This window comes from Condylura cristata, unplaced genomic scaffold, assembly GCF_000260355.1.
Source record: "Condylura cristata isolate star-nosed mole 26May11 unplaced genomic scaffold, ConCri1.0 scaffold00027, whole genome shotgun sequence".
NCBI classification, from domain to species: Eukaryota; Metazoa; Chordata; class Mammalia; order Eulipotyphla; family Talpidae; genus Condylura; species Condylura cristata.
The window spans coordinates 22741061-22885239 of NW_004567128.1; the positions used below are offsets into that span (position 1 = coordinate 22741061).

The 144179-nt window shown below is 37.8% G+C and overlaps 1 protein-coding gene across 2 annotated transcripts; it reads left to right on the forward strand.

The window, feature by feature from the left end:
• The first annotated feature begins 816 nt into the window (after nucleotides 1-816).
• On the forward strand, nucleotides 817-113617 carry USP9X (ubiquitin specific peptidase 9, X-linked). 2 transcript variants are annotated; one of them, XM_012730322.1, is made up of 45 exons: nucleotides 817-1421; nucleotides 34836-35089; nucleotides 40403-40548; nucleotides 43563-43642; nucleotides 47114-47226; nucleotides 48459-48677; nucleotides 51785-51900; nucleotides 52069-52320; nucleotides 52397-52535; nucleotides 52975-53127; nucleotides 54842-54946; nucleotides 58934-59140; nucleotides 60686-60822; nucleotides 62519-62667; nucleotides 66347-66434; nucleotides 68997-69339; nucleotides 71282-71377; nucleotides 73076-73287; nucleotides 74108-74348; nucleotides 74678-74827; nucleotides 75628-75748; nucleotides 80759-80889; nucleotides 81075-81353; nucleotides 82549-82674; nucleotides 83920-84045; nucleotides 85203-85369; nucleotides 89561-89669; nucleotides 89915-90061; nucleotides 90614-90760; nucleotides 91755-91977; nucleotides 93623-93843; nucleotides 94699-94889; nucleotides 96894-97067; nucleotides 99089-99230; nucleotides 100141-100894; nucleotides 101204-101327; nucleotides 102019-102244; nucleotides 103030-103159; nucleotides 106558-106743; nucleotides 107121-107341; nucleotides 107430-107518; nucleotides 109690-109846; nucleotides 109985-110197; nucleotides 110548-110643; nucleotides 112172-113617. In XM_012730322.1, the coding sequence occupies exons 2-45, from the start codon at nucleotides 34994-34996 to the stop codon at nucleotides 112307-112309; spliced, it is 7680 nt and encodes a 2559-aa protein (XP_012585776.1). In that variant the 5' UTR covers nucleotides 817-1421; nucleotides 34836-34993; the 3' UTR covers nucleotides 112310-113617. The 2 variants fall into 2 exon arrangements, with proteins under 2 accessions (XP_012585776.1, XP_004690011.1); XM_004689954.2 differs by having other exon boundaries at nucleotides 62534-62667.
• Nucleotides 113618-144179: the final 30562 nt, after the last annotated feature.

Sequence of the window (144179 nt, forward strand, 5' to 3'; positions counted from 1 at the left end):
CTAGCGTGGGGTCTCGGTATCTCCGCGTTTCACTACCCTTCCCCCCACAATCCCGGAAAAGGGGGAGGCTGGTGACGTCATCATCCGGGCACTTGCCGGCGGGGCCACGGTTCACAATGGAACAAAAACAAGCAGCCGAACTGAAACTCAGCGACGCGGCTTGAGGCTCGCGCGATTAACCCTGTCGTGACCAGTACCCTGCCAATCTCCACCTCCCAGCTCCTCCAGCGTGGTACGCCGGGTATTTTTGGGACCCCCTACCCCCACTTTGGGCTACCCTCGATCCCCCACTGCTTTGCAATGCTCCCGAGCCTAAGGCTGTGGGACAGTTTCCCCTGTCAGCGCGGCTCCGGAGGGGCTGGCCTGAGTCGAATGTGAACAGTCTTTACCGCATTATCCGCCCCTCCCCCACCCCTGTTCTCGGAGTTCCAAGTGGTTCTGGGCCAACCTAACTTGGCCGGTGGCACACGCGCCACCGTCCGGGGTTCGCCGGCCCAGGTAGAGGGGAATTGGAGGGAGCGGAGGGAGCAGCTGAGCTGGAGGTGGGGGAAGGGGGTGGGGGAGGAGGAGGAGGGTCGAGGGGCGGGCCTTGGGGGGCGGGTCTTGACGGGGGCGGGGTGGCTGAGGGTTTGGGCGGTGCTGGGGCTAGTGGGAGTCTGCGCCGCCGCGCTGCTGCCGCCGCCACCACTGCTGTTGCCGCCGCCGCTATCGCCGCCGCCACTGGCCGAGCGGTTTTTTTTTTTTTTTTGGTTTGCCGAATCCGCCATATTGACGAGGACGGGCATCCGCGGCTGCGGAAGCTAGCCTCCGCCGCCGCCGGAGCCGCAACCTCACTATAACCGGCCAGTCCGGGCCTCTGCCGCGCGGAGCCCCTCCCCGACTTGGTCTGTTCGCAGGCCTCTCGGGAGCCCGCCGCTGCCGCCTCTCCAGGGAGGCGGCCGCCTTAGCGCCCGGTGCTCGGGTCGGCGCCGGGAGCGCAGAGCCAGCCTCAGCAGAGCGACCAGGCCCGGAGCGGGGACAGAGGGGGCGACCAGAGGAAGGTGAAGCCGCCGCCGTGGGAGGAGGAGCAGAAGGAGGTGACGCAGGAGAAACGCACCGCCCTGAGCTTGTCTGAGCTCAGTGAGAGCCCCAGCCCGAGGGGAGAAGGGGGAAGAGGGCCGCCGCCGGCTGAGGAGGAGGCGGCCGCGGCCAGCGCCGCTGCAGGGCGTGCGCGGCGAGGTGCAAATTCCGGTGCTCCAGTGCAGCTCTGTGGCCCGCGAGCCCGCAGCTTTGAGCCCGGCCCCTGCAACCCCTCGGCACACTCGGTCGCCCGTCAGTCCCGTGCCTGGGATGCACCCAGGGCCGGCCTTGTCCCGGGACTGAGCCGAGCAGCCGTTTGCCACCTTCTGCCTGCCCGGGTTTTGAGAAGCCTGTGTCGTGCGGTGAGTAGCCGGCTGCGCCAGGACGCCGCGCTTTTCCGGGGCCAACAGCTGGATCTAGGTGAGGGGAGGAGGGTGAGGGGGGTGTGCGTGTGCACTGGGCCTCCCTTGGCCGCTGGCCGGGCCGGGGGCTTCCCCGCCCCCCCTGTTCCCCCCAGCTCGGCGCTGGGCTAGGGCGCCCGACGCGGGACACGGCTCGGGGCTCATCTCTGGGCCGGGCCGGGCCGGCGTCCCAGGAGCATGTCTGTGTGTTTTGGACTGTAAGGGAAAATGGCTGACGGCTCCGTCCCTCCCCCTCCTCCCCCTTCCCGTCCTGTCTGGGCCGGGGGGGAGGTTGGGGGGGGTGGGAGGATGGAGTCTCCGGGCGCGTCGTGCAGCCCCCGCCTCCGCACCGGGGGCCTGGTCGGCGCCGGGGGCCCGGCGCCCCCAAGCCTCGCCGCCCGGCGCCCTGGCGACCGCTCTCCCTCCCAGTCTCGTTCTACTTGACACCAAACGCCATTACTGAGGTGGAGTGATTTGGAGCCGGAGAGCTAGGCCTCGGCTGCGCCTGGCTATCAGGCCCGACGACTTGTCCGCCTTCCCCCACCCTCCTGCGATAACCCGCAGCTCCTGGGCCCCGTGGTCTTGCGTCTGGGTCGGGTTATCGGCCGCCTGCACCTCCTTAGCCTCCCCTGAATTTACTGCGGGCCAAAGCCACGATAGATGCAGAAATCGCTTCCAACCTAGCTCGGACCCACCACCTTTCTATTTTTAACTGTTTCTGCAAAAAATATTAGCAGGTGAGAGTTTGTTAATGACAAAGCCTGCAGATTTTAGCAATGTAAGGCTTCGGGCTTGATAAATGGTTTGTTTTTCATTCATTGTGAAAAATTAAGTAAAAAGTTACAGAGCAGGTGCATTATCGGCTTTATATATTTGTAGGTGTTCCTGTAGCGACCGAAACTTAGATGGGAATTTTTAAGATTTCCAATAGAATCTGGTTATATTAAGCATGTTTGAAAGTTCTAGTTAAAACGTTAATTGGCTTCCCCCCCCCCCCGTGCATTTATTTTACAGGTGTGTGTAATTTCTTCAGGTTGTCTTTGAATTTAACTGAGTGAGTTGTAACTATAGGTTTTACACTGGTGCTTTATTCTGGCGGAGGTAATTTTTTTTTTTTTACCTTGAAAGCCCTAAGTTCTCTTAATCCGTATATCATTTGCAGATCTTCACTTTTGTGGTGAAATCTGGGGGGTGTTGATAAGAAAACTTTCCAGCAGGTACTTAACCCTCTCTTGGAGCGCATTATCTACTCTTAGTGATTGCTTGTATGGTAAGCACTTGTTATCCACGACTAAGTTGGCTTTCTTCATCCGTACGTACGCTTGAACTTTAAACATAGACTACGAACTCCCTTTTAGATATCACTGGTCTGGGCTGCCATTTTGGTTTCAGCGAATGCCTTCCAAGTTCATAAGTAAATATACAAAGATGTCAACATTTGTTTTCTCAATCTTTAGGACTTAGGCGCTTTATTATAATTGTAACCTTAACCTTTTAAACTTTTATTGTTCCAGTAGAGAGAAAACCTTAAGTATTTGGATTTGGTGGTCCAAGGGTGAACTTAATATAGTTTTTGATATATTAGTATTTTCTGCTTTTTCTAACTTGAAAATGGACTTCAGCTACACGGTTTTTTTTTCTCCCCGTTTCCTTATCCTTTACACGTCCCCCAAACTCCCCCCCCCCTTTTTTTTTTCCTTGCATGGACATTTAACTGTTGAAATTGTTAGTTTACCTTTATGTTCTCATGGCAGTTCTTTTGTTTGCTGACCTTGGTAATTTCAGAAAGAGAAAATTTCTAGGGGGAATAAACAGCAAGAACAGTACATGTGAGGATCTGAGTTCTTTAGAAAGTAACTTGAAGGGCAGATTTTACCTTTCAGCAGGTTATTAGGATCTCTTGTTAAGAATTCCAATTCTCTTTATTAATAGAATGCTCGGGTAGGATTTGCTTTGGATATTTTTTCTTCCAGGATCTTGAAGTAATTTTTCTGACATCTCAAGATTTCGTGGATATCTCCTTGTAGATAACCCTTTGACATGATATTAATGTAGATTGTAGATTTTGAAGATGAGTGTTTTATGAATTTGCTAGTCATCTAGTTCTTAGCAATCATTCAGCTTATTTCAAAAGGTCAACTTTTGAATTAATAAAGTTTTTATACTTCAGTGTTAGAATTTTAATATTGTAATCAATCCTTGTTTAAATCTGGTCAAAGAAAGTTGTTTGAGAGGATTAGTCCTCTTGTCAGTCTTTTGGACTATAACCTGGGGTGGGGGTAGGGGATCATCTTATCTGTGACTATTGACCTAGTTGGGGTTTTTTTGCCCTTTTTTTACATTCTAAAAGTAAAGCTTTTATGACCTGCACCATATTTCCCTTCTTGCTAGTATATTTTCTGAGTTTTGAAGTTTAATTTTTCCAAAATTGAAAAATGGGGTTTTAGTTTTCATTTGGTTCTTTAAGGAGCCGTGTCTTTTTGAAAGCTGTGGTATTTTATTTTGCCTGATTCTTTAATGGAGGGAATCTAACACATAGGAAAGGGTTAATACATTTGCCTTCAACTCTGATTGCACAACAGAATCACTGATGCCTGGGTTCCATTCCCAGAGACTGATTAATTGGTCTGTGATGGGACCTGAGCAAAGATATATTTTAAAAGCACTGTGGGTGAATTGAAAACCACCGAGTTATTGTTCTTACTGAACTTTAAATAGGCAAATAAGATGGAGTTTTTTACTTCAGCTGTTTTCAGTTATCAGCATAATTGTCACTTACGGAGCATTGCTTATGTGCCAGCTCTATGTTAAACATTTCCACTGATTACCTTATGTATAGCTAGTAGTATTCTCAGTATACAGATGAGGAACTGAGGTCTGTAAGGTGCAACAGTGGTGCTTCAACTACTGTGCTGTTAGTGAAATAATATTGATTACTTAATTTTAAAAAACTGTTTAGAACTTTTGGTTTGCTTCCTATACTATAGCAGTTTTCAATAAGAATATTAAAACTATGACACTAGTCTGCAATTTGGGGAATATCTTGGCTTCCCAAGAAAGGTGCTGAATTTTTGCAGCAAATAGGTTCTTCCCATCATGTGCCTCCCAATGCATTCAGGATGATAGTTTAGTCAGTGTTTGTGTTTTAAACCTAAAATAATGTTAGATGACTTAACATTCTTGAAAGATGCAAAATCTAGCCATTTCTATTTAAATCACCATAAATGAACACTTAGTATGTGAACGTCTATTACCTAAATTTGAGAATTCTAGGTTTTATTTAGCTTAAAGTCAGTTTAATTTCACACTAAAAATAAAAACCCTTCAAAATTGTTTCATTTGGCATTGTATTGGTTCATTTTATGGAATGAGGGAATGGTAATACCTTTATTTGGTGTTTATTTCTCTAATTTCTCTTGGTCTGTTAAAGCTAACTAAATTGTTGAGGGTTGGGTGGAGGACTGCCAATGTAGAATCTGAGAATTTTTAATTTGGCACGAGGTTTTTTATAAAAGATACTTGTGTTACATTGTATCAGAAAATAGGACTATAAATGTCCTTGAGGTGTGTAAAAGACTTAAAACTTGATACTGTATACATTGGAGTTTGAATTTATTGTTCAGTTATTACTGTTGTATATAATAATAACCAATTCAGTGCACTTCTAAGGAGCAAAGTGTAAAAACGTATACAGTTAATTTCCTAAGTGTATTCTAGTACCTGTATCTGTCTGTAATGTATTGGCAACAAATGTTTCTCTTTCAATTATTGTCCAACAGTGATTTTCTGCCTCAACTGTTTGTCAGGATTACTTGTGGACCTTTTAGAAAATGTATTTGCCTTAGGTCCTTGTTCTCTGGAGATTATAAATGAGTAGGTTTGGAGCGGGAACTGGGCATTTAAATTCAAAATGATTCTGTGCAGTCATTATAGGGAAAGAGGAGATTGAGACTTCTTGTTTTGTGCCTTACTTTTGGGCATTAATCTTGAAATTAGTTTTGTCCATCATTGCCATATAAGATACTACTTTAGTAGTTGTGAGAGACTCAGATTTCTTGTAAAATTTTATGTATACACAATACATCCATTATTACTTAAAACATTTTTAGAGTTAAGGTTATAGCTCTAATAACATTAACAGTATCCATTAAGATTTTTTTTTATCCATTCAACAGTTATTTATTGGCCATCTATTGTGTGCCGTTCGCTGTTCAGAGATTACTTCTGACTAGAAGTTTATGTTGTAAGAAGTGTGAGGCACGGTGGATTGATTGCTGTGCCCTTCCTAGCTCTAACTTGGTATTTATTGTGCCTTACAGGACAGTGAATTGAGTTGTTAAAGGAAATATACCTTCCTATGGTATTGTAACCTACTGGAGTTTCTCTTTTACCTTTTTTAAAAAGATTTATTTGTATACAAGAACTGGAGTACAGGCCAGAGGTTTATGTGTGAGAGGATTCACCAGAGATAGCTGGGAACAGAACAGGCAGAGTGACTGAAATACACTGCTGAAGGGAGCAGTGGCCAAGACAGAAGAGGTCTGCTGTACTGTACGTGTCACCTCCCTGGCCTTAGCTCCCTGGCCTGTGATTGTGATAGAACTGAGTGCTAGTTCTGCAGTGGCTGTGGATAGTTTCATAGCACTGCACTTTAATCCCTGGCGCTACTAGGGAGGTCTCCCTTTTACCTTTCAGTTTCTTTAAGTAGAATTTCATTTTGAACTCCAGCCTTCTAAAGTGAACCCAAATGGCAATACAGTAGAAATAACTCTATTGTAATTCTTGCATATTGGCTTTAGGAATTCTTACAAGTCATACTTTTCATTTGGGGCCAGAAATTACATATTCTACCTTTCCTCTTATCATTCTTTTTCTGTATTGATGCTTTGTCAGTTATAGCTCTACATTGTCTGCATATTTTCCTTTTTGTTTTACTTAATTTTGTTTAGGTGCTTTGACTAATTTTGTCCTTCAAATTCTATCTTTTTGGTTAATGGCATTCATCTGGTCAGACTCAAATTCTAAGTTACTGGTATATCCCTAAATATATAGAAAGTGACTGGTACACAGAGACATTCAGATAACTTTTTTTGATGATTAGTTTGGTATGACTTCAATGTTTGCTAATTCTCTTGATTACTTGGAGTTACTTGATTTTTGCCTAATTATTCCTTTTACCATGAGTACTTCCAGAAGGGGGTCTCAGATGTAGTCAGATTCATCCTTCAGATGAGCTACATGGCTCAGAAAGTAAAGTAACTTGAACAAGGTAGCCTATCTAGACTACCTTCTGCATGAAGCTATTTTCATATCTAATGTCATGTTAATTAAATTTTGGAATTCAGTATCTTTATAGTTTTTTTATACAATTCATGCTTAAATCTACCTGGCAGTGGATGATAAGGTCAGAGATTTGGGGTTTTGCTTCCACATTACAGAGTAATGCTTATTGATTGCCTGAATGCAAAATCTGGGGGAATATTTGACTCTAGTTCCTAGAACTGCTTGTTCAGGACCTACAAACTGCTTGTACAAAATTGATGTATCATTTTTATGACTTCTTTCATTTTATCATTTCTTCAATTATGTACACTTTGAATAAGTTTGGAACCATATTGTCTAATCATTATCAAAGGAAATGATTTGGAGTGTTTTGAGCTGGTTGTCTTGGATACAACCTCCTCCAGAATTTGTGAAATGGGAAGCAAAGGGGGAAAAGAGTAGAAGCAACTTCCTTTCCTGTCCCATTTATATGCCCTTTTCCTATGGTGGTTATTGAGAATTACAAATTTAGGTTGTTAATTACATTTGCCTTTCTTCTTAGCTAGTTACTTGTGGACACCAGAGAGCATGGAAATTGTTATATGGCATCAAACCCATAGTCTTCCTGATAGCATTTTTGTCTCTGATCTAAAGTACATTTAGAAAGATTTGATTGCTCTTTGGTAACACCTAAGTTTAGAGAGGGCTCAGCAAATTTTCTGTAATGGGCTGGATAATAATTTTTTTAGCCTTTGTATTCTGAAGCAAAATATGTGATACTAGCTAAATTTTCTACTGATGAAATATGATAGTTGAGTACATAATTTCTAATAAAGGTGTAAAGAGTAGAGTAGAATGGGGGAGCGAATACAGCATTTTGCCTAATTAGGGTTAAAAGTTAGTGTCCTTATCATCATACTGAATGTAACTATTTGAAATACATTCTTGTTGGCTGTACAAAAACTGGAGATTGGATTTGGTGAGTGATCATAGTTTGTCACTCCTAATTTAGAGCAGTGGTTAACATCACTGCTGCTCCGTGTTTGCTTATCAGACATGGAGGAATTGTTAAAATAGATTAATGGGCCCTAACACAAACTTTGATTCAGTATGTCTGAAATGGGGCCCAAAAATATGCATTTCTAACAAATTCCCAAGTATAGAAACAACCACCCTTATTGAATTACTGGTTTTAGAAATAAATTGCAGCTCAATCTACATTTTCTTTGGGTTTAACACTGTCTAATGTTTTTGACTCTCTTATTTTGTACTTTTATTTTAAACTCAATTACATGTTTAAATGCCTCTTATATCCTGGATGTTGAACCAGGTAATGGTGCTACCAGATGAGCAAAACAGAATCGTTGCTGTCATGTGCTGGATAAGGTGAGTTTAAAAATCATTTTCCACAAGTGCTTTAGAACTAGAACCTGTGAGCAAAGAGCAGCTTTTTGAGAGCAAGGCAGTGGTGTTTGTCATGTTAGTAGAAATTGGAAAGACACTAAATTGGAAAGCATTATTAAAATATTTAATTTCGTGTCTTAGGGAATAATGTTCTGTGTAAATAAATTTTTCAGAATATTCAAGCTTTTAAATATTAAAATCAGTTTATTTGATAAAAAGCTTTCTAAAGATGTTTTATACTTTACATCTCATTATGAAATTATATTTGGATAGCATAAGGATAGCATAAGGAAATAAAAGCAACACAAACCCCACCTCTGATAATTCTGACATGTAGAAACAACCGTATTATTGGATGTGTGTTCAAAGATTCTCAGCAGTTACATAATCAGTTCACTAAATCATGTTTCCTCTTGTCCTCTGCCTCTACTTATTCTTGCCTTAGAACCTGAGTATATTATTTGTTCATCCTGTTTAGAAATCACTGTTTTCATGTCCTCTTGCTGCCACCTTTTTTAGATAATGTTTTGTAAATAATACTTTGTAAATACTCTCTTCAGAGTTGATTTTAATACAGCTAACTTTTTAGTTTTAACTTTATTTTACTCCTATACCCTCCCCCATTTACTTGACTTCCCAAATTCTCCACACACTCCCAATGATTTTCCACATTGTAACTTTTTTTTAGTTTGCTACTAACAGCTATATGAATATAATGTTTCTTTGGCTTGTCATTTTATGCATCTGTTGATTTTCGCCTGCTGTGATCTTTGAGGTTTTCAGGATGGTCTGTATGTACACTAAAAAGCTTCAGGGTTTTTTTTTTTTTGAATTGTGTATTTTTAATAGTTTATTTTTACATCCTTTTGTGCCCTTTTCCATCTCAGTTACAATCCCCGTGGGCTTCCCACCATCAAATCACAGGTGTGCCATCACCATAGTCCAGTGCTCTTCCCCTCTCTCCCCCGTCCCCCATTTTTGATCCCATTCCCCACTCCACTGTAAAATGTCTCTGGTATATAGCTGTTTATTTTTTTTCTGAAATAATATTTTTAAGCTACCTTACTTACACGATGCTTTCACTTTTGTCATTTGTGGTTCTACTCTTAGTTTTCTGTTTTTTTAATGTGTTGTGGAATGGGAAATGAGACAACTGTGTAAATGTGAATTATGTAGATAAAGAATTACACGAACTCTTTAATAAGCTCTACCTATTTCCCATTTCTACATCTTTTACCACTGGAAAATGTTGGCTAATTTTCAGCTGTGATAGATTTCATTTTTATATAGTCTTTGTTTTAACTTCAGTATATGTCAATATACTATAAGTTCAGGTTCTATAATGTAGCTGGTAAAAGATACTTCTTTTTACTGCAGGATGGACCTACCTATTTGAGAATGTTTCAGTAGCTTTGCTGTATATGTGCATGTCTTACATCTACAAGTTTCAGGGTTTTTTTGTCCTCTTACAGAAATGATTGGAAAACCAAAGTACATCAACTGTGGGGAGGGTCTCAAACAATCTCTAAGATGGAGAACTGAATCTTTAACCTAACTGGGTTAGAGTGGGTTCATTGATTATGTTGGCTGACTTTGCTCAATGCTGAATGAAACACAGTAGGTCTACCAAGTGTCCTTTCCTTCAGCAGTCCTGGTCTACCATGAACAGAACAAAATGCTATGAGGACTTGTTTTCATTATGCATCCTTTTGATTAAAGTTGCATTTTCCAAGAATCTGAGGACATTAAGTGAAAACTTTAATTAGAATGAGTAGGAAGTATGACGTATATGTAATAAAGTGAAAGGTGATGTGTAATTAGGGGTTTTACATTTTCTGCACTTTGACTCTTCAAGTGGAGAGAAGCTGTTATAAAAAAGGGGTGAAAACTGTTTGGCTTTAAAATGCTTGACTTCTGTCACATTTCAGGAATACTGTATATGTGAAAAGAGTACTGCCTGTGTGTACATTTACCTAGTCTCATGGAAATGACTATACAAAATTATGTACTTATTGTTTTTAGAAACAATAAATCCAAAGTTCTAAAGAGTTTGATTCAGAGTTTGCTGAACTATAGTTGATAGAGATGCTGTTCCGTATTCCCTTTATGGCTATCCTACAAAGCCTAGCTCACATGCCATCTCATGAGGTATTTTCTGATTCTCTCCAGTTTAGCCTTGAGAGATGGAGTAAGAATTTAATGCAGACTGCTGGTGTATTTCTTGTTTAATAGTGGATATCATTGTCTGAACTATATAAATGTCAGCTGTCTCATTGCTCAAGGTTTACCTTAGCTATCTTCAGTGCATCATGGAAGGAGGAATTATGTCACTGACAGGAGAATCAGGAAAATATTCTTTAGCTTTTGTTCATCTACATAGCCACAAGTATCAACATTCTTTATCTGCATCTCCTTATTTCTGCTCTCCACAAATACTGCTTAAGCTCTCGTAACACGGCAGCTCTGGCCAAATGAAGCCATTTGACATAATTCCAATCTGCTTTCGAAGGTTTCTTATTATTTCCCCCCAATCAAACTATCTGTAGTTGATAGAAGTGGTGTTCCAAATTCTCTTTATGGCTAGCCTACAAGGCCTAACTTACATGCCATCTTCAATGAGCTATTTTCTGATTCTTTCCAGTTGGAAGTGGTTTTTCCTTTTCTCTGAACTCTGGTAGAATTCTTTCCCCTGTGCTTTTCTTTTGACCTTAGCCCATTCTGCTAATTTGTTTTCTTTGTATTTCTTTGAAACAGCCTCTTTGTTGGTGACTGAGTAGGTTTCTGAGGCTTTCTTGATAGTTTATAGGTCTGTCCTTTATGGGTGGTCAGAAAGTCCCTTAGCCTTGATTGAGCAAATGTAGGTAGTAAAGAGCTCTAATTTGTCAATTGATTCACAATTGTGACTGTTCTACCAACTAGTGAACAAGTTATTTGACCTTGATGAAAATATAAAATGAAGGATTTTGACCAGAGATTGCTATCTTAAAACAATTGAATAAAATTTATTCATTTAATACTATTCAGCACAGGGGATAGAAAGATGATTAATCCTATCTAGGCGCTGATGTCTAGAGGTACACACAGTGTGGTAAGTGCTGTTAAAAGAGCTATGAAAAATGAAGTGGTAAAAGAGATTAAATTCTAGTTAGAGATGAGTGAGGTTTGCTGGTCATCAGATATGTGTTATTTGGGCAGCTCTGAACTAGAGCAAGGACTTCTGGGCAGCAGGAGCAGCTTGTGATCAGGATTTTTAACTTCAACACTTGGACAGTTTGGGCCACATAATCCTTTGTTGTGAAATATTGTATTCCTAGCACTTACCCACAAGATGTCAGTTATTCCCTGTCCCCTCAGTTGTGACAACTAAAATCGTCTCCACATATTGCCACATGGGTGTGTGTGCGCGTGTGCATATGCACAAACACATGTAAAATTGAGAGCCTCTGCTTACAATGGAGGAATGGAAGTATATGTATATGAAAGTATAGTGTTTTCAGAGAAAAACTAGTAGAATGTGGAAGGAACTTTGGAGATGGGGGGGTTGTGGGCAAGAAGATTAGAAAGGAGGGTTGATTGAGGCTATATCACAGGGGATGAACCTGAGTGCTACATAGGACATTTAGATTTTCTTTTTAGGGTAAAGAGATGTTTTTAGGGTAAAAGGAGAGATGATTAGATTTTTTTAAGATTTTTTAAAGGTAATTTTGATGGTGTCATGACAAGACATGTTGGAGAATTGAGTAGCAGGGGAATTGACAGTATTATTAAACATTTCCTTCGAGATAAGAGAATGGCTTTAGGGACTTGAGTAAAGGAATGAGATTTCCAGGATTTCTTTTGTTTGAGAGGTGCTGCTAACTTTGGCTTCTCTGTCCTTGAATGGAGCCAAAAAACAAAACATCCCCTTCAGCTTCTTCTCCTCTTCTCAATTCTCCCTCCCTGCTGAGAGCTTCTGTCTATTGAAATGATTGAACATTCCTCTGAAAAAGGGGAGTCTGTGTTATAAAATAACTATATTTTCTCATTGTTGCTCCCATACAAACTTAAACATTGGATTACCAAAACATATTGCCAGTCTTAACCACCCACCTTACCCAAAATGTAGGGGACTGGAATTTGGCATCCAAAGTGTGTTGTTAACTGTAGTCTTTCTGCGGGTTTTTTTAATATGTTTTAATTTACAGCTTTTGAAATAATCTGATACACAAAAATAGATGAATAATTTTATTGTTTAAATAGTTGCAATAGTTCCATTTGCTCTTAATTTGGAAACTTTTAAAAAAAATTTTTCCTCCTACAATTTGTCAGAGAATATTCATATTTTAAGAGAAGACAGTATAATCAGTGAATTAGCTACTGTATTCCAGTCAAAAGTTATGTTTAGCCCCAGTTTTTTTTTTCTTAAAGATTGATTTATTTATGACTACAAGAACTGGGGGTATAGGCCAGAGGTGCAGGGTGGGGTAGGGGGTTGAGAGGATTCACCAGAGATGGCACACACAGAGTGGGGAGCAGAACAGGCAGGCGTACTGAAATACATGCTGAGGGGAGCAGTGAGCAGGCTAGGAAGGGTCTGCTATGCTATGTGGGTCACCTCCCTGGCCAGCGATGAACTTTTGCTGCTGTGGCTGTGGATAACTTCATAGTGCTGCTCTTAAACCCTTTGCACTACCAGGGAGGGCCCTAGTTCTAGTTTTTTAGTTTCTGCTTTTTCGTGTTAAATCATCTAACTAACCTTTTGTTATATCACCTAACTAGTGAGTTAACTCACTGTTAACTGTAAAACCAAGATGTTGGACAAGAGATTACTTTAAGCTACTTTTATGTGTGTGAGTACAAGAAACATTTCTCTTGAGATGTGGGAAAAATGAGTCTAGAGAAAAATTTCTCTATAAAAGGAAAGTAGGAATGCCAAAAAAGGTTAATATGTTTAGGAGTTGTTGGATTTACAAATGAAGGAGGGATAATATGAGTGTTTTCCTCCCATTTTGTGTGTATGTCTGTCTGGGAACTTTATTTTATTTAGAATCATGTGGGTTAATTGTGCTTGTCCAACAGCTTGTTACATGAATTTAGGAACCACAGACTTGGTAGCCAGTGGTGTAATTTCTTTGCTGGCAAAACAGTCTAAAGTTGGGTTAAATTTTCATCTGAAGTTTAGCTTAAGCTTTAAAACATTACTGCCATTAAAAAATAGTGTAGCCTGGTATGGGAAATAATAATCAGATTTTTTTTTTCTGAATTGAGGATGAAAGTATGCAGATAAATATAGTAGCAGTGATTTTTGTCTAGCACAGATGGTTTCAGAGAAAATGTTGATACCTCATTTCGTCACTGTAACAGAAGTAGCAAAAAAGCGTATTTTCCTTATATATCAGTAGGCCTGTCATTCTCAAATTTATTGATCTCAGGAGTCCTTTGTAATTATTGAGGACTCCAAGATCTTTTGTTTATATGGGGTTATAGCCATTGATGTTTACTATAATAGAGAATTTAAAAGACAGCAAGTTTTGCATTTAAACATAATGAAACTGCACATTAATATTTTTATGAAAAGTAGCTTTCCAAAACATAAAAATTAGTAAGAAGAGTGGCCTTGTTTTGTATTTTTGCAGTTATGTCTGGCTTTATAGGAAAAAGCTGGATTCTATGTTGGCTTCTGCTGTCATTGTATTATGATATATATATATCTATATCTACCTATAGATATCATGCATATCTATATATCACGCACATATGCATCCTCTGGAAGAACTCTTCTGTATATATGAGGTGATAACAATGAAAATGGCAAATGACATCTTAAGGATCAACTGAAAGGATCTCAGTGCACCATATTTTTGAGAATCAGTGGCTTATTTTCCCAAGGGAAATGGGCATATCTTTGGGAGTGGCTAACCCACCTATAAGCTTTTTAATTGAGGTGTAACTTACACACAGTTAAGTGCATAAATCTTAAATGTGCAGTTTTATAATAAGAATCTGTATGTCTGTATGGATCTCATTCAGATCAGAATTTGGAATATTTCCAGTTCCCGAAAAGGCTCCCATATCTCTATCACTACCTCCTCCCCCTATGAAAACCCGGTATTATGATCAATGTCTTTCAATGAATTAGTTATGCCTATTTTTAAACTTAAACTATATAAGAGTAATATAACATACTTTCTGTATGGCTTCTCATTCAACATAGGATTGAATAATTCTTTTTTATCACTGCATAGTATTTCATCATAGGAAATATACCAGGTTTTGTTTGTTTGTTTGTTTGTTTTCCTACTGCTGGATATTTGGATTGTTTGCAGCATTTTTTCTATTTTAAAGGTTTACTTATGTATACAAGGTCTGGGGTGCAGGCTAGAGGTAGAGTGGAGTATAAGAGGATTTACCAGAGACAGAGTAGGGAGCAGAACAGGTGGATCCACTGAAATACACTGCTGAGAGTGGGGATGGAGAGGTCTGCTGGGCCATGTTGGTCAGTTCATGCCTGGGGATCCATCTTATGCTGCAGTGGTTGCAGAGAGCTTCATAGTGCTAAGAACTATAATCCCTTGCGTCATCAGGGACTGAGGCTCATTTACAGTATTTTTACTAATTACAGATAGCATTGCTATAAACATTTCAGTATATGCTTTTTGGTACATACCGAGTGGGATTAATGGATCATGAGTTATTTCTGTGTTTAGCTTTAGTAGGTAATGCCAAGCAGATTTCCAGAGTATAGTCTTGGTCCCTTAATTATGGGGATATGTTCTGAGAAATGCATCACTAGGTGATTTTGTGGTTGTGCGATTATCAGTGCAATTACATAAACCTAGATGGTAGAGTCTAATGTACAACTAGGTTTTATGATGTAGCCTGTAGGGATATATTTGGTCCTTTGACTAAAGCATCACTAAACAGCATGTGTCCAGTTGGTTGTACCAGTTTAGAATCTTACTAGTAATGTGTAATTCATGTTCTCCTTAACAATACTTAGTGTTGTCAGTCCTTTTAATTTTAGCTATTTTGGTGATAGGAATATCAAATTGTGCCTTAATCATTCCTTTGCCTGAGCTAATGATGTTTAGGCTCTTTTTTGTACTTATTGGTCTTTCTGCTGTTCAATACTGCCTTATCAATAAAGTCTGAAGTTTGGCCACTTACAGCTTGAAGTCCTTTGTAGCCCTTAATCACTAATCCAATGAATTCTCAGAAGTAGATACTTTTAAAATGAACTTAATCTATTAGTGACAAGTGGGTCACTAAACTCTTACTCATATTTCACTTTGGAATATGTTTTGAAAGATCTTTGTGCTTGATTAAATACTTAGGATGCAGCCTCCCTGGTTGTACAAGGGGTTAAGTCTCAGCACTATGAAGCTTTCTGTGGCCACTGCAGTATGAGTTCAAATCCTGCCCAGGGAGCTAATCCACATGGTCCAGCAGACCTCTCCTGTCCTGCCCTCTGCTCCCCAGTGTCTTTGGTGAACCTGTTTATCCCTTCCCCCAATACCTCTGGCCTATTCCCAGTTCTTGGATGCATAAATAAAATAAATCTTTAAAAGAAAAAATACTTAAGATGAAAATTTGGCCTTTAGAAAGTTAACTTGTTTGATATTTGTTCCAGGGCTTTTTGATGTGTCCTTATGTCTAATCTTTTTGTGTGAAATTCACATCTGTGAAATGCATTTTAAAGAATTTACTTGATATCCTGCTTCTGGGCAGAGACATTGATTGGTAAATTCTTTAATGTAGAAACTGAATCTTGTTTTTATTCAGGTCTAGTAGGTATTCAAAATGTCACCATGTCAAACTAGTTACCTTCCACCCTTCCAATTCTTTGATCACATTCTTCCAGTATAAATGAAATTTAAGGTATGGGCAAATATAAAGATAACTTTAAATATCTATTTGTTTTAACATGATTGCACGTTTTAATCACCTTTGAACTTAATGTGCCAAATTGTCTTTCTTAAACTTGAACAGCTTATGCTAGAGATGATGAAAAACCAAGGCTATACATGCCCCTCAATGGTACTTGGCATTGATTGGTGCTGTTGTTGTGATACAACTATTTTTAACTATTGTTACATTGACTGCATTAGGCTATTCCATGCTGTTTCACATGCTTTTACTCTCCATCCCTATACACATTTACTTGGCACCTTTTAAGATGAAACTTTAATGTTGTTCTGAGGAATTCTTACTGATATTTCCCACCCTAACAGATGTTTGATAACATCTGCTAAGTGCCCATCAACTAATTTCAATTCATGGCTATGTGCTTCCTTCCATTTGGAGTATTTCAATAATAAATATCTCAGAATATCCCAATCTAGATGTAGATGTTTTCTGTGGTGCTCATATTGCCATTCTGTTTTAAGTTATATATTTTTTGTTTAGTTCTTAAGATAGGGCCTCCCTGGTAGCCTAGGGGTTAAATCTCAACACTCTTTACCTCTTGAAGCCTTAATTCTATCTCCGGCCTCGGAGCTGACCCACCTGTGACAGTGCAGCAGTCCACTCCTGACCTGCTAACTGCTAACCCTCAGCAGTGTATTTCAGTAGATCCCCCTGTTTTGCTCCCCACTCTGTCTGGTGAATCCTCTCATCCCCTGCAATTCTGGCCTGCACCCCATTTGTATGCACAGATAAAATAAATCTCTAAAAAAAAAAATGAGTTCTGTAAGAGAAAAAGTATCTTTTAAAGTGTTAATGTCTTTATACAGTTTATCCTAAAGTTTCAAAATAGCATTCTGCACATACACCATGAAGGCTAGCATTGTCAACAAATAAAAAACAAACGTGGAAGCTACACTGTTATTAAAAATGAATTTCTTGGGCCTCCCTGCTGACTCAGGGGGTTAAGTCTCAGCACTAGGAAGCTACTGACAGCCACTGGGGCCTGAGTTCCATCCTCTGTCAGGGAGCTAGCTACCTATATGGTGCAGCAAACCTCTCCTGTCTTGCCTTCTGCTTCTCTCAGCAGATGATTGCAGTCAGTCTGCCTCTGTTCTTCTCCCCATTCTCTCCTTGGTGAATCTTCTCACCACCATCCCACCCCTGAGGTACACCCCAGCTTTTGTATGCATAAATAAGTTTTTTTTAATTTATTTATGCATACAGAACTGGGGTACAGGCTATAGGAGCCGGTGCAGTGAGAGGAATCACCAGAGACAGAGTGGGGGCAGAACAGGCAGATTGAGTGAAGTACACTGCTGAGGGGAGCAGTGGGCGGGTCAGGAGAGGTCTGCTGCACCATGTGGGTCACTTCCGCTTTAGGGATCGAACTTATGTTGAAATGGCTTTAGCTTCTTAGTGCTGTGCTTTAACCTGCTGCGCCACCAGGGAGCACTCAATAACTTAAGTCTTTTTAAGAAAAAATTTCTTAAATGCAGGAGGCAAAGAAAACAGAATTAAAAAAAAATGATAATGTAGCATAAGCAACAAAGTAACAACATTCTAATTCAGTTATGGTACTCTAGCCACCCTATTTATACTGAGATACTTATTAAAGAGGTCTGAGGCCAGCAAATTTTTTGGCGGATCAAATGAAATTAGAAAAGAGCACTTTTAGGAAAGGGAACTTTGTCTTTAAAATGGGTGAATTTCATGCAATGTCTGGCTGTGTTTTATGAGAGAGTAAATAGTACCTCTGTGCTCTTGGCAAATGCAAGCAAAATTGATTAAAAAAGAAAAAAAGGCCAGTACTCATTCACTCAGACATTACATAGTATACTGGTTAAGAAGATAAACTGCTTTGTTTGAATTCCTCTTTGCCACTTATGCTGCTAAAGCATGCAAGCTGGAGAAGGCTTTTTACAGCTGTGTCTTGGTTTCCTTATATAAAAAGGGAAAAGCAATAGCCAGTTGTTGTTGTTAGGATTGTTTTAATAATATACAGAATTTATGCTCATGGAGTAATTTCTCAGTTCCTTACATGTAGGTGCTGAGTGTTGGCTATTGTGGCAAGAGGTTTACAAAGTAAGAAAGTATCCCCCCCCCCCCCATGGTTCTACTGAGCTACACTGCTGAGGGGAGCAGTGGGCAAGACAGAAGAGGTCTGCTGAGTGGGTTAACTCCCTGGCCAAGGTATAGAATTCTTGCCTTGGTGGCTGACTATAGCTTCATAGCCCTGAAGCTAACTCTAGCACCTGCAGGGAGGCCCTCTTCGGGGCACTTGGTGGAATATTCAGAAACAAAGCAAATGTCCATCAGCTAGTGAGCACAGAAATAAAATTCTATCATACAATGGAATGTTTTTTGACACTAGGAAAGGTAATACTGATAATTGGATAAACATTGAAACCAATTTATGCTGAGAGAAACCAGTCACAAGGTATTATGATGTCATTAATGCGAATTGTCCAAATAGGCGAAAGTGTAAAGACAAAAAGTAGATTCACTTGGAGCTTGAGAGGAGGCGGCGGTGGAGGCAGCAGCAGTGGGTGGTGGTGGAGGAGAGCATAATGGGGAATGACAACAAGTGGCGGTGGGGTTTATTTCTGGGATGAAAAATGCTCTAAAATTGATTATGGTGTGTACAACTGTGAGTAAACTAAAAACCATTGAATTGTACACTGGATTAGTCAATTCATATGGTATGGGAATTATATCAAGACTTAAGTGTTCACTGAAAATATATTGAGGATAATCTCACCAACTTAAAGGAATTTCAAATTTTTTGATCTCCTATTCAATTCTTTACATTTGTGATTTAAATCTAGTTGTTGAAGATTCAGGCTGAAAGTATCTACTGGGTGCCAATGAAAAACTGTCTGCTTTGCTTTATTACAACATGTTCTAAATAAGTGTTGGATCAGCATTTCATGATTATCTTCAAAAAGCGTAAAATAATTTTGATAGATTGGTAAAAGCGATTAATGGTTATGTTAACCTGTTATTAAAACAAATAGACTGTTAAGTCAGCATTCCTTCTGTGACATTTGGTATGTGTCTCTTTAACATCTAAAGTCAAAAGCTACTTGGTCTTTGTTAATGGGTTGATTTGTATAGGGACTGAACTATATTGGAATCTCACACCATTTGTAAGTAATTAGTAAATAAAGGATTATTTAAATAAAGTATACTTTTTTCTTGAAAAGCAGTCTAGAAGTATATCAATATAAATCTGTATTTTCAAGACCTATAATGCAGAAAATGGTTTTAACTTTTAGTGTACAGAACTATAACCAATAGGTGTATCAATGATAGAAATAAACTTAATAGAAAATGACCTTCCTTATTGACAGTAATGGACTTTGCAGTGTTGTAACAAAATCTTCAAAGAGAGATTAGATGTAGTATTTACTACATTAGGAGCAGTTATTTTAAAAATCTTAATAGTCATTGAGTATCTCTTAGCCATTTCCTGCAGGTTCTAGCCTTCCAAGTATGTCTTTCATGCCTCTTTTTTGCTCTAGTTAAAATTAGTGGTGTAATTTAAGTAGGAAAGCTGAGTACCACATGACATATGATGGTGGTAATATAGGCACACAGAACTCAAAAGGAACCCATGTCTTAGCAGTCAGTAATAGGCTACCATCTGTCATACTATATTAATATTAATTGTTTCGCATTTAGTTTATAAATTTGTCTTTTTATAAGCTTTAATCAATTGTAATTTTATTTTTGCATATATTTAAACAGCATTAAAATAGAAAGTAATACAAATTCATTTTTTAAAATTCTGAAAGGTAGAACCAGAATCAGCAAACTTGAGCCAGCTTTTAGTGTTGTTGCTAGAAACCTGGTGCTTAGAGTCAGATGACTTCAAGTCTCTTTATACTAGGTTATTTCCCTAATATATGAAAAGTAAAGCTACATTTCGAAAATGGGTGGTTCATTTTTTAAAAAGATTTATTTATTTATGCATATAGAACTGGGGTACAAGTCAGAGGTGTAGGGGCCATGAGCGGATTCACCAGAGACAGAGTCGGGAGCAGAGCAGGCAGACTGATGAAGTACACTGTTAATGGGAGCAGCAGGCAGGTCAGGAGAGGTCTGCCTCGCCATGTGGGTCACCTCCGGGGTGGGGATCGAACTCATGCGGAAGTGGCTTTAGCTTCTCAATGCTGTGCTTTACCTGCTGCAACACAGAGAGGGCCCGGTGGTTCATTCTTTTAACCTCTTTTCCCCTACCCCCAAACCCAGAATAGTAAATTATGTAGCACTGTATAATTTTGATGTGTTGTTGTTACTGGTTTCTGTAAGTCTCCTATTGCCACTTTGTGTGTGTGCGCCAGCACAAATTGATAGGAATATTGTGCCACGAATTGTCTTTTACAGATGGTAAGATAGCTTGAAATTTACCTTTTAAAAAGTAGGGCAAAGCTTGGAATATGGTAAGGTTCTGTGCTAATACAATTGAATAATAAAAACAGCTGTGGGGCCTCCCTGGTGGTGCAAGGAATTAAGACAGCACTATGAAGCTAGCCACACCCACTGCAGCACCAGTTCAGTACCTAGTCAGGGAGGTAACTTACACACAATGGTGCAGGAGACCTCTCTTGCCTTGCCTGCTGATCACCTCAGCAGTGCATTTCAGTCAATCTGCCTGTTCTGATCCCCACTCTGTCTCTGATGGATCCTCTCACCTGCCTCCCCAGCCCTGACTTACACCTCAGTTCTTATATGCATAAATAAGTAAATCTTAAAAAAAAAAACAAATAAAAACAGCTGTGCTAGTAAAATTGTTGAGGCTGTTCATTTATAAGGTTAAGTGAACAATTGTGATTATGTAGATCAGGAGCAAGACAATTCAGGTAATTCATAGTTGGAATACTTCCCCCTGGACCGATCTAGAAATCATATTCTTAGGGAACTTGGGAAGGTTAAAAGTGAGACTTGTCAGGAGTAGGTATCTCTATACCATTTCAAGGGAAAAATAACCAGTATTTGTTAAAATACCTATATCACTTGTTGAACACCTGTATTCTCTCATTTAAAGCCTTCCAACAATCTGAGGCTTCTCAGAACCTTGAGGGGGGCAAACAATAACAAATGGAGATTAAATATTGTAGGCATATCTGCTGTATTGTAATTGCTGAAAAACCTGATCACTCCGAAACAGTGTAACTTTGTAATTGAGGTTAAAGGGAAATAGTAAACATTTTAATGACATGAACAGACCAGCTTGAAAGATTATCTGTTCTTGACAAACTATAGTAAATATAGGACTTTAAGGGAAAAAAAAATGAACATGGGTCAGGGTTGTAGAGGAAGGGTTGAGGTCACTGAGTTAGGAACACAAATCTTGAATAAAATGCACAAAGATCAGGTAGAACTGATCTTTACAAGTATGTATAAGCATGTGGCCAGAGTGAGCTAAGAAGAATGTGGGGGTGATGACCATCTGGTCCAGACTACGTCTTCCCCTACCCCCACAATGCATTCATCTGCTGTTATTTTGTGCTAAGCAGTGTGTTGGGGGGGGGTATCACTTATGAATTAATGTGACTTACAGGTGTGTTTGTTGGCATTTGTCAGTGAGCCAAATTCCATTACAAAACTACATTGTTGTAGCAGAACAGACTTCAATTTGACTCTCTTTTTTAACTTTAAAAATTTGTACCAGTGTTCCATCCTCAGTAGCATATTACAAATACTTGTCTTTAGTTTTCCTTCCAATGGAATGTTATTTTAGAGAAAAGGGAACTAATATTTTAACTGTATACCATCTGACATTTAAAGATAATCATTACTTCATTAATCATCACAATCCAAGCCCTTGTTATTCTGATGTGAGGAAACTGAATCCTAAAGAGTTTTGGGGGCTTTGCCTGAGATCACACATTAAGTGCAAGAGTACAAATTTAAACTTATAATTTTCTGATTTCTGATTTTGTATACCACACTGTTCCTGGGGCAAATAATTTTATGAGGCCTTTTTTTAACAAGAGCGGTTGATTAATACCCAATAGGATTAGTGAAGTCATTGTATTTCTCACCTCTGTAATTTCTCCTATAGCACTGAGATAGATAGCGCTGTAGCAGAGGAAGATGATGAATAGAAATGTTGACACCATTGTATCTAGGTTTGAAATCTAGTTTTGGTAGTTTTGTCCCAATTAACATATGTCCTAGCCACATAGGTACTTTAGTTGTCCCCCCCCATCTGTAAAATGGTACTAATGAGTACTTTTTAGGATTATTGTATTTAATAAAGCATTTAAAATGCTTCAGTTGGTATATGGCACATGGTAAGTACTTGATAAATGTTTACTGTTGTCACTCCTGCCCTGTTCTCTCACTTCCCTTTTGATTGCTTTTTTTTTTTTTTTGGCTTATTCTTTACATACAGTTCTGCTAATTTCTTCCCTCCTTCCCCCTCTCAATATCATTGATGTGAAATTGATTAAATGGAAATAATACTGATGTTTTTGACACTTCATTGATGTCTTGGATATATATATATATATTTGGATGCCTGTTTGCAGGGCTGGGCAATTTTAAAATAGTGGCTTAGAGTGCTTGTAATGTTTTCTTACGGTAAGTGCTGTGGAGCTGAGTACAAAAGTATAATAATGACTTAGTTTCATCTTTCTGTATGCCTAAATTTTTTGTACTTTACACTTTTTCTTAACAAATAATAGTATAGTATATTTCAAAGACAAAGTCTACCTTTAGTTTTATATTTGGGGAGAGAATTCAATATTTTTATTTGTAGACAGCAGGATTTTCTATCATGAAAATCAACACAGGAATTAATAAGTGGTTTGAATATAAATACTACCTAAATAAATCTTTTTGATTTCTACATATTTCTGAATTTTCCAAATTCCCTTCTATTGAATTTTAATTTTATTCCACTGTTAAGAGAATATACTTAACTTTCAGTTCTTTAAATCTATTGAGACTTGATATAGAACCTAGCATATGGTCTATGCTAGAGAATGTTTATGTGTATTCAAGAATGTGTATTCCTTGTTGGGTAAAGTATTCTATAAGCTTATATGATCTATTTGGCTTAGAGTGTTGCTATTATTAACTTTGTTTCTCTTTTGCTTATTTTTATCCATTTGTGAGAGTGGGGAGTTCAAATCTTATTACCGAATTGCCTATTTTTCATTTTTATCCTTTTTTGAACTTTAGATATCTTGAAACTGTTAGAAAACAGATTTCTTATAATTGTTACATCTTCATGATAAGTGGACCCTTTAATTATTAAAAAATGTTCCCTATCCCCATTTTTTAGCAGCATCATTTACTTTTTTTATACAGAACTGGGGTACAGGCCATAGGTGCAGGGGGTGAGAGGATTCACCAGAGACAGTGGGGAGCAGAACCGACAAATGGATGAAGTGCACTGCTGAGGGGAGCAGTGGGCAGGCCAGGAAAGGTATGCCGGACCATGTAGGTCATCTCTGGGGCCCGGGATCAAACTCACACTGAAGCGACTATGGTTCACTTGCAGTGCTGCATCCTTACCAGTTGAGCTACCAGGGAGGGCCAAAGTAATAGCTTTTTTTATATAAAGTCAACTCAGTCATCATATATGGGTTGATTGATGTAAGGACCAAAGACTGTCCTAGAGAATACCCCTGTAGGGTCAGAGTAAGGGCATTATTTGGTGCTCTTAGTAACTGCTAAACAGGGTAGTAGAGGACTTGGTATCTGGACTTTCCAGACATCACCACAGGCCTTCTTTACACTAAACACAGATTATTGTTTTGCTGACTCCACCTCTGAGGTGACCCTGACATGCAGTCAAGTGCAGGATATATTTCTAGTTGAATGTAAAATCTATAAATATGCAATATGTTTTTGTGATTATATTTACTGGTAAGTACTCATTTCTGCAGATTGGCCTTCTAAGTGCCTCAGGCTGTTATGTTGGAACCCAGTCTCTGGTTTCAATTTTGATTGACAGGTGTTTTTCCTTATAGTACTTTGGGTATGTCATCCCAGTGCCTTTTGGCTACCCCATCTTTCTGATGAGAAACCAGCTGATAGTCTTAATGAGTATCCTTTTGTGTGATGGTTCGATTCTTGTAGTGGCTCCCTTTTCTTCCCTTTATTTGACTTTTGAAATTTTTGACTATGAAATTTCCCAGTCTGGGGCCTCCCTGGTGGTGCAGTAGGTTAAAGTGCAGCACTATGAAACTATCTGCAGCACCAGCCACTGCAGCATGAGTTCCATCCTTGGCCTGCCACATGGTGTGGCAGACCTCTTCTGACCCACCCACTGCTCACCAATTTATTTATTCTCTGGTGAAACTTCTCACCCCCACCCCTGAACCTCTCTGGTCTGTATCCCAGTTCTTGTATGCATAAATAAGTAAATCTTTTTTAAAAAAGAAAAATAGTCTGATCGACCCCCTTGCTGCATTTGCCCTATTTAGTGTTGATTTTCTTGGATGTGTAGCTGTCATTGCTTTTGGGAGTAATTTTGACCATAATTTCAACTATCCTTTATGCTTTTCTCTTTCTGAGACTTCATTATACATGTGTTGGTATGATTGTGTCCTACATTTCTCTGGAACTCCCCCCCCTGCCTTTTTTTTTAGATCGCTTATTCTATTGATTTGCTATTCCTTGTTCTACAGCTCATATTTTTTGAACCATTTCACTGAATTTTTCATTTCAGTTATTTTTTTCTCTCCAGAATTGTCACTTGGCTCTTTCGTGTTTTTTTTTTAAAGCTCATTTCTTTATTGATAGTCTTTTTAAACATTGTCAAATTGTTTTCCTTTTTTATTTTTAAGCATGTTTACCTTTAGTTCTTTGAAATTCATAACTGTTTTTGTAGCCTTTGCTAAGTTTGACAGGTGGAACTTCTCAAAGCCAGTTTTTTTAACCTGCTCTCCCTTCATTCCTCCATGTTGGTCACATTTTTCTTGTTTCTTTGCATGTGTTAGGGGTTTATTTTTTTCTTCTCTTTTTAGGGATAATGGAAACTTTTATACTAGCACCTTTGGATACATATTCCCTGCTACTGCCCACCCGCAGGGCCTCTTTCCTTGCTTATTTGTCTAGTTAACGGCCTGTCATATTTTAAAAGTCAGTTTTTCTCATAACATGGTTTTGTTCTTCAGAGGGCACACATGTTCTAGTTATATACAGAATTCCCTGGAATGACTGACTGAATTTAGCAAGGCATTCATTGACTGATCTTTCTGTTAGCTGTCTCCCTCTGTTGGCAACATGTGCGAATGTTAGTTTCCAGTAACTGTTGGCTGATTGCTCTTGTTCTAGATGATATCCTGGGATTTAAGTGCCTTATAGCCCCACTCAATTCTGTCTTTCAGGCAGAAGTCTGAGGTTTGTTCTGACCCCATGGAGCCTCTTGACTGCCACTTTTTTTCTTTGTAGTATTCTACTAGCTGGTTTAAAATTTAGCACCCTCATGGAGCAGTCAGCTTCTAAATTGCTTATTGCCTCTTTTCATTTGTTTTTTAGTGTACCCTCAGGTGAGCTTCAGTGCTGTTATTGCCTGCCTCTCCTCTGGGCAAAACCTTTACACCATTGCTTCAAAAATGTGGGGTGGTCACCCATTTCTGTGACTGACACCTCTGCTTCATGAGCAGGGTGCTGGGAGCAGCAGACTATGGTTTTCATCTCAATTTCCTTGGTATGGAACTTTGGTATTACTAATGGGATGAAGGGAGGGCTATTTGCCCATGTTATCTTTTTTTTTTTTTTATTTAAAGATTTATTTATTTGTGCATACAGAACTGGGGTACAGACCAGAGGCTCAGGGGCGGTGAGAGGCTTCACCAGAGACAGAGTGGGGAGCAGAACAGGCAGATGGACGAAGTACACTGCTGAGGGGAGCAGCGGGCGGGTCAGGAGAGGTCTGCCACGCCATGTGGTCACCTCCGGGGCAGGCGGGAATCGAACTCATGCGGAAGCGGCTTTAGATCCTCAGTGCAGTGCTTTAACCCGCTGCGCCACCAGGGAGGGCCCTGCCCATGTTATCTTTGGGCTACTGAACCTGGGTTTGAGCATTTGCCTTACAAGTGAGTACTGGGTGGAAGAAAGTAAGTCCAAACCTCTTGGCTGCTCTTGTCTACTATAAAGACAGCCTGACCGCTGGCTCAAAATGCTATGGACTGTTCTGAGATGTAGTACCTTTTCTTGAATGAATGTTTCTTCATTTGCTATGTACCCTTAGGGCAACTTAATACTTTAGTATTTTCTTTTTCATCAGTTATTATTGCTAATTCACTGGAGAGTGCTCACATAGCTTCTGGTGCCACCATTCCAGAAGTCATTTTCATTTAAAATTACTCATTGCCTACAGCCACTTAAAAAATAAATGTTTGAAAATGCCTTGTAAAGAATACTGGAGTTTATTGAAGTTTTTATAGAAACAAAAGCTTCCAGTACCCTAATTATTATGTATAGGTACATACAACTTGACAGATGCTTTGCATGGGTTTTCTTTTTTTTTTTTAAATTGAAGTCAACCTATTATTTTCAAGGGTTTAATATTATTTGAAATCTGTATTCAATGTTAAAAGATCACAATATGTCTGTTTTCCTCCTATTCTTAGATTAGAAGTTTTTTAAATTTTGTGTCTTCTTGGTAGTGGATCTCATTATTTCCACTACATTCCTGTGACTAATAACTTTAAATTTGTACCTCTTGGCCCCCTTCATCCAGTTTCCCTCTTTATTCTGGTAACCACAAACCTGTCATCTGCATTTATGAGTTTTATTTCATGTTTTAGATTTCTCATGTAAGTGAAGTCTTTGTCATTTCTTGTCTTGTTTCACTTAGCATAATGCCCTTCCATCTTGCAAATAGTAAGTGCCTATTTATTTTACAGTTGTGCAGTTGTAGTTTCCCATTATATATGTATACATATATAATCATGTGTGTCTTAGTGATGGGGGTTTATTTTGAGAGTTGTGTTGTTAGGTGATTTTTGTTGTACAAACATCATAAAGTGTTAGATACAAACCTAGATGATATAGACTACTTTACTCCTATGGTACATGGTTTAGATTATTAAGACCACCATTGTATACACAGTTCCTCATTGATTGAAGCGTAGGAAACTCAATGACTTTACCACATTATCAGCCATTTATCCATTGGTACTTAGGTTGTTTCCATATCTTGGCTGTTGTAAATAATGCTGTAGTGAGCACAGGAATGCAGATAATCTTTTATTTGAATTGATGTTTTCATTTTCTTTGGATAAATGCCCAGAAGTAGAATTGCTGGGTCATATTGTAGCTCTAATTTTTTGTGAACTGCCTGTTTTCCTTAATGGCATTATCAGTTTACATTCCCACCATCAGTGCAGAAGGGTTCCCTTTTTTCCACATTCTCACCAACACTTATGATGTCTTATTTATTTATTTATTTTTGATGGTTATGCTGACAGGTATGAGGCGGCAATAACCTGTGTGGTTTTGATTTGCATTTCCTAATCTGATGAATAGTGGTGGCAAGCATCTTTTCAGTTTCTCTTTGACCATCTGTATGTCTTTTTTTGGGAAAAATAAGTCATTCATTTTCCCTGCCTATTATTTAATCAGATTGATTTTTCTGTTGTCTGAGTTATATACATTTGAAGAAGCATTTGGTAAGAGTGGCCAACTACTAATTGAGTAAATTTTTGCTGCCACTATAAATTTAGAATGCAGGGTACAATTCTGTTGTGATAACTTTCTATCTTTAGGAAGTAGCAGTGGATGTACATAATGATTTAATGACCAAAAATTAGGGGTGTGTATGTTTAATATTGGTGGTAATAGAATATGGGCGTTTAGCTCAATTAATATGTTTGCATTTAACAAAGATTAATTAGACATTCTTCATTTGCACTAGCCTGAGTTCTTGATTGAATGTGATGCTGTCTGGATTAACATTATGCACTTGGGTGGGTTGGGGGTTGTGGCTTTACATAGCTGTTTTGATTGGCTTTGTGTATAATACTATGATAAGAAGGAAGAGTCCTATACTGGCAATGCGGTAGAACTCTGAAAAGAAAGGCCTTTATTTACTCTTGAACAAAAGTTACTTCTAAAATTGCTTAGAGATATTTAGGTTTATAGATGTGAACTCAGCTATTGAAAATAACTTGTTGCTTTTGAACTCAACATGAATTCTCATCTCCCCATAGAACAATAGTTTTTATAACATGATGTTTGAATATACCTTATTTCTTAGGACTACAACAGCTATTGTGTTTTAGAAAATTGTGCAATACATAGCCATTGAGAATGTAGAAGAATACTGAACATGGGAAAATAAGTGAAAAATCCAGTTTTATAAAATGAGTTTCTACATCGAAAGCATTTTGATAATTTATCTTGAAGGTGGGTGTGTCATGGGATTAATGATAGTTTTTCCCTTTACTTTCCAGCATTACTAATGTATGGCATGGTAGTTGAAACAGTAGAGCCAGATCTTGTACTGCCTGGGTTAGAATCCTGGTTCTATCACTGACTGTTCACTCTGTCTCAGTTTCTTTACTCCTGAGATGGGGCTAATTGTAGACTTGTTCTGAGGATTAATTTTGTATATACAGCTTAGAATAGTGCCTGAAACAAAGTAAACACAGAAATACTTATTATCATCATCACTATTCTTTATTTTTTATGAATTCTTCCAGAAATTGTAATGCATATTCATAATAAAGACATAACATTTATAGATGGCTCTTTTATTAATCACTACTAATAGGAAATGTTTTAAATATTTGACGTATGTCAACATGGTTGCAATATTGAAATTGGAGAATGAAAGATGATATTGAGAAATTAAGACCAATTGTGAAAGATCTTGAATTTTTATGTAACAGGTATGGATGGGAAAGTCACTAAGGGTTTCAAGGACTTTACATTTTGGAAGATTAATTAACATTAATGTCCCAAACAGATTGGTTGTGTGAAAATCAGCCAGATTGCTGTTAAAATTGGAGTGTAGACAAGAGTGGTATGTACGGGAGTGGGGAAGATAACAGACACAATGTAAAGAGGAATTGATGGAGATGGGTGGGGTGAGGATTTGACATGGTGGTGGTTGATTTTACTACGCTCTCCAACCTCATCCCATTTTAGTTTTAAGTACTTACTGTGTGCCAGTCACATGATGAACAAAGTTCATGTATCTTTTACATTTAATGCAGCTTTTATGTTTTGGTAAGGAGAAAGATCATCACACAGATGCTTTGAAAGTACTTGATGAATTGAGGCAGTGGAATTGAGAGCTCTTGAATCAGTATGGGCAAAACTAAGACTGCTTCTACAAGTAAATGCCCCAGAGGCAGCAGGAAGAAAAACATTTTGAAGGGATCAGACGGCCACTTGAATTAGAGTCAGAACTATTTGTAAGTTTAGGCTGGATATGGGTGTTTGGCCTTATAGACCACACAGAGAAATATTTTTGTCCTTATTCTGCTCTTTTAAGGTTTTGCAGCAGAGCCATGGCATGATGTGTTTTGTTTTTTAGTAAAGCACATATTTATAATGTAAAGCCAAAAAGATAAAATATATAATTTAGATGGTAACTACATGTATGAGAAAGATCAGTTCTTTTTTCTTGCCCTCTCCCTAAATTCTCCCCCTTGTGTAATCAGAGAACATGAATATCTTGGAAACTATAGAGAAACTTCATGGTATTATGGAAGAGCCAATGACTTTGTAGCCTAATAGATGTTTCTGCTATCTTGGACACAACTTAAGTCAGTCTCTTGACGTCTGTTGAATTGGACCAGTGTCCTTTTGGATAGGTATCCTGATGATTAAGTGGGGTTGCACAAATAAAGTGCCTCCTATTTTGCCAGATGTATATATGCTCATAACTTATGCAGTAGTGTACAAATTAATATGGAACTGTAAATATACCAGTGGTAGTGTGATTATAATAAGTATTTGGTCTTCCTCCCAGGTCCTGGCTGGCACAAAGGTCCTTAAGGTATCTTTTGTTGTGTTAAAAGAAATGAATTTTGGAACTCCTTTTATATCACCCGAGGAAGGAGGAATACTGCCTTTGGAATTAACAATGATATGATAAGAGGTTTGGAACCTTTAAAAAGAAAAAAGATACATATATGTGTACAGGAACTGGGGTACAGGCCCCAGAGATGTGGGGAGTGAGAGGATTCACTAGAGACTGAGTGGGGAGCTTTTTATTTTGCTTTTATAAGCTAAAACTTGAAGCTTTATGTAAATTTGTAAAACTTAAAATGTTACATATTGTGATTTGTTGAATTGGACCAGTCCTATAGGTAGGATTGCAGTGTGTCAAATTCTAAGTGATTTGAATAATTATTGAGTTGCTCATTTCTGTGCAGAATACTGTTGCTTTTACTTGTTTAAAAGGCTTGTTTAAGTTCTGCTGAAGGTATGCCTAAATCTTTATAAGCAGGAAAATAAGGTTGGTTAGAGCCTTGAAATTGTTTCTTGAAATCAAGTAAAACAATTCAATTCCCATCTGTTTCCTCTACTTGTATTGAATGGGATTTATTAAGGAAATTGTAGTTTGTCTTTGATAAGTTTATTTCCTTACTCTAGCCTTTCTAAATTATATTGGAAAATGTTATTTTCAGGTTTTTCCTCTAATATTCAAGAGACAGACACAGTACCTTTACACAGTGCCTTTTAGTAAGGAGAGGATAAAATTACATTTTCAAGAAATGTTCTGTGCCCTTGATATTTATGAAACACTATTAAATTAGGAAATTTATGAAACATTAATAAAATAATAGGACTTTTTTGTGGGAAGCATTATCTCACTTTCAAAGACTTGGAATAATAGAGTGGTTATTTTGTGCCCTTTAAGATAAGCAAGTTGTAAGTGGCAGAGATGAGATTTTGAACAAGTTATGTTCAGTTCAGAAATTATTTTTAATTGTTCTACATCTATTTCTTGTTCTTAAGCTCACAAGATAGCATGCTGAGGAAAAGGTATAGTTTTCAGGTAGTGATGGAAAGGTGACTTATGGTAGCAGAATAGAGCAGCAGAGACTCAACAGTATTGGAAATCCTAGAAATGTTGAACTTGACAGAAATAGACACAGAAACCAGTGCAAAGATGAGACTGAAAGATTGGAATGGCAAATAGCTTGAGTAATTGCTGATGGAATATTATATGGAAGAAGATGTAGTTCTGTCATCTGAGAAAAGATATTTGTTTGGGGTAGGGTTACATAGATACTGCCACCTTTTCCATTTACATTAAACTTTTGTTTAAAGAGGGAGTAGTCCCTTAGCTATAGAATACCTTTGTCTAGAATAATTTATCCCCTGAACTTTGCCAGATAGTTCTGATTATTTCTAGATGATGGCTTTTTGGGATACATACAGATGGAAGAGTGTTGACCATAAATAAACATGAATATGTTATTTCAAGATATTTTAGCACAAAGGATCTCCAAGTGAGTGTTAAAGGAGAGTGAATGAGATGTATAATTTTGTTATGGGAAAACACATAAAATTACCAGTTTACCATTGTAAATTTACAGGTAGTGAAATTAAGTACATTCACATTGTGCAACCATTACCCATTTCCAGAATATTTTCATCTTCCCAAATGGAAACTTCATACCCATTAAAAACTTAACTGCGGGGCCCTCCCTGGTGGTGCACAGCACTAAGATAAAGCCACTTCAGCATGAGTTCAATCCCTGCCCTGGAGGTGACCCACAAGGCATGGCAGACCTCTCCTGACCCTGTCCACAGCTCCCTCATCAGTGTATTTCATCAGTCGGCCTGTTCTACTCTCCACTCTGTCTCTGGTGAATCCTCTCACTGCCCCTGCACCTCTGGCTTCTGTATGCATAAATAAATCTTTAAAAAAAAAAAAAAACTGTCCATTACTCCTTCTAACCCTGTAACCACACCATTTTATTTTGAGTGTAAGTGGCTCATATTATGGAATCAGAATATTTGTCTTTTTGCAACTGGTTTATTTTACTTAAGTTGGTAAAAAAAGAATACTTGCAAAAGAATTCTTTTGCAATAAAAAAAAAAGATTTATTTATGCATACGCAAATGGAGTGCAGGCCAGGTTGTAGGAGCGGTGGGAGGATTCACCAGAAACAGAGCGTGGAGCAGAACACGCCGACCGACAAAGTACACTGCTGAGGGGAGCAGCAGGCAGGTCAGGAGAGGTCTGCCGCACCATGTGGGTCACCTCTGGGGTGGGGATCAAACTCATGCTGAAGTGGCTTTAGCTTCTTAGTGCTGTGCTTTAACCCACGCACCACCACGGAGGGCCCCTCTTTTGCAATTTTATCTTCCCTAAATAAATATGAAATAGTTTGTAAATTTCTTGAATATTAGGGTAAGGAATTTGAAAATGTTTTCCGATTTCATCCACACTGTAGCATGTGTCACTTTCCTTTTTAACAGTGTGATCATGCCATATTTTGTTTATCCATTCATTCAGATTTGGCTTATTTCTTGGAAAAATCTTTTTAGATAGTATTGGTTTAGAGAACAAAAATAATAGAATTTTAGATTTGTAAACTTGGTATGCTTTGATGATTTAGATTGAGGATTTAGAGTCTCAATTTTCTAACTGATAAGAAAATACTCTATAAATTCTATTTAAACTGTAAAAATACCACTTTAATTTTGGTGTGCTTCAGGTTTTGTCCCTTACTTGCCCCACACTTGGGACTATATTATGCTGCTTCTCTCCCCCCCCTCCCGCCCCCCAGTTAGTGGCCTCATAAAGATTTGGGAGGTGGTACAAGGTTGTCTTTATTTTGGAGATGGAGAGCTCCCAGGTGATAGTAATAAATTCATCTCCTCCCACCCTTTTGTGATAATTTCCCCCCAAGCATTGCTTCCATTCTGGACTTGTAGAGTCAACTATCTCGGGGGTGCTTTCACCTCTTTTGGTTGCATGTGGTTGTGTGTTATCACTGACATCATTACTATATGCTACTGCACCCCTGCCCTTTGAAAAGAAGTTGGAAGAAAACGAAACCTGAAATTCCAGATTGTATAAACCAAGAAAGTTTAGTGGTTTAAAAGGGGGAGGGTGTAGTGGCAGATATATCTAATTCTGAAAAGAAGGCAAACAGGATGAAGAGAAGTGGTCATTTGATTTGTCAAGTAGTGGTGCATTGATGATCTGTAGATTAGATTCTCCCCCCCCCCAATTTTCATACAAAGCTCTGCATGTAATTTGGGGGGGGGGTTAACTTTCAAACCTATCCATAGGCATTGATTAAGACCTGGATTAAAGCAATTTTGTTAGTTGAGATAACAGCCAGATGATAAAAATTTGAAGGGGAAACAGACTTTGTTTTCAAAATTCTTGGACAAAGGGAAGGGCAGAGATTGGTGATATTTTTCAGTAAGGAAGACCTGCATATATTTGTTGTCTTAAGAGTAAGGCATTAAGGAGAATTTTCTCGGTTGAGGTAATGATGATTTGCTCATCACCTTGTGGGGGGCAGGGTACAATGGATTCATGAGCCTAGGTTGGGAGACAAAGGAAACTGGAACAAATTTGGAAAAGAGTGATTTGTTCAGTTGATCTTTTCAGTAGTAAAAAAAAGAATTATTCAAATGATTTGCTAGAACATCCAAAATGACTAAAAGGATAGGGAAGTTTCTCCAGGTTTTTCAGATTGTCTGCTTCACTTAAGACTTTTTGTAATACATGATATATATAAGTGAAAAAAGTAAGGTTGCTTAATCATGTTATCATTTCACTAAAAGTTTTTTGTTTGTTTTTTTTTCTCATCTGTGTTTGATATTATCAGTCTTAAGCTTTTTGCCGTTGTTGTTAGGCTACTCATCTGGGCTAAGTGGCTAAATTTAAATTAGTAGCAAACCTGGACTGTTGTACACTAAATGTGAAGTGTGTTTGGATCCCGGATTTATGAGCAGACACCTAGAGATAGCTAAAGGGACTCAATCAGGTGGTATTAGAATCCACCACTAGTGGAGAATTTTTGGAAAGTATTGATGCCTAGGCTTCATTCCCAAATACTATAATTTATTCAGTACAGAGAAGGGTTTTGGACTGCAGTGCTTTTAAAAGCAGATACGATGACTTCACTGTGTACCTAAGGGTGAGATCCATTGGTCTAATGAATGTAGAGTTAATTATGTGTTGGCATTCTTTATTTGCTAGCCAGGTGGCAAAGAATTCCATTGTTAAAACATTTGTGGTTTGTAGTCCTGTCATGCATGGCTCTGGGAGTTCTGTGGCCAAAACCTTGCCAAAAGTGGGAAGTCAGGGTCACTTGACAAATTCTGTTCTGTGGGGTAGCAATGTATTGATTGAACCTTCTGTAAAGTAAAATCCTCTAGTTGTAAAAGTTTCTATTAAAACCACTTATAATGCTACAGTACCCATGATAAATGATAAATGGCTAGTTTTACAATCCTTCCTGAAATGTTTTTAAAAATAATATTTTACTGACTGCTTTGTATTGGGCATATACATTTTCATAGTACATTTAAGCTATTAGTGAATTGAATACAATATTTGCATTCCACAATTTAATAAAAAAGACAGCTTAGTAAATGCCTTAATCATGTCTTTGAAATCTGAGGAGAAAACTGAAATAATTAAATAATAAGGTTATCCTGATTTTTCTGATTTATTTTTTGATGGAATATCTGAGAGTTCATTAAGTTGAATATTATGTTATTGTAGTAAGTTGAAAGTTCAGCTTTTCTCTTTTCCCTCTAATTTATATAGCTATGTTGTCCTAACTAGATTCACTGGTCATAGTAAATTTGAACAGTCTCTTAAATTCATGTTTTTCATATCTTAAATGTGCTTTTTTTTTTATCTTTTAGGTTATGCAATGGTCTCTGCAAGATGGCTTATTCTTGAATTGGAACTTTTTAAGACTGACAAATGCTGGTACTTCATCTTCTATAAGTGGACTATAATTTCTTTTCTCAAGACAACTACATAAGCAGACAAAATTGCAAAGATCTGCCCTGTGTCGAGTATGACAGCCACGACTCGTGGCTCTCCAGTAGGAGGGAATGACAACCAGGGCCAGGCTCCTGATGGGCAGTCTCAGCCCCCCCTCCAGCAGAATCAGGTATGACCTTTAATATATTAGTTAAACCACTTCCACAGGGGCTATATGTTGGAATAACTTGTGTGAAGTAGCCATAAAACTGTAATTTCTAAGAAAAGTAAACAGATCTCACAGTAACAAGAAAGCTAAAGCATTGTTGATGTTTGATTACTCAGTCCTGTTTTCTAGTGTTATACTGTCAGTCATAAGTATTTTAGCACTTTCTCAATCCTAGAACAAAACATTAAATCATTCAGTGGTGAGAGCATGGAATCAAATCATATCGCTTGTGTTCAAATTATCGTTTTATATCATACTAGCCTTATAACTAGTAAATTACTTAACCTCTAAGTCTCTTTTCATCTATAAAATGAGGATAACAATAATAGAACCACCTCATGGGATTAAGAGGATCGAGTGAAATAATGTTTATGAAGAGCTTAAAGTAGATTTTGGTATCAAGATTTGCCACCCTCAAAACTCATTCAGTAATTTTCTTTGTTTTTTAGATGAATTAGTATAAGATTTTTGGGAAGAACTTACCGGTAAAACAGTTTAGACTGGTGTTTTATTGTGAAAGGATTTACAGTTCTAACTTTTTTTTTATATATGTATACAAGAACTGGCATACAGCCCAGGGGTGCAGGTGGTGAGCGGGTTCCCAGAGAGAATTGGGAACAGAACTGGCAGATTGACTGAAATACACTGCTGAGGGGAAGCAGTGGTTGAGACAGTAGAGGTCTGCAAAATGCCATGTGGGTCACATACCTGGCTAGGGATCCAACTCATGTTGCAGTTGTTGTGGATAGCTTCATAGTGCTGTGCTTTAACCTGGGCGCTACCAGGAAGGTTCCTTCAACTTTCTTTTAATAAGGGAATTTTCTGGTGTCTGTCTCTTTGTAAGTTGTGTTTTTTTTTTTTTTTTTTTTTTTTTTTTTTTTTTTTTTGAGGAATTAGTCCTTGTCTACTTGGTGGCCAAATTTATTTGCAGTAAAGCTGTCTATAATATTGTTTTTATTTTTTTTAATGTTTTAGGGTTTATGGTAATATCGCTCTTTTAATTTTGATACTGATCACATGTTCTGTCTCCTAAGCACTCTTTCTAGGGATTTAGCAATTACATTAAAACTATCCCCAGCTTAACTTTTAGGATGCATTTCCTCCCCAACCTCTTTCCTCTTTCCTGTTACCCATAGTTCTTTGTTCTTCTACTTTGCATTTATTTAGCTGTTCTTTTGTTTCCTGAAATAGAAATTTAGGTAGTTAATTTTCAGCCACCTTTTCAAAACCACACAGTTTTTTTTTTTTTTTTTAAGATTTATTTATTTATTCATACAGAACTGGGGTACAGGCCAGAGATGCGGAGGGTGAGAGGATTCACCAGAGACAGAACGGGGAGCAGAACAGGCAGATCGACAAAGTACACTGCTGAGGGGAGCAGCGGGCAGGTCAGGAGAGGTCTGCCACGCCATGTGGATCTCCTCCTGGGCTAGCAGGCGGGAATCAAACTCATGTGGAAGTGGCTTAAGCCTCTCAGTGCTGTGCTTTAACCCGCTGTGCCACCAGGGAGGGCCTCAAAACCATACAGTTTTATATTGGGAAATAGTAAACCAAATGAAGCACACATTAAAACTTGTGGTGTGTTTCTGAAATTGTTAAGAGTTGAATTTATAGCTGAGGTACAATAAATGTGAATTGCAAACATGCTGCTTCAGTATATATTTAGAATTCTGTATACTTAAGTTTTTAGACAAAAGTATTATATGTCATTTGTATTCATCTTTGTCTAGTTACTGTAGACCTAGTCTATCACATATATGATAAAAAAAAAGCTGCTTTCTTCTCCTCCCTCTTTTTCCTTCCCTTCCTCCATCTTTTGCTTTTCTGTAATTTTAGAGAAGTGAGCAAGTTGTGTTTTATATTTTTCCAAGTAAATGTTTCTGTGTTATTCTTTTCCTGCCTGGCTCCAACATTTAAACATGAAAGAAACACTTGAAATAAGTTTATTGCCACAGGTCTTGGATTAATTATCTTTCTTGTTTCACAGATTTGTTAGCCAGTATTCAGGTTTTTTTATACATAACTTGGTCAGAGTTTTGTTTTGGATGCTGAAGATTTCTATTTTTAAACTGGGAGATAGTAGTTAAAGAGTTCAGGTATCCTCTGCTCTTTTTTGTTTTAATAAATGCATTGTGCTTGAACCTAACTTTTGTAATGTTGGCAACTTACCTGACATTAGAGAAAAATTAAATGTATACTTCAAACTTACTTTATATGATTCTTAAGGCTTTTGAGCTTGTGATATTCAGCATTATGTTCTGTTCTTACATTTTCAAAGATAACAGGTAATTAAAAATAACAAAGGAACAAAACTACATTCTTAACTATTTGTAGAGTTCCCCATACTTTTTTTCTTCTATTTTTTTTTTAAGATTTATTTATGCATACAGAGCTGGGATACAGTCCAAAGGTGCAGGGGCCCTGAGAGGGTTCACCAGAGACAGAGTGGGGAGTAGAAAAGGCAGACTGACAAAGTACACTGCTGAGGGGACCAGCGGGCAGATCAGCAGCTGTCTGCCGGGGCGGGGATTGAACTCATGCTGAAGTTGTTTTACCTTGTCAGTGCTGTGCTTTAACCCACTGTGCCACCAGGGAGGGCCCACTTTTCTCTACTTTTAAATGTTAAGATTTTCATAATATCACAAGATTTTCACAAGAAGAAGCAATCATATTAATCAGTAACCAACTTAGGGTTCAATTTTGGAATATACTTTTTACATGTTGGCATAAAAGAGATTTCTAAAATCAGATATTTTCTATGACATACTATTTTAAGAAATGTGTTCCTGTAGAGAGAATTTCAGGCTCTAGTACTAAGTAGTAAAACTCATGATAAAAGCAACAACAGCCTGGGCAAAGGCACTGTGGGATGAGCACTCTTAGGTGTTGTTGCTGGGAGGGTGTGAAAGTTTTTGGAATGGAATTTGGCAATATTTATGTCAGTAACCTTAAAAGAGATGGATTGTTTATACTATTACAATAGTTATATTTCCAGAATCCTATGTGAAACTCAACACTAAGATCTACATATAGAAAGATTCATTATAGAGTTCTCTTTAGGTTGGTAATAAAAGTTATAAAATATGAAGTGTCAACCAGGTCAGTAGTTGTCTAGATTTCAGTTTCTTCATTTTCACAATATTGGGTCTAGCTTACATAATAGCTAGAATTGTAACAAAATGGAAGATTTTAAAGATGATGCTTGAGCAGTGAATAGAATTAGAACAGTTGAAGATTTGAGAACAGACTTTAAAATGAGGAAAAGCTAATTGTTGATGAAAGTAAAGAGATAACAGTTCCTTTGTAGAAGGGAGTAGGAAAATAGTGGGAAAAATGGGAAATCTTCAATTACATTAATTTATAGGGCAAAAGGTGCAAACCAAACATATTGTAAGCAAAACCATAAGGCAGAGAGAACAGGATATACTACTTAAGTCAGTTCTACCTTTCCAATATGTTTAATACAATACCTTACCCAAAAAAATGTAAAAAAAAAAATAGCAAACTGTTCATTAATTTTTACTTCATGTGCTATTGTGTGGACAATAACCAGTTTTCAAAAAGAGATTCTGAATGATTTAGGAAAAAATATTCCAATGTTGAATGAGCTGTGACATAGACTATAGCAGTTACAATCCTCATCTTATTGAATAAATAGAGACAAGATCTTTTTGGCTCATAGAATAAAGATTGTAAAAAATAATTAAAAATTATAAAAAGTGTAGTTAATTAAAAATTAACCTTTTTGTTGTGTTGAGTCAAAGGTTGCAATTCCTTTTGTCTTTTTATGTTTTATAGGAGCATGTATATCAAATACATATCTACAAGGGGAAGGAATTTTTTTTTAAATAAGTTAGAAATTTCAAGCACAAAATCTTCTATTGAACATCTGACACAACTCTATTACAAAACTGCTTAATAAGTGCTAAATTGATACAGAGAGGGGAATCTTCTAAAAGGGTCATCAGTCCACAGTGGGTAGAAAATTTTTATAAAATTCAGCTTAAAATTTATGGTTAATTTCAATTTGGAAAATAAAATAACCGTACTTTCTAAATTAAGAACAAGGATTATAAACATTTTTTTTCACTTAATTGTAAAAATGTAATGCATAGCTAAAATGGGGGAGAAAGAAAGTTTATGCCAACTAAAAAAGAATTGTTAGAGGGACAAAAGTCGCTTTATCAGTTGACAGGGCTTATTTAGAAACCACAATTAATGTAATTTTAAATAATTGTTCTTACAATAGTTTGAGACTGGGGAACTTAAAAATGTATTGTTTCCTCTTCAAATTAAAAAGATACCAGAGGGCCCTCTCTGGTGCTGGGGGTTAGAGCACAGCACTAAGGGGTTGAAGCTGTTTCAGCATGAGTTCCATCTCAGCCTGCCCCGGAGGTGACCCACATGGCGTGGCAGCCCTTTCCTGACCCGCCTGCTGCTCCCCTCAGCAGTGTACTTCATTGATTTGCCTGTTCTGCTCCCCACTCTGTCTTGGATGAAGCTTCGCACCACCCCCGCACCTCTGGCCTGTACCCCAGTTCTGTATGCATAAATAAATCAATCTTTTAAGAAAAATACCAGAAATTTTAATTTGTAAAATGTGATATTTTGGTTTTGTGCAGTAATTTCTATCATGCCAGGGCTCATGTAATGGCAAATGTAAGCAGAGCTTGCTTTGTGTACATTAAGAACACAAACTTTAGAATTAGACCAGGATTCAAATCCTGGCCACAGACTTTGAGCTTTTTGACCTTGGGCTAATAACTTTTATCTTGAATTTGGTTTTTCATCTGTTAAATGGTAGCTGAGTACTTTCTTAGGTTGTGGGAAGATTAAATAAATTATTATTATTATTATTTTCTAAGATTTATTTATTTGTGCATACAGAACTGCGGTACAAGCCAGAGATGTGGAGGGTGAGAAGATTCACCAGGGACAGTGGGGAGCAGAACAGGCAGATTGACGAAGTACACTGCTGAGGGGAGCAGCGGGCGGGTCAGGAGAGGTCTGCCGCGCCATGTGGTCACCTCCGGGCAGGCCAGAATCGAACTCATGCGGAAGTGGCTTAAGCTTCTTAGTGCTGTGCTTTAACCCGCTGCACCAAGGGAGGGCCGAAACAAATTATTTTAAAGTACATTAGCACAGAGACCTCCCAAAACTACCATTGTATCTCTTGTAAAATTTGAATTATTTTCCCCTCATCTGTGTTGATATCTGAATGTTAACGTATGTTTTATAGAAACCTAAATCTAGAATATTTATTTTTCATTTAAGACTTCATCGCCTGATTCTTCCAATGAAAACTCCCCGGCAACTCCCCCAGATGAACAAGGTCAAGGTGATGCTCCACCACAGGTTGAAGATGAGGAACCTGCATTTCCACATACTGATCTGGCTAAGTTGGATGACATGATCAATAGGTGGGTTGATTTTGTTTGTTTTTTTACCTTTTTTTGTTATTGTGTGTAATACAGAGAAAAACCAAGTTTCTCAGCAGTGTGATTAATAGTGGATAAGAAAAAAGAAAGAGGAGCAGAAATATCACATGAACCATATTACCTCCTTAATAGCCTTAACATCTTATTATTCATTGCCAAATACTTTGTAAGCCATCATTCTTAATGGACTTAAAAGATGAAATATAGTAACAGTGTAGATGAAGTCCTCAGATTAATGATGATAGCCCTAGCTAATGTGTTTCTGAGATAGAAGTGTATGTTTGATTTTCCTTTTTAGTTTATCAGGATTTTTTTTCTTACTGATTTGTTGATTGCTAGGTTGCTGCATGACTTTAACAATTTTTGGATGTCCCTTAGGGTTTCATGTCGTAAGGAGATTGAGTTCCTCAAAGCCTGCCCCTTGCAAACCCTTAACTAGTCTGGGGTATTTAACAATCTTAGCTGTTTATTTCTCTTGATCTTCATGTTGGCATGGTTCAGAGCATAAGTTTTCATACTTGTGGTACAAATATATTCCCCTTACTACACCACCACCATTCAACCATTCATACACACCAATTACTTGAAGAAGACACCCAGAGAGTGAAAGTAGTTTAATCTTGTGTGCAGAGAAGAAGGAGATTTTTTAAAAGATAATGGAAGAGCATGTCAGGGAACCCCACCTGACTGTGTTCTTTACCATGCTGTGGGCTCAACGAGTAAGGGCTAGGGAGATGTGACGCATCCCTTTCTACCCTCCAAAAATAAAAGTCAGGTAAACATAGGTCCTTATAGGCACTTGCCTCACTAAGTTTTCTTGTATTTTTCTTTCTAAAAGTCCTGTTGGGGGGAAAGGATGTCCTGAACAAACTCCACAAACTGTTTTATGGACCCCACCCAGACCAAAGAGATGCAAGATACTACAAGTACTATAAGGTCCTCACCACCAAAGGGAGGACTGCTGGGAACTGGGGGTGGGGTTAATTAATCAGTCAGATTTGGTATATAAGCAAACGTGGGCCTTGTGGGTGCTTGTATTTTTGCCGCTTTTTCAGCATGCTGTTGGGGTCCCAAACTAAACAAAACTGGTAGGATACATTCACCAATTTCTCTCTCTTTCTCCCTTTTTGTAAATGAACCCTTTGTTAATCCTTTGTGTATGTCTGTAGTTAGGTCTCATTATAACTCCTCTTTGAGGGCACAGATGAGGAACCAACAGTCAGGCCAACCCGTTTCACATTGGGGTTGCCGTAATAGGTTATCACTATTAATGTATATAATAGCAAAGAAAATAGAAAGAAATAGAAATCCTTTGTGTGGGTTTTTTGTTTAATTCTGATTATATATGTAATACAACTATGCATTGTTAAATTATGTTACTGTGTCAAATTGAGGCTACCAGTGTGGAGAAGGGAGACCAGTGGACTGTGGTAGAGATAAAACTGGATGTGGTATGATAACATAAATTGGAGAGGTGTGAACCTATACTCCTAAATCATGTACAGTGTTGTAAACCAATGTTCCTGCAATAAGAAGTAATATGACTCAGTAAAATAATAATAATTTGTCAGTGAAGTTCTCTATAATTTCTTCCGTACATATATGCATTCCCAACCAAAATTACCATCAATTGTGGAGAGTACATTATTCCAGATTATTTTTACATTTGGTATTTTTCTAATACAAGCTCTTACTATACCATTTTTTTAAACCTTCTTTCTTAAATTTGTTTTGAATATTTTTCCTATTAATGAATGTATATTTGATTCATTGCTTTTTTTTTTTTTTTTTAGATTTTTTAATGCACACAAGAACCTGGGGTACAGGCCAGAAGTATGGGGGTGAGAGTATTCACCAGAGTCAGAGTGGAGAATAGAACAGGCAGATGTACTGAAATACACTACTGAGGGGACCTGTGGGCGGGCTAGGAGGGGTCTGCCATGCCATGTGGGTCACATACCTGGCTGGAGATCGAACACTTGCTGCGGTGACTTTGGATAGCTTCCTAGTGTTGCACTTTAACCCATTGTGCCACCATGGAGGACACTTAACTCTTTGTTTTTAATGGTATATTTGAAAGAAGAATGTGAGTTAGTAATAGTAAAGAAGAATTACAGACAAACAAAAATTTATGAATTTGTTTGCAATACTCTCACCAGTTTCTATAGCAGACATCATAGCAAAAGGTTGTATAGTATTTCTGCTTTTGACTTTTATGTAGTGGTTGATGGTTGTTAGTGTAGTATACTTTTATGTAGTGGTTGATGGTTGTTAGTATAGTGTAGGAGGATAAAGTTACATATTAGCAAAAACTGAGGGAAAAAGAAGTAGAAATTTTTGTGTAAATAAAACAGAGCTAGTAGATATTTGTTTCATTTGTTTCTAGTAGATTACCTGGTATTGGAGCACTTTTTACTAAAATAGTTTTTTGAGCAGTAGGTAAGTTGGGTGTGGCAAAGAGGTAAGAGCTGGGAAAACATTAGGTTGCCTTTGGGACTAAAGAAAAATACTAGCTTGGTAGCATGTCCTCTTAGTAAGGGGTAAGGGTTTCTATGAAGGCATGGAGATTTGGAGACCATGGCTCACTAACCTTTAGGAAAAGGTGATGAATTGAGACAGAAAGTAGTTATTTGTCACCTAAATTTTTTCTTAGTTGTGAGAAAATTGACCTGAATCCTGAAAGATAACTTTCCTATGAATTCTAACATTAAGTATTCTTTTAATTGACACTTGATTACTATAGTTGTTTTATACTAAGAATAGTTTTCCCTCTCATGCTGTATCTTTTGGCAGTTCCTTTTTAAAAATTGTGTTTGTAGAGACAACAGATGGTTCTTAGTCTCATAAAGCAGATAGTCTATAAAACTTGTTTTAATATTTCAATGCTATTTTAATATTTTTATATTGAGGTAAGTGACTGATTGTTATTTGTAACTCAATTGTAGTTCTACTTTTAATGTATAACCAGTATGCTTTTATTTTATTAAATTGTTTAGGCCTCGATGGGTGGTTCCAGTTTTGCCTAAAGGGGAATTAGAAGTACTTTTAGAAGCTGCTATTGATCTTAGTAAAAAAGGTAAGTGTGGACTAAACTATTGTTATTTCCATAATCTGTGCCACTATATACATTTCCACTTGTTCCCTGAAGACTTGTTTTACGTCTGTTATAAACACTATATATTTATGGGATGCAACATTTTACTAAATGTTCTTGCTATGGCTTGCACAAAATATGCCTAGAGTTAAGAGTTCTTACATATCCTCGGACAGATTTCATGGGTGTTTATGAACTCTGAATTTATATATGAAATTTATGTGTATTCACATTTCAAATGAACTTTTTAGCTTACTTTTGCTATTAGTATAGAGAAAAGGGTTGAATTTCTCTTTTTTGTTTTTGAAAGATAAAGAGTTGAAAGGTAAGGTCCTTTGTTTTTGTTACTTTTTTTTTTTTTTAAAGATTTATTTATGTATACAGACTGTGGTATAGGACAGAGGTGCAGGAGTCGTGAGAGGATTCACCAGAGACAGTGGGGAGCAGAATTAGCAGATCAACAAAGTACACTGCTGAAGGGGGAACAGTGGGCAGGACAGGAGATGTCTGCTGGTCATGTTGATCACCTCTGGGGCTGGGATCGAGCTCACTCGCACTGAAGCAGCTATGACTAACTTGAAGTGCTACGCTCTAACCCATTGTGCCACCAGGGAGGGCCTGTTGTTACTGTTTTTAACAAATAAACATTAAAAGGAACCCAGTGTTTTTACTCTTTTGTCTAGAAGTAAAAAGCTTAACATGGAATTATTCCTCCTCGTCCCCCAGCAACTTCCATGTGTTTGAGGAAGTTGTCTTTTTTATTTTTCTTAAAGACAATTATATATTCATTTTTAAGTCATTGGAGATAAAAATAAGTGGTAGTATGTTTCCATTTCTTAAATAGGGTTACTATGGATATATCAATTGAAATTATAAAAATTAATATATTTAGTACCTTGCTTAAGTCTCTCTTGCTCCATAATGGGTTAAATATCCCTACCTTTTAAAAGAAAATATGTTCATACCTTACTAATCTTGCAAAAATCCATCTAATAAACTGAAATGCATTATTAGAGTATAATTATTCTAAAAGTTTTTCTGTTCGTTTATACATCAGTTCAACAAGCTCCTTTGAAGACTTCTGTGCTAGGTATATCTTAGGTCTTAACTATGTAGTGCTAGGTTAAAATGAAAATAAAATAATACTTTATACAAATTGAACAAATTTCCATTTTATCATCAGAATTTAAGAGCTTTGTGTTCTATGCACGTGGTTCTGTTTTCTTTCTAAAATCAGATGAAATTACGCAAAGATGTAAAAAAATATGCTAAGGTAGTAATAGGAAGTGAAGACGACTCACCGTACTTGATGAGGCATATTGAATATTGTACATAAGTGCTTTTCCCTGCCACTCCAGCTGAAGCACCCTAGCTCCTAATTCCAAACTCAAGGATCCTGCTAGGTTAATGTTCCTGTTGTCACCCTCTAACTGCCATGGTGATTGTATTGGGGCTTTATCACCCAAGATGAGATGGTCTCCAATATCTACAAGAGCTGGGAGATTTCAGACAGGTTGTACCTGGAGGTAGAGAGAAGATGGTTAATAAAGAGTCAGGGTAACACTGATGATTTGCTCAGTTGTATGGCTCTCCTGAAAGCTTGGAAGGTGAAAGTACCAAAGGCACTGGTGTTGATAGTGTCATGAACTACCACTTGCAGGAAACTAGTTTCACAAAAGTACCCTATTAAGAAATACATCAAAGATTACATGAAAGATTTCCTAAAGGCAAACTTGCACAGAAATCAGAAACTGTGAAACCTTTCGTTGGTGGCTGCACAAGAAACCAACCACATTGTTGGTAATTTCAAAAACTACAGTTCTTTATTGGTGAAAACATTATTCCAAATGGTATGGTTGCTCTGGGTGGACTATCATGAGGATGATGCAACCACATGTGTGTTTTTCTTTAAGGATGATTGAGGAGTGGAAAAACGTTAACAAATCTGGCAGTTAGTGTGGATCTATCACCTGTTGTTATCTGCTGGTATTCAGCCATACAATATAAGGAAAGACAAAAGGGGCTGATATCATTGACTTTGAGCTCTTTCTTTAATTTTTTTTTTTAAAGATTTATTTATTTTTTCATACAGAACTGGGGTACAGGCCAGAGATGCAGAGGGTGAGAGGATTCACCAGAGACAGAGTGGGGAGCAGCACAGGCAGATCGACGAAGTACACTGCTGAGGGGAGCAGCGGGCGGGTCAGGAGAGGTCTGCCACGCCATGTGGTCTCCTCCGGGGCAGACGGGAATCGAACTCATGTAGAAGTGGCTTTAGCTTCTCAGTGCAGTGCTCTAACCCGCTGCGCCACCAGGGAGGGCCTTACTTTAATTTTTAACTTTGATTTATTTAGGCGTTGATTTAAAGATAATGTGTCTTTTAGGTTGTTTAAAAATAAAATACATTCAAACTTAAAAAATAGCATAAGGGTACTGCTGTCAAATGAGTGATTTGCAGTCAAAACTCTGAAACATCATTTTAAGGTTTATTTTTAGAATAAGGTGTTACAGACGATTTGGAGTCCCTATAAACATGTTTTTAAGGTAAAGTATCATAATGTGAAATACTTTCTATTAATTTTATTTTTTTTAAGGTTTTATTTTTGTATAGAACTGTGTTGTAGGCCAGAGGTGTGGGGTAGGTGAGAGGATTCAACCAGCTACAGAGTGGGTAGCAAAACAGGCAGATCAACTGAAGTATACTGCTAAGGACAGCAGCAGCAGCAGCGGGCAAAACAAGAGAGGTCTGTTTAGCCACCTGGATTATTAGCTCCTTGGCTGGGGTCTAATTCAAGTCCTTTGAGGTGGACTGTCAGGTTGTAGCTCTGAGACTTAACCCCTAGGTCACCAGAGAGGTGCCTGAAATATTTTCAGTCTGTCTTAGTATTATTTGACTTTAGTGTATTTTTTATATAATTATATTTTTGAAATGTTTGAAGATAGTTTTATTTCTGTATCAGTTCCCTTTTTAAACATATGAAGTAACAGGGCTCTCTCTGGTGGCGCAACAGGTTAAAGCACCACATTATGAAGCTCTCAGTAGCCACTGTGGCACAAGTTCCACCCCCCTGCCAGGGAGCTGACCCACATGGCGCAGCAGACCTCTAACCCACCCGCTGCTCCCCTCAGCAGTATACTTTGTCAGTCTGCCTGTTCTGCTCCCCACTCTGTCTCTGGGGAATCCTCTCACCCACCACACCTCTGGGATGTACCCCTGTTCTGTAAGCATACTAAATAAATCTTTAAAAAAATAAATAACCTCCATAATACTAGCAGTATCGTTATCTTTCTGACCTTTTATGATAATAGTTTGAATTTTTTTCCAAATTTAGTCTGCATTTGTTTGCTGTCAGCAAATTGTTTATAATTTGCTACTTTTTATCATATAGTTGAACAGTATAAAACAACCAGAGAAATACTTTGTTTCCATTACTTTTTCTCCTCTCTATTTAGGTCTTGATGTTAAAAGTGAAGCATGTCAACGATTTTTTCGAGATGGGTTAACAATATCATTTACTAAAATACTTACAGATGAAGCAGTGAGTGGCTGGAAGTTTGAAATTCATGTAAGTCTTGCATTTGATTTTAAAACATCAAATTTACATAGTGCTGCCTATGAATATTTTCATATCCATATATAAAATGTATGTTTGATAATATTCGATCTATAAAGGGTCTGAAAATGAGAGAATTTAGTCTTTATAATGTATAGTTTCTACTGAAAGTAGAACAACCATTTACAATGAGTATGAGATTTTGACTTAATTTGTCTCCTGGATTCTTTTGATCTTAGGTAACTTTTGCCATTTTTTTTTATTGGAAATACAATGCTCTGATTTGTGAAGATCACCAATATCTTAAATATAGCAAAGAAAAACACCCAATGTTAATACAGATAAATAAAGTTATGACACAGAAAGAGACAGCAAAGAAATTTGCATGTCTTGGCATCTGATAAGAGAGAGAAATTAAATTTACGGAAAATTTAAAATAAAAGCCAGTATGCAGTTTTTTAGTCTGAATTCAAATTATAGTTGTGGATACCCAAAAAATCTCAGATGGAGAAATTTAAAGTGGTCTCAGGTTGGCGCCAACTTCAAATGCCTAGTAGAAGCAAACAAATCTTCTAGATATATATTCTATATATCTAGGAATATATATTATACTTTGGTTTTAACATGCGGTCATATTCCAGAGATCTGGAAAGCAGAAAATATACATACTAAATTGACAAAATTTTAACATTATTCCAAGTCTCAGTTTCTAGTTCATATTATGAAAATGGTAATAGATTGTGAAGAGATTACTTTTGCTTGCCGTGAACCATTTTCCAAATGTAATTATAGTATAAAATTTCCAACATGTTCTGATTCAGCAAGTAAAACTGTAAGTCTAGAAATGGAAATGTGTCAGACTTATGCATTGAGGCGTTGATAACAATTGTAAACTTCATGTGAATAATTGATACATTATTCAAATTTTAGAATTGCTGCCTCTAGTATGTACATGCCAAAGAGAAAACAATGGGAGTTTGCATCTTGTCTATGTATATAGAGCAGAACCTACATTATTTTGTAAGCCATTGCAAATGATTTTTAAAAGAAGTTATTTCATAAGTAAATGCTGATTGTCTTTTTTAATGTCAGTTTGATCACAGTTTTAGTGAGATTAAACATAATTTAAATGATCAATATTATGAAATGTAATTAATTATTGATATAATTAATAAGAAAATATTTCTATTTAGAGTTGCAATATTTTTATCTTAAAATTCACCTTTCCCCCACTTATATAATAGAGGTGTATTATCAACAATACTCATCGCCTGGTGGAGCTATGTGTGGCCAAGTTGTCCCAAGACTGGTTTCCACTTCTAGAACTTCTATCCATGGCCTTAAATCCTCATTGCAAATTCCATATCTACAATGGTACACGTCCATGTGAATCTGTTTCTTCAAGTGTTCAGTTGCCTGAAGATGAACTCTTTGCTCGTTCTCCGGACCCTCGATCACCAAAAGTGTGTTGGTTTATTTTCAAATTGTTTTGCTCTACTGCATGACTTTAGATGATGTCCTGGCAACATGGGGAAGAGTAATTTCATATTATTCTTAAGGGGATTTTCTGTTGCAGTTTTTTTTTTTTTAAAAGCTCTAATGAAGTATAATTAACTAAGTATTTTTTTTTTAAAGCTTTCTCCATGTATAGTTAGTCCTCATTGTCTTCTGCTTAGCCTCTTGAGAAATAGTCATAATTTGATTTAGTGTGAAACAAACTGTTTTTTCCTTTTAAATAAGGGTGAATTAGGAGACGCTTGTGAACAAAGTCATATTCATTTTAGACGTTCTAAAATGAACAGTCATATTCATTTTAGACGTTCTAAGGTTTCGACTTCAAAGTCTAGTATATCCTATAAATACCTAATAAATTATAAAAGTAAAATTGCAAAAATTATAAACGAAATATGGTAAAATTGGATTTAGATAACTAAATGTATATATTTTATATATAAGTACAAAAGTTTTCCAGTGTAGATTTTCTAAACCAGTGTAAAGAGTATACACTTTTAAGAATATATCCTTAAAATACACTTTTCACAACTAGTAAGTAGTAAATAGTAACAATACAGGTTTTAAAATTTAGAATTTTGAGAGATTTATTTATTTCTGCACACAGAACTGGGGTACAGGCCAGAGGTGCAGGGGAAGTGAAAGGATTCACCAGAGACAGAGTAGGGAGCAGAACAGGCAGACTGACGAAGTACACTGCTGAGGGGTGGGTTAGGAGCGGTCTGGCACGCCATGTGGATCACCTCTGGGGCCAAGGATCAAACTTGTACTGAAGCGGTTGCGGCCTGCTCTCAGTGCCGTGTTCTAACCCGCTGCACCACCAGGGAGGGCCTGAGAGACAGTTATAATAGTGTAGCCCTTATAAAAAAGGTAGATCAGCCAGAAAAATTTGAACATATACCCATAATGAACACTTGGTTTATTCTTTTAAAAGCTAAAATTTAAATATGTTGAAATTTATAGCATAAATTTTCTAGTATTCATATTGTTGCCACTTAACAACTTATTTTTGCTTGCATAAATCAAATTCATATCTAAATAATTGAAACCTCCAAGATATGTATATCTTATTTTCTTTAACATCAATCTGTAAGACTTACAGGGAACAACTTGATTTATGATGACTTCTGTTGAAGACATATAGTTCTTGAGTATTACCGAGTATTCATAATTGCTTAAATGTAAATTGCAACTGCAAACATGGGAAGGTTAGCTTTAGCCTAATTCTTTACTTTTTCACATGGACAATTTTTTTTTTTAATTTACTTTTATTTTCTTACATCACTGTTTTGTACAGTTGAGTTCTCCTCTCAGGTGCTGTCCTAGTTCTCCCACCACCACAGCACCCATGAAACCATCTCTGTAGTCCCTTGTGCTCATCCCTTCGCCATGTTAACTCTTCTCCCTCCTCCTCCCCTGCTGTATCATACACCAGCATGCTAGTTTTGTCTTTTCCCTGATCCTTTGTTTGATTTCCATATATTCCACTTATTAGTAAACTATCCAATATTGCTCTTTCCTTTTGACATAGTCCCTTCCAGTTAACATGGACAATGTTTAAATATATTTAGTGTAACTTCAATGCATTAGCCTCTAATAGTCTCATTCCACTTATTGGCCATATAAAAAATATGATAAATACAAACTTGCCTACATCTTCTTGAAAGGCAGAAGGGGCCAGGTGAATATAGTGTTCCAGTTATCAGTTATTTTGAATTAACTTTATCAGACCAAACAAAAAGGAAGGAGAATATTACAGTGGATTCATATAGTAGTTGATTTATTCAAATGTAGTTAATTTAGATTCTTACACTAGTTACCCATAGCATGATGTCTCTTAAGATAGTTACATTTTACTTGATATTTTTCCATTGTCTGTGACATGTTTTTTTTATTTTTAAATAACTGTAGAAGTTACATTTGCTTAAGGCTTAGAGAAATCCACCCCCCCAACCCCCCTCATTTTTTCCTTGATGGCTTCTAAACTGTAGCCTTTTAGAAGGAAATAAGGTGTAAAAAAGACTTCGAGTACATTAATATTTAAATACATTTGATCCTTCCAGCTAAATAACTTCAATTCATTTTAAGTTCTGACATATAGGCATGACTTTAACTACACAAACCATTGCCTATTCCTGCTACACAGTATTTTGAGTTAATCGCTCTCCTTTAGGGAATAGTTTTAAGTAATCTCTACTATCCTTATCATGATACCTTTAAGGTGAGAACTGGTTGCATTTGCATGGCTCTGCACAAGTATTCACCATAATGTTGTAGTTAGGACATAACAGAAATTAATACCAGGAATTAGTTTTTAATTGGTAACTCACTCTCAAGCCTTAAAATTACTGTATTTATAGAGAATATTTAGTTATTTGTATCTATTGTAAAAAATGAATTCGAGGTATACTAGGTTACCAAATGTTTTTTTTTTTAAGCATCTTTCTTTCCTCCACCCCCAATTTTTTAAAATGTATTTGAATTTAATGTATTTTTTAAAAAAGATTTATTTATTCATACAGAACTTGGGTACAGGCCAGAGATGTGGAGGGTGAGAGGATTCACCAGAGACAGAGTGGGGTACAGAACAGGCAGATCGACGAAGTACACTGCCAGGGGGAGCAGTGGGCGGGTCAGGAGAGGTCTTCCATACCATGTGGATCTCCTCTGGGGCAGGCGGGAATCAAACTCATGGCAGAAGTCGCTTAAGCTTCTTAGTGTAGTGCTTTAACCCGCTGCACCACCAGGGAGGGCCACCTAATGTATTTTTTTAATGTATTTTTTTTAATGTATTTTGAAGTGTTTTTTCAATAGTAAGGTATTCTCATGATGGGGATCTCTAATAGAAACACAGCTTCTTCTGATTTCTGTTCAGCTGTATTGGTAGTGATTATCTAGTTATTTGTATTGCTACTTCTTTATCTCACAGGTAAGATTGCTATGGAGATGGTGCAGTACTTTGTTTTCTAAAATGTGGTTTGTCATAATTTTACTGTTTCCTATTTAAAGTAAGTTTTAATCAAGAAATGAATTCATCTGTTAATTAACTATGTTACAGGGATGGCTGGTGGATCTTCTCAACAAATTTGGCACATTAAATGGATTCCAGATTTTGCATGATCGTTTTATTAGTGGAACAGCATTAAATGTTCAAATCATAGCAGCCCTTATTAAGTAAGTTATGCTTTAAAATGGATATTGATTTTGTTATTTTTTTGGTTGATAAAAATTGGAGGTTTAATTCTAAGTGGTAACTTGGATTGTTTTGTTTGTTTCAGTTGCATAATCTGGGTTCACTTCTTGATAGCAGGAAATTATTGAAGGGTTTTTGTTTTATTTCAGACCATTTGGACAGTGCTATGAGTTTCTTACTCTCCACACGGTGAAGAGGTATTTTCTTCCAGTGATAGAAATGGTTCCCCAGTTTTTAGAAAATTTAACTGATGAAGAACTGAAAAAAGAAGCAAAAAATGAAGCCAAAAATGATGCCCTTTCGATGATTATTAAGTCTTTGAAGAATTTAGCTTCAAGGGTTCCAGGACAAGAAGAAACTGTAAAAAATTTAGAAATATTTAGGTTAAAAATGATACTTAGGTAAGATATTTGCCTCTTTAAGAAACTCTTTCTGTGAATGTTTAAAATTAGGCATAATACTGAATTTCTCTCACAGATTATTACAGATTTCTTCTTTCAATGGAAAGATGAATGCACTGAATGAAGTTAATAAAGTGATATCTAGTGTATCATACTATACCCATCGTCATGGTAACCCTGAGGAGGAAGAATGGCTCACAGCAGAACGTATGGCAGTAAGTTTGTTGATTATTCTTCCATGAGAAAGAATGGGTCAAAAGCAAAAATTAGAATAATACTACCAAAAGTTAGTAATATTTACATTTTAATAAAGATCTTAAAATTGGGAGGTGTTTGATTTATGACTGTTTGCAGTGTGATTATTGTAGTTCATTGATATGTTAATGAGAAACTCATCAAGATTGCTATACTTAAATACTAATATTTGAGTAAATGTTGGAGCAGTTTTATTTATGATTTCATTGTTATTCATAGCTATTTCTATATATTCAAAATTGAATTCTCTGAAATTCTTATTTTCGTAAGAATATATTAGTATTTTATATTTTGCTTGAACTGAAGTATTGTTTAACTTTGTGAAAAATACTTTATTATGTATGTGTTTTTAAAAGCTCTTAATTTCTGCTTTGAAACAAGTGTTTGAATTATATTTAGGAATGGATACAGCAAAACAATATTTTATCCATCGTCCTGAGAGATAGCCTTCATCAACCACAGTATGTAGAGAAACTAGAGAAGATCCTTCGTTTTGTCATCAAAGAAAAAGCTCTGACCTTGCAAGATCTTGACAATATCTGGGCAGCACAGGTAAAGGATTTAAGATGTGACTATTTCAGTTTGTAAAAGTAAGATACTAAAAACCAAAGAAATAAACTAGTCATTATGAAATACCAGTCTTTTTGAAATAACCACTGATATTTTTTTTTAGTAGTTCTATCATTTGGGAAAGATGGGCATTTTTTTGTTTGTGATTTTCTTTGATGTACAACACTGTACTTGATTTAGGAGAATAGGTTCACACTCGAATGTGTTACCCAGCCACCCTACCCTCCCAATGGGATCAATCCTTTCTTTGTTCCCACTCCTACTCTCCCTCCCCTTTTAATAGCCATAATTCTACAGTCATAATTTGGTTTCTTTTTGTTGCTTCCTTTGTGTTTCTTTTTCTCCCCTTTTTCTCTGTAGGACACATATACGTGAAATTATCCTGTATTTGTCTTTATCCTTCTGGTTTATTTCACTTAGCAAAATCCCTACCAATTCCCATCCATGTTAGCACAAATGGCTAGTAATCAACTTTTTTTTTTTTTTTAAGCTGAACAGTATTCCACTGCGTATATATAACACATCTTTTTAATCCACTGCTCTTTTGATGCACATTTAGGTTGTTTATATAACTTGGCTATTGTAAATAGTGCTGTATCAAACATAGACTTGCAAATACCTTTCAAATTAGTGATGTAGTATTCTTCAGGTAAATACTTACAAATAGAGTTGCTGCATTATTTGGTAGATCTATTTATAATACTTTCTGAGAAACTTCCATACTGTTTTCCATAGGGACTGGGCCAGTCTGCATTCCCACCGGCAGTGGCGTACATGGGTTCTTTTTCTTCACACCCTTGACAACATTTGTTTCTGTGGTGTTTTGTTTTATAAGCCATTCTCACTGGAGTTAGATGGCATGTCATTGTGCTTTTAAGTTGCATTTCCTCAAGTTGGTAAATTTTCAGTAACAAGTATACTGTAAAGTAATAAGGACTGTCTACTGAAAGATTTCAACACCTGTTATGTTTTTCTTTATAAAATCAATAAAGAAATCCTCAGTGTACGTAGGTTCATTAGATTATTTAACCATGAGATTATTTATAGATATCTGTAATAATCCAAAGTATTTATAGCTTTCACAGGATAAAAGTTTTTTTCATTTCTGAGTTGAAACCTATAAGGATTGCTTTGATTATCTTATTAGCAAGTTATGTTCATGGATCATATGGAAATTTTGTTGTAGAATGTGTAGCGCCCCTCCCTTTTTTTTCTTAAGATTTATTTATGGGATACAGACCAAAGGTAGGGGAGCAAGAGGATTCGCCAGACTCCAGAGTGGGGAGCAGGACAGGAGTACTCACCGAAATACACTGCTGTGGGGGGTGAGGGGGCTTGCAGGCAGGTCAGGAGAGGTCTGCTGCACTATGTGGGTCACCTCCCTCGCTAGGGACCAAACTTATGCTGCAGTGGCTGCAGATAGCTTGATAGTACTGTGCTTTAGCCCATTGGGCACCCGCCCCCCTTTTTTTGTAAGTCTAAAAATCAGGAAAATAAACTGTAATAAGGTGTTACATGGATTACCAAAGTATTCAGTAACCATGTACCTCAAATTTACTTGTCGACTTTTATGTGACTTAAAAGATGAAGGAAATGAAAATACTTCATTGTTGTCATCAGGCAGTATTCACTACTTATCTGCTATTCAAATTCCAGTATGCTATGATGTCTTTGTCTTTGTTTGGTTTTTCAATAGGCAGGGAAACATGAAGCCATTGTGAAGAATGTACATGATCTACTGGCAAAGTTGGCGTGGGATTTTTCTCCTGAACAACTTGACCATCTGTTTGATTGCTTTAAGGTAATAGATTCCTGTAAAGTATTGCCATTTCATCTTTAATGGCATTAATTCATTACATATGTTAGTTCCTCTTAGCAAGTATAAGTTAAATAAAAATTATTAAACAAACTTTTTGTTTGAAGGAATTTGCAATTCTTTCACAATAAAATCTTGATGTCCATTTTTATAAATAAGGGGATTTTCCCCTTCCAGAATTCATGTTGTGACTTTTGAGTTTCTTACCCCAATTGTTCTTGTTTTATTTTTATTCTAGAGTCAAATAAACTGTAGGCCACATGCAAGATGAATAAGATTCCAATTAAAATAAGTGTTCATATGGGAAGCCCACGGGGATTACAACTGAGATGGGAAAATGCACAAAGTGATGTAAAAATAAGCTATTATATTTAAAAAAAAAATGTGTTCATAGTAAGGGGTTGCGAATACCTTGGTATCCTGGGGTGTTACTACTTGGGCAAAATGGAAATATAATCCATAAGGTAGCCTATGAGCCCCTACAATCATCTATGTACATGACATCATTATTACTGAGGCACAGTGATATCTCTCCAATTGCTGGCATTGAGTTTATAAAAGCCAAATAAATGGGTGGATTTTTATATAAAGTACATAAAACTATATGTCATTGCTTACAAGGTATGTTTCTGTTAACTGGCATTATATCTGAAGTAAATCTTACTGAAAAAATGAAATAATGACTGTACTGACTATAAGTGGACATATGAGTTGCTACAACCATTTTGTAAAACAGCTATTTCTAGAAAAGGGTAAGATTCTCATGAATCATCAATGGACTTCTGAATATATTTAAAGAAACTTTTTTTTTTTAGTATTTATTTATGCATACAGAACTAGAGTACAGGCCAGACGTGCAGGGGCAGTGAGAGGATTCACCAGAGAGAGTGGGGATCACAATAGACAGATCTACAAAGTACACTGCTGAGGGGAACAGTGAGCAAGACAGGGGAGGTCTGCTACACCATGTAGGTTACCTCCAGGGGCAGGGATCGAACTTGCAGTGCTGCATCCTAACCCATTGTGCCACCAGGGAGGACCCCAGGAAACATTTTCAACAATTGTAGCATAACCATTAGTAATAGGAAAAAATGTTACATAGAATTGCATTAGCATAATCTTCAGAAATAGGCCCAACTGTTTTCTGAAGTGCTGCTCACCATGTGATATTTTCAACTTAAGTAATAGTTACAACAGTTATTTTCTTCATTATGTACTGTAATAATGTATTTGGGCATTTCTTCATGTTGTACATCACAACATGCAAAATTTTAGCTTCTGACTTCTATGCAAAAATTATGACTTCTACTCCAAAATTCAGATGAATTTTAAAGCACATTAAAGTTGTAAGTCACTTTGTTGCAGAAAATTTCAGTTGAGAATAACAAAGCTTTGAGTAACTTTTTTTTTTTTTTCACTCTATACATACAACATTTTTTTCCCTTTCAGTCCATTGAAGTACCTCAGAGGCAGTTTAGGAAATAATAGTTTGTTATAATAGGGACTCTTAAGGTTAATTTCCATTAATAATTAATATGGAGATGACTTCTTAAATGCTGTTCCATGACCAGTGATGTTGTTGATGAGAGAAAGAAAAAGGGCATTTGTTGTTCTCTTCTAAGGATGGTCAAAATAGAATAATTTAAATATTAAAATTCGTTATCTAACCATCCTTTGTTTCCCTTTGTACTTGATGGTTTTTGAGCACTTGTTATTTGGTAACAAGCGTATTTGAAAATGTTCATACATGTAGCGTTTCTTAGGGAGTGTCTTAACTTTCTACCAAAAGTGATTCAAAGAAACATGAAATCCAGGTCATTATGGTGTTCTTTTATAGACTATAACCAAATGATTGCAAGTTTATTAGACTTTTTTAATGTTACTTGCTTCATCTGATTTTAAATGTTTGAGTACAAGTTAAGTCTTCTTCAAAATGTTTATGCCAGTTAACAGTACCATCAAGAGTTTCTCACTTCCTTTCTACCACTTGTTTTTATTAGAATTCTGGATTTTTGAGTCAGCTTGTGTATAAATTGTGACCTCGTTGGGGTATTGGTTTTTGTTTCTTTGTAACTCATGGGGTTTTACAACGTCTTTTCATATTAATCAGTTAAAAGGTTACAGATTCTCATAGTTCACAGTTGTTATTTTACCTTGTTACTTTGGACGAATAAATCTTCTTTTAAAGGTTAATACTGTACACACAATAAATAAGTATATATGCATATAAAGAAAACTTGAAACTACATTGTAGAGAGACCAAATAATACTAATAATCTTGTTTGACTTCCCCCTTTCATATGTGCAGTTGACCTTTGAACAACGAAGGTTTGTACTGTTAGTCTACTTACGTGGATTTTCATTCAGGGATTCAGCCAATTTGCTATACAGAATCTGTATGTAGAGCCAGAATTTGAATTACATTCAGATTGTTGTCTGCATGGGAATGGTACCTCCAAGTTGCTCAAGAACAAATTCTATTTATTGTAAATATTCCTTAAAAAGATGAATATGAGAAAAAAGTCATAGCCTCATTATCAGACCCTAAGTAACAGTTCCTTTACTTCAAATAGTAAAAATTCCAATTATTTCAGATTACGTTATTTTTTAATTTTGTTGAAATCAGAGCCATCAGAACCACACTTCGTAGTTTGTTGTGTTTTCTTTCTTTTTTTTTAAGATTTATTTATGCATCCGAGAACTGGAGTACAGGACAGAGATGCAAGGGGGGGGGAGTGATAGTACTCTCCAGAGACAGTATGTGGAGCAGAACAGGCAGATGGACTGAAATATACTGCCAAGGGGAGCAGGGGTCAGTTCAGGAGAGGTCTGCTGCACCATGTGGGTCACCTCCCTGACCAGGGATCGAACTCTTGCTTCAGGGCTGTGGATAACTTCATAGTGCTGTGCTTTAACCTGTTGTGCCACCAGAGAGGGCTCACATGTATCTTATGTCACATGAATCTATAGTATCCCCCTTTTCCTGTCCTTACAATTTGTTGGAGAAACTGGATTCTTTGTTGCTTCAGTATATAGAGCACCAGTATGATTTATTTGTTTGTTTTCCTCCTCTTCAATTAGAATGCATCATAGGTGATAATGTATGCTCTTCTCTTGGGAGGCAAATATTGCCTGGTTGTCTTATTACAATCCTAACCTGATGTTCCTAATTAATTGCATTATAATCTTCAGCGTCTTAACATCCTTAGTCATTTCCATATTCCTTTCATAATTTCCAAGGAGGAATTAGAAATATGCACTCCTGTTGTCTCTAAGACATCCCATAATCATCACACCACATAAGTGTTTGTAGATCTTTATTCTTTAATCATTCTCACATTGCTTGCTATTAGGTTGATTTTATTATTTCCTATTTTAGAGTTTTTAGATGAGTAGTCTATATTTTAAATTGAAATAGCAGTGTGTCATTTCTGTGTAAGCTATAAATTATTCTTGCTAACAGACTTTGTTACAGTTTTGTTTTCAAATTATATCTATTGCTCTAAGTTTTTTTTTTTACCCCATTCATTTTGGAAATCTTTGTATATTAAGTTGTCTTTCCCATCTTTTAATCCAATTTTAAAATCACAAATAGACTAAATCTGAGGCAGTTGTTGTCAGCCCCTTGGGGGTTGGGAGGAATATTCCCAGCTTTTGGAGACATTTCATGTTGTCAAAACAGGAGATAAGCTACAGACTTCTATTGGGTAAGAGGCAGGAATGCTTCTAAGTATCCTATAGTGCACAGAACAGTCCTATGCAAAAACATTTTCATCCCAAAATTTTAGTACTGAGGTTGAGGATTTTTGTGTGTGTCATGTTGTCTGCCCCATAAGTACTGTTATTTCTTTTTGATATCTCTTGAATAATTGTGTGCTGTGTTGTTTCTGATGAAGTTGGTTAATTCAGTGACTTAGTTTGAGCAATGACAAGTAAATGTTGTTTTCATGTTATTTAAAATGCTTTTTCTAGGCTAGTTGGACAAATGCAAGTAAAAAGCAACGTGAAAAGCTACTTGAGCTGATACGTCGTCTTGCGGAAGATGATAAGGATGGAGTGATGGCGCACAAAGTGTTGAACCTCCTTTGGAATCTGGCCCACAGTGATGATGTGCCTGTAGACATCATGGATCTGGCACTCAGTGCCCACATAAAAATACTAGATTATAGTTGCTCCCAGGTAAGGGCTTACTGGTGTTCATGTTTTCTTGAACCTTCTATCTTATTTAAGATGGTTTAATTACAAGATGGTTCAGGTTATCCTGACACTTAATGTTTAAGAGCTTATCAAAAATTGACTACTAATATATATGCTTACTCTTCTTAGCTCTCAAAGTGTACATTTTGTGTATCTGCAAAGCATTTCAATCTTTGTGAAATGCAATATAAAAGAAATCGATTATATACTGGTATCAAATGCATAGCACTGTGATACCAGTCTTACATATTTCATGAAATGTTATAGCCAATTATGGCATTAGAGATGAGAGAAATTAGGTAGGGTTTGTTTCCTTATAGAGAAGTTAACAAAAATTAATAGAATTTTCTACACAGTAAAACATTTGGTGCCTTAAGTATGCCTGAATCACACAGCTTCCCTGCATTCTAACTTTTGCAACACAAGTCTCTTTTAATGTATGGGAAAATAAATATCATTGTGCAATTGCCCACTAGTTAAAGCTATCTCCTACCCACACACTGAAACTTAGGTAACAACCAAGAAAAATAAGATCAAATAGGTTTATCTTTATCTGACTCAGGTGTTAAATCAGTTTTTGACTGTAATTGTCACAGTTCAACAAATTCATTCACTTTATCAAATAGTACTAAGAACTTTTGAGCTAAAATTTATTCCTTTAAAATAGACATAGGGAATTGCTTGAGGTTAAAAATGTATTAGGTACAAAAACTTGCAGTTTTGACTTCTGTTGATTTTAGGGGGGGGCGGTTAATAAAATATACAGAAAAAAAATATATTTGAAGTGGTGTTGAGTTTGTATAGCATCCTTACTTTTTAACTGCTTCTGTCACTGTCTACTTATGTAAGTGTTTGACTTTTTGGAGTTTTGGTAATAATTATGAAGTAAGAACATACTAAAAGCAGGGTTTTTTATTTTTTGCCATTTTTTATTAATTTTCACATTCTCTCAATTGTTCATTTTTGTATAGTATTTGATGTCTTCCTTAATGTACTACCCATGGCTATCCCACACCACATCACCTGTGAACTGTCACATCCATATTAGTGCAAGTAGCATGAGTTTATCTTTTTTTGATTACTGAGTAGCATTCCATTGTGTACATATACTGCATCTTCTTGATCCAGGTATCTCTTTTGAGCATTAAGTTGCTTCCATGTATCACGTGTTGTAAATGTTGCTGCAATGAATATACAAGTGCACGTTTCCTTTTGAATTAATGTTTTTGTGTTCTTTGGGTAGACTCCTAGAAATGGAATTACTGGGTCATATCATATGGTAGATCCATTTTTAATAATTTGATAGTCCTCCACTCAGCTTTCTATAGTGGTTGGACCAATTTGCATTCCCACCAGCAATATAAGAGGGTTCTTAAAAGCTTTTTTTTTTTAATTAAACTCTTTATTGCAGTTACACCTAAATGTTTGTGATGTAATCATATAAGCAAAGTTCTATTTTGTAATCTTGAAAAACAATTTGAAGGTAGAAATCTCCTAATTATTGACTTATATAAAACATTGTTTAAGGACCGTGACACACAGAAGATCCAGTGGATAGATCACTTTATAGAAGAACTGCGCACAAATGACAAATGGGTAATTCCTGCTCTGAAACAAATTAGAGAAATTTGTAGTTTGTTTGGTGAAGCACCTCAAAATTTGAGGTAAGGCTTTTAACAGAAAACTTCAGCATTTATTAATGTATTTTGTTAAAAGAAATAGCATATCAGCATATTACAAAAAAAATTGGAGTGACAGGATGTAAGAGAAGGGTTTAATTTGAAAGAAAGTTTCCTTTGTTATATCCACCTCCTTGATATTATTGATGAGGTAGGAAGTCAGAAAGAAATGTGTCATCATCAAGATGGTAATATTGTCTTTAGATTCTTGATTTAGAGTTTTCTTACATCCAGTGACTATACCAGATAATCGGATGGCAAATACTGTATTAATTTTAGTTTTTCGTCCTTAACCAATATCTACCTTTTATCACTATTATATATTTCTTATAGAATTGCTGCTTCATTAGTTGGTTCATTTTGAAATATTTAATGTTTTCCTAACTTTGAAATGTCATAATACATTGTTTTCAAAGGAAAATAGACCTATTGTCTATTTATTTTAAAATATCGTTTTCAAGATTATACTGATAGTGTTTAATGGTTGTAAATGATGAGATACAGCTTTAAAATTTTTGCCAAATTCTAGTTTCTGAAATAATTTGCCCTTGTGTTTTCTGGCTATAAGAATTGGAACTGATGGGGGGTGGGCGGAAAGAATTGGAACTGATAATATATAAAGGATGAACAATGTAGACAGAAAGACAGCTGGGGGGTACTATAAAGAATTTCCACCATGGAGTCAGGATTCCTGAGTGCTAAAGATTCTCTTATCTAGAATATATATCTATTTTCTAGAATGTATATTTTTTATTATGTGTAAAATCAAATGATTGCAAAGTTTTAAAGTTTAGATTATTATGGTTATGCCTACACCAAGTAGAAAAGGCCCGATATATTTTCATTATTAGCAGTTGAACTTCTGTCTCTTTTACCTCTTATCTGGAAAAATATGAGATTGAAAAGGCTATAGAAGTAAATGGTGAAGAAAAATACAACTTGTAAACAGTAAAAATTTTTGAGAGGACAGTTTGTTTGACATTTAATGCCTTTTGGCCTTTATCAAATGAATTCAGTTGTCGGTTGCAGAAAAGACGTAACTTTACATATTCTCCCAAGTGATAGTAATTTCATCTCCACTAGAATAGTAACGGTTACTCTAGTTTATAGGTTTCAATAAAGGTGGCACAATAGGTTGAAAAGGAACTAAATTAGTCTTTCTGGTGATACCTATGGGCAAAGTTGGCTATAAACCTAATGTTCCAGGTCTGTGGCTACTAAATATTGGATTTTTTTTATTATAATTTCAAGTTAATATGTGCTGCTTATCTTGAAAGGAATGTTTCTCTTACAATTCTAGAAGTGATCATGTAAACCTTAGTATTTTGGTACTACTACTAAAATATAATAGTAGAAATCATTTACTAGAGTAAACCCATATGGTGTAAAATTGAAGAATAATGCACATGTTTATGTAAAATAAGAAAAATGGAATTAATATCTTCCATAATGGTCCTCTTACCTGTGGTGAAAAGTGAGTGGGGACTACTATTACTTTTTGAGCTAGTGATGATTATCTTTGAGCTTGCTTGATATTGTCATTAAAGGAAGTAAATGTCCAAAAGTTGAATTCTATTATGAAGAAAATTATTTTAAAATTTTAATTTAGTGCTATGGGTTTAGATTGTTTTTGAGCACTTTTGATCATAACAGAGTTTAATTTCCTAATTATATTGTTAAGTTCTTCTCGTTTCAGTCAAACTCAGCGAAGTCCCCATGTATTTTACCGCCATGACTTAATCAATCAACTTCAGCACAATCATGCCCTAGTAACTTTGGTAGCCGAAAACCTTGCAACTTACATGGAAAGCATGAGACTGTATGCTAGAGGTAAGCTAGCAGAATTATGAAAAATAAAAGCAACTCTTCTAGCATTTTTTGTTGTTTTTTTTTTTTAACTAATTACCTTAGAAATGACAGCAAATGTATTTTTAAAAGTTGCAAGATAATGGGTTTTATAAATTGTGTTCCTTTATGGACTTCAGATTTACTCTCAACTCTTTTGCGCCCAAAACTCCAGGCCAACATTTCACGACTTTTTTACTTAGTGTTTGCTTTCCCCACTCTCCTTGTTATATTGATTTCTTTTTCTTCTGCCTGGGAGCTCTGCCTACCTGTTCTACAGTTGATTGTTACATTCTTGGGTATGTACTCGACTCATTTTCAATCTTTGTTTTTTGCCACCATCACCTTTATCTTTTGAAGTTAATTTTTTTGTCTGTTGATGTAGTTACAACTACATTATAGTTTTTTTTTTTAATAATCTAAGTTCATGTTTCATTAAGTGCTTCTGACTTGATGAATTAAAAAATCACAAGACTAGAGATGGGAAGCTATAAGTACAGATGTTTATATTGGTTTTCATAGTGCAAAATTATTTAAACAAAGTTTCCTGTGTCTTCAACAGCCAGTTTTTAAGTGCCTGCATATGTGGAGCTCTACTAATGGCTCTTTTGCCCTCTGGCAATTGTGTCTCAGCATGTGTTAGAGTACAGATGGGTTCGTAGTACATAACTCTGCTGTCTTTTGCCAAATTCATAATCCCTCCACATCCCAAAAGCCATATTATCTTGTAGGCTCAAGTTTGTTCCTACAGCTACAGACAAAAAAGAATTTGTATTACTTAGTGTTAAAGATAAAATTGAACTTAGTGATTATTGAACATATTCCTTGTTTAACATGTTACAGTCTGCAGAAACCCATAGTATATATTAAACTGAAGTTTTTTTTTTTTTTTTTAAAGATTTATTTATTTGTGCATACAGAGCTGGGGTACAGGCCAGAGACTCAGGGGCGGTGAGAGGCTTCACCAGAGACAGAGTGGGGAGCAGAACAGGCAGATCGACGAAATACACTGCTGAGGGGAGCAGCGGGCGGGTCAGGAGACCTCCGGGACAGGCGGGAATCGAACTCATACAGAAGTGGTTTTAGCTTCTCAGTGCTGCGCTTTAACCCGCGGCGCCACCAGGGAGGGCCATAAATTGAAGCTATTTTTAATATTTGTTAGAGTATTAGATGAAGAGTAGACTTTTGGAATTGTGACTACATTCATGGTTCTTAAAAATCACCAGATTTATTTATTTATGCTTACCAAACTGGGATACAGGCCAGAGGTGTGGGTGAGAAGATTCACCTGAAACAGTGGGGAGCAGAACACGCAGATCTACACTGCTGAGGGGAGCAATGTAGGGGGGTGTCAGGAGAGGCCTGCCATGCCACATGTGTCAGCTCCCTGGCAGGGGATTGAACTTGTGCTGCAGTGGCTTCGGAAAGCTTCATAATACGGTGCTTTAACCAGTTGTGCTACCAGGGAGAGCCCAAAATCACCAGATTTTTTCCCGAATGTACTCATAATTTAAAAATCAAGCAGTTCTAAAGATATCCCTACAGAGTCTATTGACTTTGAGCTCTTCCGCTTACCCCCTCTGGGCTAGCTTCTCCTAAGCTGTAAACTGTAGAACTGGGTACAGAAACACCAGTCATTTAATAGGCACCCATTAATGATCTTTTATCCTTTAGTCCAGAGTTCTATCTAAGTAACAGGGTGGGCAAACAGGGCAATATAAGTATGCAACCATGTCATTTGTGTTCCGTACCAAATACAACCAAAATCTTAGACACACACAAGAGGTTTGAACTTGGTTTAACATAACTCAAATTCTTTGGTGTGAACTCAACTTACTACTACAAAGCCCTCACAGATTGCCAGTTCAGTCCTTCCTCCCAAAATGGGACTGTGTAAACCATACGTGCTTCACTGCTGATGTTTATTTTCTTAGCCTATGTTTGGTGTTTAATTTATTTCACTGTCATAGGTTGGAACCCTACTAAGTAGTCAAGAGATTGTGCCTACATAGTTCTAGTTCAGTAAGGCTTGCTTTTGTTTCAATTTAGTCAAATTCTATGAATTGCTTCCTTATTTCAATTTCATGATCACAAGAAATATTTCAGTCTTTAATTTCCCCTCACTGGTTTGTATCTTAACAAAGTAAAGATGTGGATCTGTGTAGATTGCCCCTAGATTCAAACACATTATATGACATTGGGCAAGTTACTTGTGCTATTATAATGCCCAGCACATCGTATGTTTGTTCTATGATATGTTTATTACTATTGATATGTTCACCTGAATTTATGGGCACTGTAATTTTGGTTCCTCCTAACTTTTGATACTTTTTCCTTCTCTTCAAATTAATACTCATCGGTTGTAGATATTTAAATACAATGGGAATGTAATTTTTTTTTTTTTAAGATTTATTTATTTATGCTCACTGGGGTATAGGCCAGAGGTGTGGTGGATGAGAGGATTCACCAGAGACATAGTGGGGAGCAGAACAGCAGATTGACAAAGTACATTGCCGAGGGTAGCAGTTGGCAGGTCAGAGGAGGTCTGCCATGCCATGTTGGTCAGCTCCCTGGCTGGGGATTGAACTTGTGCTGCAATGGCTTCAGGGAGCCTCATAATATGGTACCAGGGAGAGCCCTGGAATATAATTTTTAAAACTAAATTTTATTGGTGTAAGTTTTATTAAATAACTTCTGATAATTTCCAGCTCTGAAATAAATTGACTTTTTACTTACTAAGTTTTGTTTACTATTTTCCCTGGTGTCTAGATAAAGTTGGATGACTTGTGTTCATTATAGGTCATATGTTTTCTATTCTCTAAGGACTAACATTTCTTTTTTACGATTTATTTATTTACACATACAAGAATTGGGGTATAGGCCAGAGATAATCAGTATTCCTTCCAGTTTCTTGAGAAGTAGTGCTTGAAGTCTTGAACCCTGATGAGATTGACTTTTATGGAAATATATACATGTTTAGATCTATTTTTGGCAACTGAGCAAAGTTAGAATATGTACAGGTTTCCCCTGCTCTCCAAAAGCATAAAGTGCCTGTTGAGTAGATTACTTGGGGAGGTTGAGGGTTTGTTATGTAGGAATGACATTAACATTAATTTATCTGGAAAAATATTTTGATGTAGAATTTTTTAAAAACCAATTTTCCCCCCAAATACAACCACAGAATACAACTTAAGCTGCACCTACTAGCTTATGACCAACTCCTTTACCCATAGTCATGATAGACGGGTCGGTTTTCTTGAATTTCTGTGACTGCTTATGACAAAGTGTTTTTATTATACATGAAGATAGTTTTTAGTGTAACAGCAGAAAGTTGAAAACATTTTGGTGCTATACATTCACAGATCACTCAGGTTAGCTTTAAGTTGTAAGTCACATTGTGTCATTGAGTATGAAGACTGGGCAGAAGTGGTGTGATGAAAATTATTTTTGATAACCACATTTAATCGGTTGTTTCTTTTTGTTATATAAAATCAAAGTTTATTTTTGTGGGAAAATTAATGAATGCATAGGCATATAAAGCAGTAATTATGTATAGGTTGACTTTTGATGATAAAGAATTGACTTTTTAACAATTTCTTTTTGTTAAAGTGAACAGTGATGTTGTTATCCATGTGTATAATGCATGATTTTTCTTAATTTGCAGATCATGAAGACTATGACCCACAAACTGTGAGGCTGGGAAGTAGATATAGTCATGTTCAAGAAGTCCAAGAACGGCTTAACTTCCTTAGGTTTGTTTTCAACAATTAGTGTTGGTGTTTTCAGACACAGTTCAGATGGTGTATAGCTAGCTCATTATTAGCTGATATTTCCCTTTGTCGGTTTTTAATTTTCTGCATGGGAATCATTAATCGTAAAAGTCAAAGGATATTTCTCTGTGTTCACTGTGAAATATTTTTAACTACTGGCTAAGTTACCTTTTTTTTTTTTTTTTTTTTTTGGAGAGACCAGCATGTTTTAAGCTTTTTATATAGATTTCCATTCTTTGTATTTGTTTATACTGTAAAGAGGTTTGCTTTTAAAGAGCAGCATATTTTCATATTTTGACACAACCCAGAGAGCCATACTGACCCTAATGTTACCATAAACACACAGGAAAAATTGGGCCAGCATTTTGAAGACTAGTTAGAATGTTCTGGTACCTTCTTTCCTAGTAGTGACTGCTAGAAATTTGAAGTACTGTGTTAACCGTCTGATAGAATCGTCAGGAAAAGAGGTTTATTCCCTTAAAAGCTAAAAGTAATCCAAGGGTGACTTTCTCCATGATATTTAGTGTTTAATGATTTTAAATGCTTACAGATTTGAAATTGATGGAGAGGTCTCTTGTGAATTTAGAAATTATATCATGTAGTGAAAGAGCATGTTGAGATCATTGAGTGTACTTAGAGGTCGTAAGTGCTTCAGGAAATCTGTTGCATTTTTTTTTTCTTTCATATACTGAGAGGGATTTACATCGTTTTAATTGTGAGGAGAAACTAGTAATCAGATTTTAAGAAATTTGCCATTTGTTTAAAGTGAACTCTTTAAGTGTATGTGTTTTATTTTTCAACCACATGGATTAAAGGACCTGCTTCCTCAGTGCAATAGTGAGCTGTTGTTATTGTATCTATTCCTTAAGATTCTTAGTACAGAAAATTAATTATAAGCATTTTTTGCTTTATTCAAGTTTAGAGAAAGAAGGCCTTTTCCAGTTCCTGCTCATAGAGACAAACAGCAAATCAGTTGAGGAAAGGCAACTTGACTTTATCCAGTGTTTATTTGTCCTGTGTTAAACACTTTAAAATTTAATCCTCAGCAGTGGCAGAGGTAGTGGTATATCACATTTGATAAGAAAACAGATTTAAGGTAGCTTGTTGAAGTCACACATTCCAATAAGTAATAGTGTTTGTACTACTTGGATGTATCTGCCCTAAAATACTGCTCTATTAGACCCAAGTGATTTTTTTTTTTTTTAATAACTTAAACTTTGTAACCTTAGAGCTTCTGAGGAGCTTCCCTCAAGGTTTCTAAAAAAGAAGTAGAAAGTTCTATCTCTTTCTCCTTTCTACCTCCTCCCAACAACTGGAGTGACTTATTTTGTATATTGGGCTTCCAAATGTATTTTTACTTTCATGTTCTCTGCTGTTGCCTTTTGAAGAAGAAAAACTTTGAAAAGAACTTTTTTGTCACCCTGAACCTCAGTTTCAGATCTCTAAATTAAAGGTCAGGGTTAGGTGTAGAACTAGTGGTTATAGGCCTTTTTTAAGCTCAGCAGTCTTAAGAAATTAAGACCCTAAAATTGAGATCCTTAGATGTTTTGAAATGTAGAGGGGACCTACTTGACATTAATTAAATACTCGTACCTTACTCTGTCAACGGGAATGGAGCCAACAATTTGTTAACTGAAAATTATATATTATAGTTAGATGAGGTGTTACCATTCATAGATATGTTAGACAGGAAGATTGAATGAATGCCTAGATAAATAGAAAGGTAGCTGGGGGAAGAGACTGGTACTAACAAAATTACCTTTCTTATTTTAATGACCAACTATCACAAAACTAAAAAGGACACCAGAGAGTATTATTGAATAATTGATAAGCAACCTGTTTAATGTGGACAGCAACTAGCGATAGGTCATCAGAAAGTATTAAAATATAAGCATTTTTTACTCTTAAAAATGAGTTGATTATCTATGAACATCACTTAGTATAATGCCTCATTCTCCAGTGGCACCATTTAGACAATGCTGATTCTTATATTTGTTTGTTTGTTTTTAAAGACTTATTTATGCTGGAGTGTAGGCCAGAGGTGTGGGGGTGAGAGCATTCACCAGAGACACAGTGGGGAGCAAGCAGGATCTGCCGAAATACACTATTGGGAAATCAAACTCAGGCCACAGTGGTGGTAGCTTGATAGCACTGAGTCTTAACTCCTCTGCCACCCAGGAGGCCCAGGTCTTTTATTTTAAACTCAATCTATTAAACATACTTTCAGAATGGCATGTTGAAGTTAGGAAATAAATCTTTTTTATTCAGTTTTACGTCCAATCACCTAGCAGAATCTCCAACACTTAGAAAAAGTTCCTGATATATGCTTGCTGAATGAATGAATGAAGGAAGGAATATCTAGTATTTTTTAATAACAGATAAAATCTGAAAAGTAATTTCTTTTTGAAAGCCTGAACATCTTTGCCTGTAGTTAAAATATAATTGTCATAAATTAATCACTTCATTTATATACTGCTGTATTGCCTTTCAAGATAAAAATTACATAGGTTTATCTAACTGCTAATTTTTTTTTGTTTTTGGAAGATTTTTACTGAAGGATGGCCAACTTTGGCTATGTGCTCCTCAGGCAAAACAAATATGGAAATGTTTAGCAGAGAATGCAGTTTACCTTTGTGATCGTGAAGCCTGTTTTAAGTGGTATTCCAAATTGATGGGAGATGAACCAGACTTGGATCCTGATATTAATAAGGACTTCTTTGAAAGTAATGTTCTTCAGCTTGATCCTTCCCTATTAACTGAAAATGGAATGAAATGTTTTGAGCGATTCTTCAAAGCTGTGAACTGTCGAGAAGGAAAATTAGTAGCAAAAAGGAGGGCCTATATGATGGATGATTTGGAGTTGATAGGATTAGACTACCTTTGGAGGGTAAGTTAAGGAATTCTGTAAACATTTTATCTAATACATTTCTTCAACTAGGTAAAGGAGCTATAATTTTGCATATAAATTATATGTAAGTTAATTTTGCATCAGCAGTGTTATGTGTGCTGTTCCGATGCTTCTCCCAGGAGGTAATGAGTGATAATTTATCTTTATCCATTATGTCATTCATCATTGGGATTTTCTTCTCTCTCCTTTCCCTAGCCCCTTCTTCTACCACTAGCATTCCAGTGTTCCTTTTCTCTTGACTCAGAATCTTTCCAATGTGTTTATGAGTAGACTAATGATACATTTTTCATGCTCCCCTCCACCCCCAAAATGGCAGGATTATTCCCCCCATTTCAGTGTTAATTTTAGGCTATTATATATTTAATACTAAATAAACAGCAGAAAAGAAGACTTTATTTAGAAGGGCCTATTGTAATGCTTCCTTTACTAGCACTGTTTAACTCAGAAATTTTTTAAATAGCCAAGGAAATAAAATATTACCTCTGAGACTAATATTTCTGTCTTTACAATAAGAGAGAATGAACACGTGTATATGTGTATCTGTATGGGGGGGGCGGTAGAGAGAATCAACCTTAGCTTCAGGTATAGGCCATAACTTGATAACTAAATTTATTGTGATCATAGTTAACATCCATCATCACACAGTTGCAGATTTTTATCTTGTGATGAGAACTTGTAAGCTACATTTGTAGCAACTTTGAAGTATACAATGCACTATTTTCACTATAGTAAGCATACGTACATGAGATCACCATGACTTAGTTATAACTACAAGTCTGTATCTTTTTTTGTTTAAAAGATTTATGTATGCATACAGAACTGGGGTACAGACCAGAGGTACAGGGGTGGTGAGAGAATTCACTAGAGACAGAGTGGGGAGCAGAACAGGCAGATCGATGAAGTACACTGCTGAGGGGAGCAGTGGGCGGGTCAGGAGATGTCTACTACATCATGTGGATCACTTCCAGGGCCAGGGATCGAACTCAAACTGAAGTGGCTATGGCTCACTTGCAGTGCGGCATCCTAACCCATTGTGCCACCAGGGAGGGCCCCAAGTGGGTATCTTTTAACCACTTCAACCTTATTACACTCCACCCCCCTGCCTTTAGTAATCACCAGTCTGTTCTCCATATCTATGTAATCAGTTATCTAATATTCCACACATAGTGAATTCATAAGCTATTTGTCATTCTTTGCCTTAATTTACTTAGCATAATACCCTCAAGGACAATTTATGTTTTTTTGATACTAATATATTTTTCCGATCTTTAGAAATCTAACCAGTTCATTGTTTATACTTTTATGGATATAATGTTTTTCTGCAAGAATTGGGTAGACTGATGCCTTACTGTAACTTTCTGTACACTTGAAAAAAAAAAAAAAACAGAAAGCCTTTTCAAAATCACTTTAAACAGTACTTAAAAATGTAAAACTCGTTTTTTCCTGCTCATTCACCTGTGCTTCACGCTCCCCATGCCTGTTACAGGGATCAGCCCTATAATAACATTTCCTCACAATCCTTTAGAGTTTTGCACATAACTTGAAAACCAGTAATACAAATGGATGGATGTTAAAGATTTATAGAAATGGGGTTGGGTGTATAACCCTTTATGCTAATCTGTGTCTCATATAATCTTTCTTTGCTTTTCAATGATTTGAATTACCCTTTTACTGTTTGTTAATTTGTTGAATGGCAGGGTTAAATAAAGCTAGTCTCAAAGCATATTGTCTGTAAAATGTGTCTTCTATTCAGAATTGAATTTTGCTTTGATTACTTTTTGTCTGTTTTCTCACATAATTTTGATTACCAAAATACCCTTAAATTTGAATACTGTATTACAAATATCTGCACATATGGTTTGGATTTAAATATCAACTAAAAGTATTTTTTGAATATTTGCTTGAATCTTTTAAAACATAGGTCGTGATTCAGAGTAATGATGATATTGCCAGCAGAGCTATAGATCTCCTTAAAGAGATATATACAAACCTTGGTCCAAGGCTACAAGCCAATCAGGTAAGGATTGATGTTCATTAAAATGTCTAAAAATTAAAATTCTGATTGCACAACATGTTTTTCTTTAGAGTCAACTAAGAATTTTTTATATTAATTCATATTAACAAAAAAACCTAAAATATTTACTCCATATTTCTCTAAAACCAAAATCTCTACAAATCTTGTCTTGATAATTATCTTGATGTGATTGGGGTTGTTTTGAATATAATTTTGACATGAGTTATCTGTGGGATTTCTTTTTGATTCTAACACCTAATGTTGCAAGTTCATTTTAACTTTTTTTTAAATAATAGTTTATTTTCACATCATTTTGTGCATTTTTCCATCTCAGTTGTAATCCCCTTGGGCTTCCCATCACCAGATCACCCATGTGCTATCACCATAGTCCAGTGCATTTCCCCCTCCACCCCCCACTGTTTTTGATCCCACTCCCCACTCCACCAGAAAATGTCTTTGGTATATAGCTGTTCATTATTACTATTATTTTCTTGCCTGGTCCATTATACTACTGCTATGAGTGAAACTATCCGGTATCTTTCCTTTTCTTTCTGGCTTATTTCACTAAGCATGATCTTTTACAGCTCCATCCATGTTGCTGCAAAAGACGTGGGTTTTTTTCTTTTTTCTTTTTTTGGTTGCTGAGTAATATTCCATTGTGTGTATGTACTACATCTTTTTAATCCAGTCATCCACATTTGGACTGTTCCCATGTCTTTCCAGTTGTAAATAAAGCAGCAATAAACATGGGGGGTGCAGGTATCTTTTTCAATCAGTGTTTTTGTGTCTTTTGGTTAGATACTTAGGAGTGGGATTGCTGGGTCGTAGGGAAGCTCCATGTTTAGCAGTTTGAGGAACCTCCAAACAGTTTTCCATAGTGGTTGTACTAGTTTGCATTCCCACCAGCAGTGCAGGAGAGTTCCTTTTTCTCCATATCCTCGCCAACATTTATTGTTGCTAGTGTTTGAAGATGTGCCATTCTCACTGGGGTGAGGTGGTATCTCATTGTGGTTTTAATTTGCATCTCCCTTATTTCCAGTGATGTTGAATATTTTTTCATATGCTTGCTGGCCATCTGCATTTCCTCTTTGGAGAAGTGTCTTTTTAGCTCTTCGGCCCATTTTTTGATGGGGTTGTTTTATTTTTGTTGAGTTTCATCAGTTCTTTGTATATCTTTGTGATCGATCCTTTATCACTAGTTTTGTGTGAGAAAATTTTACCCCAGTCAGTGGAATGTCTGTCTTTTGTAATGTCTCTTTTGCTGTACAGAACCTCTTTAACTTGATGTAGTCCCATCTATTTATCTTTGCCTTCACTATTGTTGCATTGGGTGCTCTATCTTTAAAGATGTTGCTGAAGTGTATGTTGTGTAGTGTTTGGCCCATCTTTGCTTCCAGGTATTTTATGGTTTCTGTTCTTATGTCTGGATCTTTTTAATCCATTTTGAGTTGATTTTTGTGTATAGGGAAAGTTCATTTTTTAATATCTAGTTTATACTTGTCAAATTATATAACTAGCTTCCTATGACAAAATATGGTGTGTTTTATTATTAATATGGATTCTATGGCAATCTGGTTGATGTGATTTTGATCTAGAGCTGCCTTTATATTGGTTGTTGCTATTTTTCACTGAATTATTATGTGCATAAAATTTCAACTTCAAAGCCACCTGAACTGTTTTTATTGGACCCATTATTTGTAGGTGGTGATCCATGAAGACTTCATTCAGTCTTGCTTTGATCGTTTGAAAGCCTCCTATGACACTTTGTGTGTTTTGGATGGTGACAAAGACAGTATTAATTGTGCAAGACAGGAAGCTGTTCGAATGGTTCGAGTTTTAACTGTTTTAAGGGAATATATAAATGAATGTGACAGCGATTATCATGAGGAAAGAACAATTCTACCTATGTCAAGGTTTGTGTATAACTTACCTACCAGTGCCACTTCTAAATTACTTGGTATTCTTTAGCTTCTTAAGTTTTTGTTTATTTTTGTTTGTTTGTTTGTTTGTTTGTTTGTTTTCTTAAGGTATGAGTACAGAAGAGTGGAGAAAGTTGTCGTTTTTGAAAACGTATTGTGTCTTGTGCACTAAGAACATTGTTTAGGTCTTAAAGAATCATTTTCTAATAGCCCTTTTTCCCCAGTTCTGATTTCCTGTTTTTGGTAGGACATTTTCTTTTACTAAATATAGGGTTTTTTTTTTTTTTTAAAGATTTATTTATTTATTAATACAGAACTGGGGTACAGGGCAGAGATGTGGAGGGTGAGAGGATTCACCAGAGACAGAGTGGGGAGCAGAACAGGGTGACTGACGAAGAACACTGCTGAGGGGAGCAGCGGGCGGGTCAGGAGAGGTCTGCCACGCCATGTGGTCACCTCCGGGGCAGGCGGGGATCGAACTCATGCGGAAGTGGCTTTAGCTTCTTAGTGTTGTGCTTTAACCCGCTGCGCCACCAGGGAGGGCCACTAAATATAGGGTTTTTTTCTTTTTTTAAATAGTTCTAGAAATGAGTACCATCAATTTTCAAAAAAAATTCTCTTAAACAGGAAATTATATAAAGGTGATTCTCTAACAGCTATAGAATATGATTATTTTGTTTGGAAAATTACTTGTTGTATTTGAAATTAAATGGTTATTTTTAAGATCCTAAAAATAATAAGTATCCTAATTTTCTTTGCACTAGATATGAAACATTGCTAAATACGATGTTTAAATTTTTTTTTCCCCCTCCAGAGCTTTTCGTGGTAAACACCTCTCTTTTGTAGTTCGATTTCCAAACCAGGGCAGACAGGTTGATGATTTGGATGTATGGTCTCATACAAATGATACAATTGGTTCAGTACGACGATGTATTCTCAATCGTATTAAAGCCAATGTAGCCCATACAAAGATTGAGCTTTTTGTCGGTGGTGAACTGATTGATCCTGCAGATGATAGAAAGTTGATTGGACAATTAAACTTAAAAGATAAGTCGGTAAGTATCTGTAATTACTATGCTGTTGAAGAAAATCAAACGTAAAACTATCATTTCAGTAGCCAGCATTTCGTTCCGTGTTAATTGAGCATCTGTTATGTGCAAATCTCTATATTATTAAGTGTTTGGATTGTAACAATAAGATAAGCATCATGGTACCTACAAGGTATTATAGAAAAGAATTTCTAAAAATGACACCAAGTGACTTAGCAAAACTGTTTAAATTGTATTTCTGAAAGTAGAACATGTAGATTTTTTACTTGACAATATAGCAGTGTTTTGTTCCATTTTCCTTAACTTTCATTAATAATCTATCCTACCATTTTCAGCTAATTACAGCCAAACTTACACAAATAAGTTCCAATATGCCTTCAAGTCCTGATAGCTCCTCTGATTCCTCAACTGGATCTCCTGGAAACCATGGCAATCATTACAGTGATGGTCCCAACCCAGAAGTGGAAAGCTGTTTGCCTGGGGTGGTGAGTAAATAGTTTTTGATTTCTTGTATTCAAGGCATTATGGTAGGTTCTTTGAGAAAAAAGAAGTAAATAGTATAGTTCTTTTTTCCTTCAGGAGCATTATTGAAAAATGATATTTGAGGCAAACTGTCAAATGTGACTATATAGTAAGCCATTAACTTGATAATGAATCCCTTTGAAAGGTGATTTGTAACTTGGTTGACATTTGAAACATTTCCCTATAGATTTTGTGTTTACACAGAAATGGTCAGTTTATTATACATCATAATTACTGTGGATATGTAAATTTGAAAAATAGAACAATATTTTGTATTTGTACCACAAAAATGAATCCTTTAGAATTTTTTTATCCTAGAAAGAATCTGTAGTCTCTCTCAGATTGTTAGTAGCAATCTAACAGATTGTTAGTAACAATTGTTAGTAATTGTCACATTGTTTTGTATCTAAGAACATTGACTCCGCCCTTTATTAACCTCTTCTCCCTACCTCCCCAGAAGAATTTCAATGGCTGTGATAATAGTAGCTTCTCCAGTGTCGGAATTATTTTGTTCCCTATAAAAGTTGAATTAAGAACTGACCTGTTAGTAGGTATTGTGGAGTCCAACTTTTACAGAATCCAACTTGTATGTATGATAGTAAAAGTTTAGCAAAATGATAGTTTTGACACTGAATTAGTAAAGGTAGCTTGGATGTTGTATTTAGTTTTCATCATGAAGGATTTGTAAAGGTGAGAAGATGGGGATCTTCCTTGTTGGTAAATATATTTTAGAGGTAAATATTTTGTGTATTTTGTATTCTAGATAATGTCACTGCATCCCAGATACATCTCTTTCCTTTGGCAAGTTGCAGACTTAGGTAGCAGCCTAAATATGCCACCTCTTAGAGATGGCGCAAGAGTACTTATGAAACTTATGCCACCAGGTAAGAATTAAAAAAGAAAGCAACAATAATAAATAATAATGTTGATAAACCATGTGTTGACAATAACAGAGTGTATTAATTAGCTAATTCTTTCAAGATACCACTTGTAGTCTAGACTACAGCAGGATTTGGCAAACTGCAGCTCAAAGGACAAATCCACCCACTGGATGTTTTTGTAGAGACTGATAAATGAGGATTAGTTTAAAATTTTTAAGTGACTGTTAAATCCAAGCAGTAATATTTTGTGACTCATGAAAATCTTATAAAAGTTTTAGTGTCTAAAGCAAGGTTTTACTGACATACAGTCATGCTCATTTATTTACATACTGTCTATGGCTGTTTTATGTATTAAATCAACCGAGCTCAATAGTTGTAGCAGACACTATTTGGCCACTTTTTTTTTCTTGCATTGTTCATTTTTGTACAATATTTGATTTTTCCTCTCAAGTGTACTCACCACAAATCTTGTAACAGCACATCACCCATAAACCATCACCATAGTCCTTTGTGCTCTTCCCTCCTCTTTTTTAACCCTTCTCCCTCCCCAGCTGGATGCCTCAGATCTATAATTTGCTTGCAAGTTTTCTTTTTTTTTTTCCATTGTGCCGTTTCCCTATATTCTTCCCATAAGTGAAACCATCTGATAACTTTTCTTTTTCCTTCTGACTTGTTTTGCTGAGCATAATCCCTTTCAATTAACAGCCTTGTTAGTGTAAATGGAATGAGTTTTTTTTTTTCTGATTGCTGAATAGTAGTCGTGTGTGTGTGTGTGTGTGTGTGCGCGCGCGTGCGCGTGCGCGTGCGCATATACATACCACATTTTGATACTGTCAGTCAGCTATTTGGGGCTGTTTAATTTCTATAGCTATAGAAATTTCTATAGTAATTTTCTATAGCTTGGCTGGTGGATTGGATTGTCAGCAAAATCATGACATTCTTTTCCATGTTTTTCAAGCAAAAATGCATCATGACTTTTTTGACAACCCAATAAATAGTGCTGCAGTAAACATGGGAGTGCAGGTTTCCTTTCAAATTCAAGTGTTTATGTCCTTTGAATACAGTGTCTGGGTCATATGGTATGGTCATTTTTAGTAAGTTAAGCCTCCACACAGCTTTCCAAAGTGGTTGGACCAGATTGCATTCGTACCATCAGTGGAAATAGCCACTATTAATTTGTAGCTTTTATTCTTTTATATTTATATGCTGTTATGTCTGTCAATAATGTCCTTGTACAGTTTGTCATTTTAGTAATTTTTGTCCATTTTGATATCTAGTGACTTTTCTATTATGTGGATGAAAACTTGAGTCTTAATTCCACATCCTCCCAATTTTTGCCTCAGTTCATATTAAGAATACATATTCATGAGTGTATGAATCACAGGTTGCTGGGTTACTGATACCTTTCCCCTGGACTAGTAATGTCTCATTTTCTCGGATTTTTTCCTATATCACTAAATATAATTCTTCACTCATATCCTGTAATTCTCAAAGTAATTTCTCAACTTTCTATGGCAGTTCCCTGCTCTCTGGCTGCTGTGCTTTGGTTCATCATTGAGGTGCTCTCTTCTTTTGCCGAAGCATACACAAACATACCCTCCTTGTGGTTATCTCAGAAAAGAAGACATGGAAGACAATTTTATTTGTTCTTGAGACATTGCTTAGCTGAAAACAGCCAAACCCTCTCAAATTTGATTGGTAGTTTGGGCATAGGATTATAAATTGAAAATTTCCTCTGTCAACTGATCACGTTGCTGATGAGAAGAGCAAAGTCCCCCTGATTGCTATTCTTTACATGTCATCTTTGTATTGGAGAAATTTTGTTTTCATCTTGAGTTTCGAATTTTCATGATGAAATGCCTTGAAGTTCTTTTTGTTTATGGTGCATACTCAGTGAGTTTGCAAGATTCCTAGTTTGTGAGAGCTTATTCTCTTTGCTGTTTTATTCATTGTTTTGATTTTTGTGTGTCTTTGTAATGTCTGTGACTATGGCCTTGAATTTACTAAATCTTTTTCATTTTATTCAAGCTTTGGGGTTGTTTCCTTAATTTTTTCAGGTCCTTCTGTTGGCCTTTCGCCCCTGAATTTTCCAGACTGTCCTAGAAATTACCTTTTCCATTAGATTTTGGTTTTCATACACACATTTTAGTGTTTCTTCTCTAATAACATGTGTTTTCCTCAGAATCTTAATGTTCTGCAAAATTATGTGCTAATAATAGTGGGTCATGTACAGAAAAACAACTGGAGTTGATCATTTAGTCCTGAACAACTTAAAACAATCGTGGTTGGGGGATATTTATAAAGTATCCAATAAAGTTGGATGTACAAATCAAGAACTTTTTGGAGAATCATTTGAGAGTAAATTTTCTGGTATGATTTTTCATCACCCTTAATTACTTTATGTTTATTAACAAGGGTATTTGTATACATAAATAGAAGGATGAATAAGATAGATTGATGTAGGTGTTAGATTACCATGGGGGTCATACCAGATCCTCCAGTTGCAGTTGGATATCACCAACTTCATTTTAGTTTTCTCTTTTAACGTATTTTCATATTTAACCCTCCTTAAGTTATTGGTCAACTTGAACACCATCTGCTTTTGTATGTAATAGGATCCTGGCTTTCAGTATATCTATTCCTTTATATTTATGGTGTGCCTCGCTTCAACCTGTGGATACCCCCCTTACTCTGAGTGAATCTTCATGCTGAGCTACCCATTGTTTGTACTTTTTCTTCAGTTTAATCTTCCCCCGCCCACCCCCACTTGGATGTCTTCCTCCCTTTATTTGGGGCTATAATGCCCTAGGCTAGTCAGCTCTTCCACATAGTTTAAGCAGAGCACTAATAAAATGGTGTCTTTGGAGATGATATGGACAGTCTACATAGGTAGTTCGGTATGGCTAAAGGCTGCCTCAGGACAATAATAACATGAAACCAATAGAAAGTGGCTGGATTGAGAGTGCTGTAATACTACAAATAGAAAGTGGTGCTCTTGGACAGGTGGATTAGCTTACGTTGGTAGCAACAAAGTGAAATCTTCCCAAGAGTCATGAAAGAACTGGGAGCATACCTTCCAGGATGATGAGCCTTTGGTTCTTTTACAAGATGTTTAAAGCTCATAGTAGCATTTTCTCAGTTCCAGCCCTGGAATTAGTCAGATGTCCTTTAAATTAGATATTTAGAAACCAAAATTTAAAAGACTAAATCGTACACATTACTACTGTATGTCTGTTTCTAGGCCTTTTCATTTGAATTGAGGAAGGAATAGACTGTCAGTTTCTTCTGTATTAGGAAATAAACATTGATTCATATCTGCACCAAACTATCTACCTTCTTAGTCTTCCTGCATTCCATATTTCTTTCTCTACATAAGTGAGAAATCTGTGTGCTGGGCTTCTTGCTCTATTGGGACTAGGTAGGAGTTGAAACTTGATTTTTGCACAGACTTAAGCCACTCTGTGTCATCTGAACTTTCCAAATGTGCCTGTTGTCTTCATATCCTTATCTTTTGTAGCATTCAGTGAGGGCACTAATTTATAGGTACCTACTTTCCCTCCTACTTGCTTACCAAGTGCTCCTTGGTTCATCTATCTACTATCCTTCTATATACCTTCCTTCAAGCGCTGGCCTCTCGTTAATGTTCCTGCAACTGTTTTCATGTTCTTTTGATTTTATGTATTTTATAATTTATTTTAGTGGGGTTTGTGGTTGCATTACTGATACAGTTCAATACACCATGTTTAATTGACCCAAGTAATTTTTAAGGTGTCCTGTTCTGTTACCATTATCTCATTTTTGTTTCTTAAGAAAACATTGTTGACCTTTGCCATCTTCCTTTCTAATTCCTGTGATAAAGAATAAGTTTAAATATTAGATTCTTCGCTGAGGCTTTTTTTTTTTTAAGATTTATTTATACACACACTCATACATACATACATAAATGCATATGCACACACACACATATACAAACAAACATAAAAACAAAGAAGAATTGGGTTATAGGCCAGAGGTATGGAGGCGTGGGTGGGGGTGAGAGGATTCACTAGAGGCAGAGAGGGAAGCAGAACAGGAGGATGTACTGAAATACACTGCTGAGGGGAGCAGCAGGTGAGAGAGAAGAGGTCTGCTGCACCATGTAGGTCACCTCCCTGTCGGGATCAAAGTCATGTTTCAGTGACTGGATAGCTTCATAATGCTGTGCTTTAACCCATTGCACCACCAGGAGGGCCCAGCTGAGGTTTCTTTAAAAAATATTATGTAACTTATTGCTTATGCTCTACTGTTTAGAATTGGTATTCTTTTATTTACCAGTATCTGGCTAATAGTTGTTGCTTTATTTATGCAGATTCAACTTTCATAATAATAATTTAAAGCGCAGACCCACTTCAGAATCCTTGATTTTGTGATTTGAGTATAATGCCAGAAGATGGCAAGAGTGATCTTGCTAGACAGCTCACATAGTGAAATAACTGTATTGCTTAACTCATATGTCATTATAATTGTATTATAGTAACTAAATTTTAAAGTAACCAAATTTAATAAAGCTAGTAACAGTTGCGTTACAGTAAATGAAGCAAAGGCTTCAAATCTTGAGTTCGTTATTCCTCTAGTTACTACTCTATGAACTCAAATTTTTGTCATTTTCCCCCCAAAGGTTCCTCATCTGTAAAACTGCATAGTAACTATCTAGAATACCACAAAGCAATCCAGTTAATGCATATTGTTATATGGGCAAATAACAGAGAAATTAAGGGAGGAACTTGTTATTTTTTTTACCTTTTTATTTCAATTGGAAGTATTTTCCCATATCCACTGGCTAAAGGAGACATTGGTTCGACTTATTAAAGAACCCTGGTTGATTTTAATCCATAATGAGGTCGTGTAAAATTTTAGCCTTGAGTTTATTGTCTTTATTGTTATTTCATACTGAAGTAGTATTTAAAATATTAAAAGTGTTGTGAACACATGAGTTATGTTTTGTTTTAGACTGTGTCTCTTTTTTCCTTCCAGATAGCACAACTATAGAAAAATTAAGAGCTATTTGTTTAGACCATGCCAAACTTGGAGAAAGCAGCCTTAGTCCATCTCTTGACTCGCTTTTCTTTGGTCCTTCAGCCTCACAAGTGCTATACTTAACAGAGGTTGGTTTCCCCTTTTGAATTTATGACAGGTTCTTTGTATTTTGCCTTTCAGTGTGAAGAATATGAATAATATTGTAATGAAATGTTTTAAAGTGGTCTAGAATTTCTTACCAGTGGTCACAAGGAAAATAGAAACTGTCTTCTTAAGACCTATTAATAAACTCTTCTTTTTTTTCCCTTTCTAGGTTGTCTATGCCTTGTTAATGCCTGCCGGTGCACCTCTAGCTGATGATTCCTCTGACTTTCAGTTTCACTTCTTAAAAAGTGGTGGCCTACCCCTTGTCCTGAGTATGCTAACCAGAAATAACTTCCTACCAAATGCAGATATGGAAACTCGAAGGGGTGCCTACCTCAATGCTCTCAAAATAGCCAAACTGTTGTTAACTGCCATTGGTTATGGCCATGTTCGAGCTGTTGCAGAAGCTTGTCAGCCAGGTGTCGAAGGCGTGAATACTGTGACATCGGTAATAGAAACTTTAAAAAATAAGTCTCTTTACAATAGTAATTTTTAAAGTTAATCTCTTTTCAGTATGTGTAGAGTGTTTAAGGTTTCTCTTCAGTATTATCTCCTTTTTGAGGTTTTCTTCTATTTTTATTATAAGCACAAATACTCTTGACTCACCATACTACTAATTTGAGCATACAATTCCTCCCTGCTCACTTATATCCTTTTTGAGCTTCACTTATTTTAAATCAAATAAAAACTGTTTCAATCTTATTAATTCATATTTGTCAGATATATAAAGACAGATGTGAAAGCCATATTATGCTGAGGTGAGAAAAGAAGGATAAATTAGATAAAATAGTTTGGCTTTTTATTCATAGTAGTTGAACCTGGACAACTGGAACAAATTTATATTCTTTACTTTCATATATGTTAGAAGTTTTCCATCTAAAGAGTCAAAGTAAATGGCTTAAATATTAATTTTTTTAAGATAAGAAAATTTGTTAAGCTAAAAGTAGATTGTTGTGATCCCTGATGTTAGTGCTTATTGAAATAAACAGAAAGTAATTACATATTTTCCCTTTCACTTTCCTTAATAGTCATTTGAGAACTAAAAGCAAAATTGGTAAAATAGACATCAAATAGAAAAGTTAAAAAAAAGAAATGTACTCTTGGGGCTGCATTAAGACTTGAAAAGCAATCATTTGCTTTGCTAATAACTACTTAAAAGTAATCTGTTTCTTATGAGTTGAAAATTTTGATTATACCATTAAGTTAAAAACTGGTATATTTTATACTTTACTACTGTTGTTCTATTCGTGATATTCCTTAATTTTTCTCTTTTTCAAATAATAATTTGATAAGGTGAATAGGAACAGGGTTTGCCCAAGAGCATAAATATAAAAGATGTGCTCTAGTACTTTAATGAATCTCTGGGTACTCTTGAAACCAGCTGGCTCAGTTATCATTTATCCCCAGTAAGTTATGCTGAGCCCAAATGTAGACAAAAATTGGACTAATCTGAAATTGGCGGTTTGCAAAGGGATATATGGCACTCCAGCATACAGGAAAAAAAAGAGGAAATGCCTACATTGTCACAATATTTTTTGATAAATTTTGACGGGTTCTGCAGTGTATTTATGGGAAGTAAGCTGGAGGAATGGTTGGTTCATGTTAAAATTACTACTCCAAGTAAAATAGTAACTTTTTTTCAGGTTAACCAAGTTACTCATGATCAAGCAGTGGTGCTACAAAGTGCCCTTCAGAGCATTCCCAATCCATCGTCTGAGTGTATGCTTAGAAGTATGTCAATTCGTCTTGCTCAGCAAATGTCTGATGAGGTTAGTATTGAACTTTTCAAGCTCTGAGATCCTGGAAGGTTCTTTTTGTACTTTTGACCCTCTGTTAATTTAAAAATAATCCTAATCATAATTTGGGGCTTAATTTTCCTAGGTCCATTCACTTTAATAATTATCTTAGTCTAGATGAAATTTCCTTAACATAAATTATATCTAATATTAGCACTAGACATTTCTGGTTTTAATCATCTTTACATACAGTAAACAGCATCCTTTTTAACATAAAACTCAATAAATTTTGTCATACATATTTGAAACTACCAGCACAGTCTATACCCAAAACATTTCCATTACTTTACACATGCCCTTTGCAATTCATTCTTTGATCCACCTCTGGTACTAGGTAACTAATCTTTAGTCACTATGTAGTAGTTTTCAGTAGAACTTTTTCTACTGGTGGTATCATACAGTGTGTTCTTTTATATCTGACTTCCTTTGCTCAATAAATACTGAGAATCACTCCCTGTGTTACGTGGATCAGTACATCATAATTTTTGTTGTTCAGTAGTACCCCATTGTTATCTCACATTGTGTGTATAAATATACTTGGTGGACATTTGAGTTCTTAAACCTCTTCTTCCCCTTCCCCCCCCCCCCTTTTTTTTTTTTTTTTTCCTTTCCTCTTGGCTATGTATAAACCTGCTGTGGTCTATCTATCCCAGGTGTTTGTGAGGTCACATGAGTTTATGCTCTCTTGGATATAAAACTAGCAGTGGGGTAGTAGGGTCACTTTTGTAGTCCTTTTAAGGTTATTCTGAAAATAGTACAAGGCCACAGAACAGCTCTGAAAGAAAGGATATTCTGTGGTATTTCTATTAAAGAAAAAAAAAGGGATGAAGTTTATTTGGGAACCTAAATAATGATACAGCTCCATGGTCATTCCTGTTTGCTTTAAGTGCATATTCTACTCATATACTCTTTTTTTTTTTTTTAATATTTATTTATGCTTACAGAACTGGGGTACAGGCTAGAGGTGTGGGTGAGAAGATTCACCAAAGACAGAGTGGGGAGCAGAACAGGCATCTTGATGAAATACACTGCTGAGGGGAGCAGCGGGCGGGTCAGGAAAGGTCTGCCACGCCATATGAGTCAGCTCTCTGGTGGGAGATCAAACTTGTGCTACAGTGGCTTCTGAGAGCTTCATAATTCGATGCTTTACCCGTTGCGCTACCAGGGAGGGCACCCATGTACTCTTATCAATAGTTTTAATTATTCGTTATTTTGTAGGCTTCAAGATATATGCCTGATATTTGTGTAATTAGAGCTATACAGAAAATTATCTGGGCATCCGGATGTGGGGCATTACAACTAGTGTTTAGCCCTAATGAAGAGATCACTAAAATTTATGAAAAGGTAAGCGTTATCACAGAAAATATTCCTGTAAGATAAATGTTGTTTAATAATATATTTCTACTATCTTTGAAAATTCTAAAGCCTGAAAATCAACTGGTAGCTATAGTAAGGTGAAGGTGAGACTGCAATAGAATTTTACTCTGAAATACAGTATTTCAGAATCCTGCCAGAGAACTTCTTAAAATCAAAAACTGCTTCAATGAAGCTGTTTTTATATTTCTTGCTGCCTGGAGTTGGATATATTTATCTCAGTGAATTTGCTTGTGCCTGTTCTCTTTATTCTTTTTTCATCATCTTTCTGTCCTATACAAATTTTGTTTTAGGTAATTCAGTCTGTTATTGTGCCATTTAGATATTTTTATTTTATTCCCTTAAGCAGTCAAAAGTAGAAATTAAGTATCATCGCTGACCTTCTGTTAGATTGGGCAAACTATGTGAGAGAGGACGTGTTTGGTTCTGATTTGTGGTTAAATCTGGTCCCTTGTTAGCCACTACTCTTATTTAGAAAGAGAAGTTAAGTTACAGGAACTTGCCCAGTACAGTAGAGCTTTCCTTTCATCGCCTTCATAACTTTTATTTACCTGGGATACTTGGCTAGCATCCTATAGTATCTGTCTGATATGGTGCTGGTATTCACAAGCAACTTTTTTTTTTTTTTTTTGCCTCTTTCGGTCATATACTATAATAGATGCTTTCTTAGAAAGTGAGATGAGAATTTACTAGCTACCTATTAGAGCATATTTTAGGTTATGAACCCTTCCTTTACCCGTGACAGTTGCTTATGAGTAGATGCCACTATAGGTAAGTAAGCTACCTAATAGACGCCGTCAGAAGTATCTAGCTTTAGTGCTTGTTAAGAAAGGAATAGTTGTTGGTGCAGAGATATATGACTCAGAGGATCTCTTAAGAACCTGAAGAAGCAGCTGCTAGTATCCTTCTTCAGCCCTTCTTGGGATATAGTGAAATACTGGAATTAGACTTCATTTTCTGTTTTAGTCATTTCCATAATATTACAGAGACCTGAGGAGTTGCAGGTAAAGAACTTAAGACCACAGATGTTTTCAATGAGTAGCTAAGTTGTAAGCTCTAACTTGAAGTTGTATGAGATTTCTTTCATCTGCACCTTGGCTAATTTGCCACTGATTATAATTTTACAGACCAATGCAGGCAATGAGCCAGACTTGGAAGACGAACAGGTTTGCTGTGAAGCATTGGAAGTGATGACGTTGTGTTTTGCCTTGATTCCGACAGCTTTAGATGCTCTTAGCAAAGAAAAGGCTTGGCAGACATTCATTATTGACTTACTGTTGCACTGTCACAGCAAGTAAGTGTCTTTTAATTGTAAGGAACTTGATCTTATTTTTATAATAGAAATGAGTTTATGCTAGCAGAATTTACCCCAGAAACAAAATACTGTGTTCTCTGGCGCATTAGTGTTTAGGTTAAATAAAAGTTTATTTAACCCTGTTTTGTTTAGACCTAAATTTGATTTCTTTGCCCCACAAAATGCTGGCATTAATTCTTACAGTACTAGCTAATTTGCAAATTTCACTTTCTCCTGAAAGGTATGTATTGCAGCCCAATTTAAAAACCTGGTTTACAAGATTGAAATTAAATATATTAACCCCTTAACTTTGATACCTTGATGTCAGGTATTTATAAGTGAAGTTGTTTATTCACAGTGCTATTCTTGAGGCAGGCTTACGGTAAAAGCTTTTACATTTTGCAGGGAGCATAAAGATCAATTATAAAATCCTCTTTTTTTTTTTTAAAGTCAATGACAATAATTTTGTTTTGGACTTTTTGGCAGGTCAGCCAGATTTGTAGAAAATGTTGGTTTCTTTCCTATTTGTCACTTTAATCTTTAATCATATGGTAATTTTATGAACTCTGGGTTCTTATATCTATCACTAGTAAATATAAGTAATCTGCTTTGTGTACATTTTGTGAAGACACATGCTATTCAACAATGACAGATATCAGTAATAATAGCTAAAGCTGTAATGAAACATAGTGATATAGCCCTTACCTCATGTGAGAGGATGTACTCAGGTGACTTACTGGATCTCAAGTGGAAATGAGTGTTCACTATTTTAGGAAGTTATTTGGTACTATAACAGGTCTAACCTCTTCAGAAAGTTTTTTTGATTAGATCTCCCAAATAAAATCGAGTTTGCTCTCCTTGAGAAGTCTTTATCATTGTTGGATAATTCTGTCTTGAGAAAGATAAAATAGGGTCAGTAAGTGTAGTTCTATTTATAATGCCTTGGGTGGAAGGATGAGTGGAGAGATGATTGGCCAACCATTTTAATGAAGTCAAACCTAAAGGTTGAAAGTTTCTTAATCTATGTTGATTTTTTTTTTAATCTCAAACTAAATTAGTTCATTTCTTAGGTTTTAGTAAAGAACTTGGTTTAGTGGGATTTCTGCCTTAACACTCTATTAGAATAACTCTTATAGGAAGTTAGAACCATTTAATTTCCCTCATTCCTGAAAGTTAGACAATGAGTTGTTAGTGTAGAAAGCATTCACCTTATACCTCTGATAACTTGTCTTCAACAACAGAGGGGGCCTTCTAAGGTTAAAATCTCCTTGAGCTTTAGGTAATCTGATTTTCTTCACGAGTACTGATTTTCACCCTGTCCTATGGTATCAGACATTTTATAAACATCTGAGCTTATTGCAGATTCAGAATCTCTCGTTTCTGTTTGTAAGAATTTGACAGCAAACCTGACCTGAACATTATTCCTTGGCATTACTTTCTAAAGTCTGAATCTCCAAATATATCTAGCTCCAAGGGTTTCAGATGAAAGACCATTAACCTGCATGTGTTTATGCTTCAGTAGTTGTAACCAATACAGCTATTTACAAAGTATTTCCTGTATACATTTTCTCACACTTCTAGCATCTCAGAAGTAGATTTTGCTGATGGAGGAGGGACTGAAATTGAAGTTAATGACAAGGTCATGCCTCTTAAATGCAGACTTAAATTCAGACTAATTATAACCCAACTGCTGATTGTGTGAATCCCTACTCTGCCTTGGCAATCAAAGTCAAAAGTTAAGATCTTGTTCTCAAAGAGGTTTAAGAGAGAAATTACTGTCATGAAGGGCAAAGTACTTTGGGAATTAGAAGAGAAATAAGCTGCTTTGTAGCTGGAAAGAACAGATGTGTAAGTTCCCTGTAGAATAAAGCATATGAGTTTATGTTGGCAAAATTTATATAAAAAGGAGTATGGGCATTGGCAGAGTTCTCATTTTCATTCCCTTTTATGTTGCTTTTACTCCCATGTTTTTAACTCGACATTTCCTCCTCCTCTTTGTTAACTTTTCATTTTAGGGTTTTTGTTTTTTAATTAAATGCCATTGTTTCACATCCTTGTTAATATAACTTTTCTCCTCGTACACTGATTCTGTCCTTATATCTAAGCAACCATTACCCATTGCTTGGACAACTGCAGTATCTTCCCCCAATCATAGTGTTCACACTCCTAGTGTTATGCCCCCTCTAATTTATTGACCGCATTGCCAACATGAGTCATCTTTGCAAAAGACTGTTCCATGTCTTCCCCACTGCCTTTGAATTTCAAAGTTCAAACATTTTATTTTTTTTTTTTTCTAAACTCCACATTTTGACCTTTGCTTCTACTCTTTAAGTTTCAGTTCAGCTGCCACATTTCCTACTAAGGTGTTGTTCGCCCTGGACTAAAGATGTTTCCCAGACCTCTGTTGCTATTAGACGGCCTGCTTCCATAGCCTAACACTGATCTTATTTATTGTAATCACTTGGGGTTGAATTTTAATCCTTTAGGTTGAATATGGTTTTTTCTGGCCCTACTAGCAACTATTGCTTTTTACCTTACCTGTTTTAACCCCCTGTATGGGAACTTCTCTGATTCATGGAAGTATTTATTTGGGCTTGCCATTTCTGGGATTGTGCTTTCAGGGCAGAGCTGAGTAGTCTGGTTTAATATGTAGAAAAATAGTGAAGATATTGCTGTAAAAGGGGATTAGTAGGAGTCAGTTCACAGGAGGCCTTTTTTAAAAATTATGTGTATAAGAACTGGGGTTTAGCCCAAAGATGCAGGGGATAAGAAGATTCACCAGAGACAGAGTGGGGAGCAGCAGGCTTGTCAGGAGAGGTCTACTGTGCTGTGGTCACTCCTTGGCCAGGGATGGAACTCGTGCTGCAGTGGCTGCAGATAGCTTTATAGTGCTACACTTTAACCCCTCATACCACCAGAGAGGCCCTGCATTTGGTTTTTTTATAGTATAGTCAGAAGGATCACCAAAGTCGGTGCCCTTTATATACAGCTTTGATAGACTATGGTGTTGATACATGTAGATAATAGGGAAATGCTTTAACTTTAAGCAGCGAGATCAACAGATGGAAATAGGACCATGTCTGACATGTGACCACTGTGACTTGGCAGAGCTGATGGTAGGGGCAGTGGTGAGGTAGATGGGGATTAGTTGTAAGAGGTTATATCAAGGAAAACATGCAGTCTGAAGGGATTTTATACATCTTTTTTTTTCTTGAAGATTTATTTATTCATACAGGAACAGGGTTGTTAGCCACAGGTACAAGGGATGGGATGGCTCACCAGAGAGAATATGGAGCAAAACAGGCAGATCTACTGAAATCCTGCTGAGGGGAGCAGCCGGTGAGACAGAGGAGGTCTGCTGCTCTATGTGGGTCAACTGCCTAGCAGGCCTGGGATCAAACCTGTCCTTTATTGGCTGATGATAGCTTGATAACACAGTGTTTTTTAACCCCTGCACCATCAGAGTGGCTCTTATACATAATTTTTTATGGACATTGATTTTTATCCTTAGAATTAGGAATTTGTTGGAGGGTTTTGAGTAGAGATAATGTGTTCTGAATTAGTATTTAAAGTTTTTCCCATGGGTCACCATAGAAAATAATAGTGTATGATAAAATTGGCTCCAGCTCAGTAGCATTTGTCAGAATTGTATAAATACTTTGGAGGTGGGGGGTGTTTTGGCATGGAAGGACTTTTTAAAAAAGAGGTTGCTGGGTATACCGCTCAGTATTTTTGATTCAGGTTAAATTTCTGGCCTGAGAATTTGCATTTCTAATAAATTCCCAGTTGATACAGATGCTGGTGATTTAGGGACCATTAGTTAAGGGACATCTGTCACAACATTTTCATTGTAATTGCAACAGTATTCCTACAGAATTGTTTGCACTAGAGCATGGATAAAAAGTTTCTGTGGAAGGGCAAAAAGGTGCATTAAGCTCATTTGTAGAACATTTTGTATGCAGAGGAGCATTTCTAGCCTGTCCCAAGAAAGGGATATTTAGAAAGGTATTTCTCAGTCTTTCCAGTGACAATTTGAAGTTAAAATTCATCTGTTATATGTTGCTGGCTTAAGGGGATGTTAACCTTGTATTTTTCAGTTTACTTATACTTTCTTCACCCCCAGAAAGATGAGTGTAGAATCTTTTTCCTTCGTGAAAATAATATGTTAAATGTGAAATATTTTTATTTCAGAACTGTTCGCCAGGTGGCACAGGAGCAGTTCTTTTTAATGTGCACCAGATGTTGCATGGGACACAGGCCTCTACTTTTCTTCATTACTCTGCTCTTTACCGTTTTGGGGGTGAGACATTTTTTAATGTGCTTATCAGTATAATTTTTTAAATAAGGAGCATTCAGGAATTTATGGTTTTAGTTTGCGTTAAAATTAGAACCAGTCTACTTTTGTGTAATTTTTTCAGTATTTATAGTATATATGCTTATAGCAATGACTATTTTAGTCATTTCTCTAATTAACTTTAGGCGTGTTTTTTTGTGTAAGTTCTCAGCATAGACATGTAAATTAATGATAATATGCTTTTGTTTCAGAGCACAGCTAGAGAGAGAGCTAAACATTCAGGCGACTATTTTACTCTTCTAAGGCACCTTCTTAATTATGCATATAATAGTAATATTAATATACCCAATGCTGAAGTTCTTCTGAATAATGAAATTGATTGGCTTAAACGAATTAGGGTAAGTTGCATTTGGTTTATTTAACATATCAATAGGTAGCTTTATAGTTTTAAGCATATTTTGGTCAAATGGAAACACCAACGAGTGATAAAGACCAGGCTATACTCTGCATTGGTGGATATTTGGTTCACAGAATGAATGATTACATAGCTAATTTTGTAAAATGCTTTGTTTTATTTGCAATTTGGAATATAGTTTTCAGATTCCACTTTTGCATTTGGGGAATATTGGCAAATTTTCATCTTCTGTTATTAAAAAGCAATGGTTAAATAGTCTTCATTGAAAATGAATGATCGATTATAGCACTAAATTTAACTCTTGGACTTAACACCTGATTCTTTTTAATTAAAATTGCATGAGAATTTCTGAAACTATTTGTGGCTTGTAACCTTCATATTAGTATTTCTTCTAGTAGTTCATAAAACCTAGTTCTAGCAAGTTCTGAAAGTTTGGAGGGAAATTGCCTCATGTCTGTCCAGCTCTCTCTTGCTCTGACACCTCCCGCTTTACCTTTTTTTTGTTAATTAGGCATTTGACCTTTTTTCTTTCCAGGATGATGTGAAAAGAACAGGTGAAACAGGTGTTGAAGAGACGATCTTAGAAGGCCACCTTGGGGTAACAAAAGAGTTACTAGCCTTTCAAACTCCTGAGAAGAAATATCACATTGGTTGTGAAAAAGGAGGTGCTAATCTCATTAAAGTAAGTTCTGTTGTTTTAGTCCTGAAATATATAATATGACCTGTTTCCTACCAAATATATGATATCAAGTCTTGTGTGTATTATCTTGACCTTTTTCTTTCTTTCAAAGAATCTTTACAAGAGGTTAGTTTTAAAGTTTCTAAATTTTGCATTAAATAAAATATCAATACTGTTTGTTTATTTTCAAAGATTTATTTATTTGTGCATATAAGAACTGGGGTACAGGCCAGAGGTGGGGGAAGGGAGGTGAAACGACTCACCAGAGAGAGTGGGACTGACTGAAATACACTGCTGAGGGGAGCAGTGGGCACGACAGGAGAGGTCTGCTGTGCTGTATAGGTCACCTCCCTGGCCAGGGATCAAACTCCTGCTGCAGTGGCTACGGTAGCTTCATAGTGCTGCACTTTAACCCCTTGTGCCACCAGGGAGGCTCTTGATACTGTATATTTAAATAAAGACTGATTCACATTTTGATTTAGAGCACCTGAATTTCTCATTTCATCAGACTGTTTAAAAATATGAAGAACTATTTTGTAAAATTTCATCTTGGTTATCATACATCTTTAATTAGTTCATGCCTGGTAATTCAAGGCGGGGAATGTATTTTAGCATATTTTTATTCAGAATTGAATTTTGGTAGACATGATTGAAGGAGTAAACTGTTTATATTGTAAATTTTGTTGAGTGCTGTGGTAAGCTTGCTCTTGATACATAAAAAATAAAATAAACTTGGGAAGTTGGGTGTTTCTTAACTATAGTAAAAATAGTTTTTAAATGAGACCCTACATTCAAAAATCCAAGTAACTTTTTTGAGATAAAATGTAATCCTGAATTCTGACATGTAAATTTTGTATTACTTCCTTCCAAGAGACATTTCTGTACTAGAGGCAATGTGCGTGACATATATATTTGTACATTTATATGTAAATATCCATGCTCTATTGATACATATCATTGTTAATACAGTCCTTTTTTTTTCTTTCAATTCTTTTAGGAATTAATTGATGATTTCATCTTCCCTGCATCCAATGTTTACCTGCAATATATGAGAAATGGAGAACTACCAGCTGAACAGGCTATTCCAGTGTGTAGTTCACCAGCTACCATTAATGCTGGTTTTGAGTTACTTGTAGCATTAGCTGTTGGCTGTGTGAGGAATCTCAAACAAATAGTAGATTCTTTGACTGAAATGTATTACATTGGCACAGCAATAACTAGTAAGTATTTTAAAATACAAAATTGTAATTACAGGTAATTAATGTTTTAAATTTTCTTTCAGTAAATATCTTTAGCTCAACTTCTGCTTTCTTTCAGCAACGAGGTATAACTACAATGGATCCTTAATACAGAAAAATACCCTATGTTTGTTAAATGTCTTCTCAAAGGTGGCACAAGTATTTAGCAAAAAATAATTTCAATCTCAGTCAAATCTAAAATGAAACCCTAACTCTAGATTAAGTATTCAAAATAACATCCAGTGTTCAAACTTGGGGAAGATTATTTTGGTGTTTGACATGAAACATGCCCTCGTTTCCATAATCATCAGTTAATCTTTCCTCTGACTCCTTTTAATTTTGTTTGCTGCCAGGAATTCTGTTCTTTGCTTTATATGTGTCCATCTCTTGATCAAATAGAATTCAGTTTCATCTCAGGCATGAGCACCGTAAGTTTAAAAGGAAAACTGTGCTTCCTTAGTTTCAGATGACTCCACTTTTAGCCAGTGAAACGTAGTCTTGGATCACAGCCTTCCAAACATATTTTCCATTTTAGAAATTTTGTTCCCATCATGTCTCCAAACATTCCAAAATGGCTGAAAGAAAGGCCGCTTGTTTTTGAACATTTTTGCTTGTTGACAATTTCATGAGTGAAAGGGACTATTTATAAAAAAGTATTTTTCTTGGCAACTCTTATTCCAAGACTGCCCACCTGTGTCTATGCAGACATCTCTTAACAAACCTGTTGCTTTCAGCGGCAGCTCCTCTGCCTGCCTGTGACTGTGCGGTGCCTCTCTCTCCCTTTCCTAAATTAATTTGTCCTATTAAAATGTGCACAACGTTAAAATGTATTCTTACTTGTTCCAGCCACTCAGTCCTGTTTGATAGGCTGTAACCATTATCATCAGTTAAGAATCTCTGTGCATGCAAAACCCACATACACAGATTGGTGTACAGTACATAAAATGTACTTAATTTTGTTTTTCTTATTGACACATTTTTACCTAATTTGTTGGCTACATACCTTATAGTTCAATAACACTATTATTTAGTTAACTAGGCCATAGACAATAGTTTGTGTTTCTAGGTTTATACTAGGAGAAAGGATATGTGCAATGTACAGTTCTCATTTGCCCTCAAAATAACATTGTGGCTATAGAGAAAGCAAGTGTTACTCTTGTATTGCATGTATTTAGAAGGCAACAGTTACTTAAGGAAGATGAAAGAGTTGGTAAGTGTCAGGAACAGGATGTGAACCCAGGTGGTCTGAGGATTATTTAAAACTAATAAGGTACATGTTTGACTGGATTTGAAGATTAAAAAAAAAAAAACCTCACAAATGTACAAAATATTAAAGCTCATGACTAAACAAAGCTAAAAGCAAAGGTAGCACAGAGAAATTCACATTGTATCATCTTAACGACTCTTTTTGAGATTACTATACTAGCAGGAACATATCAAACACAGGTTCACAGATTATTTAACCATTCATGTTGCTATATCTCTTTGGTAGTATGAGTAAAATACAATCTTTATAGTTTTGGGGGACTAGCAGTGGTAGAGTTTTTGTTAATATAATTCACTAATAGAGCTAGAAATAGGCAAAATAATTGTATCCATGCTTATAAAAATCTTTTAATCCTCTCAGCTTGTGAAGCACTTACTGAGTGGGAATATCTGCCGCCTGTTGGGCCCCGCCCACCTAAAGGATTTGTGGGACTGAAAAATGCTGGTGCTACTTGTTACATGAATTCTGTAATTCAGCAGCTCTACATGATTCCCTCCATCAGGAATGGTATTCTTGCAATTGAAGGCACAGGTAGTGATGTAGATGATGATATGTCTGGAGATGAGAAGCAAGACAATGAGGTAAATTGTAATCTGTTTTCTGTTTTTGAAATTAATGATAACAAGCACTTACATTCTCTCCTACTAAATGAGTGTTGTTGGTTGTTGTTTTTTTTTTTTTTAGATTTATTTATTTGTGCACACAAGAGCCAATGTATGGGTCAGAGGTATTGGGGTTGGGGGCTGAGATGATTCACCAGAGACAGAGTAGGGAGCAGAACAGACAGGTCAACTGAAACACACTGCTGAGGGGAGCAGACCTCTCCTGACCCGCCCTCTGCTCCCCTCAGCAGATTGACTAATCTGCCTGTTCTTTTCCCCTCTCTGTCTCTGGTAGATCCTTTCACCACCCCTGCACCTCTGGCTCATACCCCAGTTCTGTGTGCATAAATAAATCTTTTAAAATAAGTTTTGTAGTTTTAGCGCTTACATTTAGGTCTTTGATCCATGCCAAGTTAATTTTTCTCTATCTGATTGTTCTGCACCATTTGTTTAAGAGTACTGTTACTCTATTATTTATATTTTACTGAATGTTTAGTTTTGAGCTCTTTATATACATTGTTGAAGTAACATTTTCTCCCCATTTACACATGAGGAAATTGAAAGTAAGACTTGCTAAAATTTATAAATGGTAGAGACTGCACTTTTGTTGGGTTCACTCCAATGACTACACTCTGCTCTGTTTATTTGGGTTATTCCTTTATGACAAGTCTTAATATGGTGTAGGGATAAACACTAATATTGGAAATTAAAATTTACAAATTGTAAATTGAGTGCTTTAGAAATAAAAGTACAGATTATTTGCTGACTACATTTGTCTCATCATTTTACTATAAAGTTAGGTTAGCTCATAATGATATTTTACTTGGTTTCTAGAGCAATGTTGATCCCAGAGATGACGTATTTGGATATCCTCAACAATTTGAAGACAAACCAGCATTAAGTAAAACTGAAGATAGGAAAGAGTACAATATTGGTGTTCTAAGACACCTTCAGGTCATCTTTGGTCATTTAGCTGCTTCTCGACTACAGTACTATGTACCTAGAGGATTTTGGAAACAGTTCAGGTAAACCATGGATTAATGGTAATAGAAATACTACTTAAACTTGTATGTTAACATTTAACTTCTGTGTATGATTAATATTTAAGCCATAATGATATTCAAACTTTCCTTCTTGGTTTTTTCCCCCACATTATCCCCAAAGGAAGAGGTATAGAAAGCTTCATAATTAAAAGCACCAGTATTCTTTAGTCTCTTAAGATATTAGTGGTTTTTATTTTGAAAACTTACTACTATATATATATATAAAGAGAGAGAGAGAAGTTGGGAATATAGTATGAACTCAACTAAAATAGTTTATAATCAGTCTTGTTTTACATACAATCCCACCAGATTGTTTTAAAGCAGAACTTAAATATAGTTTCGTCCATTCAGACATATTTCTAATTTCTTTTTAAATACATATAGCCATAATGCTGTTATCACCTTAAAAACAACTAATATCAACTTTTTGTCAGTTTTTTTTTAAGTAACCCAATTATCTCAAAATTGTTTTTACTGTATATTTTTGGAAATCCGGATTCCAGTAAAATCCATATACCACAAAGTTGCTATGATGACTCTTAAGTTTCTCAAAGCTTTTTCCCCCCTTGCAATTCTGTTTCATAACAGGCTTTTTTCCTACTGTGGACTATATTGATGGAATCATTGTGTTATTTAGATGTTTTCTATTTTTCTTGATTGTATTTCCTATAAATAGTTAATGACATGTAGAGGTTTGATCAGATTGAGGCTTTTAAAAATTATTATTAGTATTGGATAGGCACAGCTGTTTCAATGGAGGGGGCACTTCATTGTTGGCAGATGTGAATTCTGCTGCTAGAAAACCCACGTAAAACTTCTTGGTTAAAAGAAGAGGTATGTAATGACTATCTCTTCTGATCATCATTCCCTATAAACAACATTTCATTGAGGTTACAAAAATGGCAGTGTCCTAGTTTTTTTTAATCATATTTTCATTAATTAGCTGGAATTATAAAGGGAATCTACTAGTTGGCTACCCTAATGTACAATTTTATAAGAAATTTGGGATAACTGTTGTCTCTGTTAAATATAAATTGAAAAAAAGTAGAGTGAAGTGACACCACTTCTAATAATGAAACATTTATTTTTACAAACTCTAGATTTTAAATACTTCATACAGATTTAAAATATCAAATATAATCCAAGTAAAATCTAAAAATAAATTTAAATTTAAAATATAACTGGAATGAGATTGTTACTACATAGGGAAAATACTAGAAAAGAATTTATCAGAAGACAGTTCCTCTAACATTTAAAATATATTTGTCCTATCTCTCACAATGAATACATTTATATATCCTTTATATGTAAATATAAAGGATGTATTTATGTGTATAGGATATGTTTATATCCTATATACTTATATAAATACAAAATTAGAGGTCATTGATAGTTTCCAGCAGTTCCTACTTTTTTAGCAATATGTTTTCATTTTGTGGTACATTCACTGATAATACGTTTTCTCAAGATTTATTTGCCTAACTTAAGTTCCAAGGTTCCTCAATAAGAGATCAACTCCAAAACTTTTTTTTTTTTCTGCTTGGAAATACCTAGTGTGAATAGACATAATCTTTGTACTCTGTCTGCAACCTGAAATCAATGCAAAGGAAAAGAAAAGAGATTGTAATTTAACATCCACATAAGAATGAGGTATACCATCCAGTTGTAATAGCATCTTCAATTGGATTCAAAATGTACCCATATACCATATTACCTGAAGCAATCTTATTTGAAACTATACTATGCATCAACCACACCAGTAGTTTGATGGTAATTCTTTTGAACTAGAGTATCATACACACTATGAGCTTCCAGTTTTTTCCCTTCTCTGCCTAATCGCCACTGCATAGAAGTATTTCCCCTCCTACATCCTCATGTAGGTTTGTTTCTATATTATCATTTGTGGTTGTGGGTTTTCCCCCCTGAAAATAGTTGTATATGTTGTTCCTAAGAGTTTCACATTATTTCATTCTATTCATTTCTTAGGCTTTGGGGTGAGCCTGTTAATCTGCGTGAACAACATGATGCTTTAGAATTTTTTAATTCATTGGTGGATAGTTTGGATGAAGCTTTAAAAGCCTTAGGACATCCAGCTATGCTAAGTAAAGTCTTAGGAGGCTCCTTTGCTGATCAGAAGATTTGCCAAGGCTGCCCACATAGGTACGTGTTAGCTTAATATTAAAAGTGTACATTGTGCTGATTGTTTATTAATGGAAAGTTTAATTTTTACTAACAGGTAAAATGTGGAATAGGCCGCCATTAGTAAATATCCTAGGCTAAATGAATTGCATACTCTGCATATGTCAGTGCTGGGGATTGCGGGGGGGGGGGGGGTTAAGTTTTATTCACGTCAAATAACTTGATTCTTCTTATCCCGTCTATTAGTATTTTATACTCAAGTCCTCTAATGTATGGTCATTATTTAAGGGTTTGTACTGAAATGGTTAAATAACTTTGTTAAAGGTAATCGCTGATAGATACATGTTTATAACTACTACATGGAAGTTTGACTTTGGAATGTGTCTTGTGTGTCACTAATTAATGTTGGTTTAAAATTCCCTTTTACCTGAATTTCACAGTGAGGTAGTATTTTCTTCAAATACCAACCACTGTGTGTCTATGTGTGTGTAATTGAAATGAGATTGTTTACTACATGAAAAATTGTTACAAAATAGTTTATCAGGAGGTAAATACATGTAGGCTGTGTCTGCGTATGGTTGGGGGGGTTGTCTTTTTTTTTTTTAATGATGGGGTGGCTAATATGTAAATGAGAAATTGCCATCAGGTTAAGCTATTTATGCAGGTCAGAATAAATAAAATAAAAGGTCCTATTGAAAGACCTTTTACATTAGGTGGACAATAAAATTATGTTGACCTCTTATCTGTAATTGCTGATAAAATATCCGACTTTGGGCCCTCTGATTTTTATCAGTCCTTGGTTTGACTCTTAAAAATTATTTGGAAATTACTCATTTTCTGTGCTAAGTGAAAATGTTTGGAGAACATAGTCTAAGTACTTGCTCCACAACTAGATTTAACCTGTTTATGTACCAGAAGGCTATAAAGAGTCCCAAGTGTGCTTTTAGGGAATTACTTTTCTAGAGCAGGGGTTAACAAACTATAGACCATAGATTAAATTCAATGAGGCTTCTATTTTTTTTTTTTTTAATTTTATTGTAACATACCCTCTTTACCTGCTACATGCTGTTTAGCTGCTTTTACTCTTAATGGCAAAATTGAGTAGATGCTATAGAGACCTCGTGGCCTGAAAAAGCCTGTGATGTTTACTAGCTGGCTTTGCTGGTTTCTCATTTAGAATGTCCCATTTTTTAAGTAGAGTCATAAGATCTGACTTCTAAGTGCTAGTCCCTCATAATAGCAATTTGCTTAATACCTACTTAATACACACTTCATGTCACTCACAAATACCTTTGCAGCCTATCATTTTATCCCTAACTAAATTAAAAAGTGTTATAAAGGGACTGCCTTAAACATTGAATATCATACATATGTTAAGTACTCTTATTTTTGAATGAATGATTACGATGGTTGAGAATGTATTCCTCATCGCTGTGTTCTGAATGTATGGATATGTCTCATCAGAAAATCTCAAAATTTCTTTAGTAGAAATTTGCCAAAATGTAGAATTCAGCTCCTACTCATATTGCTTATCCCCTACTCATTTGTATTCAAATTTTTGCTTAAATAAGGTTTCCATTGTGGAAAAGAAGGAACATTTAAAAATTCAACCCAATAGCGGTTTAAAAGATCCTTTTCGGAACTTGAATTCATGCTTTGGGTTTAGCACAAATTGCTCTGTAATCGTGTGATACTGGAAGAAACTTGGTAGACTGACAAAAACAAACTTGGTTTAAAATACCATTTCACCTAGTAATTTGACCACCTTAACCTGTGTGGACACTAGTTCCCACATTGCTAAAATGGAGATGGGGACATTTCTAAGGCTTGTTGTGAAGACAATCTAATATATATAATGTATGAACAATCTAACATAATGCCCAGCACAGGAGAAGTTATCATTTATTGGTAACATTCTATAATTTGTGGGTTTTGTATAAACATCACAGATACAGTTTTCATTATTTAGTCCATAGCTAAATAGAACCTTAGCAAACTAAGGAATAAATCCTTTTTGATCATTTCTTGAATAATATCTTTAGATACGAGTGTGAAGAATCTTTTACGACATTGAATGTAGACATTAGAAATCACCAAAATCTTCTTGATTCTTTGGAACAATATGTCAAAGGAGATTTATTAGAAGGTGCAAATGCCTATCATTGTGAAAAATGCAATAAAAAGGTATGGATTATCCCACTTGTTTAAGATAATTATGACTACATTTAATGGATCTGGAAAGAAGTTTTTGTTTGTCAAAATTCACTCTTTTTTATTCCCTATTCTGTGGTGTTATAGTGGTAGTGGAGAGTTGGTTAAGATGATGACTAATTTAAAGGTCTGCAGGGAGAAGAAAAGATTTTAAGAAAATAGTGCTAGAAGACCAGGAAAAACATGTAAATATTCCGTCCATACCCAGGACCAAAATATTCTTAGATTCTCAAAGCAGTAGAATAGAGGAAAACATTTCTGTCCTATCCAGAGTTGCTTGTTAACCAGTTTGCTGAAACCTTTAGTTACTTAGTACATTTGAATTAGGCCTAGTGATCTTATACTCTAAAGTCATGTATTGCCTGCCACCTACCTAGACCTCTAGGCTTGAGGCAAGTTACTTAACCTCTTGGCTTAATCCTTACCCTTAAGGTTTAGTAGTACCTATCTGAGGGGGTTGTGAGGAGTCAGTTAAGTCCCTACTTAAGCAGTGCTTAGTATATTACCAGCACCTAATTGCCTGATAACTGTGAGCTGTTGTTCTATTCCATTTGTTCACATTAATTCCCCACATTAATCCCCCTTCATTAGAATAAAGGAACTGTCAAACAAGTAATGAAGGTTAGATAGCAATGACAATATCGAACAGTTAATAATATCTGTCACCAGTTTCTGCAGTTTGTAATAAAGATCATAAGTCATTTCCATATTAATAGCTTTAGGTAACATTTTGAAAAATAACTGAAAGATACCTTGATTGTGTTCATTATCATATAATTGTTACTTAGGATTTTAGGTTAGTCTTTAGAAAATTTTAAAATAAAACTTTAAAATTTGTTGCATAATATAAAAGACATCCATTAACCTGTTCTGTTTATTTTAGGTTGATACTGTAAAGCGCTTGCTAATTAAAAAATTGCCTCCTGTTCTTGCTATCCAATTAAAACGATTTGACTACGATTGGGAAAGAGAATGTGCAATCAAGTTCAATGATTATTTTGAATTTCCTCGGGAGCTGGACATGGAACCTTACACGGTTGCAGGTGTTGCAAAGCTGGAAGGAGATAATGTAAACCCAGAGAGTCAGTTGATACAACAGAATGAGCAGTCTGAAAGTGAGACAGCAGGAAGCACAAAATATAGACTTGTGGGTGTGCTTGTACACAGTGGTCAAGCAAGTGGGGGTCATTATTATTCGTACATCATTCAGAGGAATGGTGGAGATGGTGAAAGAAATCGCTGGTATAAATTTGATGATGGAGATGTAACTGAGTGTAAAATGGATGACGATGAAGAAATGAAAAACCAGTGTTTTGGAGGAGAGTACATGGGAGAAGTATTTGATCACATGATGAAACGCATGTCATATAGGCGCCAGAAAAGGTGGTGGAATGCTTACATTCTTTTTTATGAAAGATTGGACACAATAGACCAAGGAGATGAGTTGATAAGATATATATCAGAGCTTGCTATCACCACAAGACCCCATCAGATTGTTATGCCATCAGCCATTGAGAGAAGTGTGCGGAAACAGAATGTGCAATTCATGCATAACCGAATGCAGTACAGTTTGGAATATTTTCAGTTTATGAAAAAGCTGCTTACATGTAATGGTGTTTACTTAAATCCTCCTCCAGGTAAGTAACAAGTCAGTGTCGTAGTTACAGAGTATAGTTCTTTATTTGCAGAGTTTATTAACAGGCATTAATCCTTTTTTTCTTTTGGTTGTTTTAAATTCATATTTCAGATGACTGTGAGCGGTATATATTGTCTTACTATTTGGAAACAATCTTTTTTTTACAGTTTGAAATGTGCGTTACAAAAGTAATTACTACGTTATTAACCACAGAGATACCTGAAATGTAGTGGATGTGCAGAATTGTTCAAAAGTGTAGCATAGACATAGAAATTTGATTTTCTTTTTTTAATCTGCATTTTATTTATAGGGCAAGATCACCTGTTGCCTGAAGCAGAAGAGATCACCATGATTAGTATTCAGCTTGCTGCTAGGTTCCTCTTTACCACAGGATTTCATACCAAGAAAATAGTCCGTGGTTCTGCCAGTGATTGGTACATTGCTTTGAATTTTCATTCCTATTATTTCATTTAATATACATTTTTTTATACCATGATCTTGTTTTAGATTTGGAATGCAGAATAAAATTCCCTTGGTGACAATGAGAGAAATCATATTAACATATTTACTTAGATTTAAAATAGCCTATTATTCAAAAGGTGTCTTCTGCCTCTATTTCCTTATATCTTTGACATCCCTGTAAAGAAGAGTGCAAAATGATTGAAGTTATTTAATCATGAAACTTACTAGGATTTAGTTTCCCTAAAGTAAATCCTGCTATAAATTATAAAGATACATTAAAATGATTTTGTCCAGTTTCTAATTGTGAAAGTGTAGAGGCCATTATAATGCCTTGGTTTAACACTTTTCACTTATTCACTAGTAAGAAATGAAGGAAAATGGGGGAGGGTAAAGTATTATCAGTGCACCTTAGATAACTTTGTTAATAGATACATAGAAAACTACTAGACAGGCTTTTGTCTGTTTTGTCATGCTATAAGGATAGACTGAGTCATAGTTTTCATCTATCATTTTAATATTAATAGAAGTAACCATTGCTGTGTTCTCTCTAGTAGTAGTAAAAGACCTTTGATTTTTATTTGGTTCCATAGACACCCATTCCTGTACTATAGGAAGCATGCTACTGAACTGATAATCATAGATTTTTCTTTGTTTTTGCCTCAGGTATGATGCATTGTGTATCCTCCTTCGTCATAGCAAGAATGTACGCTTTTGGTTTGCTCACAATGTTCTTTTTAATGTTTCAAATCGCTTCTCTGAATACCTTCTGGAGTGCCCTAGTGCAGAAGTAAGGGGTGCATTTGCTAAACTTATAGTTTTCATTGCACATTTTTCCTTGCAAGATGGGCCATGTCCTTCACCTTTTGCATCTCCTGGACCTTCTAGTCAGGTAATTATTTCATACATCTTTCTTTTCTTTCTTTTTTTAAAGATTTATTTATGCATACAAGAACTGGGTGTAGGCCCAAGGTGCAAGGTGGGGTTTGAGAGGATTCACCAGAGGTAGAGTGGGGAAAACAGGCAGATCTACTGAAGTACACTGCTGAGGGGAGCAACAGGTGAGACAGTAGAGGTCTGCTGCAACATATGTGTGTCAGCTCCCTGGCCAGGGATCAAGCTCGGGCCATTATACCTGGAGTGCTGAGACTTAACCCTTACACCACCAGGGAGATCCCTGTACAGCTTTCTTTCTAATGATTAAATGCTTATAAATAAATTCCTGGAAGCTAGTCACAAATGTATTTTTATCCGTTTGCTATGGTTACTTATAGTATGTGCGGGCATGAACACACCACACGTTCTGATTTTTATGAGTTCCATTTAAAGTACGCCATGGCAGTGAATTTTCCTCTTCAAAAACATAATGGATGTGTTTCTGTTAATTCACTTAGTTTATTGCACACTGTTTTATAGAATGTTTTCGAGGTTTTTTTGTTTGTTTGTTTTTTATGGACTACCAAAGTGTAAAGAAAAGGCAATAGTGAAATCTACCTCACATGTTCATTCCCTTTTCTAAGAAGTAACCCATTTCTTGTGTGAACAGTCCTTCCAGAAATTTCTACCAGTACTCAACATATGCATGTATATGTCCCTGTAAATCTGTCCTTTTTTGACACAAATGAATTATACCTACACCTTGTTGCTGAAAAATAGGCAATGTTTTATCATTTGCAGGCTTATGACAACCTAAGCCTGAGTGATCACTTACTAAGAGCAGTACTAAATCTCTTGAGAAGGGAAGTTTCAGAGCATGGGCGTCATTTACAGCAGTATTTCAACCTGTTTGTAATGTATGCCAACTTAGGTAAGAATTTAAGTTTTCATAATTCTGTTTTAATGTATTAAATGGTGAAATCATTTAAGTCAAGTCATGACATAATCTGGTCCAAAGTAGAGGCAGTATCTATAGTCTTGTTAATTTTTTCTGAAACTTTACTACACATTTCACCTTGTACTTTGTGATTCTTTATGCATGTATAACACTGCAGTGGACACAGGTCAGAATCTGAATATTGATCATATTTTTATCCCCTAGTGTTGATTCCAGGTCTCTAGTTTTCTTTGAAAATATTGATTGCTAGGCTTCGTTGAATCAGAATTCTTTTGTGCAAGGAGTCCATAATTTCAAAATAGCTCCAATGATAGTGATACTACGTTTGGGTAAAGGACTTAATCTATATATAGTCTTTTGTTAAAGTGAGCTAAAATTAGTAATTACTCAAGTACTTCACTTAAAGTACCTTCTTATTGATATGTCACTGCCTCTATAAATTCTCCTTCTCAAGTAACCCGCTCTTTGTAAGATCACCTTATTTCAGTGATTCCTTAACACTTAATTTTGAAATATACTATGCTGTCTTAACACTTACTCTGTTGTTTTTGATAGCTTTTCAAATGTTTGGTTTGCCTCTCTGACTAGACAAAGTTTTGCCTGTAACCCTAAAAAAATGGTTGTTGATTGAATAGATGGATAGTTAGTAATATCATCAGGAATCCTTTCATTGTCATTTTGGTGTTTGGCTTGGTACGAGTAAATTTCATAATTGAAATTATAAAAATTGTGTATCAGTTAACCAGTTGTTTTTTACATTGATCCCATAATGACTAAGTGATATCCCAGTCATGCTAGTTAGAATTAATTTGGCCAGATTGGGAGACTTAGCAGATAGTTTGAGTGGCTTCTTTAAAAAAAATTTTTTTTTTTTTTTTTTTAAAATAAACCTTGCACAAAATTAAGCTATATGCCTAAAGATCCCCATCATTTCAGGGTTTGTGAGTGTGTGAACTTTCACTAATGAATTACCAATTCATCTGTGGCCTTTTTAACACAAGCAACATACTACTTCCCTATGTTTTGTAGTTTCTTTTTTCCCCTTTGTTTTCTATATTGGGTATTTATGCTTGAGAAGAGAATTCTTATTACACAAACATAAGTGGGATGTGTATTTCAAACTTTGAAATACCAAATTTAAACATTGAGTAAATCCTGTTTCATTCAACTTCCTTTTTAGGGATTACCTGTCCACAAAACATACATCATTGATACATATAATGAAATCTACCTAAAATTTCCCTGTTGAAAGCAAACTTGAATCTGTTTTAATAGGAAATCCTTAATATCAGATAATGTTTTTGGGTTCAGAATTGTTGGATTTAGGAAAGGCAAGGCAGTACATATACCATGCATTATGTGACATCTCTATAGCAGGGCTTGAGACAGTACTTTGAGATCATAAACATTAATATTTCCATTAATTAGAGATAAATACCCTCTTTGTCAGTTCTGGCCAAATTTTCCCACCAAACACATTTTGACACCAATGTTTTTCAAAGAACTTTATTTGTGATTAGCTTTTTGAATCTCAGGATTTCACATAATGGATTGTGGGACCTGTATTTATTATTACATTTCTTAAACCATAGCAATAATGAAGGCAGTCCACTGTCTAGATTAGTATAAATGCAAATAAAGAGGTAATTGCCATTAAAAGTATGTTACTGGCAATAATAAGGTAAATATAAAATGTTATTAGGAGTACATTAAAGAGATGCCTGATCAGATTTGTTGACTATGACTTAATAGAGAAGTACATGTGATAATTGGTTGTTTGATTTTCCCATCAAGAATGACAAATGCAAAGATTTGGGATAGACTTTTTTTTAAAGAATTATTTTATTTATTCATGCCTGCAGGAACTGGGGTGTGGGCCAGAGGTGCAGGGGATGAAAATATTCACCAGAGACAGAGTGAGGAGCAGAACATGCAGATCTACTGAAATACACTGCTGATGGGAGCAGGAGTAGAGACAGGAGAGGTCTGCTGTGCCGTGTGCAATGCAGCTCCCTGGCTGGGGATTGAACTGATGCTGCATTGGCTGCAGATAGCTTCCTAGTGCTGAGATTTAGTCCCTGTACCACCAGGGAGGCCAGACTTGGAATAAACTTACTGTGACTTTTACAGGGAATGAAGTTACTCAGCCTGATTGGAACTGATGTAAGATTGAAATGGCAGGATTGATAAGCAGGCTTCTCTAATCAGGAGAATCGTGGCCAAGCCATGTGAAGCATTCTGGGCTTTATCCTGAGGGCATTTGATGAAAGATTTTTGTAGAGTTTCAAAAGATAAACCACCTGAAAAGACCAGTGAGCTGAGACTAGAGATTGTTAAAATAATCTGTTGATAGGAGATTGTTGTGGTCTGTATATGGGAAGTGGCGGTGAGGAGGATATAAGTGGGTAGGTTCTGGTGCTTTTCATTAGAACTAGAGTAGGTGATTGAGTATTCAAGGGAGGGGAACGTGGAAGAGATGTTAAGAATGATGCCCAGTATTCTCTCTTGAAGAACTGATCAAATATGGTGCCAGGTACTAAGAGGGTAAATGCATGAAAAGAATATGAATGAGGAGAAAAATCACAAGTTCATTTTGGGAGAACTGAACTGAAATAGACATGTAAAACAGTAAGATATTTGGGATTTTTTTTGAATTATCTGAATGAAAATAGCTGAAAGTTAAAGCCATTAGTGTGGGTGATCATCTGGGGAAAACATGAAGATAGCTTGGCGTGGGAACTTTTGAGAACTATCATTTTTAAGAAACAGGAAGGAGGAAAGATCCAAATGAGACCAAGTGGAAAGGGAAGAGGTAAAAGGAAAATGAGAGGAATGAAAGAATGATAAAGTAGTTGTGTTGTGAGAATTATTGCTTACCTTTACACCAGGGGCGGAAGGGGTAGAAAACAATGGGCATGGATTGAGAGGAAAAGTGGGAAAGTAGAGACCACATGTAGACATCGTTTTCAAGAAGCTGGCTATGGAAGAAAAGTGACAGGATATTCATGAAAGAATTCTCAATTTAGTTTTGTCATTGTACCTAACAACAAGAATTGTCCCCCACCTCTCCAGACTATAGAACATGTTCACCTTCCTGTGCCCAGTATGATTGCAGTGGCATGGTCATCATCACTATTTAACTGTCTTAATACTAAATTTAATGATACGAGCTTGGCAAATTTTCTGTTCTGATTACATAATTCTCTGAATGCTAAGTAAAGGTGATCGGCTTCTGATCATAGAAATCATAGGGAAATATTATAGATAGATAACTAAATAATTATGAATAAATGTTTGATTAAGCCTTCACCATCCTAATTATTTTCCTCATGTTATTCTCCCTTTCTTCCCATTTCTCACTTCATTTGTAGGTGTAGCAGAAAAGACACAGCTTCTAAAGTTGAGTGTACCTGCTACCTTTATGCTTGTGTCTTTAGACGAAGGTCCAGGTCCTCCAATCAAATATCAGTATGCAGAATTAGGCAAATTATACTCAGTAGTGTCACAGCTGATCCGCTGTTGCAATGTCTCCTCAAGAATGCAGTCGTCAATCAATGGTAATTAAAACACATCATTCTTTATAAAATGGTTTTGAACTATAACTAGGCATAAGTACTACTTGACTTTGTTTAAATATAAAAGAAGAGCCCTTGTTTAGGAATATTTTTCACATATTTGAAGAGAACCTTTCTTGTACTGAGATTGATGGTCTTATTTGTGAAGTAGTTTAAGAATTAACTTTTTACATAGATAAATACCAGTGTTGGCATTTAAATTGGGGTTTTTATTATCTTGGTATATCAATGATCGGTGATGCCCTTATTATACTTAGGGAAATTTGGCTTAAAGTGTTGCTTTTCTAATCTAAAAAATTAGAAGCTGTTTTCTATTGTGAAAGTCTTAATTTTTCATTAATGGCAAATCTGTATTGTAGGTAATCCTCCTCGTCCCAATCCTTTCGGTGATCCTAATTTATCACAACCTATAATGCCAATTCAGCAGAATGTGGCAGACATTTTATTTGTAAGAACAAGTTATGTGAAGAAAATCATTGAGGACTGCAGTAACTCGGAGGAAACAGTCAAGTTGCTTCGTTTTTGCTGCTGGGAGAATCCTCAGTTCTCATCTACTGTCCTCAGTGAACTACTCTGGCAGGTTAAAGGAAAATAAATATTCACCCGTCTCTAAGTTGATTTGTTAAACCCTTGAAAAAGTTGTCCACCATTTCTTGCCTGTTTTTTAGGTTGCATATTCCTACACTTATGAACTCCGACCCTATTTGGATCTGCTTTTGCAAATCTTACTGATTGAGGACTCGTGGCAGACTCACAGGTAGATACACTTTTTCCTTATTTAGCCAAGTTTTAGACATAACTGACATTGCCAGTCAGCACATAATTTTTAAGATTTTATTTATGCATACAAGAACTGGGGTACAGGCCAGAGGCATAGGTAGTGGGAGACAATTCACCAGACACAGAAGAGGCAGAATGACTGAAATACACAGCTGAGGGGAGCAGCAGGTGAAAATACTTGCTGCATTCAATATTAGGCTTTTGCTTAATGAGATTAGTTGGTTTTGTTACAAATCACTAGCCCAAGCTTGAAAGATAATTTTCTCACACGAGCTTGTATTTCACCCAGTAAGCAGTGTTTTCAAATAACTGTAGAGCATCTATCTAGCATGTGTTCAGAATTGCTAAGTATTAGGACAACATGAAAGGTAAGGATAATATTGATATTACTGATTTTGCAAGCAGGTGATACTAACAGGTAAAAAAAAATGATGTGGCAGAAACAATGATGTACTACAACATGATATTAGTAAATGAAAGTATAAACAATATGTACATACTACAGTGTACTTATTAAACAACAAAAAGCCTATAAACATGGTTTATTGGTCTGAAATGATTAAACTTTGCATAACTTCCTGAAGTAATGATTTCCAATTGAAACATAATGCAAAAAAAAAAAAAACCCACAGAACTTGAAACATTCTGGTAAGCAAAAATATGTACACAAGTGTTTAGCTACTGACTACATAGGTAAAATTCACTATCTTAGCAATTTTAAAGTATATAATTCTGTGACTTTTGGTACATTTAAAAAGTTGTGCAACCATTATCTATCTACCTAATACCAGAACATTTTCATCACCACAAAGGAAATGCTATACCCAGTCCAAGTGTACCATATCTTCTTGATCCAGTAATCTATTTTTGGGCATTTGGATTGATTCCACATATTCCCTATTGTAAATAGTGCAACAATAAACTTGGGGGTGCAGGCATCCATTTCAATTAATGTTTTTGTGTCCTTTGGGTAGATACCTAGGAATAGAATGTAATAACAACAAAGAAACAAAGTGTATTTTTGTCCTTAAGATAATTTTTTTTTTAAGATTTATTTATTATGCATACAAGAACTGGAGTGTAGGCCAGAGGTATAGGGGGGTGAGAGATTCACCAGAGACAGAGTAGGGAACAGAACAGGCAGATGACTGAAGTATACTTCTAAGGGGAGCAGTCAGCAAGACAGGAGAGGTCTACCGTGCCATGTGAGTCAGCTATCTGGCCAGGGATCAAACTTATGCTGCAGTGGCTGCTGATAGTTTCATAATGCTGAGACTTAACCCCGTGTACCACCAGGCAGACCCCCAAAGTAATTTTTTTAATTGGCTTTTGTGGGGAAGAACAGGAAATAACTGATTGTGTATTGTTCTGTCATACTAAAGCAGGAATTTAAGTAAAGTCCTTTGTTGGCAAAACAGCCAAATTGTACTGTTGCTGGTGAAATTGCTTTGAGTGCCCTGTATTCTCATTATTCAAATTTAATTCTGTACTTCCAAATTAAGTCACTGCTTCATAGTCACTGAATTCTAATTTCAGAAATGCAGTTCTGTTTTTCTTTTATCAGGGTAACATTGGCTTACACCACTGTACATGATTTAGGGGGATAGGTTCACACCTCCTCAGATTTATGTTACCCACCCTACCCCCACCATCTAATCGCCCTAGTCCTTTAGTATAGACTCTAGACCATTGTGTACCCTCTCCCCCTTTCTAGTACCAATTCTGCAATCATAAGAAATGCAGTTTTGGTTTTTAGTAAGAACTGACTTGAAGCAAAATCTTAAACCGTAGCAGTCATACACTTAATTTCACTATTTAAAGTTTGCATTACTCTTAGCAACCTGAATCAGCTTCTGATAATGTCTTGGAATTATAGACCTAGCAGAATTATTTTGGATTAGTAATGTTTGTAAGAACAGAGACTGAACAGATTGTTAGGCAGCTATGTGAGCCTCAGACAAGCTATTTAACCTCTTTGTAACTATTTTCTCCTCTGTATGAAGATTTAATTGCTATATATACACATATATAATCTAGCATTAGATTAAGTGACTAAATCAAACATGTATTGAGTGACACATAGTAGGTAGTAATTATTAGTTGCTATTGATTGTAGAAGTCTTTATTTTGTTTCTGATTCTCTTTCAGAATTCATAATGCACTTAAAGGAATCCCAGATGACCGAGATGGACTATTTGACACAATCCAGCGTTCAAAAAATCACTATCAAAAAAGAGCCTATCAGTGTATTAAATGTATGGTAGCTCTGTTTAGTAATTGTCCTGTTGCTTACCAAATTCTGCAGGTGAGTATTTTTCATAATTTTGTATAAATTAAGGATTTTGTTTTAAAATAAGACATCAGAATTGAGTTCTCATTTTTAAATTAACTTTGAAAAGTAATCTGAATCTTTTTATAAATATATATCTATTTTCTTTTAAAGGGCAATGGAGATCTTAAAAGAAAATGGACATGGGCAGTAGAGTGGCTTGGAGATGAACTCGAAAGACGACCTTACACTGGCAATCCTCAGTACACTTACAACAACTGGTCTCCTCCCGTGCAAAGCAATGAGACATCAAATGGTTATTTCTTGGAGAGATCACATAGTGCTAGGATGACACTTGCAAAAGCTTGTGAACTTTGTCCCGAGGAGGTAAAAAAAAAAAAGCCACCAGTGTGCAACACCTAGAAATGGAAGAAACAGTCTTTACTTTATAGGCCAGCGTTTATGTATTAATGTCTCAAAAAGCTATGTTGAAGTTTTATTTGCCTTATTGTTTACTACATACTATTTTAAGTTAATGTGGAAGCCTTCTTTTTGGAGGATTTCTGAAATTTACTAAAATGCAATGTTTATATGAACTCAAATCAATTTTTTTCTTGGTTGACTTCAAAGTTAGTGGGTTTTAGTTTTCTAGGCTTTCAAAAATTTATCTCAAATACAAAAAAAATTGAAATAATCTTGGATTTACCTACATAATCTTTTATCTTTAAAATACTTAGGAACCAGACGACCAAGATGCCCCAGATGAACATGAGTCTCCTCCACCTGAAGATGCTCCCTTATACCCCCATTCTCCTGGATCTCAGTATCAACAGGTTAGTCAGGGAGGGTTTATCTTTCTGTCCCTTAGAACCAACCTTTATGGTTCTGTGTGTGAGAGACTGTGTAAAGGATAGCAGGAGAGTGTGTTTGTAATACAGAGTAATAGAGGAGTTATCTAGACTAGTTTTGGGGACATGATCAAAAGGAATGGCTGGAGTAGGGTCATGATATGTGTTTGGACTTGTGAACATTAACTGATGATAATTGATACAAAGGATTATGGTGACATTTCTGCCAGCGGACTCTGAAGACATTAAGATTTGGTAATGATGGAAAATATTCATCATCACTTTGTCCAACCAAAAGTTCAGTGACAGTAAAAAATAGTTTTAAAACGTCAAGGATTTAACAAATTTCCATAAAATCTCCTGTATGTGAATGAGTAGGCAAATAAACACAACTTAAATGAACTTTCTAAATGAGGACTTCATTTCTGAACCTATGTGACTAATACGAAGATTTTGAGGCACTGGTAGTAAAAGTTAGAGGAGCGTGAAAACCCCTACTGGGCTTATTTTAGCAGAGTGCAAACTTCCACCCCAAGTGATGTTCCAGTCCCCAAGTGATGCTGATGCTTAGTCTGAGAACTGTATTTTGAGCACTGCTATTCAAGGCATTATTTCTTACATTTCAGGGTGGAAAAGGAAGCATGCTCAGTAGTTAGAAAATGCATATTCAACATTTGTTTTTATAGTATAAATTAGAGTAAGGCCTAAAATCATCTTGACTTGGCTGGTGGGTATATATACAAAATTGAGAGTTCAGGGGTTTAAAAGGTTAAAGAACTGACTCCACAAGAAGGAAAGTTACTTTCATTAGCCACGATATAGTTCATATATAAATCATGCCTAGTAAATCCCATTATCATCAATATTGTTTTGTTTTCATTGACATTCATGGTTATTGCCCATATAGGTCTCATGATCAGTCAATCAATCAATCATATTTTGTCATAGGAAAGTTTCAAGTTGCTTGGAAGAGTCAGATGTGTTTGTTCTGTGTAACTCACAAGTCACTTTGTCAAGTGACCATGAGCAGTGATGGACCGAACCCTTATTTGTCAGATTTTAATCTCTGGCCAAAGGTCCACACACACCAGCACTACTCTTATTTCAGGCTTTGGAGTTTGCATGTAGGCTAGCTTTTTCAAGCCATTTCCCCCCCCCCCCCCCATTAGACTAAGTAATATACAGGGCTAACATATGAAAGGTGTTTTGATTTTAAGATTTATTTTATGCATACACAACTGGGGTACAGACCAGAGGTGCAGGGACAATGAGAGGATTCACCAGAGACACAGTGGGGAGCAGAACAGGCAGATGGATGAAGTACACTGCTGCGGGGAGTAGAGGGCCAGTCAAGAGAGTCTGCTGGGCCCTGTGGATCACCAGCCTGGCCAGGACTTGAACTCATGCTGAAGCAGCTTTAGTTTGGTAGTGCTGTGCTTTAACCTATTGCACCACCAGGGAGGGCCCTAAAACATGAAAGGTTTTAACATGCAAATCTCTTCTCTCCTCCCAGAATAACCATGTGCATGGACAGCCATATACAGGCCCAGCAGCACATCACATGAACAACCCTCAAAGAACTGGCCAACGAGCACAAGAAAATTATGAAGGCAGTGAAGAAGTATCCCCACCTCAGACGAAGGATCAGTGAAATGCACATAATCAACTGGTTCCATCAAGACTGTGCACCCAGGCCTTACAGTCCAACCTTTTTCTGTGTCTGGCTAATATTTAAAACTAGAAAAACTATTCCTAATCAACATGGAGTGGAGAGTTTATTCACTGTCTTATCTGCAGAAATTTGCTGTCAATATATAACCCGCCTGCAGTGGAAAGTGTATAGTGTTTTGTAATAAATGGCCTGATGCTAATGTGTAAATGGCAAAGGTGTATATAGTATATTAATGTTTGACTGTTAATTCTTAAGCAAGGAACTTTTTTCTTGATGAGACTCACAGATCTACAAAAACTACAAAGTTAATTTTCTTGTTATACCCATTGCACTCTGCAACCAGTGTTGCCTGCCTCACGGCAGTTGGATCAACTCCTTTACAATACAGAAACAAAACCTAAACCAACAGCAACAAAACAGAGCCTATCCATGTCAACCACACTGATAGTTTCATGTTAATTCTTTGCCACTGGAGTCAGTTTTACTATGAGCAATGTAAGGCTGGTAACCTCTAAATTATTTGGTTGATGTGTGGAAGTTGGTGATGTAACATTGTTTCTAGATCTTTTTCATTGCCTTTTTATTCTGATATTAGGTTAATCACTTTGAAGCTATAGTTATGCTGTAACATTTAGCATGGCTTCACACCAAGTTAGTGTAGCCAATGAAGAAAAACAATACCATAATGACAGCAGTTGTCCCAGTTTGACAGCTGTGTTGCTCGGAGCTTTTCCTTCTTAAACCTAGAATATAAAATATAAAACAAGGGGAGAAATGTGGCAAACAGTTACACATATGTTGCTTACATCTAATGTTTGACAGTTGAATCTCTGGGTGGGGTAAAGAAACAAGTTATCAGTAATGGGAATTTAAGAGATTTAAAACAAATATGCAAAAATTTGCTATGCCAGGATGCTTAGAGCATAATAGAAGACTGTATTTGGTGTACTTGTTTTGTTTATTTGGTAGCGCTTATTAGGTGAATCTTCTAAAACTTTCCTTCTGCTGGATGCCAGGGAAGTGGAAGTCATCAGAATCACACAGTACTTGGAGTACCACTGCACCAAGAGCGAGCAGTTTCTGCTCGGTCACTATTTTACTTGAAAGCAAGAATTGTCCTAGCTCCTTTTCCATTATTCTAAAAATTTTAACCTACAAAGCAGGGTCTAATAAAAAAACAACTACTGTTTAGTCATAATATATAATTGAGGTATCATAATTTCAGAATAAAACATTTAAAGATAAGGAACTCATCAGTTAATACTGTATTTTAAAGAAAATTGGTAACTTGAATGTGTGTAATTTTTGGAAATCTGTCAAAAAACCAAATACCCCTGCAAACAGATACAGTCCACCCTATTTAAATATTTTGCTGTTTTATTTTATAGAAATTATTTTGCTGACTTCACAAATAGAATTTGATTTAAGAAGAAATTTTTGTCCTGTGGTGTGTTTTTGGTTTTGTTGTTTTTTTTTTTGTTGTTTGTTTTTTTTTTGTCGTTTTTGTTACCTTTTTGTCCTCTTTTTTTCTTTTTTCCTTTTTTTTTTTTTTTTTAAGGACTGCCATTAAAATTAATTCTGTGCATAGCATGCCTAGGCATGACACTGAATTCAGGAGTTCAGTCACATTGAGTTTTTGTGCACAGAAAAATTTGACCTTTGGCCCTTTACTAAAGAATTAGAGAAAACAGGATGTTGACACTGTATAAGTTTCCTATCATAATCTTGTACTTTTTGTATGTTTTTTATATACATGTATATTTAATGAGCACAAGCTTGGTTGTATTTTTTACAATTCAGTTAATAGGAAAATGTTTTGTCAAAAAGGCTATAGTTGGAACTGAACAAAGCAGAAGCAAAATTGAGATTTGCATTATTTTGTGATTAAAAGGGGCAGGTATTTAAGATAAAGGTTTGGGTATCTTATTTGCAGTACTCTATAGTCAATCTGTGCTTCTAGTTTTTCTGTGTTTTTAGGAAATTTTGACACCAGATCTTGTTTTTACTTTAAGTATATTACATCTGAATTTGTTAAGTTTGAGCAAGAATCATATGATGTGTTCAATTCCAACTGGTACTTTTGAAAGTTATTCAATTGCAACCTTAACAATCAGCAAGATTGGGTAACTTCATTTAAACACATTACTGATGTTAAATGCACCATCTCATCATCTGAGGGGTGATTTTGTATCTCCTGCTCTTTAACAAGAAGTATGTAATGTACTTAATTTAAAAACCTTAATGACTTCCTAGATATGAAAAACTTGACATTTTTAAAGGCTGTGAATTTTTCTCCTTGGAGGGAGAATCCCACTTTTGTTTGAATTTACAAGTCCCCTTGTGCCAGGAGGTGGCTTGTGAATCAGTTTCCCCTCCACGTGACGAAGAGTGGTCTGTGTTGTGACCAGGAGCAAGGGAAGGTGAATGGAGAGTTATTTTTGTTCGTGCAAATTATTTTCTATATTTAACTCTTAAGTAAGCATTAATGTATAACCAGAAATTTTAAGATGCATGTTATTGTAAGAGCAACATACAGTGGTGATTTTGAGGTCTTTTTCTGAACATAAATGGCACATTTTAAACTAAAAGTCTTCAAAGTGCCTAAAGATTATTTAATTCTCCCTCAACTGATTTCTTGAGCCATATATATTTCCTACTTTAAATGTCTGTTGCGGAATTGCTGGTCTTCCTTTGAAAGAAGTACCCCCAGAATTCTAAGTGGCATGATTACTTTATAAAAGACAGTAGAGTCTGTTAACAAAGACTGAAGATATTTTCGTTGTTAATCTGTGTGAACAGGGGCTTTGCCCTGTTGGATCTAAATATTTCAGTACATAACTTAGTAAAAACCATATTGCTGCTGTTTTATCTAAGCCCTCCACCAACAAAATTTTCATGTTCAGCATTGTAGAGGCAGAAATAAGAACATAATCATACTTGGAGATTTTGTCATTGATTTTCTCTCAATGATAATTTCCCAACTTGTGTCTTTTAGCTGTTATGTATACAAGTTTAGAAATATTAAAATGTTTTATATTTTTTTCATGATTAACTTTTATTAGTGAATGATAAGTATTTAATCTTAGTAGTGGTTAAAAAGATGAGCCTTTTTTATTTGAATTTACATTTGTAATGAAAGCAACAGTAACTATTCAGATGACTATTCCAAAATAGTTCCTTTAGTTTTTTATTAGTATTTTTCCAGCTTATGTTCTCCCATGAACTCTTACTTTGCTGAATTTTGTGATTAATTTGGTGGATATATCCTGCCTTATTTAGAATTATAACTGGATAAGAAAATTGCCTTTTCATTATAAGTGCCCAATTTTGGTCTCTAGTTTGAAGGTACTGCCGAGAAAGTAAAACAATACCCCCCCTCCCCCTGGTTCTGTGTTACCCATTCAGTACTGATTTTATAGTAGGGCTCAACTAAAATTGGTCCTGCCACCTACATTGAGTGTTTAGTGTTTAAAAATAAGGTTTTGGGTGTGATAAGTCACTACAGAAGTGCTAAATGTATTAAGAACTTGCTGCCGATTGTATTTATAACTATTATTTTACATTTGGAGAAATGTAGCACTTTCCCTCCAAATTTATAGGTGTAAGAGGAAAGGGGGAAAGGTGTACCATGTTTTAAACCTGCAAATGAGTGAAAATTTCTTTTGAAATTCAGATTCCCTAAAGGAAATTTCACCACCCAGATCACATACTTCTCAGCCTTTTACAAGTCAGCAGACTGAAGATTGTCCACAGTTCCTAAGATTTAGCACATATACAAAAATAAAACTTGATAAATTAAATTTCGGTATTTCCTTTTGTTTATTAAAATTAAGATGGCTAAGCAAAAGGTAAATTAAAGTAGAGGTGTAATAACTTTAAAGGAAACTTTAAAAGGGAGAAGTTAATTACTTGCTGGCTTGGCTTCTAAAATCAAGATGGTGTTCACCACTTTGGTGTTTCAAAGTCCTTTTAAATCTGAAGCAAGCCATGTGTTCTGAGCAATTATAAATCAGTTCTCTAGCCAATTGCATGTATTTGACAATATTTGAAAAGGTAATTTGTTCTCATGTTCCAAAGAAATATGGCTCCCATAAAAGCCTATAAAATCGGGTTACTCCAAGGACTAATAGTAAGGAGCTCAGGATTTTTAGCTTCAAGGGGCACCTAAGGAAAATTAGGTCACCAATATTTTGAATTGCATTATAATCTGGTAGTTTGCAGGTAGTTGATTTTTATCTGTCTACTTTGAAGTTGAGTTGGATTTGCATAAGAGATTTTAATGAGTCGAAATAAACTTTCAAGGGAGATTTTTTTTAAGAGTTATTTTGGGGTTGAAGACCTGGGATGTAGGCCAGAGATGTGGAGTAACAGGATTCACCAGATAGCGCTAAGACTTAACTCCTAAGCCACCAGAGAGGCCCTCAACAGAGATGTTATTAAATCATAAAATAAGGAACTCCATAAAACAAGTTTCAAACTCACATAAAAATCAATTTATTATTTTAAAGACATACCATTTAAATTTACGCAATACAAGTAAGTGAGAATGCTGTTAGTGGTGATCTCCCACTAACTAAAAGCAGGTCATTCTGTTTCCTCAACATCAGGTTGTAATGTGTTTTTTCAAAAATGCCATAATTTATAAGGAACATTAGCAAGCAAAAATCATTGAGTTGACTTTCCAGGATATTAAAATGTGCAGAGATTCCATTTTGTAGTAACCCATCTAGCAAATACCTTTTTTATATCTGGAAATAGTTTTTCTTCGTGGGCTTTTCACATTTTCCTTTAACCTGGAGAAATTTAGAAACCCTATTTTTATGTGTAATTGGTAACAAAGCTATCTAATTGTCAAGTTTGTGAAGAAAAAGCATGGTAGAGTTAAACCTTTGAGGAGTCATCACACGACATGGAATGCCTTACATAAGCTGTCCTCATCACCTAATTTTCACATGTTTTATGGCTAAAAAACTTAAGCAGACCTTCCAGCTGCCCCTGGATTCATTTGCTCATCGCAAGACTCCCTGTTGCAGGAAGCATGGCAAGTGACTTCTTTTCCTTCCCACTATATCTCCCTCCCACACCGGTTGCCAAGGGGGGTGGGGGGGGAATTTATTTTTTCTGCTTTCAGTTGGATGTGTAAAGTGTTCAAAATAGATGCTTTGGACATGAATTTTTTCAGCAATTCCATTCTAGAGATTCACTTGCATGAAAATTAGGAAAATATTCAGTGTTACTATAAATAGTTCTCTCAGGGTCTCACCTAGTTCTTCCCCCATCCATTAGAACACTGGGTACAATTTTGACATTCATAAGTAAGGATAATTTTGATTTGGTTTAAAATCTGGTGTTTGGGTGGAACCAGAGAGAAGGGAGCATGTTTGCGAAGGTTCTACCTAAACGTTGCTTACACTGCAAGAGAAAGCATTACAAGGTGCCAAGGAGACAAACAGGGCTTAGTGCATGTGAGAAAAAAACCCTTTGTCACCCATTTTCCCAAAGGTTCTAGATGTGAAGGACATGGCCCTGATAAGAGTGGTGACTTGAAATTTACTACCCTGATTGAAAATATCGGTAGTACCAGTAATTAGTTCTTTCAGCCATATACTTGGACAATGTCACCTTCAACATTTAATGTAAATCTTTTCTTAACAAAGTAGGCCTTAATGCAGGTTCCCGAAAGTCTGTGTTAAACATCTTTAGGAAGTTTGTTGGTCAAAAAGACCATGCTAAAATCGATACTTGCAGTAAAATGTGAACAGGTTCCCCTATGTGCCACCAACAACATTGGATTAGAAACTCACTGGTAACATAAGTGCTAGTTAAATAATACAGACGCTTGAAATAGTCTTCTTACACTGAGTTAGATATGATATTCTTAAAGGGAAAAATTCCATATTGTTTTGGAAGGGAGTGCAGGCTGGAGAAGAATTTAGTGTTAGAAAAACCTTACCACTTGTGATAAAATGGAAATGGCTACAGAATGTCCCTCTTGTATTGTCTCTAGAAAGGAACAGCACCAAGTAACTAAGGACAGAGGTGATATTTTTGGTTGCTTTTAAACAGTAATGATTTATCAATATGTAACTGACATTTACATTATTTATGCATACAGAACTGGGGTGCAGGCCAGAGATGCAGGGGCAGTGAGAGGACTCACCAGAGACAGTGGGGAGCAGAACAGGCAGACAAAATACACCGCTGAGGGGAGCAGCAGGTGAGACAGGAGAGGTCTGCCGCATCGCACCATGTGGATCGCCTCCACCTCCGCAGCTGGGGACACTGAAGTGGCTGGCTGCCGCTGACTTGCAGTACTGCGCTTTTACTCGCCAGCAGAGAGGGCAGGACATTACGTTCTTAAATCCCACCCAGATATATGATGGGAAGTAGTGATTGCAAAATCTTTGAGACTGAAATGTAAAAAAATGTATCATGAGGAAATTGAACTCTTTTTTTAAAGAATGAACTGAAAATATAAGGCTATTGCCACTGGTTTGGGATGTTAGGTTGATTTAAGAGAGGTTGAAATTTGGCTAGTGAATAAGGAAAAAAATTGTTTTTGTGCTCTGAATTTGTTTACAGATGTATATATATGAAACCTGAAATGCAGTGTTCATTTTGTGTCTGGATTAAAAAGAAATACAACTGCCCACATTTTAAAGTATGCAATGCATTTAATTGCAGTAGTTCTTTGCCAGGTAGGTAGTATGAATACCCACTGAGGAGCAGCTTTTATGAATTGAAAGTGGGGTTCAATTCTGAAAGCTGAAATAGGTCAGCTTTTTCTTAGCTCTGGTTTGAACCTCATGGAACTTAAGTGCATTGAAAAGTTATTTTAAATTAATCTGACACATTTCTGGTAGTTCAGATGAGGGGTTTCTTGTACTTGGTATGAGAAGAAGTGCTAACAAGCTCTTTGAAAATCATAGGTCCTTGGGGAGAAGAAAATGGCAGCTCATATTTTCAAGTGACAGCAGAATGTGCCCTGACCCAGCACCAATGCATGCAGTTTCCTCAGCAGAGCAGCTTGAAAGTATGGACATGACTCGTCGCAGTGGCGACTTCAGTGCAGCACCAACCACAGAGAGCCGGCCTGTCACAGAGTGAAGCCTGCTACTAATAACACAGACATTTTGTGTGGTGCTTGAGTTTGAGCTCAGCTGTGACTGCTTTTGCCCCATTACAAAGTTAAAGAACAGTTATAATAAACACTACTGTGGTCCTTTTGATTGGAGATGCACCTCTTTATAAAGCTTTCTGTAATGGTGTGCATATTAGTAGCCTTTTGTCAAACCCTCAGGGCAGGAATTTTTCTCATTTGCCTTTCATTTTGATCTTTGTTAATATGAGTTTTCCTCAGAAGTTAATTTTGTATAACAATCATTGAATTTATCACAAGAATATCACCAGAATAAGATATTGCAGACATGTGAAGGGGCTGAAAATATGTAAAGAAAGGAGATGAGGGTTATCACAACAGAATCACAAATTCTACATGACTGAAATGTACTCTCTCCAACTCAAATTCTTGTAATCATGACTTAACATGCCTTCTGCCCCAGTTGCTGTCTTGATTGGACCGTGGGGATTGGATCCCAGCTTGCTCTCTGGAAATTTCTAGTCTTTGGCCACCAGGTGCACCGTCATTAGTCCTGTGTATTTGTATTCAGGTTCAAGGAGATGCACGTCTTAGAAGGGGTTTTCAGATGTACTCAGTTTTTTTTTTCCAAGAAAAGCCAGCTTTCCTTGCAGGAAGTTGATGCAACTTCCATGTTGATTTTTTAAAAAAGATTTATGCATACAGAACTGGGGTACAGGCCAAAGGTGCTGGGGATAAGAGGATTCACCAGAGACTGGGGATCACAACAGGCAGATCTACTGAAATACACTGCTGAGGGGAGCAGTGGGCTAGACGGGAGAGGTCTGCCATGCCAGGCAGGTCACCCCCCTGGCCTGGGATCAAACTTTTGCTGCAGTGGCTGCGGAAAGCTTCATAGTGCACACTTTAACCCATTGTACCACCAGGGAGGGTCCTGCAACTTCCATGTTTAAAAAATGGCAATCAATAAAACCTGTCAGCTTAGAATTAAAATTGAAAAAATTGCTAATTTTAAGTTTGTCTGTGACTAAAATCTTACCTTTAGTTCAATTCCTTGAAGAGTTCGATGCAACCCCAAGTGATTGGTTTATATGACTGACTTTTCAGCTGCTTGTTTGGATTTATTTTTTTCTTTAATATCTTATTCAGATTTTGAACATACCTGTATTCAAGGGATATTTTGTGCAATGTTGGCCACTTCTCTATATTCATTTGCATTAATTTTCATTGAAAATGATTGAACTCATTGTTGTTGCAATGCTCCTGTAGACTTGAATTTCCTTTCCTTTCTGTTACAAAAGCAACCAGTAAGGGCTGCAGTGGCCCTTAAGGAAAGGACTGGAGCCAGACAAAAAGAGCCCGGACAATGCAGATCAGTAGGTCTGTGACTGCCCTTGTAAGCCTCTCCACATAAATGAAGCTGTAAACAAATCATGGGATAAAACACTCTTAGAACAAGAAGGGACTCTTCTTGCTTTTGCCCACTTACTAAGGTGTATGGTTGACACTGTTGGACCTGTGACAGGCATGCCAGTAGTGTGTGTGTGTGTGTGTGTGTGTGTGTGTGTGTGTGTGTGTGTGTGTGTGATACTAGAACCTGACAGCTGTCCCAGGAATACCCCATAATTTCTGCTGAGTTGGGTCAAGACTGCCCAATCTCAAGTGGGCCAGCCTCATTGGTACATTCATTCTGAATAGACCTGGAAGCTGGAACTGAAGAGCTACGCTTTCAACCTTGAAGTTCTGACCTGTGATAGGATTGGTGTTAAATTTTAAAAGAAAAAATATACAGCCCATTCTTAACCTGTCATGATGGAAGCCAACTATAAAATAGGTTTGATAGTAAAGCATAGGTAGCTAAAACATTTCCTTGGGTTTTATTAGATTTTAGCTACTTGGTACCAAGCTGTTGTAAAGAAGACTCTAATTTCACGTCCTTGTCCTGCTGCTCACCATCCGATGGAGAAAGGGGGTAATGGCAAAATAAGAAGCAAGAAAGAAGTGAGGGAGTTAAAGTGTACAATGGGGTCATCGGTCCCAGCGTGTGACTTCCTGTATGGGTATAAAGGTCGGTATACATATGGTGGGCTTAGTTGCATCACCTTGAAAGGGAATAACTTTAAGTGGACAGGAAAAAAGAAACACAGCTAAAAATGAGGCCCTCCCTGGTGGCGCACTGGGTTAAAGCACAGCACTGCAAGTGAGCCATAGCCACTTCAGTGCAAGTTCAACCCCCAGCCCTGGAGGTGAAACCACATGGCATAGCAGACCTCTCCTGCCTCACCCACTGCTCCCCTCAGCAGTGTATTTCAGTACATCTGCCTTTTCTGCTCCCCACTCTGTCTCTGATGAAGCCTCTCACAGCCTCTGGCCGGCACTCCAGTTCTGTATGAATAAATAAAATCTTTTTTAAAAATGAGGACAATCAGGAGACAACCTTGTGTACAATTCTATAATTTCCCATTCTACCATGAAAAAAAGATGCTGTTGTCAAGTTTAACTGATCTAATGCTTGAAAGCTCCAGACTGTCTGAGAAAAAAATCCCATTTATATAAAATGCAGCTTAAAGATTGTGTCATATAAGCTGTGAAAATCTAAAATTCTGGCTTTAAAACTGCATTACGGCCCTAGTATGTATGTTGTCAAATGAGCTTTGACCCAATTTTCACACACACAGACCTTAAATCTTTTTCTTGTCAGAGTAAACATTGATGCTATATTAAAAGGGTCGAGTCTCCATGAGGTCAGATATACTGCAGGTGCTTTAAATGTATAAGTTAACAGCTTAAGGCATTGCATAGGCTGAATTAAAAGTACAGAAATGACATCTGCAAGGCCATGGTACTTCAAAGCTTGTCCCAGTTCTGTGCTGGGCTAGATGAGTGAGGAACATCTGGGAACTTCTCAATCACAATTTCTGGGTCCCATAATGCACTGTTATTCTTAACATGGGGGTAGGGAAGGGTGACCAAACTTTACACACATGTACAGATACAGCACTCATATGCCTATTATCAGGAACTGACATATTTGCCTCAAGTTTTATTTTCATTCAAAGAAACCAGGTAATCCAATGAAGGCCCCCTATCCCACCTCCCCCATGCCTCAGTCCCATCCTTTTGCTGGCTTCAGAAGCCACTGTCGTGATTCAGTGTGTATCCTTCAGACACGTTTCGTAATGGTGCCCAAAGTTGCCAGCAGATGGCCTGTTCAGAAAGCCGCAGCAGCCCTAGGCTGGGGATTCACAGGGAAAACCGGAAGCTGTGGTTCTCCAGAGAAGGGCCAAGAGTATCTTACTTAAAGAGTTCCAAGAAAAAGGCCCTCCCTGGTGGCGCAACAGGTTAAAGCATAGCATTATGAAGCTGTCCACAGCCACTGAGTTCAACCCCGGCAAGAGAGCTGACCCACATGGCAGTAGAACCCTCCTGACCCGCCCGCTGCTCCCCTCAGCAGTGTACTTCATCAATCTGACTGTTCTGCGCCCCCCTGTCTCTGGTGAATCCTCTCAACGCCCCTGCACCTCTGGCCTTTACCCCAGTTTGTATGCATAAATAAATAAACCTTTTTAAAAAAGGAAAGTGTTGGCCCTCCCTGGTGGCGCAACGGGTTAAAGCACAGCACTGAGAAGCTAAAGCCACTTCCGCGTGAGTTCGATCCCCGCCTGCCCCGGAGGAGACCACGTGGCGCGGCAGACCTCTCCTGACCCGCCCGCTGCTCCCCTCAGCAGTGTACTTCGTTGATCTGCCTGTTCTGCTCCCCACTCTGTCTCTGGTGAAGCCTCTCGCCGCCCCTGAGCCTCTGGCCTGTACCCCAGTTCTGTATGTACAAATAAATAAATCTTTTTAAAAAAAAAAAAAAAAGGAAAGTGTTAAGACCCAGCTTTTCAATATAGGGGGCTTTGATTCTGCTTGAGACAATTCCGCTATCTCTAAGCTTGCTATCCCAGCAATCTAACTCTGTAATATTCCCCAGAACAAATAATGAAATAGCACTTTAAGCCATCTGCTCAAATTGGAGCATTTTGCCTCTGGTGTTTATAAACCTGCTTCAATAAAAAGCAAAAACAAAGCCCAGAGTTTAGCAAAAAGCATGGCTGGGTAAGCAGCCAAAAGCAATTTTCATCTCATAAAGAAACAATTATTTTTATCCAAGATGTTTTGGTAACATGTGATTTGCTTTAGCGCAACAGATGCGGTGTGCTCTGGTATTGCTAAGACACTGCTCCTTTTTGAAGAAAAGCAAGGAAAATGTGGGGGTGTCACAACATTGAGGCTGTGTTTCATATTTAAATTTGGGTTTGTTGCTGAAATTAGCAACAAGAAACTTCTGGAACATAGGCCCTAAGTAGTTCACCAAGATTGTTGGTCATGCTTGAGGGATGACTTCATGGATGGCCAGTAGTAGTTAGTTGTGCTGTTTGATGGCTTTGAGAAATTCCAATGGGGATTTTTCCTGTTGATTTGCTAAATGATATCACAAAATAGTATTATACTGAATATCTTTTCTATAGAATAGGGCTACATAAAAAACTGGATTATGTGATTATTAGCAAGTCGTAGGACAGCTTTAATCCTCATCCTCCTATGAGGTAGGTGAAATAGCCTTATCTTATGCATGAAGAAACTTCAGCTCAAAAATTTAAATGACCCCCCTCAGTTGTTCAGCAAGGAGAGTGCGAAACAAATTGTTTTCCTAGTGTTAAACTATTGGTCAAAGAGATAAAATAAACGAGAGGTAGCATTTGAATTTCCTCCATGGTTTATGAATGGTGCTGATGGCTGCGATGGTGCGTCATGCCTTTTTTTTTTTGACAGTGCAGTCTGTTAGCTTTTAATAATGTTTCATTGCAGCACTGAGGACAAAAATATATGGTTTTACTTTTTTGAAGAGATGATTGGCATTTCACAGCTGTGTGGATACTATTCATTAATCATGATAACTGCCCCAGATCCTCAAAGGAGAGAATAAAGATGTTTTTGTTCAGGAAACAGGTTATATTATCTTTCAAAGAAAAAAAGAAAGGATTAAGATTATCACCAATATTGGGGAACAAGTCTTAATGTGCTGTATTTTTTTTAAAGATGTATTTATTTGTGTATACAGAACTGGGGTACAGGCCAGAGGTGTAGGGGCAGTGAGAGGCTTCACCAGAGACAGATTGGGGAGCAGAATAGGCAGATCGTCAAAGTCCACTGCTGAGGGGAACAGCGGGCGGGTCAGGAGAGGTCTGCCGCACCATGTGGTCACTTCCAGAGCAGACGGGGATTGAACTCATGCGGAAGTGGCTTCAGCTTCTTAGTGTAGTGCTTAAACCCACTGCACCACCAGGGAGGGCCCAATGTGCTGTATTTTTAAATGTGATCTTTTTCTCGTTTTGAATTCAATGTCAAAGCAGAAAATCTAATGAAATTTCATAAAACTGGCCATCTGAAAAGCGCACCTGTTATGGCTTCTGTGGCCTTTAACAAATATCGAAATGGATCCCACTGCTCTGCTTCCAGAATTTCTTAAATCATTTTTTAAAATTTATTTTTTATTTATTTATGCATACAAGACCTGGGGTATGGGTCAGAGGTGCAGGGGGTGAGAGTGGGGAGCAGAATGAGCAAACTGACTGAAATAAACTGCTGAGGGGAGCAGCAGGAGAGGCATAGGAGTTCTGCTGTGCCATGTGGGTTACCTCCCTGGCCTGGATTGAGATCATGTCTTAGTGGCTGCCAATAGCATGATAGTGCTGAGAATTTGACCCCTGTGCCATCAGGGAGGCCCTCTTGAATAATTTGTTAACAATAAAAATCCACTTGTGATCAAAGGCCTGGAGGACATCTCCATTTAGTCTTGAATAGAAACACTCTTGCCTGAACCAGAATATAAGGAAATGAATATTGAAGTGTTGCCCAGATCCTGTGCTTTCCCCCCAGGTTTTTTGTCCCCCAAGCCTGTTCCTCTATTTTATCATTAATAACAATTCCCAGGGCCTCCCTGCATAAATACATAAATTTCTTGTATGCATAAATAAATTGTTTTTAAGGTTTACTTATTTATGCACCCAAGAACTGGGATCCAGACTGGAGGTGCAGAGGGTTGAGAGGGTCCACTAGAGACAGAGTGGGGAAAAGAACCAACAGGTGGACTGAAATACACTGCTGAGGGGAGCAGCGGGCAAGACAGGAGAGGTCTGCTGAGCCATGTGTGTCAGCTCCCTGGCCGGGGATCGAACTCTGTGCTGCAGTACTGAAGTCATGCTGCAGTGGCTGTGGATAGCTTCAAAGTTAGTGCTGTGCTTTAAAAAAAAAAAAAAGTCCCCACGTTTGACATCTCCTTACTCCCTTCCCCCTCATGGCTCCTGTCATGGCTCCTGTTTGTTCATCATGCACTAGCAGCAAGAATGGAGCAGGAACTAAATTAGTTAACAGTGTTTCTCTAGTCCTAACCCTGGCAGTTTAACTTGTGAGTGTGAACTTGGGCCCTTCAGAACCAAATGGGCCAAGTTCTTGAATGAATTGGTAAACAGATACTTCAACCACACAGCCATTGACTTATAACTTACGCTCTGTATGTGAAAATCTGCCTGCACTTATTTTCTGTAACATATATATTCAAAGCCTCCCAAAAGAGAGCAGTTCCATTTGTAATATATTTGGGGTGTACACGTCATAAATGTTTCTTTTGTATAATCACTCAAAGCATTTCACTTGTGAAACAAACATGTATCTGTCAAAAAAAAAAAAAAAAAGATGAAGAATGGTTCCAGAAGGTTCACACCGAGCTTTGTGAAGGCCTTTGTAGGAACCTTGCTACCTGTTTTGAGCGCTGACTTTTATAGGTAACACTTTGGAACCAACTGAGTTCTAACCTGCACAAACACTTTGCAGTGTGTTGACGACAAGCCGACATGCAGAATTCTAACTAGGTTGCTTCCTGTATTGGATCGAAACAGGCCTACTTGATTGATCAAAGGAGAAGTGAAACCTAGTGCTGGTAATAAATGGCTTTGTGCCTTTCACTTTATCTCTAGCTTCAACCTGTCAACTAAAAAATTAGCAAACTGTCTTGTGTGACTAGTTCTCAGCCATGCCTGATATTAACATTCTAGTAACTGACACCATTTTTTCATTAACGCAATCTACTTGATTGCACAAACATGCCACTCTGCAGAGAGATACATCCCCTCACCCCAACCATGGGAAAAGTTATTTTCATTTGGGATGAAAATACATGTAGCCCATAAACATCCCTTTTCTCCCTAAGTTGGTTTTCATGAGGGTAGGGGTAGAAAGAGGAAATCAATGTTACCACATATACAAAGATTTCTACAAGCTATATTTTCAGTATAAGAATAAGTTTGAAAAAGTTTGAAGATCTACTGGGCACACAAGGATCTCAGTAAGTAATAGGGTTTGTGTACTACAAATTTGTTGAGAGTGGGTCTCAAATGTCTTAGTACACACGAAAAAATTAAGTATGTGAGAGGATGGAAGTGTTATCTCAATCTTGGCAATCATTTTACAGTTTTTATGTATCTCAAGTCATCACATTGTGTACACCATTATATTTGTCTATTGTTCCTCAACTAAAAAAAAAAACAAAACAAAACTGGGAAAAGGGCCTCCCTGGTGGTACAAGAGGTTAAGTCTCAGCACTATGAAGCTGTCTGCAACCACTGCAGCACGAGTTTGATTCCTGGCCAGGGAGCTGACCCACAGGGCGCAGCAGACCTCTCCTGATCCGCCCGCTGCTCCCCTCAGCAGTGTTCTTCAGTAGATCCACCTGTTCTGCTCCCCACTCTGGTGAATCTGTCTCTGGTGTCTCTATCTCCGTCTCATCACCCTACACTTTTGGCCTACACCCAGTTCTTGTATGCATAAATAAATAAAAATATTCTAAAAACAAAAGAGAGGGCTTCCTGTGCTCATTTGAACAGCAAATTTAGAACTTAATAAAGGGCTGGTTATAGCAAAAAGGACGGAGGTGGGTTTGGTTTTTTGTAACTGGAGGACTTGACAGGTTAAAAGACCCCAGTACATTAAAATCCTGTCTTGCCAGCTTGATTCATTGACCCATGGGCCTGAGGAGGATTCTCTGTATGTGGGCTTAATGCTCACTACCGTTTCCAGAACTGACCGTCATCATTCACCCAACTCCACTGGCACAGAAGAACCCCCTTAGCCTACAAGTATAGTCAGGGCCTCCATAGGTAACCCCCAAACCACAGTTTCTTCTCTTCTTAGGCTGCAGCTTCCATGTTCCACTACCCTTTAATCACATGTACAAAGTGTCAACCAAGAGAGAACAGATTAAACAAAAATAGCAGCGTCATGTTTGGAAACAGTCATCTTTGCTCGCCATGCCCCTCCACCTTCCAGTGTTTCCTATGGTCCCTGGCTCTGATTCCTTCCAGCCTCCCTGCGCCCCCCCCCCCCCCCTACACACAGCTGCGTGCCTTTGGGATGTGTTAACAGAAACAGAAAAAGGAGTTGTTTTTGACATCTGAGTTGTAAAAGCCTTGGCCTCTGGTGATTCCTCAATGCTTGAGGCAGTGTCTCCTGAGTCTAAGCCCCTTGGAACAAAGGTTCTGGTCTTGAGGTCAAGACATAAACACCAGGGTACATGTGCTTCTGTTCACAAACATCAAAAGGTGGAAACCACCTGAGTGTTCAGCGACAGATGAATGGGAAAACATAGTGTAGTCTTATCTACCCAAGGGAGTATCAATCAGCCCTGAACGAAGTAGACATAAAACGTACGGGTGACCTGCAGAATACAATGCTAAGTGAAAGCAGCCATGTACAAAGGGCCACATATTGTAGGATTCCATCTATATGAAATGCCCAGAAGGGCCAAATCCATGAGATAGAAAGGGGATGAGTAGGGGAAGGAAGAATGGGGAGTGACTGCTTAATAGGTACAGGGTTTCTTTCTGGGATGATGAAATTGTTCTGGATCCAGACGATGGGGTATTTGCACAACACTGTGAATGTTCTAACTGCTACTAAATTTACACTTTAAAATGGTGACTGTTATGTGTATATTACCTCAATCAATCAATCAATAAGTATGTTCTCCACGTGTGACTGCTAAGAGCTCTCCACACTTAGAAAATTCCAGGTACAAACGCCTGTACCCCGCCTTCTCTGTTTGGTCAACCTCTGCTACCTATTTACCTCTTGGGACATCAGAAGCTACTTAAATTGAACGTTAGGCCACCGAGCCCAGGCCCAGCAGCACAAGGCTGGGGACTGATAATTGTCAAATTCATCAGTGTGATTTTTTCATCTACACCCTTGCTTCTGCCTCCTCCTTCTATGCAGGCAGTGGGAGGGGAGCTCTGGACTATCTCCCAGAACACCCTCCTATTCTCCTCACTCCTCCCCGTGCCCCCAAACCAGGGCTCAAAAGATAAACTTTAGCCAAAAGCATTTATTCTCACGGCTCCCTATAAGGGCCAAGAGGCCGATGGGCTCTCCTCTGGGTCACAGTTTGACTCAGGAACCATCAGTTTCTGCCCCAGCCAGGGACATTGCCAGCAAAGACCCTCCAGGACCAGAACAGGGCTCACAGCACCTGGGAGGCCATGCACCTGTTCACAAACTGCTGTGCCTACCTGGGGCCCTGGTCTCACCTGTTCATAAGCACCCCAAATCACCAACTAAATGCTCACAGACACCCCAAATCAAGATCAGGTGTGTCCGATGAGTTTTAGGAGCCTGAGTTTCAGGAGCAAAATCCCCAGGGAAGGCCTCGCGGCCGGGTGGGTCTTTGACAGACCTTTAAAGGCCTGTGAGGAGTGGCGGTTGGAAAAACATTTTCTTGCACCCAAAATGGCTCCTCGAACTTCAGGAGAGAAGCTGGCTCACTCTGAGGGTACAGTCCCATTACGATCATTCATTCAAAAACAAGCCGGACCAGCGCGAAGCCCCGCCTAGTTCACCTATTCTCTGCCTGCGTGACCACGTTGCGTCATTGCGTGGAGCATCATCGCGCAAAGCAACGCGGGTCCGGGGAGGGAGGGGTGGGAAACGAGCCGGGCTCGGAGATGCCGCCGTTCCCTTGGCAACCAGGCCGCGCAGCCGCCTCGGCTTGGGGTGGAGGTCTGGCGCCCTCTAGCGGTCACAGGGGGGGTCCACGGCCGGCGACCGGGTGGGCGCTAGGGGGCTCCTGAACGCGAGGCTGGGCGGTGAGAAACCCGGTTGGACCGAGGGCGAAATGATTTGTTCAAGGTCACAGGAAGAAACGGAGCCAAGCCTTCCCCATGGGCCCTTCGGTATCCCTTTTTCGCTTGTTGATTTAAAGAAAGAAAACAAAAATCCCTCACGCTCTCATACCTACACAGAACTAACGAAGCTTAGGCGGAAGGGTCTCTCCTTTGGGGAAGACCCTTGACAGGGCCCCACAAATGTATTCACAAGGTCAGATGTGGTTGTGAAATTTGCAGAAGTGAACTACGCATTGGTTAAAATCTGTGTTGAACCGGAGAGGGTTGAGATCCCTCTCTACACATCCTGAATCTCTGCACACTTCCCTTCAGGAAGAGGCTGAGGACTTTTGGGAACTGGCTAAGGGAAAGTTGACTCGGGGATACAGACAGTGTGATCTTAATGGGGTCTTGTTTACATATTGCTAGGCAGGAAGCTAATTTCCCTCTACCCTTGTGGTCCATAGAAGGAAAATAATTAAATTGGCACAAGAGATTAGCAAGAGAAAAGACAAACTTTAATTATCATTCCATGTGCAAAGTAGACCTGAACCCACCTTCTGTTCGGTCCAGTGAAGTTATGCAACCTCTAGAAAGGGGACAAAATTTAGGAGGTAAGAACAAAGCCAAGAACTTTGCGATTTACAGAAAAAGGAATTTTACAGGGTTCATCTACATAGGCATGGAAACAGACCTTGCAAGTCCTGAGTGATTAAGACTGTGTGGCTGTCTCCTCCTTCCGGGACCTCCAGAGATTTCCTGGCTTTAGGGAGATCATTAGGTGACATCTCACTCTTAGATTTTCTGTCTTTTAATCAGCAGGCCACTTAATCACATCCTGGGACAGCTTGTCTTCAGTCCCAGGAATATATAGTTATTACTGGCTGACCCAGGGTAGGAATGACTTCCAGGAATAAGCCCACTGCCCACCTGGCACTGAGGCAGCTGGCACGGGGGAGGAGGAGGAGGAAGAACAAGGTCTGAAATGTGCAGAGCCAGAAGCTAAGCTGTGGAAAATTCTTCCAATCACCAAACGTGTAAACTTCCCAGCAGATTAAAACAGTTTTTTTTTCCTGTCAAGAATATCATCAATAATGCAATGAAACTAGTCACAAACTTCCTTTAAAAATTGTTTTTCAAGTTTGTCCATATGTAGCCAATAAAAACTATTCTGGCATGGAGAAATAAATTGTGACAGAATTTGTTTTCACATTGTACTTAAAGAGGAAGAGATACTGGGTCCTGCCTGGTGGCGCAAGGGGTTAAAGCGCAGCACTATGAAGCTATCCACAGCCACTGCAGCCCAAGTTCCATCCCTGATCCCCAGCCTGGGAGGTGACCCATATGGGGTAGCAGTCCTTTCCTGTCTCTCCCGCTGCTCCCCTTAGCAGTGTGTTTTGTTTGATCTGCCTGTTGTGCTCCCCACTCTGTCTCTGGGGAATTCTCTCATCCCACCACCCAGCACCTCTGGCCTGTATCCGAGTTCTTGTGTGCATTGATAAATAAAAATAAATCTTTAAAAAAGTGGAAAAAGTACACTTTGAATAGCGGTAATATGGACTCTTGTTATTTAATAATTTTCATAATAAAGGAAGTAAAGGATATGAACACATAAGGGGAAATTTAAATCTCTTACTGATCTGACCCAAATACTAACATTGAAAGATAACATAAATCTAAGTCTCAGTGCTATCACCACGTAGCCTGAGCTCCATCCCCTGGCCAGGGAGCTGACCCACAGGGCGCAGCAGACCTCTCCTGACCCGCCCGCTGCTCCCCTCAGCAGTGTACCTCATGGATCTGCCTGTTCTGCTCCCCGCTCTGTCTCTGGTGAATCCTCTTACCTCCCACACCTCTGGCCTAGACCTCAATTCTTCTACACACACAGACACAAATAAAAATAATAAAAATAAAAGAAAGATAACATAAATCTCATCATAGACCTCTGTGAGACTCTGAGGTCAAATTGACTGATGGGTATTGTTAAGTCAGAGTGTTTAAGGTTGATCCCTGGATCAACATGAAGCATTAATATGTCCTCAAAATTTACAGCTTTTCTATGAAAGAAGCTTGGTAGAGATGTTCTCAAATTTGACAGCAGTCCTAAAAATGTACACAGCATTACTGGTAATAAATTGTGAAGTTGAAAGTTTTCTAAACTATCAATAATGAAAACTAAACTGCTACCAATTATGCTGGAAGAAACCTGAATGAATGATCCTTCTATCCTTTATCCTCTTGCTAGAAAATATCACAAAAGTGGTGTACGGAGAGATGATCAGAAATGATGCCGACAAAATTGTCAGGACAAACAGTAGCAAGAGGTCTATCAGGCAGTTAACAAAACCTTATGTTAGTTTTCTGAATTACATGAGAATTGAGGTATTTCCCATTTTTAAAATGTTGTATTGAGTTTTCTTTCTGATTCCAGGTCACATTCCTTTCCTACTTCGTTATGTAGTAATAACCTCCTATTTTGTCTTAAAGGTTTTCTCCAAGTTTATATAATCCTCCAAAACCCCCAAAACCTGGAGCCACCCCATACCAGTATGATTCCCCCCTCCACACACACACCCTTCTCATTATACAAGAACCAAGAACTACAGGCTCATTAAGTAAAAAGAGGCACAAGATCCCTCCCATGGAGGCATGCTTGGCTCGCTCTTTTTTTTTTTTTTAAAAGATTTATTTATTGTATGAATACGAGAACTGGGGTATAGGCCAGAGGTGCGGGGATGAGAGGACTCACCAGAGACAGAGTGGGGAGCAGAACAGGCAGGTTGACAAAGGACACTGCTGAGGGGAACAGCGGGTGAGACAGGAGAGGTCTGCTGTGCCATGTGGGTCACCCCCCTGGCTGGGGATCTTACTCCTGCTGCAGTGGCTGCTGATGGCTTCATAGTGCTGAGACTTAACCCCTTGTGCCACCAGGGAGGCCCAACATGCATGTCTCTTCATCAATGAGATTTCTATTCCAGGAAATTCAGATGCACAAGATTGTCACAGATGTATTAAAAGCTGGAGCCAACAAGAAATATCCTTTCTAATGAAGCTAATTTTACTAAAGATGCTAATTTTCCTGGTGGTTCCCCTGGTGGTTTCCATGCCTCTAGTGTCACCCCTTAGGAAGCTGCAGTGGCCAGCTTTGGGCTGTTACCTCACTATTCCCTCAAACAGAAGGGGTGGTTTTTCTTCCTTTAGTCTTCTAGGTATTTTAAGATTATCATCTGTTATGGCAAAAAAAAAAAAAAAAAAAAACTTTTTTTTTAACCTTAAACTTCTTTATTTTGTTCTGTTGACATTTGTAGGAAGAATTTTGTTTTTAAGTATGTTGCTCAGAGTGAAGCAGTTGCCATCTGCAGAGAGATACCTTGTCCCTAAGAGGAATGTGAAGTAGTATCCTTGGTGGTCTGAAATGTCTAGTTGCACATGGTTTTTTCCTGTCAGGCTGTACTAGAAGAAGAAACAGAAGAGGCATAAGGGGATGCCAGATGGTGAAAAATAGGTTTGTAGCACCAAAATAGCATTGTTTTTATTTTTGTTTTTTAAAAAAACTAGGGTAGAACTGAAGGCCAAAACGTGTGACACCCAGCTGTGTGAGAACCTCCACATTTCGCCTTCATCTTGGCCTGTGTGAACCTCCCACAACACAAAGCAGGGGCCCAGCAGCCTGCCTGGAGGCATTGTAGCGGAGCTGCCCACGCTGAATTCTGGAGGTCCCTGGGAGAATCAGTGGGCCTGCTTCTTGGAGGGGCAGCTTGGGTCCCCAAACCCTTCATCACCCTAATCTCCCACCACTGTTGGACTGGAAGTGCTCTACCAGACACCAGGGGATTCACCCAGGTCCCCTGAGTACTGGATTCTGGGGCCCAAGAACCAGAAAGGCGGGTCTCGACCTTTCCAGAAGACTGAGTCTTCTTCAGCATCACTGAAGGCTATAGCTATCTCCAGATGTTTCCCCCAAACTGCTAGCTACTGGTGCCCCTGGAGCATTTCAGCTGAAGAGAAACACATATTCCTGGGGTGAGGCTCCTCACCAGGAAAGTCCTTATTTACCTTCAGGCTACACTCTTAAGTCAGTTAGCTTTTGATGCAAAACAAAAACCACAAAGCCCAGTGCCTTAAGACACCAAGTGTTGGTTTAGCTTTTGATTTCGTGGAACTCTGGACCTAGCTCTTGGCTCCCACCAGCATCTGCCAGGGTAGCTGGGGACAGACTGTGGTCGGGGGTGGCCTGGGCTGGTCCCATGGTCTTTCTTTCACATGATCTCGCTCCCCACCAGACTGGCCAGGTTCTGTTTGAAGGGAGGCGGCTGGGTTGCTGGAGGGCATGGAGAAACGGCAAGAACACTCAAGGCCACCTGACAGGCGCCTGGATCAGGCAGGGGGTCTTGAAGTTCTGGGTCAGAGCAATAGATAATAATCTGCACTGAAAAAGGGGGAAGATTCAGAGGTCTTTTTTTTTTTTTTTCTTAAAAGATGTTACTGTGTAGGGCCCTTCCTGGTGGCACAACGGATTAAAACACAGCACTAGGAAGCTAGTGCGGCTGCTTCAACTCGTGTTCAATCCCCTGGCCAGGAGGTGATCCACATGGCGTGGCAGACCTCTCTTGACCCGCCTACCTGCTGCTCCTCTCAGCAGTGTACTCTGTCAGTCTGCCTGTTCTGCTCCCCACTCTGTCTCTGGTGAATCCTCTCTACTCCCCACACCTCTGGCCTTTACCCTAGTTCTTGTATCCATAAATAAATAAATCTTAAAAAGAAAAAAAGACAGTTCCCCCCGGTGGCACAATAGGTTAGGATGCAGCACTGCATGCTAGCCGCAGCTGCTTCAGTCAAGTTTGATCCTCAGCCTCAGAGGTGACCCACATGGCACAGCAGACGTCTCCTGTTTCCCCACTGATCCCCTCAGCAGTGTACTTCGTTGAGCTGTCTGCTCTGCTTGGTTTGTTCAACTTGGTCTTGGAAGTAGTACTTAGCGCCATGGGCAACTTAGCACAGGCCTGCTCAGGCCCCCTCTTTGTGTCACTAAGGTCTGTTTCCTAATTCTCTAGGAAGCGCCTGATGTCTCTGAGGTGTTCCAGTTGTATGGGTTGTGAGGGGATCAAGAAGCCCTTTGTAAATGCAAAGCTGTTTTTTTGTATATACTGCTGGGATTGCTTCATTGTTTGACATCAAATGATGACGCAAAGTTCAAAAAAGTGAGTATTTTTTAGTGTTCAGTTAAAAGTGTACAGTTGTTACAAGTTGACACACTGGTTGACCTGACCATGCGGAATGAAGATGCTGCTGGCAGAGTGTGGCCTCAACCTGGTGCACTTGTCCTGGCAGCCCAGAGATGGACTTGGGACCCAGCAGTTTCGAAACGTGGAGTTAGAGAAATCTATTTTCCCAGTGCAACTCCATCTAACCAAGTTTTTTTTCTCAGCTGAAAAAACCATGACATGGGAGTAATAACACGTCAAACCTTACAAAATAAAGTCCTGTTTTGGTGTGGAAGCTGTCAGGAGGCTGTGCTGAAGTGACTGTGGTGGCTGAGTGTCCCTTGAGGAGGGTTTGTTCGGCTACATGAATGAGCATTTAAATGCAACAGATACTATTTCAGGTGACTGAACATGACTGTGTAAAAGTCAGTGCTATCCGTTTGTTTTTTTAAAGAACCCCACTAGCTGCTCAGACACACGCCCGTGTGCCATCTCCCTGAGCTCACCTAGCAGACAGCAGTGTGACCAGCTTCTGCTATATGTGCCCTGGACTTAAAGTGGTAGAGACATTGGGGAGGGAACTCTTGAGGTGCCCCACCCCTTTCACCGACCTTTAACCCCCCAGTGATAACAGTGTATCCCTCAGCCTAGGACAGAGGAAAGGCAGAAAGGAAATGGCTGTGGAGAAAGGGAGCAAGAAAGCAAACTGGAGGGAATGTGGTAAATAAAGCATGAACCTTGCCCAAAGTACAGCCTGGCCTTTGCCTGGCTGCGAGGAGGTGATCTCTCAACCTTTAAGTATCTTCCCGAAAAGCATATTGTTGTCCTGGGGCCTTGGCTGGAGAGTGGGAACTTTGGGTCACATGTTATCAGTTCAGCCTCCGGCGGGTGGGCAGCCAACCATGTCTGTCTGACACCATAGACGTGTGCTTCCCCGCTTGGCAATACTCCACATGTGTTGTACACAAAATGTCTGGGAGGAGTGAATGATATTTGTGACACCCCTCAGAGAGGACAGCTAGAATCTCTGCACTTGGAACTCTCCAGACTGTACCTCTCCGCTTCCCTTGACTGACAGGAAAAGATATATTTGCATTTAAAATCCATTTGCATTACCACAAGAAATGTCAACATTTCATCCACAAAAAGAAGAACCATCAGATTCTTTAAATATAATCTAGACTGTTGCACGATTTAAAATGGATGATTCAAAAAATGTCAGGTGCTACCTGTTCTTAGTCATTTCTTCTTGATGGTGACTATCAGACTTTTGAAATTTTTGTTAACAAGTCTAGATTAGGAATCGTGCGTGGCCATTGCAAGAGAAAGCCTCAGAACAACTTGTGTTGGTGAAAGCAAAATGGTGGAGAGTTCAAAACCCACCAACCCTCCCATGCTAGTATCCACGGTACAAGATGGCTTTGTCCTTCCTTCTCCATCCAGGGGTGGATCTAATTCACTACCCTCTTACCCCAGAATTTGGGCTGGTCCCCTGAACTGCTTGGATTAAGAGGGGCGCCAGAAGCAATCTGGGACTCCCACAGTTAGCCAGGAAGCTTGAGGTTTCTGGCTTGATTCTCTTGGAAAGCTCTGGTTGACATGTAAGTCCACGCAGCCTACTAGAACATGAGAAACAGTGCAGGAGACCTGAAGAGTCCTAGTCCAAGGTCAGGCACACAGTGAGGTCATCAATCTTCCAGCCCAGTGACCCTCTCTTTTCAGTGAGTCCAGTCAAAATGGCACAGGAAGTGCCCCGCTAACCACCACAACCAGGACGAATAAACTATTGCTGTTTGGAGACACTTAACTTTGGGGAACTTGTTACACTGCAAAGGCTAACTATAATAGAAACTCAATTTTATTAAAAAACGAAAAGATATACTGGGAGGGGGAGATTGGTGGGAATGGAAACAAAATTGCCTCTACCTTGATCACTGTTGAGCTGGGGATTCATGATCTACTCATCTACTTATATTTATGTTGGAAAAATTTCATAGTAAGAAGTGAAAAGAGAGGGGTTGGGCCACTATGGAAAACTGTTTGGAAGTTTCTCAAACTTCTAAACATGGAGTTTCCCTATGACCCAGCAATCCCACTCCTAGGTATCTACCCAAAAGACACAAAAACACTGAATCAAAAAGATACATGCACCCCCGTGTTTATTGCTGTTTTATTCACAATTGCAAAGCCATGGAAACAGTCCAAATGCCCAAAAGTAGATGACTGGACTAAAAAGATGTGGTACATCTATACAATGGAATATTACTCAGCAACCAAAAAAGGAAACACATGTCTTTTGCAGCAACATGGATGGAGCTGGAAAAGATCATGCTGAGTGAAATAAGCCAGAAAGAAAAGGGAAAATACCGGATGGTTTCACACATAGCAGAACTATAAAGGACCAGGGGAGAAAATAATAATAATAACGGACAGCTACATACCAGAGACATTTTAGGGGGATGGAATGGGGAGGGGATCAAAAACCGTGGGGGGAAGGAAGTGCACTGGACGATGGTGATGGCACATAGGTGAATTGGTGGTGGGAAGCCCACGGGGATTACAACTGAGATGGAAAAAGATGTAAAAATAAACTATTTTGAAAAAGAGAGAGAGAGGGGTGTTGGGAAAGATCTCATTAGGAAAATGCAGACATATCTGCTATTTAAGCCCTTTCTTAATAGCTTGTATTTAGTTTTCTTACATGAGTGCATAATTCAGAGAATGAAACACATCCCCCGCCCACGAGGCCCCCCAGTGATCCCCAAATTCCCACTGGTTCACCCAGAAATATTATGTACGTTTTCTGGGTGCATCATGAATTGAACAAAGATGAGGAGCCTGGCTTCATCGAGCATGGAAAGGTCTCTCCTAAGGCACCCCCCACCCCGCGCCCGCCCGCGCCCCGCAGGGTTTCTGGGTGGCGAGGCGGGGAGGCCGTCCGGCCTCTGCCGGGCCCCGCGCGCCTTCCCGCCCTGGGCAGCGGCGCCCGCTCGCTCTCGCTGACTGCACCCGGCGCCAGCCTCCGGCGGCTCGGGCCTCGGGGTGGGGCTGCGGTGCTGGGCGGGCCGGAAAGGGCGGGCCGGGGATAATTACGAAGCACTGCAGCCCCCCCCTCCCCCTCCAGGCTCGCGAGCTTCTCTGCAGTGCTTGCAACCATCTTTTGATCCGGGAGTCCATTCTTGCCAGGGGCCTCGTGGCAGGCGCGTCGCGGCGGCTCCTAGGCTTTGGGGGGCGGGAAACCTACGCCCCCGAGTCTCACTCTCCGGGGGCACCCCTGGGCTCCCACCCACCGCGCTGCGGCACCCCCGGCCCGCGTCTAGCCTCGAAGTGAAGGGGCACAGCACAGATGACCGCCGGCGGGGTGGCGGTCTGTCCCCGGCCGGGCTTCGGGGACCTGGGAATGGGGGTGGGGCGGCGGCTCGGCCTCGCGGTGGCCCCCGAGACCATAGAATCCGAGGTCTTGTCCCCGCTTCCTAAACACGATGGCATGACGGATGCGAGTTGTCTGGCCTCGAAGCCACTTGCTCAGGCAGCCCTCCATTCCGAGGACGCTCAGAACCCGCGGCGGGGCGGGGTGGGATGGGGGCAGGGAGAGTGGGGAGACAGGGGTGGGGGTGGGGAGAAAAGAAGGAAGAGAAATGAATTGCTTTGGCCAGTCGCATCCGCAGCGGAAGATGCTGACGCGCTGGGTCCCTGCCCCCTCCCCGGGGCCCCGCAGTTGTGTTCCCTACGCCAGGCTGCAGACAAATGAACGCACAGTATAGAACATAAACAGGGTTATTTTATTACTTCCTTTATTTTTTGCCCATTAATCTATAAACTGCAAGAGGGGGAAAAAAAAGAAAAAGAACAAGCAAGCAGAATCCGAATGCCCTCTCCGTTGCTATTCAATTATATAAGAAGGATGAATTCAGGCTAGTTGGTGGGGCCGTGCTCTAAACCAGGGCCCTTACACCGGCCTTAAATCGAAAGGGAAAGCGGGCACCAGCAGCAAACAAAGTGGGGCAGAGTTCTGTCAGCAGCTAACATCATATTCCTACTTCTGGAGGGACAATTGTCGCCCAGCTAGGTCCAGCTGAATGCCACCAGCTTTGCACACCAACCAGTACTCCCTCCCCAACACACATTGTGATGTTTGCAGAGATGTTCCAGACAGCTTTCTGGGGGGCCCGAAGGGTGGGGACGGCGGGGGTGGGGTGGGGGGGGCGGTTACCTCCATTGCCCAAGCCTCATGTTGCTGGGGCAGGGAACAGACACCCTATCCAAGATACTGGGCTACTAGAATCCTTTTGCCCAGGAACCGAGGATTGGGCTGGAGAAAGAGGAAACAATCTCTGAACAGCAAGAGACCATTCTGTGTAAATAGGAGCACTGTGATCTGGGGAGTTGAGGAAGCCATTATGGGGAAGAAAAGGAGAGACATGGGGAGAGAAAAGGAAGGGAAGGTTGGGAGAGAGAGAGAGAGAGACCCAGACACATCATCCTCACTGGAGGCTATCTTGAATGTTGGCTACCACCGGTATGAGAAGAAGCTAAAATGCTATCCAAAGCCTGTGTAGATATCTGTCACCAATTCCTGAGCTCTTGCTGTGTACCTGACACATTTCATTAGGCACAACGGAGAGATGGAGAGAAGTAGACGAGTTTATGATCTAGAACATAAACTCTGAGGACAGGTTCCCTGTCTTAGATGCCATATGGTTGTTAGGCTTCTGTGAATATTTTTTATTGACTGACACCATAGAAGTAAAAGATGCACTCACTACTTTTAGAGAATTAACAGGTTTCACTCCTAGGGATCTACCCAAAGGACAGAAAAACAATTCAAAAGGATACCTGCACCCATATGTTTATAATATTTATAATAGGTAAGATACGGAAACAACCCAAATGCCCAAAAATAGATGACTGGATTAAGAGGTGGTATATATACACAGTGGAATACTATTCAGCAATTAAAAAGATAAATGTATGCCACTTGCAGCATCATAGGTGGAACTTGAAGGGATTATGCTTAGTGAAATAAGCCACAAGGAAAAAAAATCAGACAGTTTCATGCATGGGAGGATGTAGAGAAACCAAATAGGATCAGGAAAAATTAATAACAATAATACAGAAAATAACAGGCAACTATAAATCAGAGACATTGTGGGGGGAGGGAGAGGGCAGGGAGAGAGATCAGAACAGGAGAGGGGAGAGCACAAGGGACTATGACAATGGTGCACAGGTGAACTGGTGGAAAGGAGAAAGTGAACATTGTACAAAAATGAACAATGATGTAAAATATATAGAAATAAATTAATTATAATAAAAAATTAAAAAAGAAAGTTAACAGGTTTTTAAATTTCTTAAAAATTTTAAAAGACTTAGTTAAGCATATAACTGGGGTACAGGCCAGAGGTGTGGGAGTGAGAAGATTCACCAGAGGCAGAGTAGGGAGTAGAACAGGCCGACTGACTGAAATACACTGCTGAGGGGAGCAGCAGGCAAGACAGGAGAGGTCTGCTGTGCCATGCACGCCACCTCCCTGGCCAGGGATCGAATTCATACTGTGGATTGCTTTACAGTGCTGCGCTTAACCCCTGTGCTAACAGAGAGGCCCAATAGGTTTTTTTTTAATCTTTGTTATATTTTATTTGCATACTTTCTGTGGTAAAATTTATGTAATAAAATTTACCTTTTTGAAACCTTTCTAAGTGTGTCATTTAATGGCATGAAGCACATTCAATGCTGTGCAACTATCACCACCATCCACTCCAGAACTTTTTATCACCCCAAACTAGTAACTCCTCAAGTACCCTCTCCCAGCCCCTGGAAACCATGACTTTCTGTTTCTATGAGTTTGACAACCCTAGGCATCTCAAACTAGTGGAACCATTCAGAGTTTGTCCTTTCAGACAATTTATTTGACTCAGCAAAATGTCTTCAAGGCTCATCTCCATTGTAACATGTAACATGTGGCAGAATTCTGTTTTGTGGCTGAAAACTATTCCAGGGTATGGTCATACCACATTGTGCTCATCTATTCATCTGTCGATGATCATTCGAGTTGGTTTCACCTTTTGGTATTGTAAATAATGCTACTATACCCCAGGGGTGCAAATGTCTATTTTAAGCCCCTGATGTCAATTCTTTTGGGCATGTACTCAGAAGGGGAATCGCTGGATCATATGGTAATTTTATGCTAACTTTTTGAGGAGTCCTCATACTGTTTTCCCAAAATCTTAGTTTTAATGATAATAATCTCTGTCAGATGCTGGACCACTGGGCTCAGTAAGCCCTTTGCCCACTTTCTTTCAAACTGCAGGGTAAATGTTATTCTCATTTTTCAACAGATGAGTTGACTTGCTTAATATCACACAATTAGTCGGGCAGATGAAGTCGGCACAGGCGGATCACATAGAGAGGCAAATGGTCCAGTTTAACAAGCACAAATTCAGTTCAAGAAAGCTGATGCTACAGAGCCTAGTTATTAACGGAAAGTCCCCTAACAGTAAACGGTGAGGCAAAGTTTGAAGCAAGTGGGCCACAATCAGATATCTAGCAGGCAGTGTGAGAACAAGGGCTGCTGCAGCGGTTAGAACCTCACCTTAAACTGGGCATCTGTGTGTGATTCTCTCGTCTGAGCTTGCCAGGGGCTCCACACAGCATGCCTATTCGCTAGAGGCTTCTCAAGTATTGTTGGCTAAAATGGCAGAGTGACTAGTACTGACTTGACTGCAGCAGGACTGTTTCTTGCTCTGTGCCCTCAGAACTGCCCCCTCTGGGTTACTTGGAATTGGGTCAGAGTCAGATCAGCCGGCTAGAATGGGGCATGTGCTACCTTTAAAATCCAAAATGGCGCCAGCCTCTGTGGCGGTAGATAGTATGAGGTGTTATGACTTGTCTTCACTTTGGAAGTACAAGCGGAAATTTCTGTGAATGAATAGCGAATCAAATTTTGAAGAAGTGATCAGAAAGGAGAGTGAAAGGAGAGAACAGCATTTGAGGCACAGTAAGGGCAGAGACACTGTGACATAAACAAGTAGAACTCGGGTCAGATGGACTCCATTTTCCCAGGATACACAAAACTCATACAGCTTTTTTCTAAAACTTGCTTTCACAAACTCAAAGCCCTTGGTGCAAATGGAACAACTGGAATACATGCAAAAACAACTAACCTTGAACGGAATCCCAGGCTGGTCAGAGCCAGGAGACAGAAGAGGAGTGGGTACTACTTTCAGGAGAGGGCCTCACAAACGGAAATTCAGAACTCCAGCTACCCCAAGAAAAGCCTCTCATACTTCATGTTTCAAGTGCCTTATAACGAGCCAATGAATTTCAGACAGGTTCATATTTCTCTGCCTTTTGCCTGCCCCTTAGCCAATAAAATCTAACTCCTTTGTTCTCACCCTGCCCACCCCCCAAACATGTAGAGTCTCATTCTCTTTCTTAACCAGGGAAGCAGATTCAAGTTTTTTTTTTTTTTAATTTATTTCCGCATACAAGAACTGGGGTACAGGCCAGAGGCTCAGGGGGTGAGAGGATTCACCAGAGACAGAGTGAGGAGCAGAATAGGTAGATCTATTGAAATACACTGCTGAGGGGAGCAGTGGGTGAGACAGGAGAGGTCTGCTGGGCCATGTGGGTCAGCTCCCTGGCCGGAAATCGAACTTGTGCAGGGGTGGCTGCGGACAGCTTCATAGTGTCTCAACAACATCTTGCATCACCAGGGAGGCCCAGATTCAAGTTTTTCTTGAAATTGCCAGTCAACTTACAATAAAGCATCTTTCTTGTCTCAAAACCTGGTGTCATGGTATCTGCCTCTGTGCACATTGGGTAATGTGCCCATTTCTTGGTAACACAATCAAATTACCTATAATTTACCAAGCTGAGATATGAAGAGAGAATAAGGAAGGAGTAAAGGTCATGAGAAGAAGGCGGGAGATAGTGAAGGGAAGAAAGGAAGTGAGGGAGCAGAACAGGACTCGTGAACTCTACTGTCTGCATTCTGCATGTCCCAGCAAGTCCTATTTTGGACATGTATATCAGGGGAACCCAAGACTAACCCCAAGTTCCACAGTTTACTGAGAGGACTCATGGAACTCTGCACAAAGGCTGTACTTGCGGCTAAAATCCATCACAGCAACAGGATACAACATACAACACACAACCAGCACAGGGCTAACTCCAGGAAGCGCCAGGCACAGGCTTCCTCCCCCTGTGGGGTCACTCAGGACTTGCCCAACCCCCTCTCCCCATTTACCAGGGAAGCTCATTGGAGACTCTGCGCCTGGGGTGGGTTGGGGCTGACCATCAAGTATGAAATTCCACATTCCTAATAGGAAAGTAGGTGTTCAGCATACACCACAATGTTTGAGGCCTAAAAATTATGAGTATGGAAAATCAGGATTTGGAGTGATGACTGAATCCTGACAGTTAATGTGAGATAAATTTTCAAGGGGGTAAGCATTTCCCTTAAGGTGACCCCACTACTTTGAAGGATGTCTGGGAGTGGAGATTTGCCATCCTGCTTATATCGAGAGACTAGATTGGTTTGAAGGCAGAGATGAGGGGCAGCTGGTGGCTGCTTTCTCAGGAAGTACCCCCATCTGAGACCTTGCAGAGACATCTGGGACTCATCTGTCTTCATTGGAAACAAAAATAAAGTAGAATCACCCGCCCAAACCCCGCCTAGTTTGCAGTCTGGGCACAGAGAGTCACCCTTGTCAGGTGGGGATGGGACAGATGGAACTTTCCTGAAATCTAGATTCCCAGGTGCCAGCCGAGGGCCCCTCTGGGCCCCCTTCCTCACAACACGCAGTCAGGGGTCAGGTTAGCCCCTTCTGCCCAACACGTTCAATGCAGACTGCCCACGGGGCCCACAGGGATGTGTGTGAGATGCTCGTGGCAGGCACTCGCTGGTTGCAGGGATGCCCAGGCAATCCGTGCGTGTGGAGGGTGCAGTGGATGGGTTTAGTGTGATGGATTACCACGCAGCAACGAAAGCCATGGATCCTATGTCTGTGAAGTAACAGGAATGGATCTGAAATACGTAGTGGAAAAAAGAAACAAGATAAACTACATAACCTAACCTAGTGCCATGAATGCTAATTTAAAATTGACTCATATAGGGTCCTCCCTGGTGGCGCAGCGGGTTAAAGCACAGCACCAAGAAGCTAAAGCCACTTCAGCATGAGTTCCATCCCTGGAGGTGACCACATGGCACAGTAGACCTCTTCTGATCTGCCTGCTGCTTCCCTCAGCAGTGTGTTTTGCTCGATCTGCCTGTTCTGCTCCCCACTCTGTCTCTGATGAATTCTCTCACTGCCCCTGCACCTCTGGCCTGTACCCCAGTTCTGTATGCATAA

Bases quoted from the DNA above. Each gene is read 5' to 3' on its own strand.
- USP9X (XM_012730322.1), top strand. From the start codon at position 34,994: ATGACAGCCACGACTCGTGGCTCTCCAGTAGGAGGGAATGACAACCAG. The intron at 97,068-99,088 runs GTACGTGTTAGC...TAATATCTTTAG, and splicing joins TGCCAAGGCTGCCCACATAG to ATACGAGTGTGAAGAATCTT. The intron at 109,847-109,984 runs GTGAGTATTTTT...TTTCTTTTAAAG, and splicing joins TTGCTTACCAAATTCTGCAG to GGCAATGGAGATCTTAAAAG.